This window comes from Hippoglossus stenolepis, chromosome 13, assembly GCF_022539355.2.
Source record: "Hippoglossus stenolepis isolate QCI-W04-F060 chromosome 13, HSTE1.2, whole genome shotgun sequence".
In the NCBI taxonomy this organism is placed as follows: Eukaryota; Metazoa; Chordata; class Actinopteri; order Pleuronectiformes; family Pleuronectidae; genus Hippoglossus; species Hippoglossus stenolepis.
Window position 1 is genome coordinate 19264852 of NC_061495.1, and position 144179 is coordinate 19409030.

Here is a 144179-nt window from a genome sequence, read left to right on the forward strand (position 1 = left end):
GTGCTGCTGGAAACCTGAGCCAGGATCGATTGTGTGTGTGTGTGTGTGTGTGTGTGTGTGTGTGTGTGTGTGTGTGTGTGTGTGTGTGTGTGTGTGTGTGTGTGTGTGTGTGTGTGTGTGTGTGTGTGTGTGTGTGTGTGTGTGTGTGTGTGTGTGTGTGTGTGTGTGTGAGAGATTTTTAGCTAGCCTCCTCCTCTTCTATTATAACAGATGGTTTTACTGACAGAGATCAGTCTGCACTGTGACCCAGATTGTTACGCCCATGTTGGCTGAACGGCTACGACCGTTGCCGTGGTAACCCGAGCAAGTGGCTGGGTGTGTAGGTAACTTGATTGTTGCTGCATATGGATCCTTACAGTGAGTGTTGAGATTAATTTACCTTTTTAAATCACACTGGGGTTTTTCCTTGTGTTCTTTGTGACACTGCGACTTTGAAGATTCGCCTAAAGAACAGTTGACAGTTTGACTGCATGAAATGAGTAAATGTCTCATTATCAACGTCCGAGTTTGCTCTTGTTTAAGCTGTGAGTTCATAAACATGTAGTTTGTTGGATTGTTTGGAGGCTGAATATGTTTTGTGAGAAGAAATATTTGGTGCTTTGATTCAAAAAATATGCTGCAGTTGAGTTTATTTGCACCTCTGCCAAGGAGATCATGTTTTCAATCTGTCTGGCTGTTTGTCAGCAGGATAACTCAGAAACTAGTGAACTGATTTCAATGAGATTTTGTGGAGGGGTGCGGCAGGACCCATGGAAGAGTCCTTTCCATTTCAGAGCGGATCTGGATGAAAGGGCGGATCCAGGATTATTTTTCCACTCTCTTTAACATGGCGTGATTGGGCGTCAGAGGTATCCACTCTCTGAGTGCCCTTCTAGTTTAATTCTGTTATAGTTCACCGTGTCTTCACTTACTATAGACACACACACACACAGCTGCTGGAGGGAGATTCCAGCGACGGTGTTGAAATGTGACTCATCTTAACTATGGATTGTGTGTGTGGGGTGTGTGTTGTACAGCTGCTCTAACGTCTGACCTAACATTCAAACACACACACACACACACGCACACACACACCGGCGCACACTGAGAATCTGCTCCCGTGACAACTGGGACACAGACTTACCACCAGCTGTCTGACTGTCCAGGTATTTGTAAAACAATCTCATAGAAATGTTGTTCAGAGTTCTGTACAATTTCGTTTAAAGAGAGAGTAAAGTAAAGGTTAAACTTGGTTTTATTTTTCTCTACAGAAGAAAAAGATGAGCTCAGAGGCTTTTCACGAACACAAGTTTGTCTTGTGATCTAAGAACTGTTTGGATCATGGACTGAGGCAACACTTAAAATAATATCTGTTATCAGTGCTGATGTTTGAAACCGCAAAGAGATGGTTTTAAAAATGGCCGTGAGTTTGTTAAAAAGTTGAATAAAAGGTTGACGACGTATATAAAGAAGCAAAAATGAGTCAATCCCCCCAAATCTCTGTAAAATACAGAAACAACCAACAGCTCCAGTGTCTGACCTGCCTCAGTCACACACACGTGTTGCTCTCCATGTGGTTAACATGGCTCCTCATAGTCAGGAGCCAGTGGTTAGGATAACATTTCTCTCCAGAACGCCGATGTTTGAAGTATTTACGGTCTGGTGTGTCACAGCACTGGAGACACTTGCCACACCCAAAGCTGCCTTTAGACAACTGTGGCTTCCAGGCGTCCTGATCGAGCAAACATGAGCGACATCACTTCTGAAAGAGGGAAACGTTTGGACGTTTGTTGTTTCTTCAATACTGTACAATGGTGTATCATCATATCTGAATTCATTTGAGTTTAAATATACTAACCAACAATCAAAACAGGCAACAGAGAAAGGGTCCGTTGATAATCTAACAATAAATCTAATCTGAACGTCCTCATGAACATGTGATATTCATCAGGCTGGAACCAGCCAGCAACAAAAAGTTTGTGCAGTGAAGAGACATAAGAGTGAATCCACTGTGGGACACAGTTCATGTTAAGGATCAGAGTATGAAAATGTTCTTGCACTTCATCATTAATGTGTGATTTATATGTGCTTCCTGTGTTTTTGTTTTGTGTGTCAGGTGATCCTGGTTTCGGCCAATAAGCTGACTCGTTACATCGAACCCTGTCAGCTGACGGACGACTTTGGAGGAAGTCTGGACTACGACCACAACGACTGGCTCAACAAGAGACTGGTGATTCTCATTTTATTTAAATAAATCCATGTATTTGATGCGTGACTAAAAATGCTTGTTGTCATGGTAACCTGCCACCAAGTCCGAGCAAGTTTGGTTTCATCTTGTTTTCAGGTTTTTGAGAAATTCACCAAAGAGTCGACGTCGCTGCTGGACGAGCTGTCGTTCATCAATGACAGTGACAAGAGCAGTTCGGTGGACAAGGAAAAGTACGCACACGTACACAAACGTACACGCAAACGTACACAAACACACAAAGTTACAGTTTAAAGTTGTTTGTCTTGTCCGCTCTCTGCAGATCAGCTGACTCTGCCCTCTTACCGTCCTTTGACCCTGAGACTGTTCTTCAGACTGGTAACTATCATCTTCTCTAGTCTGTCGCTTGTTATATACGACATCAACCCGCGCACTCACTTGCGTTGAATCCTCTGGATTATCTCCTGCTGTGTTCTCACGTGAGCTCACTCAGACATTATCTGGACATTTCACTCGTGGGCTGGCAGTAGAAACCCCAGAGAATGTCCACAGCAACTCGCACACAGCCCCTTCAGATGATTTCAGGAGATTATCCAGAGTTCAGTGCACGTCTGAAAGCAGCTTTAGTTTGCTGCCACCAAGAACTGGAGCTAGATAGACACTAACGGTGGATGAATGATGGATGGTTCCTTGGATGATGGATGGGTGGATGGATGGATGATAGATGATGGATGATGGATGGTTGGGTGGTTGGGTGGATGATGGATGATAGATGGTTGGGTGGATGGCTGTGTTCACTGTACTGAGCGGCCTGTGTCTGTGTGTTTGCTGGGCAGAGGTGAAAGGAGTCTTTGTTTGTGGTGCCACCCTCCTCCCTCTACCAGCTCCTTTCATTATCTAACAGCATGTACACAAACACTGATGTGTTATTGTTTCAGATGCTTTTATAACAGGCTCTTAAATCTCAAACCAGCCCTCTCTCCCCTTTTGTTTGTGTCTGTGTGCAGGTCATGAGCTGCTGTCGGAGCTGCAGCAGCGTCGGTTTAATGGCTCCGAGGGAGGAGGAGGAGGACAGGGAGGTGAGGAAGCAGCTGTGGGTCGAGGGGTGTCGTCTGAAGTGTTTTCTTTATAGTTGTCTTGTTGAATGCAGTCATTCAGCTGTTCCAGGGCAAGGTCACAGTGACCTGTTGTAGCATCTCTGTCTTCAGAGGCAGCAGGACCATCACACACTACCAGACTGTAACCTCACTTCTTTCTGACCTCTCTCTGACCTCTGACCTCTGACCTGCAGGTCCGGCCTGGCGTCCCATGGAGGAGGAGCTGCTGGCTCAGCCTCAGGTGATGAAGCTGCTGGACTCACTCAGGGAGCAGTACACCCGATACCAGGAGCTCTGCAGGCAGCGAAACAAACGCACCCAGCTGGATGAGATTCACACCAAGGTCATGCAGGTAATACAAACACACACACACACCTGGCCGCTGACTGGTGCTTCATATTTACTGGACATAAAAGATAAGCTTATTTTTCAAACATCAAACCTTTTCACCCTTTTCAAACACACAGTGTTTTTTTTCAACTATCTGTATAAATCCTTAAGTCTTAAAAGGTCAAGGTGCAGTTCATGAGAACAAATCTGTAAACACGTCCTCCACATGTAAAACATTGTCCTGCTACTTAATCCTCCGTCTTTCAGTGTCTTCAATGTTTCATCATCCAACCTTTGACCTTCTGAAACGGTGTCAGTGAGCAGCTTCACTGTCCGGGCTCCTCAGCCGACATAGACTCTACTGTGGTTACTGGGGTTCATGTGCAGCCGCAGGGGCTGATGGGTAGGACGACTGTCTTGGAGATGAGATGAGCCGGGGGTTGTCATGGTAACCTCAACATATCGGTCGCTAGCCTGGAGGATTTGAGGTGGGGGGTGGTGGCCTAGTTCTGGATCAAATTGTGTGTGTGTGTGTGTGTGTGTGTGTGTGTGTGTGTGTGTGCGTGTGCGTGTGTGTGTTAGCTCTTCAAGGCATCACTGACCTGATAAATACAATTTAAAATCCCGATACTGGTACATATACATCTGGATAGACAGTTCCAGATGTTGCTCTGTATTATACTGTTTGGTGAACATTTTAAGTTCAACTCATGATAAAATCTAAATCATGATGATTTTTGTTTGTATCAGACAAACACACAGGCAAACGGTTTTATGTACATTTTACGATAAGATAGAATAAGAAAAGACTTTATTCTTGTGCCAGCTTGCTCCACTATTAAAGTAACAATACAATATAAAATAGAATAGAGTACAGTGAGTAAAACACAATAAATTAGGTCGAAAAATATTGTTGAAAATTTAAGTATAGTGTATTTGAATAAAAAATATAAAGTGTATACAGATTAAAGCCCCTTTAATATCTAAGTCCTCATCTTTGAGCTAATCAGCTGTAAATATATATATATATATATATATGGGTTTGATTAGGGAAACTGTGATTTTAATATGATGTGAACTTTTTATAGAATATAAGGTTTATGAAGAGTCAACATGAATGATGTGGTATCATGTGAACTCCATCACGGAAACAAGTAGAGCCTAAGGGCCTCCTGTTGGTCGCTCTGCAGCACTGCAGCTCAGACACTCAGAGAAACGTCTGGGGTGGATGGAAATCTTCACAGAGACTGAAATTTGTTTTTCTGAGGAACCTCTGCACATTAGACATTGTGAGATACCACAGAGAGGAAAGCACAAGAGTAACACAGTTGTCAAAAATTAATCTTCATGAGGCATGAATTCCATTTAGCTGCTTCAGTTTCAGGGTCCTGATGCTGTGAAGGCTGTCTCACTGTCACTACTTGTCGGTCATAGCTTGCCGATGTTCCTGATGCATGAAACATCATCTGAAGCTTTATGAAGTTATGCTTCAAATCGAAATGCACAGAGGAGTCAAAGTTAACCTGTCATCTTACGTTTTTGTGCAAACAGGCTTTATCCTCGACTTTTTATTTGACAAAAAACAAATATTTACTATGTTGTCTATGGAGGAAATGAATGGCACTTTTGGTTCTTGGACGAGCACCTGAAATACTTCCTCCCTTTTCTCTGATGGTAACGAGTTAAATGTGTACATGGATTTCTGTTTGTGTCTCTCTCAGGTGGTGACCTGGCTGCAGGGTCCAGGTTCAGAGCTGTTAAAGACTCATCAGGCAATCGGAGACTCGATTCGAGCGGCTCAGGCCCTGCAGCAGAAACACGAGGAGATCGAGAGCCAGCATAGTGTAATGCAACACACTGAACACACACGCATCATGTGACGAGGGCAAACTGATAAATGAGATTTGTGGTTGAATGCAGATCTGAGTTTGTCTTTTAGCGGGGAGTTAACTGAAGAAACCTGATGCAGTATATGTGACTCTGATTCTCTATCGCTGTGTGTGTGTGTGTGTGTGTGTGTGTGTGTGTGTGTGTGTGTGTGTGTGTGTGTGTGTGTGTGTGTGTGTGTGTGTGTGTGTGTGTGTGTGTGTGTGTGTGTGTGTGTGTGTACAGGAGTGGTTTGCGGTGTACGTGGAGTTGAACCAGCAGATCGCTGCCTTGCTCAATGCCGGAGAGGAGGAGGAAGTGGTGGAGCTAAAGTCGCTGCAGCAGCAGCTCAGCGATGTCTGCTACCGACAGGCGGCTCAGCTGGAGAATCGGCAGAACGTCCTGCAGGCGGCGCAGGGCTTCCACAGCACCACACAGGAGGTAACACACACTTTTACCATTTTTTCCTTCCCGACACTGATTCCAATAACTGGACTTTGTGTATTGGCTGATACTGAGTGTCGATCCGTTACCAGGGGATTATAAAAAATCTACGTAAAACATATTTTAAGAGCTGTATGCTACTACCACTGCAGTGGAGTGGAGCTAAATGTGTAAAATTAAAGAGTAATGCTGAACTGTAGATAAATTGAAAAAACTCAAGAGTCATTAAAAACCAGTGTTTATCTCTAATATTCAGCCAGGAAACTTTTGAAACATGTAGAATTCTAAACAGAGTTTGGTGGATATGTTACAGCTGCAGTTCTTCTGGTTCAGGAAGCCGGGGATCATGGGTAATATCCACTGTTCAGTTGTGTTTCAGTTCAGTGATTGGGACTACGATGTCAGAGCTCCAATCAACACATCGATAGACTTTGAGCCCAGCATCCCTCAGGGCGCTGTTGTTAAAAGTTACAGAGTGCTGCTTTAAGCCTATCTTAGCTCAAGACTTTAGGCAGAAACTCTTTGCCAAACTCAATCAAATGATAATAAATATACAACAATAGTAGTTGAAACATTAGCAGCTCTTCAGGAGGTGAACAGAACTAAAAACAAAAATGTCAGGATGAGGCAGAATGTGTGAAAGTAGAGAGAGAAACAAGTGACTGATGTTTTTCGAGTAATTACAGCTTTACGTCTACTCTGCAGTTGTCTCAGCAGCTGGACGGTTTACTGGGAATGCTCTGTGCTGACGTGGCGCCGGCCGACGGAGCTTCAATTCAACAAAACCTCAAACTGCTGGAGGAGAAGCTGCAAACTGTCGGTTCGTGCTTTGAATGAAGGCTCCTTTGAATTTTCCTCTAAATTACTAATTCCTTTCGTATTTATTAAGTACATCTACAAATTCTCTACCTCCAGAGGCAGGTCTCACCTCTCTGCGTCAGAAGGGGGCGTTGTTGATGGAGCAGATGTGCAGCCAGCCACCATGGTCTCTGGAGGAAACGGAGAGTCCAGCAGGAGAACAGCAAGACAACGTCCAGCACATCCAGGCTGTGATGGAGGAGATGCAGCTCCGCAAACAGAGGTTCCCTCCTCCTTCTTTTTTTTTCTCAGCTGTAGAATAAAACCAAAAACTTATATAATGTGTGTGTGTGTGTTTTGCAGGTGTGAGGACATGGTGGATGTGAGGAGGCTGAAAATGCTACAGATGGTCCAACTGTTCAAATGTGAAGAGGACGCTCTACAGGTCAGACACACACACAGACACAAAGGCAGACACACACACACACACACACACACACACACACACACACACACACACACACACACACACACACACACACACACACACACACACACACACACACACACACACACACACACACACACACACACACACAAACACAAACAAACACAGAGGCACCTTCTGTACTGATGGGACGTGTGTGTGTGTGTGTTCTCAGTCAGTAGAGTGGCTTGGCGAGCTTTTGGACGCCCTGTTGAAGACTCATGTCCGACTGGGTGATGACACTCAAGAGACGAGGACCATGTTGGACAAACACAGGAAGTTTGTGGACGTCGCTCAGGTGAGACACTTCCACTCTACACTCTGTCAAACGATGCTCTGTTAATGTAAATTACTGATCGGAGCAGCTTCGATTAATGGTTCACTCCCACTATTAACACCAGGAACTGATAACTATGAGTGTGTGCAACTGTTGGGCTGCTGGCAGAGGTATGAGCTCTACTGACTACAGAGACAAGACACAGACAATAACTCTGTTTCTCTGCTTGTCTTCAGAGCACTTATGATTATGGCCGCCAGCTGCTGCAGGCCACCGTCGTCCTCTGTCAATCGCTGCGCTGTACAACGCGCTCGTCCGGAGATACTCTGCCCAGACTCAACCGAGTGTGGAAACAGTTCAGCGTCAGCGGTGAAGAGAGGCAACAGAGACTGGAGCTGGCTCTGAACTTCCACACCGCCGCCGAGAAGGTGAGACACAGACTTTATGTGTCAGGTGTTAACAGCAGCAGACCTGTGAGTCGGGATGAAATTTTTAAAAACGGAGACCTGTTGACATTGAGTCTATGTGAGCAGTTATTTGAAGCAGCTGACGGAATTGTGACACCCTTGCACAATGTTGCAGTCATAGTGAAAATCTAAATCTGCCTTCAGCACGTGTGTTTGTACTGTTTCAGGTTTTACAGCAAGAATGTGTCGAGACCGAGTTGCTGGATGAGGTCGACTCCTCTGGGAAAACTCTGTTGGACAGATTGACCACACCCGTTATCTTCCCTGATGGGTACACACACACACAACACACACACACACACAGAGCTCATATATTATACACACTCCTTACTCAAGTTATCATCATTTCAGGAGCGAGCAGTACTTCGGGAGTCCCAGCGACACGGCAACGGCAGCGGAGGGCGTCAGAGAGCGCCTCCTGCTGGTGGAAGAGCAGCGGCTGCAGGAGGCGGGGCTCCATAATGATGACGATGAGGTGCTGAACGGACAGGAGGCACGGCTCGATGTTATCGGAGAGGAACTGAGTGAGAAAGAGGATCAAGAGGAGGAGGATGAAGTGGAAGAGGAGGTGGAGGAAGAGGAGGCTGGGCCGCAGGATGAAGAGTTAGACAGGGCCACGCAGGACTGCTAATGGATGACGTTAAAGCAAGCAGCCTCAATGAAGGGCTGCTCATTCATTTCCAGCGAGACCTACGATTTGCTGTCCCCGTGCCAAGAAAGCCCTGGATCACTGCAGCTACTAGTCTCATTCTTACTGCTGCTGTTTATCTACATCCGACTACATTACCCATCAGCCTCTCCGCTCTGAAAGCTTTCCCCCTGGCTGTAGTGAAGGATCAGCACCCTCTAAACGGCACCTTTTGGATCCAATGTAAAATACTGGAAATATTTACTGGAATAGTTACTCATACTCATGTCCCCTGATGCTCTCTGACGACTGTAAAATAACCTTTTTTGGATAAGAAGTCTTCTCCTTCCCAGCATGCCTCTCATTCACCTATGTGGGTGGAGCTTCCATGGTGCTAACATGGTTTCTGTCTGTGCCTCCTACGACTTTCTCTCATTTCTTGCCTCTTTGCCTCTTTTATATTTGCGTCCTCAAACAAAAGACGAAGCTGGCGGCCGGTGCAGGAACTCAAAGGGCGGAGCTACAGTTTATCGGGTGTGCTGCGACTGGATCCTGCTCCTGCAGCAACAGTCCCGAACATTTCACCCACCTGCAGACAGTGTCAGGCCTGTTGGAGCTGTTCAACACTCAGTTCCACATGAAACTCTCCCGGCTGAATCCACAGTACAGACGAGCTGAAGAAAATAATCTGCTTTATTGACAAAAACTCAAAGTTATAAGATTGTTTCCATGGCGACTTGAGGAGAGGAGTCAACTGCAAGGCCCAAAGAGCTTCACACAACAATACGACAACCAGATCAAATAAAAATATAACACTCACATAATTTATAAAATCCTCTTGCAAGTCGTCGAAAATTTTCCTCGAGAAAAAAATAGTCCTGTTCACAAATGACTGCCAGACTGTCAAAGCCATAGACTGTAAATAAAAATGGACGACGCACCTCCACTTCTCCCCACTGTACAAAAATGAAGCCAAAATACCTTGGATACAGGAGCTGCCATCTTGCGCTGGTGACTTCACTTTGAGCCAGTGATTGTGGCGTGGAGCCGTGGTATGAGTCAGTCATGATGCTTCACGCGGTTTTTATAGCATTAAATAATTAACTAAAGCCAAACTTACCAGGAAACCTAACTCTTGAACTCCAAGAAGTGCCTAATATGTTAGAATATTAACCTTTTTTTAACGTGAAATATAATTTCTGTAGTTTGGTCCATGTCCCTTCTGCTAACATGGAGGAGGCATGGTTTGTAAATGTTACTGCAGCCAGCTACCAGGGAGGGATCCAGGTAATTTGGCTTCACTTTTGAGGAGCTGTCATGTCGTTCGTCTTTATATACAAACTGTTGTCAAAGCTCACAGTAAAGACTGTTTAAAACAGGTGAAGTGATAAAGCAGGAAAATAAAATTAGAATCAGTTTTTTTTACGAACTCAGTCCAGCAGGCGGCCTTGAGAAAAGCAAACTAATTTGTGTGCACAATTTAATAAATGAAGTATAACATACACTAAAAGTCCTGCATTGTGTGCCTAGACACTCTTGCTAGTTTTCTTGTATTTGTAAGATATGTGGATACACATCAAGGCTGCTGAACTAAAGATATTTTTTCTTTAAGTGTGTTAAAAGTTTTTAAAGTCAAAGCTTAGATGATAAATTGTCTGTTTTAAAGTTCAGGTGACTGAAGTCTCCGCACTACAGCAGGGGAGGAGGCAACATATGATATAAGTCAAGAGGATGGTTTACTAAATTGTGTGCACAAATACCTCCTGGGCTCTGTATTGTAGAATGTCCCGATTCAACCAAGCGAATATACAAATGGAAACGGACCAAGGAGAGATTCAGCAAAAAATCAATTTTAAAGGAGACATATATATATTCTTTGTGTTAAATGTGTTGAAAATGTCTTCAAAGTTAAAAAGTCTGCGCTAAAGGGACTTCCTCTCCTCCACAGAAAACTCTGAAGCTCCTTTAAGACCTTGTCAGTCGTGCGGCCAATACCTCGCATCGATTCCAAACATTTGCTTAATTCACACCTAGCAGCTTGAAGTCATGAGCATACATTGTCTCCTTTATTTTCTGTTCGGCTTCATGCTGTTTCTTGTTGAAATGTTCTCTGGGACTTGTCAACATAGTTGTGTCCATGATGCTCAAATCGCTCAAGGACCCAGAGGCTCCGACCACGCTGCTCTTCATAAAACCCTCTGCCTTCATGATGGAGATCGAACCTGCGCCGCTCACTGTTCCAAACTCACCATAGGGACTGAGATGACCTGACTCCGCTGGAGTCGAGTCAACAGACACACAGGTTTCACTGTGACTGCTTTGCAGACACGGTGACATCAGAGAAAGACAGATTCATCTTTTTTATTTATTTGATTGATTTTTTTAAGCTTAACAACCTTGTGATTATTTGCTCTTTTTTTTGACCGGTAACTGCTGCTGTAAGTGTAACTGCTAAATGCTTCTGTCCTCTCAGTCCAGTAACATGCAGTGACTTCATATGACCTCATCCTCAAAATAAAGATGCTTTTTGAAGGTGCTGTCTGAGATGTTCTTTTTAATGTGCTTTTTTCTTCTTTTTTTTGGTCACAAAATATTTTCACATTTAACATTGAGAGACATCAACAAAGTCTAACTCAGTCACATATTAATAAAAACACAACATGAGTTCAAAGGAAATTTACCCCCCCCCAAAAAAGTATTTTCACAAAGTCTTCAGCAACAAACATTCAAATTTATTATTCTAATTAAACAGATCATCTTTATATAACACATTACATACTCATATTTAGTAAGTGCACTCTGTTACATGAGCAGTTATCTATCATAGATGTACATCAGTTACCACTAGAGGGCAACGATACAACATTTGACAGCCACATTTACAAATTGTCAAGGTCGTTGAAGATAAGTTATGTGACCATCTGAAGACAGACAATGTCATAATAGTTGTTTTTTGTTTTCATCTTGCGGAGCCTGAGTGGAGGTCCAGGTGAGGTGTTGGTGTTGATGGAGGAGTACAACAGAACTAAATGATGAAAGCCTTTAAGCAGCGCAGGTCATCGCCGCATCTCCTTGTCCAAAAGGTCTTTGGCCTCATTGATCTTTGCGGCGAGATACGGTGACCCACCTTCACGCACAAACACACAAACACACAACTTTTAGTGTGATCTGCAAATCGAGACCAAGCTACTTACTGCATTCAATCTCTTTTTTAAAAATGTGTCCCAAATCTATATCATGTATGAATTGTAGTGAATTTGGGACGGTAGATGTTTTAGATTAAGGCCTAAATGTGCCAAACATGGGTGAATTATTAAAGAAACAACATGACTATAATGTGTATAAAGATATAAAGCTCTGACGGTCTATTCTGTAAAGTTACAAATTGTCATCAGATTAACCAGATATTTCCGTTTCAGTACAGATAGGGAAAATCGTGACCATCTATGTGCACATGACATTTTAATATTGTGAATCAAGACTGCTCCTGTAGCTGACATTTATTGTGTTGTACCTACTAGATGTTTAGATTCAGACATTTTTAGAGCCCAACCTATACGGATCTTTGGAGGCTGATACCGATATTAGGAAGTAAAGAAATTGTAAAATGTCTTCTTAAGACAAAGAACTATAATTTGATAATTTACTAAACTAAATATATAAAAATATATAAAACTTTTACAGAAACTACATTTCTGTAAAAGGATCGATAAATCAGTCTGACACATAAAATATCTATTTCATTTATCGACCAGTACTGATTGGAGTATTGCAGACTATTTTGAGCTTTGTCATTTTAAGAGTCAGCGGCAGAAAACAACACCTGGCCTTGGTTAAAGGTGATGAAAACAATTAGGTGTATACATTTTGTACCTTTATCAGGATGGTTCAGGACCATGATGTTCCGATGGGCCTCACGTACCTTGGCCTTGGTGCTGATCGGGCTGGACACAAAATAAAACATCCATGTGAGAGGACTTACACTTATTAAGATAAAACGTAAAGAAAATAAATGTTTATTTTACCTTATGCCGAGAATGAGGCTGGCCTCTCGTTTGCACATCTTCTGCTCGAAACCTCCTTTGTAATACGATGAGAAAGCCTAAGGTGACAGAACAGCATTGAGGACATTGATTATATGAGTCTTTCGCAGACATATCAGTATCTGCGTTTATGTTTGCCGATATGAAAATCCCCCAAAATTCTGTATATTTGGTTGCATCTTTTTCTTTTTATTGATACTAACTTATCATACGGTTAATGGTTAAACTGTAAAATTTCAAGCCTCACTTAAATTTAGAAATAAAGGGTTAGACATCGAGGAATCACTGCCAATGTTCTTTAAATATATATATTATATATATATATATATATATATATATATATATATATATATATAGTGTACAAATATCACATCTGTCGGGCTCTACCAGACAGGTTTAACAGGAGGTTGATGAATCACTCACTGAGGTGGGCATCTTCTTGACAGTGTCAGAGAAGATTTGGCCCAGAGGCTTCCACAGCTGGAATGCATAGCGCCCTGTGGATCAAACACAAAGCACATGAAACAGCGTATTCCAATCTTACAGAAGCATATTGCATTCACTTAAAAAAAGATACATTTTTCCTCGTGAAAGCAGAAAATGCTGGGAGCAGGACTTTTTCCTCAAGTGAAGGCAGTACACTGCAAACTAACAAAATAATAAAATAATAATAATTATATTTACCTGCAAATCCTGCAGCAGCCACACCAAGACCAACTGCTATCAGAGTTCCTCCCTGTCACAGAAACACATAATAACACAGCTGGTTAAAGGACTGTGCAGAAGCTTTAGTTTGTCCGACAGTGCAGCACAGTGGTTCCCACCGGAACCACTGACAGTGACGGGCCGGTACGTCAGCGGTCACAGAGGCTAGCTGCCGGTATGAAACAGGACCGACTCCACAAAGGTCCTGAGAGTAAAGACAGACACTCACCAGTCGTCTGTCTATCTCTGCGTCGCCCCTGTCCTTCGTCTGCGGTGCGTGTTCAGCGTAACGCATCGCGCCTCCTCCATCAACGCTCATCCCGCCGCTGTGCGCCATGTTGTTTCCTCTGTTGCAACACCGGAACCGGAGGTTTGGTTAAACCTTTCAAAATAAATACAGACTGAACCGTAGTCAGTGTTTTAGGAAGGACTGAACACATGGAGACGCTCCACAGGGAGCACGAGGAGTTTCATCAAATTGTGATAACACCAAAAGATATTGAGTTACTAACTCATTTTGAGTTAGCAAGTCGCCATTTTGAGACACAGAGTAAGTAAGTCATCATATTGAGTTAGTAAGATATTATTTAGATATATAGAGTAAGTAAGTCATCATATTGAGTTAGTAAGATATGATTTTGAGACAGAGGTAGTGTTAAGACTAAAATCTATGTTTTTCTTTGTGTGTGTGTCTGTGAAGATGGCAATGAAACTAAACTCTAAACAAATGCAGTAGGTTAGACAGGGGTGGGGGCAGGGGCAGTTTGGGCAGAATATGTGGGAGAGTGTGTGGCCTTCACATAGTGACTGTTAGTAGCCGTTGCTGGCTGGTTTTAATCTTGAAGTTGGTTGGTGTGTGTGTGTGTGTGTGTGTGTGTGTGTGTGTGTGTGTGTGTGTGTGTGTGTGTGTGTGTGTGTGTGTGTGTGTGTGTGTGTGTGTGTGTGTGTGTGTGTGTGTGTGTGTGTGTGTGTGCGTGCGTCACATCGCAGTTCAGTCTTGCACCTGTCTGATAATGCCTGTTTGAGAAGTCTGTACATCTGTGGCATACAATACACTGTACTTTAACTTGTTCTCATACCTAACTTACTATATTACAGCCTAAACTCCATTAGCTTTATTCAAACATCACACATACATGAATGCACTGTTTTCTTAAAAAACTGTGGCATACCCTTAGAAAGAATTCAAGCAGCTGCCACTAGGGTCTGAAGGACAGATAGGAAAGGCGCATGCCATACTGAAGACTCACAAGCCGTCAGCCGATTCAAGGCTTGTTTTAAAACACCAAACCAAACTGTCAGAAATGTCAAGATTTGCCCAGCAACGGTCAGAGGAGGGGCGAAACTGGGAGCGGCTCCTCATCATTGGCGGATTCCAGTGCCAAGAGGCTGGGACCAGCCTGTGCACTAGCCACGGTGACTCCCCCTCGTTATTGACCAATGAAGTTCTACCTACTATTATAAATATTGCACCCGCCGTCCGTTCGGGGCGACTCTAGACTACCCCGTGCTATTAGATGGCCGGCCTGTACGTTGAGTGCCCATAGCTATGTTGTAGCTTTTCATTGCTTCTAAATAAATACTTTTTGAACCAAACCAAGACCGACTCTTCTCATACCTAAGGATAAAAGAACACGACAGTAGTAAGTCATCATATTTAGTTACTAAGATATTATTTAGATTTATAGAGGTAAGTCGTCATTATTCTAATTAGTGCAACTTAAACCAGCCTAGTTCTGTTCCTTTAATCCTTACCTGTTGTTCCAGTCTCTGTATTAGCCCAGGCTATAGGCAGCAAAAGGTGACACTTGAGTTCAAGCTGGGAGACTCCAGGCCTTACTCATTAAAGGTTCAGGGTGTAAGATTTAGGTGAAAGGGATCTATTGGCAGATATTGAATATAAAATAATCCTAGTGACCTATGTGTAATCGTCTAAATTGTATGAATTGTAGTTAACTTGTAGTTAACCGTAGAATGGGCCATTTTGTATTTAAATACTTTAGATTTACATCTGTAGCAGATCCTCTCTACGGAGGCCAACATCTTTTTTACAGTAGCCCAGACTGGACAAACTCAACACCTTTTGAGTTTTTAATACAGCTGAAGGCTACCACAGGTTCTCTGTTATGTTTGGAAGGGGAGGGGTGAGGGGTTCAGCTGCAACATGCAACTTCCCAAACCCAAACAGCCCTCTTGAATTTATGAGGACCAGCCAAAATGCCCTCAAAATGTCCTCACAATGATGGTATTGTACCAAAATTGACCCTCACAACTATAGATAGACATGCACAAACACTCACACACACCCATAAATATAAACATACCCATCTACACATCAATTTTTTTCTTCTTTTCTTTCATTCTATAACTTAAGGTATGTGTATCCATGTGTTGGGATACGAACGCATGAATGCATGCAGTTGCATAAATGTATATTTATAGGTGTTTACATATGTAAAAGTATATATTTTTATATATATTTATCTTTGATATCTTTTCTTTTTATCTCTCTTTTGCTGCTCCTCTCCATTTTCTTTTCTTTCTTTTTATTATTTAATCAACATATAGAATTGTTGCTATGTATAGAATATATAATAATAGTCGATGGTAGCGAAGGGGTGTATAACCAAACTGGGCTGGCTGGAGGGGGGGTTGGGCAGCGGCTCTCTGCCTGTTCCCCCTGGTGGAGAGGCGTGGCCAGGGTTGGGATTGGCAAAGGAGGAATACACAAATAATAGACAAATACATAAAGAACAAAATATATTATTATTATTATTCAATAATATATTTTTAAGCAGAACACAAGCTTCATTTGTCTCAGAATGTCCCCCCTCAATGGGGAGGGGGGGACTCGCTGACCCACACCGCTTATCCTCTACTTGGGCTCATCGCTGTGGTGCTGGTGGAGCAGGTGGGGGGGAGCCGTTTGCCTGGTCAGGTACCATGCCTCATTTGCTGAAGAGAAGCATATTAATTATTAGGATGGTTTTTATTATACTATATATTATACCTATTATATATTATACTATATTATAGGGTATATGCATGTATTTACTAATATATTTTATTTTATTTTTATCATTATTATTATTTATTTATTGTTGTTGTTGTTGCACACACACACACACACACACACACCCTATTTCATCTCTACTCAAGAAACCCTTATTTTACTAGATTATCATACATCACTTTAACTGCATTATGTTATGTCTGTGTGTACATAGTTCTGTGTTTCTTGTCTATTTTGTATGTCACTTTCTGTTATCACCATTATTATTATTAAGAAAAATACGTAAACTTACCCGTCTCTTGTAGAAAAGGATGTAAGCATTTTCTTGAAAATGGCTACACACGGATGTCCCTGCTACATTTGTGACATAATTGTCATCATACATGGCCCAGGAGTCAGTGACATCATCTTCAACTGCTTCTCGCTGGACTCCCGCACTAACATAGTGTCCTGAAAGGAGACAAATCATTGTTACAAAAGGTGCTTTGATGTGTGGAGGTTAGGAAAGGTAACTGATGTATCAGGTAAAGGCTGTAACAATTTTGAGACCAGGACCGAAACAGCAAAACAAACATTCACATTCTCGTATTGAGAGAGGAGAATTGTTACACCTCTAATAATAAACAGTTTTGCTTTTGTATACAATATACAATAATGTCTAAAGCGAAAAAACTATATTTTATCAGAAAAATTGTTGGAAAACCCACAATGGTGAAGTAAAAATGAGAAACACTCAACTGTTCAGTTCCAGGAAAATGACAGATGTAAAAAAAACTCAGCAACTTCATTAAAATATCCTAATTTACAACAATAAAGAACTGAAAAAATATATGTTTCTACCACTGATCGACCGTCATGTATTTATAATATACCGAGTACCTGATAGAGGACTACAGAATGTGACAGTGTGACACTCACTGTGTGATAACTAACCTGAGTTTGCATTGCATCCAAGGTGGCTGATGAAACTCACCAGACTGTACCAGCCGTTAGCCTGAGAAGGAATCAATTTAACAACTGGAAGTTACAGTCACTCACATAAATATCCAGAACTCACTTACCAAATGTTGACTTTGTACTTGAAGTGAGGTGAGTTCTTTCTTACCTGGGTGGATGAGACCAACAGCTCCCTACTAATATTGACCTTGTTGTGAAGTTTCTTCAGGGTCATGGACAAGGTGTAGCAAAAACGCTTCACATGCAGGATCAAAACTCTGCAGCCAAGAAATAGAAGAAAGTTTATTTAATAATTTGTATTAATGAATTACTCTTAATTTGATAATCAAAATCTGTGATCGCTAAATTAATGTTTAATAGCTAGATTTCACAGCAAACCTTGTTCTTCACTAAAAGTAAAATCAGTTGTACACTACCTTACAATGAAACTAAAAGCAATCATCACTTGATTTTTATTGTGATGGACAAAAAAATAAGCGAGTCTGAAAATTGATTTTTACATTGTGAGGAAATGTTTTGTGAAAAATATCAAGTAAACTTGATGTTTGATTAAGGAAAAGTATCTGTTGTGGTCTAACTGTGGTGGATGTGATTTCCAGTTACCTGGGCAAGGTTTTAAAGCTGTACTGTTGGATGGAACTTGTGCCACCACAGGTACACCTGTAGTCAGTATCTGTCTCCTGAAAAACAATGCAGAGATGATATGTTATCAGTGATATACTGTGTGTGTGAGAGAGAGAGAGAGAGAGCGAGAGAGAGCGAGAGAGATCTATTATGTATGGGTGTGAATTAAAACTGAAAAGATGAGCAATGTCCATTCTCATTCACAGCGACCAAAGATTCAATTGATAAAATGCACGAATGAAGAGTACTATGAGTAACTTTGTTTGTGTGTGAGTTCATGGGGTGACGGCACTAGACAGGGACAGCCGTGACTCACTAGCAGGTAATTCTCGAGCATGTCCTGAACTGATTCTTGAGGCACCAGGTTTAGAGACAGGTTGTTGAACATTTCCTCTGTCCTAGAACTGTGTCCACATCTGCAATATAAAGGAACAACGTGCATAAAATTACAGACGCAAAGGTCGTGACCAGATGAATTTCCAGTCACATAAACAAGAATAAAATACATGTGTTTTTTCTCCGTATGGATTTACCTCCTGCAGGTCCTGGTGTTCTGCATCTTGAACGACAGGTGTACCTGGACGGGGCATTTGTAGACTTTTTCCGTCTTGTTGGACAATTCTGTCATCACAGGGTTCAACCTTTCAATGTGTTCCAGAAAGGACGTCAGAAATTCATGGGCATCCTGCAAACGGAGAAATGCAGAGGGTTCAATGCACAGAGGATAAAATCAGGACGAAGAAGACACAAGACAAACCATCAAACTAGCCAACACACCTTCTGCCCCATGTCCGAAAATTCTGGAAACCTCTCAGCCACTTCCATTTTGAAGGTAAAGAGGGCGTCGAGTTTGTTTTGTTCATTAGGGGAGCGATGGCACCTCACAATGCTCATGAATGCCCTGTAGAGGGTGAAAAAAACAGGAGACCTCTGCTGTCACCTCTGACATTTTAGACTTGTGTGTTTGTGTTAGCATCAGTGTGATTGTGTGTTGTTGCAGTACATGAGAACTGTAGCCTCGGGGACCATCTTCCACGCATCTTCCTGACAGCTGATGTCTCTGATGAACTCCATCAGTGTGAGCAGACTCTGGAGGCTGGAGTTCATGTAGCAGATTTGAGCGGGGTTTGGAAACCTGTCAAGGATGAAGGTGTTTGGCAAAATGACTTGAATTTACGAAAATCCCATAACAAGTGAAAACAGCTAGTGCTAGGTATTTCTATAATTGAAGCTTGAGTATGTAATCAAACAGCCGGTGATCAATGATCAGCTGATTTTATTTCTTGTATGTGTGTTTATGCAGATTAACTCACCCAAGACAGTCCTGGCCACTGGTTCTCTCAGAGGAGGGAGACCCACCCAAGCAGTCACTACTGGTTAGAAGGCGACACAGACACGAATGCCAGTCAACATGACAGACATGAGTGTAGCATTTATTCTCAAGTGACCCCTTTTGAGGAATTTTTGACTATATATTAATGTATATTGTATATTACACATCATATCTGTACAGGAGAATAGTGCCTGTCTAAATTTAACAGATACTCCCTTCTCTCTCTAAGCGGTACCCAAGGTTAGGTTAAAGATAAAGGGCCAACCAACAATGCATTGTAGCGTCTATGTTGAGGGACTTTCATATCTAACTCAGATGTGCCCGACAGAGAGACACCAACTTCAACTCTCACCAACTTTAACTCTTTTGCGTATTTCACCAGTGGCAAGACGTAAGGACACAATGGGATTTAGTTCTGCATACTTTAGGCTTAACTATCCAATAGGATGCGAACACCTACAGTACATGTAACATAGAGAGTGACAGCAATTCTAGCCATTCATGGATGTGCTGTTAGAATGGGTGATGCAAGTAGAGGAAGATATATGGGGAAGCTGTGGAAGACATCTTCAGACTTGGGGGTGACAATTGCTCCTGTTACTCTGTTAGCATTTGTATATTGTTGCACCTTCTGGTCTCCTTGATGCATCAAGTCTACATTAAAACCTTCTGCATAAGAAACCTAGTAAAATTCAGGATCTGTCTGATGAAATAATGACTAAATTAAACAAGATTACAAATCTGATCAGACTTTCAATGCCAGTATGTGATTCTACTATGGCCACAGTTCAGTTGGAAATATTGAGTTTTTGTAAACAGAACTGCTCCTGTTAGTGTCTTTGGTTTTAAATATGAACTTGTAAACTGTGAAATTTATTTGCCTTGTGCTGACAGTGATGTGTAATGAGTCTCTTACTCGTTGTTAGGTTTCTGAGAGGTACTCGGCTCTGCCCTCTTTAGGTAATTTCCCAATTCATTCTGTTGGAGGAAAAAGAAAGTCTCATGGTTCAGTATTACAGTTACACACTTGTTTTATGATGTACATGTCCAGACCGCTGAATGTGTGGTTTATGTGAAGCTGTAGAACTCTGTGTGAGACTTACCTTAATAGTGCTGAAAAGTCTGGACTCCCATTCCTCCATTCCTTTCTCATTTTTATGTCCAGCTAAAATTTTTGCAGTTGCTGGAATATTCATGGAGTCATCTCTCCTGACAGACACAAACACACCTGGTGATTATTTTTATTCTTCTGTGAACAGAATATTATTTAAAAATTGTATTTAAAAATTATTTTTGATAAAAGAATTGTATGTTTTTTAGTGTTTTTTTATTGATTTAAAAATTAAAAGAAAAGTCTCACTCAGTGGAAATGTACATGTGTTGTCTTTGTTATGCTAACCTTTATAGACGATTTTAATTAGCTAAACCTGTAAATGTTAATGTAAGACACAGCGTGCACAGAAATATCTGACATCCTTTTTTTGGGTAGTGGTGGCAGGCAGAGGCTTACTCTTACCTCTGCTTTGAGATGGAGCTTCTTCCTCTATCTGCTTTTGAAAATGTTTTTGTCTCCTGTAGAGTAAAAACAAATTTCATGCATTTTAATTGTCCAAGATTAAAAAAGGATATATATCTTATTAACTTCTCAAATCTATTCAAGGTGAAACCTTACCACCGGTTTCCTAAAGAGTCCTTCTTGTGAAGGTATCTTCCTGATTGGCTGTTCAGTGGCAGTCTTGGCGGTTGAGGGACTGTCTTTTCTGATGTGGACTTTCTGTCTCTTCTCATCTGGTTTTTCATTTTTTCCAGCTGCTGTTGTTGCAGTTGCTGTAATATTTGTGGAGTCACCTCTGCTGACAGACAAAAACACACCTGCTGATTATTCTTATTCTACTGTGAACAAAGTTCTGGCTGTGGATATAATCTCTTTTTAAAAGGACAAATCAATTCAAACCAGACCCAGTTGTCAGTGTTTGGAGTAAAAGCAGTCGCAATGGGGTTGTCAATCAATCAATGTTATTTTATACGTTTTGTGACGCTCTGGCCCAATCCCATTTCTCCCCTTTGCCCAAGTCCTTAGCCCTTCCCCTTACTTTTTTTGCGCGTTCACTTGTAGGGGTAGGGTGTCCCAATACCTGTTGGGACGGAGGTGTAGGGCCGAGGGGTAGGGCTTTATAGCCATAGAAACGGAGATTTTTCTGACCCTCACTTCAAACCTAGGGGTACCCAGAATGCCTTGCGATCACCGGCAAGCTGGGAGGGAGACCCACAAATGGAGTATTTTCTCCATTATTAAGGATTTAAAAATTACGATAATGATTGTAATATCTTAGTTTAATATCATTTCAACATGGATATTTTTTCCACAACAACCTTTAAAAAAAAGATTGCGAGCGTGCTAGCGTTAGGATGCTAACGATCTTTTTTTTTGCATGATAATCCTGTATTTTCACATAATTTCATGTCGAATCCCCCCTCTTGGAAGACACACGATGCACTTGATTGAACCTGAGTATAGCAGCGATGTAATTGAACTTAACTGCTCCTCTAATAACAAAGCATCCTGGCAAGGTTTTATCGGAACACTGCTAGCAGCCTGTGTGCTTTTGATTCATACGTGAAATAATGTAGAGCAGCCAAGCTTTTCAATTTCAAATGTCATTGATTCGCCTGCATTAGCATAGATGCTCTTTGGATATTATAGGTTTGTCACTTTAATAACTGCAAACAATAGCATTGGTTTATTAAAGATCCCAACAATGTTATTACAATGACATCCCCGGCAAGACTTTTGTCTTGTCTGTTTTCATCGATGATTACTGATGACGTGTCAGGTTTTCGTGAAGACTACTGATGATGTAACGGCTTCTTGAAGGGCTGTCCCAATTCGTAGGGGAAGATTTCAGCCACTACCCCTTGTGACTCTGTTTCAAGGGGTAAGATAACCCTCGAAAAACAAGGGGTTGGGGTAGGGGTAGGGCCAAGGGGGGAAATGGGATTAAGCCTTTGAGCGCAAAGCCTGACTATGTCGAATTGGAAACAGAAAACCCCACCAGCCCATACAACCTTACTAAAAGATGTGATAAAACACTTACTTCATCAAATCACAAAAAACTAATTTAATTAAAATTGAAATGTAAATTTGCTTAAAAACTAGAAACAAAATATTTTGAACAAAAAGATATATATATTTTTTTGTATTAATCTTAAAAAATCTCACTCAGTGGAAATGTACATGTGTTTACTTTGTTACACTAACCTTTTATAAACTATTTTACTGAGGTAAACCTGTAAATGTTAATGTAAGACACAGCGTGCACAGAAATAACTGACATTCTTTTTTTTTGGGTAGTGGTGGCAGGCAGAGGCTTTCACTTACCTCTGCTTGGAGACGGAGCTTTTTTCTCTGTTATCTGTTTCTGAAACAGTTTTTGTCTCCTGTAGAGTAAAAACAAATTTCATACATTTTAATTGTCCAAGATTATAAAAGAATACATATCTTATTAACTTCTAAATTATATTTAATGTGAAACCTTACCACTGGTTTCCTAAAGAGTTGTTCTTGTGAAGGTATCTTCCTGATTGGCTGTTCAGTGGCAGTCTTGGCGGCTGAGGGACTGTCTTTTCTGATGTGGTCTTTCTGTCTCTTCTCATCTGGTTTTTCATTTTTTTCAGCTGCTCTTGTTGCAGTTGCTGGAATATTTGTGGAGTCACCTCTGCTGACAGACACAAACACACCTGCTGATTATTCTTATTCTACTGTGAACAAAGTTCTGGCTGTGGATAAAATCTCTTTTTAAAAGGACAAATCAATTCAAACCAGACCCAGTTGTCAGTGTTTGGAGTAAAAGCAGTCGCAATGGGGTTGTCAATCAATCAATGTTATTTTATACGTTTTGTGACGCTCTGGCCCAATCCCATTTCTCCCCTTTGCCCAAGCCCTTAGCCCTTCCCCTTACTTTTTTTGCGCGTTCACTTGTAGGGGTAGGGTGTCCCAATACCTGTTGGGACGGAGGTGTAGGGCCGAGGGGTAGGGCTTTATAGCCATAGAAACGCAGATTTTTCTGACCCTCACTTCAAACCTAGGGGTACCCAGAATGCCTTGCGATCACCGGCAAGCTGGGAGGGAGACCCACAAATGGAGTATTTTCTCCATTATTAAGGATTTAAAAATTACGATAATGATTGTAATATCTTAGTTTAATATCATTTCAACATGGATATTTTTTCCACAACAACCTTTAAAAAAAAGATTGCGAGCGTGCTAGCGTTAGGATGCTAACGATCTTTTTTTTTGCATGATAATCCTGTATTTTCACATAATTTCATGTCGAATCCCCCCTCTTGGAAGACACACGATGCACTTGATTGAACCTGAGTATAGCAGCGATGTAATTGAACTTAACTGCTCCTCTGATAACAAAGCATCCTGGCAAGGTTTTATCGAAGAACACTAGCAGCCTGTGTGCTTTTGATTCAAACGTGAAATAATGTAGAGCAGCCAAGCTTTTCAATTTCAAATGTCATTGATTCGCCTGCATTAGCATAGATGCTCTTTGGATATTATAGGTTTGTCACTTTAATAACTGCAAACAATAGCATTGGTTTATTAAAGATCCCAACAATGTTATTACAATGACATCCCCGGCAAGACTTTTGTCTTGTCTGTTTTCATCGATGATTACTGATGACGTGTCAGGTTTTCGTGAAGACTACTGATGATGTAACGGCTTCTTGAAGGGCTGTCCCAATTCGTAGGGGAAGATTTCAGCCACTACCCCTTGTGACTCTGTTTCAAGGGGTAAGATAACCCTCGAAAAACAAGGGGTTGGGGTAGGGGTAGGGCCAAGGGGGGAAATGGGATTAAGCCTTTGAGCGCAAAGCCTGACTATGTCGAATTGGAAACAGAAAACCCCACCAGCCCATACAACCTTACTAAAAGATGTGATAAAACACTTACTTCATCAAATCACAAAAAACTAATTTAATTAAAATTGAAATGTAAATTTGCTTAAAAACTAGAAACAAAATATTTTGAACAAAAAGATATATATATTTTTTGTATTAATCTTAAAAAATCTCACTCAGTGGAAATGTACATGTGTTTACTTTGTTACGCTAACCTTTTATAAACTATTTTACTGAGGTAAACCTGTAAATGTTAATGTAAGACACAGCGTGCACAGAAATAACTGACATTCTTTTTTTTTGGGAAGTGGTGGCAGGCAGAGGCTTTCACTTACCTCTGCTTGGAGACGGAGCTTTTTTCTCTGTTATCTGTTTCTGAAACAGTTTTTGTCTCCTGTAGAGTAAAAACAAATTTCATACATTTTAATTGTCCAAGATTATAAAAGAATATATATCTTATTAACTTCTAAATTATATTTAATGTGAAACCTTACCACTGGTGTCCTAAAGAGTCCTTCTTGTGAAGGTATCTTCCTGATTGGCTGTTCAGTGGCAGTCTTGATGGTTGAGGGACTGTCTTTTCTGATGTGGTCTTTCTGTCTCTTCTCATCTGGTTTTTCATTTTTTTCAGCTGCTCTTGTTGCAGTTGCTGTAATATTTGTGGAGTCACCTCTGCTGACAGACACAAACACACCTGCTGATTATTCTTATTCTACTGTGAACAAAGTTCTGGCTGTGGATAAAATCTCTTTTTAAAAGGACAAATCAATTCAAACCAGACCCAATTCTTAGTGTTGGAGTAAAAGCAGTCGCAATGGGGTTGTCAATCAATCGATGTTATTTTATAAGTTTTATGACACTTCGAGCGCAAAGCCTGACTATGTCGAATTGGAAACAGAACCCCCCGCCAGCCCATACAACCTTACTGAAAGATGTGATGAAGCACTTACTTCATCAAATCACAAAAATCGAATATGATTCAAATTTAAATGTAAATTTGCTTAAACACTAGAAACAAAATATTTTGAACAAAAAGATAAATGATTTTCTTTTTTTATTAATCTTAAAAAATCTCACTCAGTGGAAATGTACATGTGTTTACTTTGTTACGCTAACCTTTTATAAACTATTTTACTGAGGTAAACCTGTAAATGTTAATGTAAGACACAGCGTGCACAGAAATAACTGACATTCTTTTTTTTTGGGTAGTGGTGGCAGGCAGAGGCTTTCACTTACCTCTGCTTGGAGACGGAGCTTTTTTCTCTGTTATCTGTTTCTGAAACAGTTTTTGTCTCCTGTAGAGTAAAAACAAATTTCATACATTTTAATTGTCCAAGATTATAAAAGAATACATATCTTATTAACTTCTAAATTATATTTAATGTGAAACCTTACCACTGGTGTCCTAAAGAGTCCTTCTTGTGAAGGTATCTTCCTGATTGGCTGTTCAGTGGCAGTCTTGGCGGCTGAGGGACTGTCTTTTCTGATGTGGTCTTTCTGTCTCTTCTCATCTGGTTTTTCATTTTTTTCAGCTGCTCTTGTTGCAGTTGCTGTAATATTTGTGGAGTCACCTCTGCTGACAGACACAAACACACCTGCTGATTATTCTTATTCTACTGTGAACAAAGTTCTGGCTGTGGATAAAATCTCTTTTTAAAAGGACAAATCAATTCAAACCAGACCCAATTCTTAGTGTTGGAGTAAAAGCAGTCGCAATGGGGTTGTCAATCAATCGATGTTATTTTATAAGTTTTATGACACTTCGAGCGCAAAGCCTGACTATGTCGAATTGGAAACAGAACCCCCCCCCAGCCCATACAACCTTACTGAAAGATGTGATGAAGCACTTACTTCATCAAATCACAAAATCGAATATAATTCAAATTTAAATGTAAATTTGCTTAAACACTAGAAAAAAAATATTTTGAACAAAAGATAAATGATTTTCTTTTTTTATTAATCTTAAAAAATCTCACTCAGTGGAAATGTACATGTGTTTACTTTGTTACGCTAACCTTTTATAAACTATTTTACTGAGGTAAACCTGTAAATGTTAATGTAAGACACAGCGTGCACAGAAATAACTGACATTCTTTTTTTTTGGGTAGTGGTGGCAGGCAGAGGCTTTCACTTACCTCTGCTTGGAGACGGAGCTTTTTTCTCTGTTATCTGTTTCTGAAACAGTTTTTGTCTCCTGTAGAGTAAAAACAAATTTCATACATTTTAATTGTCCAAGATTATAAAAGAATACATATCTTATTAACTTCTAAATTATATTTAATGTGAAACCTTACCACTGGTGTCCTAAAGAGTCCTTCTTGTGAAGGTATCTTCCTGATTGGCTGTTCAGTGGCAGTCTTGGCGGTTGAGGGACTGTCTTTTCTGATGTGGTCTTTCTGTCTCTTCTCATCTGGTTTTTCATTTTTTTCAGCTGCTCTTGTTGCAGTTGCTGTAATATTTGTGGAGTCACCTCTGCTGACAGACACAAACACACCTGCTGATTATTCTTATTCTACTGTGAACAAAGTTCTGGCTGTGGATATAATCTCTTTTTAAAAGGACAAATCAACTCAAACCAGACCCAATTCTTAGTGTTTGGAGTTAAAGCAGTCGCAATGGGGTTGTCAATCAATCGATGTTATTTTATAAGTTTTATGACACTTCGAGCGCAAAGCCTGACTATGTCGAATTGGAAACAGAACCCCCCCCCCAGCCCATACAACCTTACTGAAAGATGTGATGAAGCACTTACTTCATCAAATCACAAAAATCGAATATAACTCAAAATGAAATGTAAATTTGCTTAAAAACTACAAACAAAATATTTTGAACAAAAAGATAAATGATTTTCTTTTTTTATTCTTCTTAAAAAATCTCACTCAGTGGAAATGTACATGTGTTAACTTTGTTACGCTAACCTTTTATAAAGTATTTTTCTGAGGTAAACCCGTAATGTTAATGTAAGACACAGCGTGCACAGAAATATCTGACATTCTTTGTTTGGGTAGTGGTGGCAGGCAGAGGCTTTCACTTACCTCTGCTTTGAGACGGAGCTTTTTCCTCTTTTATCTGTTTTTGAAACTGTTTTTGTCTCCTGTAGAGTAAAAACAAATTCCATACATTTTAATTGTCCAAGATTATAAAAGAAAACATATCTTATTAACTTCTAAATTATATTTAATGTGAAACCTTACCACCGGTTTCCTAAAGAGTTGTTCTTGTGAAGGTATCTTCCTGATTGGCTGTTCAGTGGCAGTCTTGATGGTTGAGGGACTGTCTTTTCTGATGTGGACTTTCTGTCTCTTCTCATCTGGTTTTTCATTTTTTTCAGCTGCTCTTGTTGCAGTTGCTGTAATATTTGTGGAGTCACCTCTGCTGACAGACACAAACACACCTGCTGATTATTCTTATTCTACTGTGAACAAAGTTCTGGCTGTGGATAAAATCTCTTTTTAAAAGGACAAATCAACTCAAACCAGACCCAATTCTTAGTGTTGGAGTAAAAGCAGTCGCAATGGGGTTGTCAATCAATCAATGTTATTTTATAAGTTTTATGACACTTCGAGCGCAAAGCCTGACTATGTCGAATTGGAAACAGAACCCCCCGCCAGCCCATACAACCTTACTGAAAGATATGATGAAGCACTTACTTCATCAAATCACAAAAATCGAATATAATTCAAATTGAAATGTAAATTTGCTTAAAAACTAGAAACTAAATATTTTGAACAAAAAGATAAATGATTTTCTTTTTTTATTCATCTTAAAAAATCTCACTCAGTGGAAATGTACATGTGTTAACTTTGCTATGCTAACCTTTTATAAAGTATTTTTCTGAGGTAAACCCGTAAATATTAATGTAAGACACAGCGTGCACAGAAATATCTGACATTCTTTGTTTGGGTAGTGGTGGCAGGCAGAGGCTTTCACTTACCTCTGCTTTGAGACAGAGCTTTTTCCTCTTTTATCTGTTTTTGAAACAGTTTTTGTCTCCTGTAGAGTAAAAACAAATTCCATACATTTTAATTGTCCATGATTCTAAAAGAATATATATCTTATTAATTTCTAAAATCTATTCAATGTGAAACCTTACCACTGGTGTCCTAAAGAGTCCTTCTTGTGAAGGTATCTTCCTGATTGGCTGTTCAGTGGCAGTTTTGGTGGTTGAGGGACTGTCTTTTCTGATGTGGTCTTTCTGTCTCTTCTCATCTGGTTTTTCATTTTTTTCAGCTGCTCTTGTTGCAGTTGCTGTAATATTTGTGGAGTCACCTCTGCTGACAGACACAAACACACCTGCTGATTATTCTTATTCTACTGTGAACAAAGTTCTGGCTGTGGATATAATCTCTTTTTAAAAGGACAAATCAACTCAAACCAGACCCAATTCTTAGTGTTTGGAGTTAAAGCAGTCGCAATGGGGTTGTCAATCAATCGATGTTATTTTATAAGTTTTATGACACTTCGAGCGCAAAGCCTGACTATGTCGAATTGGAAACAGAACCCCCCCCCAGCCCATACAACCTTACTGAAAGATGTGATGAAGCACTTACTTCATCAAATCACAAAAATCGAATATAACTCAAAATGAAATGTAAATTTGCTTAAAAACTACAAACAAAATATTTTGAACAAAAAGATAAATGATTTTCTTTTTTTATTCATCTTAAAAAATCTCACTCAGTGGAAATGTACATGTGTTAACTTTGTTACGCTAACCTTTTATAAACTATTTTACTGAGGTAAACCTGTAAATGTTAATGTAAGACACAGCGTGCACAGAAATATCTGACATTCTTTGTTTGGGTAGTGGTGGCAGGCAGAGGCTTTCACTTACCTCTGCTTTGAGACGGAGCTTTTTCCTCTTTTATCTGTTTTTGAAACAGTTTTTGTCTCCTGTAGAGTAAAAACAAATTCCATACATTTTAATTGTCCAAGATTATAAAAGAATACATATCTTATTAATTTCTAAATTATATCTAATGTGAAACCTTACCACCGGTTTCCTAAAGAGTCGTTCTAGTAAAGGTTTCTTCCTGATTGGCTGTTCAGTGGCAGTCTTGGCGGCTGAGGGACTGTCTTTTCTGATGTGGTCTTTCTGTCTCTTCTCATCTGGTTTTTCATTTTTTTCAGCTGCTCTTGTTGCAGTTGCTGGAATATTTGTGGAGTCACCTCTGCTGACAGACACAAACACACCTGCTGATTATTCTTATTCTACTGTGAACAAAGTTCTGGCTGTGGATAAAATCTCTTTTTAAAAGGTCAAATCAACTCAAACCAGACCCAATTCTTAGTGTTGGAGTAAAAGCAGTCGCAATGGGGTTGTCAATCAATCGATGTTATTTTATAAGTTTTATGACACTTCGAGCGCAAAGCCTGACTATGTCGAATTGGAAACAGAACCCCCCCCAGCCCATACAACCTTACTGAAAGATGTGATGAAGCACTTACTTCATCAAATCACAAAAATCGAATATAATTCAAATTTAAATGTAAATTTGCTTAAACACTAGAAACAAAATATTTTGAACAAAAAGATAAATGATTTTCTTTTTTTATTAATCTTAAAAAATCTCACTCAGTGGAAATGTACATGTGTTTACTTTGTTACGCTAACCTTTTATAAACTATTTTTCTGAGGTAAACCCGTAAATGTTAATGTAAGACACAGCGTGCACAGAAATATCTGACATTCTTTGTTTGGGTAGTGGTGGCAGGCAGAGGCTTTCACTTACCTCTGCTTTGAGACAGAGCTTTTTCCTCTTTTATCTGTTTTTGAAACAGTTTTTGTCTCCTGTAGAGTAAAAACAAATTCCATACATTTTAATTGTCCAAGATTATAAAATAATACATATCTTATTCATTTCTAAATTATATTTAATGTGAAACCTTACCACCGGTTTCCTAAAGAGTCGTTCTATTAAAGATTTCTTCCTGATTGGCTGTTCAGTGGCAGTCTTGGCGGCTGAGGGACTGTCTTTTCTGATGTGGTCTTTCTGTCTCTTCTCATCTGGTTTTTCATTTTTTCCAGCTGCTCTTGTTGCAGTTGCTGGATTATTTTTGGAGTCACCTCTGCTGACAGACACAAACACACCTACTGATTAGTCTTATTCTACTGTGAACAAAGTTCTGGCTGTGGATAAAATCTCTTTTTAAAAGGACAAATCAACTCAAACCAGACCCAATTCTTAGTGTTGGAGTAAAAGCAGTCGCAATGGGGTCTCAAAGCTTGAGCGTCCGCAACCTCCAACCTTTTTACGATGTTTTAGCTGCTGAACCATTAGCAATACAACCATAGCACAGATGTAAAGAGCGCTACATAAATATTTTTTCATTGACGACCTGCTCTCTCCCCATTCTTACCCTGTTAGACATCTCATCACATTTATTATTTTTCCACATTTGGAGAGTACCCTGAGTATATGTTCATTCCATGTGAACCAAATCCAAATTTGCTCTCAACCACCATCAACAAACTCCGAGCATTCCATTGTAGTAAGAGAACCATTCCAAATCTTTGACAATTCTAGCACCTTATTGGCTTGGTAATATACTCTCTGGGCCTGATCTACTAAGATCCCAAACAAAGAGTGCTAAATTGCGTGTGCATTACAACAGATTGCACGTTTGGTTGGTGGGCGTTTTGCGGGTGATCTAAAAATAACGAGGAAGCCTCTGACCAATCTCGAGTTACCAGTACCAGTACCTTTTAAAGTTCCCCCTTTCAGGTTTGATTTAACTTCCTCCATTGTATCTTCGACTAGCACCCCGCGAATCACTCCCTTACTTCTTCTTTCAAAGCGGCTTACACTCACCACTTTAAATCGTTTTTATTTTATTTCTCTCATCCTTCCTGCCGCTCCCTCTGCTCTTTATTCCTACAAACAATCAACAAATTCCCATCTCTGAGATCCTTAGCCTTGCCTATGTCTCTTACCTGCATGGTTTTTCAACACAGAAATCAATTTCACTGGACTCACTGAATAAAATCCTCTCTCCTCGCCAAATCTCAATATGATCTTAAACTCCAAGTCTTCATCAGCTCTCTCCTCTAGTCCTCCCTCGTCACCTCTACTATCTCTCACTCTTCTGTGCATACCTCCATATTGTTATCACTCTTCCTCAAAATAGACCGAAATCTGGTGGTCCGTATCTTTATTCTGTTTCTGCATATGTTTTATAGACTCAATTTCTCACGTAGTATCGACCAGCTAGATATGCTGCTTTGTGAATGCTTTGAGAAGGCTTTCTTCTGATAATTCCTGTCCTCTCATATGTGTAAATGAAACGATCAAAGTATGTGAGATATGTTTCACTATGCCCAACTATAACATATGCATTATATTGTTCAGGTTTTAAAATGTTTCTAATAATTCAGTGTAATGTTTTCATAAGAATTTTTTTATACCCTCTTAGTTTCTCCTTTCTTCTACTGAAAAGCTTTTTGAAGATTGAAAGTAATTTCATAGTTGAAAGTTGATAGAGTGTGCTGAAGTTCTTCTTCTTCTATGAAGTTTGATGGTGTGCTGAAGTGGAAATGTGTCTTTCTTCTCCTTTGTGGCAACCAATATTAAGATGCATTACCACCACCTAGTATATTTCTTTATTATTATTCTTTGCTGGGTCCACTAGTGGTCGACCATCAAACACAGATCAAAGTAGAAAGTTTAAAGCCATAATCATGGGCAACATACACTATATAGTTTAAAGGCTTCTAGTAGATTCAATAGGTGGCGGTAATGCACTTTGATGTTAGTTGCCACCTGCCAATAAACCAAAGACAGAAGAAGAAGACCGCCCAATATCACCCTGAACTTGAGAGAATACATCATTAATCATAATGGAAAACAATATAGGACTAATGACACTGCCCTGAGGAGTACCATTTTCCACCATATACCTTCCTGATAAAGCTGTCCCAACTTTTACTTGAATAAACCTATCAAATAAAGTATCCAAGTGTCCATAAGCCTTAAACACTTAGCATTCCATTGTAGTAAGAGATCCATTACTATTCAACCAATGAGCCAGTTTTATTTTTAAATTTTTCAAAGCCAAGATCAAACATAAGACACATTCTATACTAGAAATACTGCATTATGGATGTATGCCTTAGAGCAGTGGTCACCAACCCGTCGATCGCGATCTACCGGTCGGTCTCGACAGTGTTCACCGTCGATCTTAGTAACTCTCTGGACTCATTGGCTGCGGTTGCGCCGCAGATCAGCTGTGTGTCGGTTGTCTGTTGTTCACACGCGCTGTGTGTCCGCTACTGGCGGCGGAGCTGCAGGTTTATCTACTGCATTTCCTTCAATACAAGTCAGATTATGTACTAAACTAAATACCAGGACACTACGGTATGAAGACGCGCATCTTCCGGTCTGTCGATAACAATCAAACCCCCTTAGAACAAAAGAATGTATTCAGAAAGTGAAACGCTGGAGTGCTTTTACTTTGAAACGGTTTCGGGAAGGGTTGTAAACACGCTTGTGTCATAAACAGATAAGCATTGTGATTCACTGCAGAATAAACAGAGAAAATGATCTTTCACCTGAGTTTTAATGTTTATCTGATTAATTTATGTCACAAACATAAATGGTGGCAACACTTTATGTATGGGTTTCAAATAAAAGCTCTCCAGCGTTTCTGTTGACAGAATCCATTCTTTAAAAATTGGGTTTTATTGTGAAATATTTGCAGGAGCAGAAGATGCACGGCTTATTCTGTATAGTACGTATTTATTTGAGTACACATGACTACTTTTACACGAGTAATTAGTCATATTTATGACCATTATCAAGCCAAAGCCTTTGTAAAAACATTGTGCTGCAGTAGCAGCTCCTCTGCAGAAAATATTGTTGAACTGAAGCTAACTATTGTGCATTGAACAGATGCTGTAAATATGAATTGATTGTATGTGAATATTGTGCATTGAATAGATAAAGTTGCACAACTGCATTTCTTTGTGTATATTTATGCTCGTACATTCAGCCTTTAACAGGCATTGCAAAGAATAATAAATATGACCCTGCTAAGTGGTTTTTTTGGAAGATATCAGGGTGATAGATCTCGGCTTACGTTTGGGATTAATAAGTGATATTGGGCTTGAAAAGGTTGGTGACCACTGCCTTAGAGCAATAAACCCCATGAGCTTATTTCTAATCAGTTGTATTTAAATTGATTTTTGGAACAAGGAGATGGTATAGGGACTTGCTTAAAGAGTATCACCACCCTTTTTAAAGGTATATTCCCTTAAAATCAGGCTTTTGAGTGTCAAACACGCCTTCTGTAGGCTTGGAATGAGGCTCTGAAAAGCTTGCATTTTGCATCAGCTTGGTTTCTAATTGTAAGTCAACTGACACAACAAGTTTGCTATACAAAGTTTATCCACTGGGTGGCACTACTGTACGAAAGGGACTATATTGAGGTATAGGGTCTTTGCACCGTGGCTGGCGGAGCAATAAATCAAGAATTAAAGGTAAGGGTAATGTGTAGACGATTGTACCGTTGTTGCCTGCGTGAAAATGATCGACAACATGCAACAATGTAGATTATAATGGAAAGCCACTAGACCCACAGTTTCCATTTGTGTAATAGCTACACACCATGTGTTCGATCTTCCTCCAGCATAGTTAGCTATTTCTGTTTGTTACAGGAGACAAAGGTTAACAGTACAGATGACACACGGAAGATACTGGGCTTCCCTAGTCTTAGACCACTGTATGCTGTCACCATTTGGTTATATAATGGCCATTAAGCTTTAGACTCATACCCATAGACTGTATACAAAAGATGAACGGCCTCCTCCATTTTAGTGGATGAGGCACGGACCAAAACAATCAAAATACAAATCAAATATATTTGTTTCAAAGTCGATTTCTGTCATTTTAGGTTGTTCTTATCACACTCATGTATCTTCAAGTGCTCATTTTTCAGTAAGTTAGGTTTAAGTTTTTTGATGCTATAAAAATGGGGTTTAAACATTGTTCATGATTGAAGGGGATGTGATACCACAGCCCCATCCCCTTGATCCCCACTTTCCAGACTCTGGAACCAAATGTACAAGATGGTGGTGATTGAATCCGGGATATTTTGACTTAATTTCTGGATTGTGGAAGGAAGCGGAGATGTGTTGGCCATCTCTATTTACAATTTATGCTTTGACTACAGCAACTGAGAGTAAGTTCAAATCCACTTGTGATGTAGCCAAATAGAACAAGTAGTATTTAATGTAACATATTTACTTTAATACATTTGTGTTTCTGACAGAACTGAAATCAGTGTGGGAAGTATGTCTTGACATACAGCACTATTCATTTTTATAAAGAAATACATCTGAATTGTTTTTGGGTTGTAATGGTTTTTTAGGATGGTTAAGTTGGTTTGCCAATTTGGTTCAGCCTGAAATATCTAAACAGCTGTTCATTGGATTGTCCTGAAATGTTGAACAGACATCCATGGTCCCCACAGGATGAATCCAACTGACTTCGATTATCCCTATGTGACTCCTCTCGTGCCACCATTAGGTTCAATTTTGTTGTTTGGTATTACATTTTTGTTAGATGAGTAAAATTTCTTCAGGTCCAATTCTGTGGCAGGTTAAGATGAGTTTTATACCCTGTGCAATAGAGTTCAACAATCAGAGTTAATGTTATACCATTGCACCAAGGCACGTCTGAAAAACAATAGGTTGTTATCTCTCAATTAATGTAAAATAGTCTTGTCTCAACAACATGCTTGCAACATGACGAGGGCGGTTCGACCCCATCCAAGTCTTCAACACAGATCTTGATGTCATGTAGAAAAAGGCAAGGCAAGTAGAAACAATTTAAAATGTAAATAAATAGTAACTCAATCTGGGTGCATACGTAAAAAAGAGATCTAGATAAAGAAATAAAAGTTTTTTTTTTTTTTTAATTACTTCAATTCAATCCTTCCTGTGGCGTTGCTTGATTTGAGTTTGTTTTGTTGTTGTTTCCAAGGTCAGTTGTGTAACTGACATTCATTGTGCTTTTTTAAAAGTCCTGTGCTAAGGATTTCTTAACTCATCCTGGCCTATCTTGAATCATCAGATACTGTTTCATATTTATGCCCCTAGATGGGGCTAGTGATCAGTGCAACACGTAGAGCCTTTGTTTGTTTCTGCTTGTTTGTACATTAAATGTTTTATTTATATGTACTTATATACATGTATTGATCAGTAGTTATATTTGTTTGTGATTCATATGCATCAGTATTTGTGTTTCATTTTGCACTTGCATCTGTGTGTGTGTGTGTGTGTGTGTGTGTGTGTGTGTGTGTGTGTGTGTGTGTGTGTGTGTGTGTGTGTGTGTGTGTGTGTGTGTGTGTGTGTGTGTGCGTGTGCGTGTGTGTGTGTGTGTGTGTGTGTGCGCGCGCGTGTGTGCGAGCGCGTGTACAGGTGTACAGGTGTACTTTGTGGCTCCTGTGGACCCTCGACTTGATTAGGGGTCCACCAGGAGTCTCGGAGCAGGAGCACAGAGGAGCTGATGGAGTCTTGAGCCTGGAGCTGGTTTCTATTGTCCCCAGTAATTGGATTTGGTCTGGGAGGAGAGATGACTGCCAGTGAGAGGTTGGGCTCATTAGGTGTGAATGAGACTTGTGGTGCCACGGCCTACTGCTCACACACGTGTCCACACTGATGCAAATAAATCTGAAATTGCTGTATTTATGTCAAACATTGTTCTGCCCACATGTGATTTCAGACCATTATTTTCAAAGCTCATCTCCTCATTTAAACATTAGAATGAAAAGGAAAACATCTAAATCTCTTCTTCACCCTCCATAACAAGATAGCATAATACAGCAAAACTAATTGGCTATGTACACGGACCGCCTTTTGTTATTCTGTTCAAACTAAAGTCCAAGTATAGTTTTAAAGTGAGTTTTAATATCTTTAAGATTGACGTGAGGATGCACTTAACTGAAATTCGAATACTTGATCATATAACCTGCCAATTTTATTGTATTTTCACTCAATTGCTTCTGCATCTTTGCAAATGAAATCAATGGAAATGTAGTGGGATAGTTTATTTATTGCATTTGTCCCTACTTTTAGAGTGACTTTATTCTTCATAGTTACAACTTTGTCATTACATAGAGTGGTCACTAACAGGCATTGGCCCTCAAAGACGGTCTGAAACACTGGGTGGCGTTATGAGCCATGTTTTACACAGATTTGTAGATTTTGAATAAATAAATAATAAATGATTAAACTCTTATTCAACCTCCCTGGTCATATAAAGGTTTGTAATGCAACAAGTTGCATTTGAGAGGAGATTATTTGCATATTTAAAAATTAGCCTGTGTGTATGTGTCATGTCCAAGTTAATCTCAGCCAGCGAAGAACATTAACTGAACACACACACACACACACACACACACACACACACACACACACACACACACACACACACACACACACACACACACACACACACACACACACACACACACACACACACACACACACACACACACACACACACACACACACACACACACACACACACACACACACAAACACACACAGCGTTTCCATGGGGACCAAGCAGCCACTCTGTTCTTCAATAGGGGGAGAGTGAGTCGAGGTAGACTGCTATTGTGTTGTGTGTGTTTGGGGGGTCGGGGTGGCAGTTCGAGAGGGGTTAGGGGAGCAGTATTAAACAACGCACTAGACAGATGAAAGTGCTTCACGTCCTTAAATCTCATCATAATTTAATTCATCACTAAGATGGTATGACCAAAATAAGACAGGAAATAGGCAAGACTGACAGGACAGAGGGAGACGACAGCGCACGAGTCGATGGAGCTGTGAGATTCCTGCTAGATGGAAAATAATGGAAAAGGATTTCTAAAGCTCAGATGCCGCAGATACAGTGACATAGCCATAATCATCAATACCTGGAGAGCCAAAAACGTCAAAATGTAATACACTTTTCCCTCAACCAACAAAAAAACATGTTTCTGTGCTCAATAAAAGCAGAAAATAATTTCTTCCATCAAAAAAGAAAGAAAAAAAGGAGAGAAACATCAGAAGATCAGTGGAATCTTCTGGTTTATATCTGAGACATGTAGGACTATTATCCCACAACAATACTGCAGAGAGTGACACAGTGGAGCCCATTAGTGCGACCTGGCCCTCCTAACCTTCACTGTGGAAAACCTTTCAAACACGTTCAGACAAAGAGCAATCAAAGGATCATGAGGAGGAAGAGGGGGGTCCGACTGGGGTTTTCACAAATGGACATTTGCAAGTTGATAATGATATTTCTTGGATTGAAGTTACTGATAAATAATTAGGGCTGATAATTTTACTAATTTAAGTTTCTCTCTCTCTGACAAAACATCCAGAAAATTTGTATCAGTATTAGTAATTTCAGTATCACCCTGCTCATGAAACAGAGTTGATTATATATCATGCCCAGTTTCTCCATATTAGATCTCGTTGTTGCGGGGCCTCTAATTCACACATACCGTTGATCTATAATCAATCATTTCTATTTTATTGCCTATTTTGAATGCCTTTTACTATATGTTGCTGTAACAAGGGAATTTCCCCGGCATGATATCAATAAAGTTTATCGTATCGTATCTTAATTGGTTAATTATATTAATGTTTATCAGGTTTTCACACTAAAGATATAAATGCCTATTCTGCTGAAGTTTGGCCATGCAGTTAAATCAGCTTAAACTTTAACACAACTTGTTTGTATCGACCTCTTTAAAATAGCATCGTAAACGATTAGATCACTCATTTTGGAGCGGACACTGAATTTTCTCATACTGGCTATGTTTGTGTTAGCTTGTGATACAGACAGAATTAAAGAATAAATAATAATAAATAAATAACAGAATGAATATGACCTGTACTGATCTAATGAGTAATTAAAACAGGGCCTCAATATTAGGCAAAAAAGATGAAATTATCGTAGTCCCCTTACGTTGCAATTTTTTATTGTGTTTTTGAATTTTGTTTGCAATTCAACAATTACCACTGATTAATTTCCACCTATTTAACCCAAACCTTCGGATTCCCTGAAGCTCTGGGGGCTTTTCTTTTTATAATTTGCGCAATGAGAAATCGACCACAACACATTGTCTGTAGAATAAGGCAAAAAGAGACACCCAGACTGAGGCTGTGGATAAATATTCCTTTCATACTATTCAGGAATTAAGCAGAAAACTGGGTTCAGACAGCAACAAAACAATAACCATGCAGATATCCTGTGCAGCATTGACCTGTACATACTCTATACTCTTGTTTGACCCCTCAAAGCCATAGTTGTGATCACACATATAAATATTCAGATCTAATCAATAAACCTGCATATCTGTGATAACGGAGATTGGACAATAATGATTTACAGATCTATTTTTCTTTTTTATCATTGGAACCATATATGGATTTTAACTGTTGCAGGAACAGGTTTGAGGAGAATGTATGTGTCCCTCTCTTCTTCTCTCAGTGGAACTGACACTTGGGATGTTGGGGCAGCTTCAAGCAGCCCATTAGTGAGAAACTATTCTCCACCTCTGCTTTGTCTTCCACTCTCTGGTCCTCTTCTCCCCTTGGTCAGATTCTTCTGAGTCACAACCTTTCTGTGTCAGACTAAATAAAGGCACCACCTCCTACTATTAACCACAGTGTTGACCATGTCCTTGAAGGATATTTTATATCCAATAATAATAAAAAATAATAATGGAGAAACCCTTATTATATTATAAAAGTATGTATACGTTTTATTATTCATACAAGTGTAATTTTTTTAAATAAATGAACATTATTGATTTATGATATTTACACATTAATATGATTGCATTAGATTATTAATATTATGTCATTATCTGACATTACCATTTACTCGTCAGTAATTGACCTCTTTCTGCTTAAAAAGTAATTGTTACTTAGTAGTAGATCAGTTTTTTCTATTTTACAAAAAACAAAAGTAAAAAATTGTGACCTGGCTTAAATTGCAGTAATTGTAACTGCATTACTGTTTTCGAATAAGTTAAACCACTATAAGTAGTTGCATTACAGACAGTAAATAGACTGTCTGTAAACAACAGTAGGCTATATAAGGTAATTAAAATCACCTATTATAATATAATATATATTATATAAATTATGCATAATGTGGACATTAGCCTTTGATACTACTGGTAGATTTTTATGTAAATACTTGTTTTTAATTTTTTTTTACCTCTGTTAGATTGTGAACGCAGGACTTTTACTTGCAGCAGAGTATTTATACACGGTGCAAAGTTTTAATCGCTCCCCACCACCGCTGCGCGGAACCTTTACCACGAAGCCTCAGTTTCCCCACGGAGGACTCTGCCGCTGACGGACCGTGAAATGACATAATGGTAAACACAGTGAGGTGAGTCTCGATTTATTTTTTACAGCTTGTACTCGCACCAGATTCACAACTGAACAAAACGGAATACAACGGATGTGCGGGTTTGATGTGGGAGAGCGAACAGTTTTATCCCGAGTTAAAACCACTTCGTCCACGGATGGAGGGAAGCTAGTGTTAGCAGCTAGCTGAGTAGCCCCGGCTCCCTTCACAGGAGCTGGGGATAGAAACAGGCCCCTCTTCTCTCAGCTGTCAGGACCCTCCACTGTGTCATACATGTTTATACACATTGTGTTTGTGTGTGGGGGCGTTAGTGTGTATCAGAGAGTTAGCATACAGTGCAGGTCAATGTGGCTCACACACACACACACACACACACACACACTGACCGTGGCTTCACCTCTGTGCTGAGATGACTGTGTGTTTATAGATACTGGAACAAACACACTGGTGCTGAGGCTTGTTTTCATTTCTTATATCTGCTGCTAATATTGTCAAACTGAAGGGGCATCATTGTTAAATGTTTATTAAAGAGGATGATCAGGACCAGTGATGCACTTAAAATCTCCATCTAAGCTCTCCACTTTTAATTTGTTTAAAAAACGCCTTATCACATGTTGTGTTGTGTTGAAATTGTCATTTTCAGCTGTCGAAAGAAAATAAAATCTAAAGGGATTTGGTGCTTTAAAATTGACTTGAATAAAAACAAAATGTATTGTTTACATAGAAAAAGAGATATTTCGACACCATTTTCTCCCCTTCCCGATACTGATGCCCAGGGCCAGCCCTGGCAATGTTGGAGCCCGAGGCGAGATTTCAGATTGGCTCCCCCCCAGGCCCCCCCAGGCCCCCCAGCATACACACGCAAAACTGCAAGCGCCCCAAAATCGGGGAAATTGAAACTCCAGGAGAAAAGCGGGGAAATCAAAAGTATGGGATGCATATTTGATCATTTACATAATATATAATTTATGTGTGTTTTCTGGTGAACGGAAAAAATAGAACAGACCCAGAAACCATCGCTGCAGATTGCAAGCCGGCCGCTGCGCTTCCCGGCGCTTCGCTGCCAGTGTGAACAGCCCTATTGATTAACATGGGCACACAGCTTTCCGTGGCGCTTCTGCCTCCGGTGTGTCCCCGTGGTTAGAGAATGATGGTGTGACGTTACTGCATTGGTTAACATTACATGTATCACGTCATGATAAATCCGCCTCTTGTGGCGTCCTCTCTGCATTTTGCGCCCCAGGCAACCGCCTATGTCGCATATGCCAGGAGCCGCCCCTGCTGATGCCAATACCTGGACTTTGCTTATAAATTAATCAATCAAATTTTATTTGTATAGCCCATATTCACAAATCCCAATTTGTCTCATAGGGCTTAACGAGGTACGACTTCCTCTGTTCTTAATCCTCAACAAGAGTAAGGGGGGAAAAACCTCAGAGGGAGCCACCTGTGAGGGATCCCTCTCTTAGGACGGACAGAAGTGCAATAGATGCCGCATGTAACTGAGAACATCAACAAAATATCAGTGATTACAACATTGCTTAGAAGAAACAGTTTCTAACATAATGGCAAAATGTGTAAATTTTTAAAGTATTTGTACATAAGACAAAGTCTGATAGAGATGAAGGGAACAGCAATGACAAATGAATTGAGGAGTTTTTGTCAGTAATGGTAGAATATGTGAGTAGGCGTATCGTATGTCAAACAGTCTTGTTGTCATCATAGTCCACGATCAGCTGCCACCACGATCAGGATCCACCTCCACAATATCGACTGATACCAGTGCATTTAAAATAGCATCAACTTATATAACATGTTTTAAGAGCTGTATGTTATATGAGGTGATGATTATTATATTTGTTGTATGACCTGGCTCACTTTAAAACCTTTTGAAAAAAAATTACATACAGAGAATGAATGCCATAGAGCTTTTTTCTTGAGTAACTTCATCACTGATCACTTGAATCTGTGTTTACTCAGCTGATGTTGGCTGTATTGGAGTAACAGAATGCGTGAGTCCACATGAGTCAATGAGTAACTAGCCTTGATGACGATCCACAGTTTGGTCAGATTTTCTGGCAGCAGATGATGTCAGAGTAAATGTCAGCATTACAATATGTCATCTAAAGAGAGGCACGTTCAGCACGATCAGCCAAAGGAATTATACAATACCAAATATATTTTGGATGAAAGTAAAAAGCGACTTCTTAAACAGAAATAGCTTAAACAGCTTTGATGCAGTGTTACTAGTATATAATGTCACGGAATTCCTTGGTGCTATGCAGAAGCTGATTGTGTGTAAGGATAATTCATATGAGTTACTAAATCTCCAATTAAAACCCCAAAAGATGATTAAAGTCATTGATATCTGCAATAATATCCCAGTTTATTTGCATCTCCAACAAATGATCATGAATAAATCATAAATGTTCAATATGTAGGCCAGCTGACTAGGAATTGAATTGCAGTGATGTAATGGCCTTTAAATAATTGATATGTGGAGAAAAGTAAAAGGGGCTGCACTTTGGAGGAGAAGAAAATCGATGAGAAAAGGAGCACTAATGAGAAAGAAAGATGTACAGACGGAGAAGAGAGACGGAGAGAGAGAGAGAGGGACGGAGACAGAGGAGAGAATCACAAGAGACAGGCGGCCCGGCAGAAGGGAACCCCACCCAGGCCTGTTTCCTCCCTGTCTGCTCAGGCCTGTGATAAGCAGCTGAAGAGGAAGTCAAGTATTATTTCATCAGGACATGTGAGGGAGGATCATCATCTCTATTTGCTGAGGATGAGTCTGTGAAGCGCCAGTGTCAGTGTGAGGAAGATGCTGTCAGTGGGGTTGGTAGTTTGATGCTTTAACTTGTGAAACTTAAGGTTTTAAAATCTGGAAAAAGACTTAAACTTCTGTATACGTTTATCACAGTATTTTTTTCTCACAGCTGTGTTTCCTTTCTTGGGCATGCTTCCTCTTTACTATCTTCACTTCTCTTTGTTACAGTCAAGCCACAAACCGTCTCCGTTCGATGACCCCACAGCCAACTGACAGGCCAAAAGAGCACCAATAATAACGCTGATGGTCGATTTTTGACTTCACATCTTCCACAATTTGTATCCGACTCCTGAACATTTCAGACAGAGCAGAGGGATTTTTACTGTTTTGTAGCCCCAAGTGTGTGGATCTGGCCAAGTATCTGTTTGCCGCCCATATTGGCTTGATTAAGAGAGTCTCAAGCTGCTGCCAGTCTTGTTTAGCTCGGGCATGATGCCCCTGTAGCTTTCCCCAAGTGGTAGAGATTCACTATTGGAAAAGGAAAAGTGTGTAACCCTGGACAAAGGCCCTATCTTGAGGCGGGGAGCAGGACTTGGCTTCAGACAGCAGTTTGTGACGCCTGTAGGCTGCTTGGATCTCCTTCACCAATTCTTAGCTCATCAAAGTACCTAATAGTCTAGTTTGCTTTGTTGGACATGTGGATCCTGCTAATGGGGTTTCTGCCCCCGTCTTGGAAAAATATCTAGTTGTGAGATTTACAGCTCAGGGGTGGACCCAGCCATGGAGGGTCTTGAGCAACTTGACATGGTGGGCGATATCAGCCCGGCCTTGGAGGCTACTGAGGATTTTATCCACTGCATGGATACACAAGGCCAAGGTCCAAGCCAGGTTCAAAAAGGGAACGTCCAGCCTCCCAGGCAGCCCAAGCAGCTGCAGGAGGTGTCCACTGTGGCGCTGGGGAAGCTCAGCTCCAGCGGCGTGTGGGGCCTACTGGCCGGAGAGCAGCCAGAGGTGGGCCCCTTAGGCCTGGCGTGGGCTGACAACTTCAGTGTGTTAGGGCTTGGGATGGGCTTGAGGCACGGCAAGAGAAGCCGGGCGCGCTCCACCAACGACCTGGCAGCCCAATCCAAGGAGTGTACCAACAACACCGCCAACTCCTCGTCCAAATCCGCCTTTAAGAAGGGACACAACCGGTCCAGATCTGACTTCAACTACCGGCCGTCTGCCTACACGGACAATGGCCTGCCCACCGTGGACTGTAGCACAATGAAGAACATGATCCTCAACCACCAGCAAGAAGGTGAGTTCACATGGTGTGATTCTCTGTGTGATCAGCTGTTGAAAGCAGTTGTTATGAATTAGTGAGTCAAAATTGAGCAGAAAAGATGAGCTGATTAAACAATTAGCTGAAATAACAATGAAAATGTTTGCCATTAAAAATATAACAAAACAAATACAAATCTGTAATTTAATTTAAAAACTGTTAAAAATAATGCTAAAAGAAACAAGTAATAAGTGAAAACATTTTATGTGTAAGACATTCGGCTAAAGTACGTTTTGAGGAATTTTTAAAAGCTGCCAACAATGTTTTCTAATTTGGTTGAACTGATCCTCTATCTGACTTGGGTTTTTCCTAATTGGGGATTCATGGCGTGAAGAGCTGTTGCTGCTTTGACTCATTAAATATGATGCCATGTCCTCAGGTGATGAACTCCGTATTCTTAATACAAGCCCAAAAGGCTGGACCTCACCTGTCAGAACAGTGCACACCTCCCCCTGCCACTGTGCTCAGATAGAGTGTCCATTCACTGGAAAGCTGTCTCAGCCTCTCAGAGGCTTTTGGAGGACAGAAGTCCTGGACTATTTGTGCTGCAGATTGGGGCGTATGCTCTACTTATGTTGAAGCATCCTCAGAGAAAGCAATAATGATAGAAGATGATGATAACTTGAAATGACACAGCTGTGCTATGATAGCCAGTGCAGAGAGTGCACACACACACACACCCACACACACAGACACACACACCGTTTGTTTGTGTGTTTTGGCCAATCTGAAGGCCTAAGGAGATCCTGAGGGATCCTGAGGGATAATAGCCTGTAATCCTGTCAGCAAATGGACTCAAATGAGGCGAAAGAAGAGGCAACCCAATTACCCGGCTCCTGACACTGGCAGGATTATTTAGTATTAGCATATGTGTGAAAAGGCATCAGGTTATTTAGTTTGGCTGGATGTGTATTGAAAGGAGAGAAGTAGGAAAAAGGACGATAATAAGCAGAAGGCAGCGTGATTTGGCTCAGCCTCGTCTCTTCATTCACACTGAAAAAAAGTGGCCTGTTTGCCTTTCCATTAGTGACAGCTGGGGATGTTTAGATGGTAAATTTAAATGATGATACATGCGTATGTAGACCAAATAATCTTTCTGTTTAGCTTTCATTAAAGCTCCTTTATGTCTTGTAACAGAGTGTATAAATCTGTTTATATATTCTGAGTATATTTTCTGTTTCCCTTTTTCTTGCAAGTAATCCGTAGTAACTTTATATTCATAAAAATGTAAGGTTTATGCAATGAGAAGCTATGCACCTGTTAATCAAAAATGTAAGAGTAATGTGAGATGAGCTTGCATAAACAAAAACTAGATTCAAATATTTGCACACACTCATAGATATTAGTCCCCTAAATAAACACAATTTATTTCTTACCAAGATCAATGAAGTATTCCCTGGGAAATTGTTGAACATGACAAAAAATGTCAAAAAATGAAACAAAGAACACACAATATTAACGAAAGTGGCGTCCGGATCAAAGCCAAAATGTAATGGTCTCATCCCTTGTCCCATCCTTCCACCAAGTTTTGTGGAAATCTTTTGGGTGTTTTTTGCGTAATCCAGCTGAAAAACAAACAAACAGACAAAAACATCCTTGTCATAGGTGTTAATATAATTTTACAGTCTCTGTTTTCTGATACCGAAGCCGCTATTTAACAAGATAATCAACAAAACCCTAAGGTAAATATTTGCTCGTTATAAAATGTCAATCTGAATTAATTGTATGACGTAGTATGCTACTGGTTGGTTTTCCCTTTTTATTCTTTGTGCTTTTAAAATGGTCTCTAATTTAGGTGAACCCTGAAGGAGACGGATGCATTTTCACTTGCAGTCTATATGTACATTGGTATCCGCGTAGCCCCTGCAGTCTAATTTAAAAACAGCGTGTAAAATGATGTTTTGGCTTCCTAATCAGTGGGCGAGGCTGCTTGGTTAAGGCTGAAGCGGACGTTTGTGTCTTGATTGACTTGAGGGCTGCTGTTCTGGAGAGTTAGTTTGCAGCACGCAGAGAAAAGTGTTAATTCTGGTTGAAGGCTTACATGTGTATATTAGACTAATACTGCGGTGTGATGTCAAAACCTACCAGGTGGAGATGAAGGCTAATTGAACAGAGCAGTTCTCTTCGCCACGATGCCTAATTCTCATCGCAACCATCCCAAGCGTGAAGACTGCCAATCAGCCAGACTTGACTCCGGCTTAACTAATTTGCATATTCGTTTGTTCCCTTTACAAAAAGGTTTGTTAACATGCAAAGTCCGAGACAGAGAGTGACACAAAGTCTGCTGCTGTTTTTATAAGATTGATGAGGCACTTGACTCGCCACCCTTTAGTTAATAGGAGCTGTGTCAGCTTTTCCCTTTTCCCTCCTTGAGTGATTCAGCATGTTAAAGAAACAAAATGCTATATTTGTTAATTAAACTGCCTCTGGTCAGGGTTTACAATTAAACATAATGGTCGAGGCTTGTAATAGAAGTTGTTGTTATTATTAAGTAAATGTATTTGCCCAGAAATAATTGATTCAAAGATTTGTTGGTAAAGTATAGATATTTAAAAATGAGGTAAATTTGGTTGGCTTTTATAGACATCTATTAAAGATATTTCCATTTTTTCCATAATATTTAAATGTGATGCGTGTTGGATGAAACCACATCCAATCTTCAAACAATTCTTTTACTATTAAAATTTTGAAACAAAGTTCAAAATGTGCATACACAAATCATCATGCATCATTTCTTGACCATCAGCCTCCAAGGAAACTCAAAATGTGAAATGGCCACTATACATAAGATTTGAGGAAACGTGTCTCCTAAGCTGTTAAGTTAGATTCTTAACTTTAACTTATTTAACCAATTCAATATAATTCGCTATTGATTTACCCTATTATATGTCTGTGTCAAGAAAATGTCAGAAGATGCATTACATTTCAGCAGGCGATGTAAACAAAACATTTATTGACGTATCTATAAATTACAGACGCCATGTCCACAAATGATCAAGCTACAAACATTTGCGAAGGTGATTGAGTTTTTAAAATTAAAGCAATTGTGTGTGACCTGTTATTTGTGCCTGCAGAAGATGACCTTTGGTCAGTGGGAAGGTGTTAGTTGTCTCAGTTCACTCGCACACATTACTCATCTCATTTCCCCCCTCTCCTCTGTGCAGCTGATAAAAGCAGCATTAGCAGTAGCAGTGTTGTGAAGCAGGGTCACATGGAGCAGCGTGAGGGGCCCCGGGGCCGCTGGACACCGTGTCATGTCGAGCTGACACCCTGCGAGCTCCGGTTGTACATTCTGGACAGCAGTGCCAACCGCCAGCTGGGCACTGCCTACTCTCTGTCGCACTGCCAGAGCGTCATCTCACCAGCACCCTGCAGTCAGCCTGGCCAAATCAGCCAGCCTGCCGATCAACGCACGCTGCAAGCTTTGTTCTTCAACAGCACTCGTCTCCAGCTGAAGGCGGCTAGCCAATGGGAGGCCATGGAGTGGAGAAGGCTGATATGGGAGAAGGTGCAGGCAGCCAGACCTGCGAGGCAGGAGAACCGGCAGTGCAAGACCGCAGTGGAAAATCAACAGGTCGTCAAGTTTTCCACACCCATGTCACCGTCCTCATCCCCCTCTCCGTCTGGGCTTGACACCAGGCCTGATGGTGAGAGCGACACCCCCACCTCAGCAGAGGCCTCGCTCTCTCTTCAATCTAATTCTGGCATCGTGAGCAGACCCACCACCCTTCCTCTGTTTACCAAACCCTGCCAGGACGTCCTCAAAGCTGGTCTTCTCCACCAGCTGATGGACCAGAACAACTGGCGGACCTTCACCTTCGTCCTGACCAGATCTGCTTTCCAAGCCTTCCCCACTGAGGGCCGAGGGTCTGTGTCCCAGCCCGTCCTCCAGCACTCCCTGGCATCTTGCTTGGCTGTGCAGCATGATCAGGAACCAGAGAACGGGCAGCCGTGGACAGATAGAAGGGAACATTTCCAGGTAGTTTTCCCCAAAGACGTGCTCCGACTTTGGGCTGATGATCAACTTAAGGCCCAGGAATGGGTGGAGATGCTGCGAGAGGCAGTGGCGGCACAGAGGCCTGCACCACAAGAAGGTGTAGAATCGGGGGAAGGAGCTCCAGGCCTCCAGGGAGTGTTGTTAAGATCAAAACCGTCTCGTGAGAGGAGGCAGCGGGAGGCCCAGAGAGCCAAGAGGCAGTCAGTCACCACCAGTTTCCTCAGTATCCTCACCTGTCTGGCTGTGGAGAAGGGACTCACTGCTCAGAGCTTCAGATGTGCAGGTGAGTGGCCCACACACACACATCTTCACACATTGAATATTTACATAAAGCATAATGGATATATGAAGGATGGTGTCTCTTTGAATGCATCTACCTTTTCCTGCGTGTTTTTCAGTATTTAGTCTCTTTTCAAATCCAGGACAATCACAGCCTCTCTCCTCCTGTAGTATTATTATTCCTCACCTCACCACACCCGGCCTTGGACAGTCCCATAAATGGCAGGCGGTGCTTTTACTCTCCCTGGGTGTGAAACGTGGGCTTCCTCTTTCTCTCGCTCTTAGGAGGGCTTTGAATAATCACTGCTCACCCCCCTTTTTTATTTGTAACAACTGGCTTATTAATGCAAGGCTGTTTGAAAGGCCAGCTGAAACAGGAACAAGGACAGAGGCCGCCTGGGGGCAACTGATGATAATTGGTAGGCCTAAAGCACTGGGGGAGAGGAAAAAATGTATGAATGAATGAATGAATGAAGGCGAATGAAAGCATCCTGGGGATGCGGCGGTGGTCAGGCCTGATCGTAGCTGTTTGATTTAAGGGTTTCTGGGTAGAGCTGGATGTGAGGGACAGCTGGATACGTCCATTTTCTATACAGAGCACACCTCTGCTCACTCAGTCCCTTTATTTCCCGCCTTTTCCTCTCTTTCTTTTTGTTTCCTTTCACCAGTTCATTCAGAGCACCTTCGTCTCCTGTAGTGTTACTTAGCAGGTCTTGAAAACGTATTTTACACTATTTAAATCCAGCACCATTAAACCGTATTTTAAGTCCACAAGATTGTGTTAGAGGTCTTGTGTCTTTATGGCTTTATAGTTTTTATTTACATGTTTTGTTTCTATTTGGAAATTGTTCTTTTAAGTATTACTCTCACCAGTTTTACAATGAGAATGTTCATTTTAACTGTAGACACTCAAGCTCCCTCTGCGCTCCTCTGGCTTTCACCTTCCCTCGGTAATGAGCAGCTAATTTTATTGAGATGTAACCAGTATTTTGTCATACATTTCAATTAATAGTGCATTGCACATTCTAAACCTGCCTGTTTGAAATGAACAGTTTGCTTGGTGTGTGGTGATGCTGGTTGCAGCGTTCTTTCTGAAACTGTAAAAGTGACCTGCAGTAATTGATTTGAGGCAAGTAAAGACCTGCTGCAGGACCTTGAAGCTGAAGAGCTTTCCCCTGTTTATTCAAAGTTTGTTAAAGCTCAATTTAGTACACAGAACCCTGAATTGGAGAATCAGTTTTCGTTATCCTTGAATGCACTGTTGTTGCGTTAATGAGTCCCAGCCGTTCCTGCTACAGAGCGCTAATGAGCACTGGCCCTAGCAAATAAATAATCAATTGAAATTAAATTGAACAGCTTTGCGAACTTTGGCATGGGTCGGAGAAGTAAAAATTCTTATTTACACAAACAGAACATTGTCTGACCTGCAGACCTGACTATCTAGGGTAAACCCTTAAAAGCCTTCATCAAAAGCCTCCATCTTCTGTTGTTAACCTGAGTGCATATCTGATTATTCATATATGAAGCCACTAATCTAATAAAAGATCTCTTGATGGTGGCGACAGCAAAGCCTAATGTTCAGTATCCTACTTTAGTTTGAACCCATTTCTCTTTGAACCTGTTTCAAGTCTTCCCTTTGCATATGCATGCTACGTCCATCCATACATATCGGGCGATTGGTTATTTAACATCAAAATGTAAAATGTATTCAACTCATTACACATAGGAACTGCAGCGTTTTTTGGTTCCTTTTAAAGGAAAAGGTTTGTGCTCGTTTGAAGACCGTGACTCCCCATCACCCCTCACCATGCACGCACATTGTGCAGAGGGTGCCCTTAGGTTTGGTGACCCCTGTTGTTGCAGTGGAGCACATTCTCAGGCCCCTGACACCCCGTGTGAGTCTGTGGGTTGTAGGGGTGGGTGGTGGCTCTGGGTGAAGTGGGCGTCAGTAGATATGAGGGAGAGGAGGAAGTAGGAGGTGGGCTCACATCAAAAGATACAGTTTCACTCTCTTCAACTAACACACACACACACACACACACACACACACACATTCTTACACCTGATTTTGTGGGGACCCATTATTGACATCCTTTCATCTTAACCATCACAACTGAATACCTAGAGGGTTCTGATTCAGCCCTAACGACAATCGCGGGATTGTTACAGATTATAGGCTAATCTGATTATCTGGCCAAATGATCCTGTAGTGTGAGGGGTTTACAGATATAATCTTAATGTTACTGACGTATCCAGAATTTCCCTAATTTCGAATTGTAGATATTAAACATTAAATATAATTTTATATTTCTTATTTGAAATTATGTAAACTTGTGTTGTATGAAAGGAACAGCGATTGGGCGAGTGAGCAGTAACCACCAATACCAATGAGTGAGCCACCCAGGAAGTGTGGCTACTGGATTGTGAGTTGTTGTGTTTAATGTGTCCTGTTGTTTGTGAAAAACATTACACAAACAAGCGCAACCAGATGACAAGCATGGCACTCCGCCACCATGCTTGTTTTTATTCTGAAGTTTGATCAGACAAGTTTCTGCGAGTTCCCATGTCTCTGGAATTGCCACTCAGAAATAGTTGGTTTAAACACCAAGTGTGGTCCTGCGTCTCGACTGGGTTGTCGACTGTGTATATACTCAAGATTAAAATATTAAAAATAGGTTACATCTGTCAATGTGTCTGTTGTCTCCCACATTATTAAAATCAGTCCTTTAATGTGCAGAAGGTACAACATTAACTCACCCCAAACCCTAAAACCAAGTCTTAAACTTCAAACTGCCATTTAAACCTGTGGGATCCTGCTAGACTCCACAAGTCCGATATGTGTATAGTGGGCTCCTGGTACACACACACACACCACACACACTCACAGAGTTACTCATAGAACTCTCCATTTGTGCATATTATCATTTGAGTGTTTGGTTGGTGTGAATGAGACACATCAAAGCTTGGGCCTTGCTCGTCTTTTCAGTTTTAATTCACACTCGTGTACATAACTCTCTCACACACACACACACACACGCACACACCCACCTCCTCCTCTCAGAGGTGTGCTGGGTTGAACCACTGGCGGGCAGATGAAAGTGTGAGCCCCTTTTTGCCCTGATGCCATCTCTCTCTTCCTCTCTCTGTGAGACTGTACGTCTCTCTCCCCCTCCACTCTTTCTCCCCCGTGTACTCACCCTGGGGAGGTCAAAGTGACTCCCTCTCTCACTACAGAGAGCCGCAGTACAATCGGTAGACCTTTGAGCTACGTTTGAATTCCCATTCATCTTTTCCTCCGTCCCTCTTTCTCTTCGTCCCAGAAAGACCCATAAAAGATCAGAGACCAGGAGAGAAAGCAGTTGTTACTCTGTTGATAATGGAGGAAGTAGTCACCAGGAGAATTGTGTTAATCGTTACTCTAACATTTAAGCAAGTAGCACACAGAATATTATTATGGCCTCCTGTTTGGGTTGTTAAAAATCCACATTCTTTTGGGATGCAGTTTAACTACTGACTCATCTATCAATTAATTTCTGTAACGATTGACTAACTGTTTAGTCTATTAAAATGCATAAATTGCCCACCCCCCTGAGGGTTTAAGTGTTGTCTGGCTAATATTTCAAAACCTGAGAGGATTCAGACTAAACCAGAAATAAAATGTTGATATTGCCCAATTTACAGATGAACAACTGATAACTAATAACTAATAAATCTGCAAATAATCTTTTATTCATGTTTTTGTGTTTTTAAATGTGAACTTTACGCACACTCCCATATTCCAGTTTGGCCGGCTGTATCATTTTCCTAAAGGGGCAGCACATACATACAACAGAAACATCTCAATCTGTCCTTGTTGCTTTGGTCCACATGAGCTCATCTATCGGCTCAGTGGTGAGACTTCCTGCAGAGTGAATGCTGTTTGCTTTTGAGGTTGTTGAGGTTTTGGTCAGGATCATGTCGGCATCAGATTTATTTCTTCTTGCATTGTCCCACATTATCTCTTCTGACTTTTGTGCCCTGTTTTACTGTGCAGAACTCATTATAGACTGCCGCAGCTGTGGCAGAAGTACTTTTGCAGTGTGCGTGTGTGGGTGCACTCCTCTTGTCCACATGATATAGAATTTGAGGTTAAGGTTAAAGGTTGTTATTTAGCTTGCAGGTTTTTTCAGGCTCCAGGCGTATACGTCTCTCTTCCTCTTGTCCCAAAAGCAACAGACTAAATTTGAGGCCGCAGTTGGCCTGAAAGCCGGCCCGGTGGTCAGCTGATTCCTCGAAGTGACACAATGTTTTTCTGACTGTTGACCATCCCCTTTGCCGACTGGCTCTCAACCAGTGGTCTGAGGTTTGTTGAAAGAGCATCCACCCCAACAACAGCATGAGCTCACTGCTTTAATTAGCCTACCTAGATCAGAGTTACACAGATGTGGTTCCTTCAGTGAGATAAGATTTTTGCCATCTTAACCACAAGCAAAAGTGTAAACAACTGATGGGGAAACAAACTTTGGACAGTGGCAAAAATGGATGCTGATGATTCTCAGACCACAGCATCAATCAGTTTTTAGAGCTGCAGAATGTGAACAGCCAGACCACATCTGAAGAGGGTTTGGAGGTGGACTCACATTGTGATTAGATGTCTCACTGGTGAAGACGCTCTATGTACAGTAGCCACATTTTTAAGGGAAACATTTAAGTTAACCCAACTCAAGCTGCTCATCAAAAAGCTCCAGTCCACACTGTTCTTGGCAAAGGAAAAATAAGTCAAACCCATACAGCAGCTTTGCAAAGCTCCTGAGGGACCGATATGATGACTGTCACATGACTGACAGGGGTCACTGAGTCAGCTCCAGTGCTGGAAACCTTCTGCACTAAAATTAATCTTGACCTTTGTTGGGCTACAAAGAAGTAGTCTACAGTTTCCTTCTGTAGAAGTCCCTCAGGCATATGATGCGGTGACTTCTCTGAATCTAGGATCACTGGATGAGATTAAAATAAGGCATATTAATACCAGATGTAAAATACAAAGTCCCATAAAGAGAAATAGTTTCAAAACATGAGTCAGATTATTAAAGTTGATTAATAAAGTGTTAATCTCGTGTTAGAAACATGATCGACAAGCCCACTCGCCTGCGGCAAATTCTCTGCACATTTTCTCTCTGTATTGTCACATGGGCTCACATATTCCGGACATTTTACCAGGGGGCTGGCAGGAAAAGTTCAGAAGTAACTGTTTGAGTTAAATGCAGGTCTGTAAGCAGTTTTATTGACTGAAAAGAAATGTTTTCTGATAACTCAGCCAACATGTTGAACAGGGCGATGTTATGGTCGGGACTTGCATTGGTTAACAACACACATAAAAAATCGATTGTCAAAACGGCTAAAATTAGATCAAAATTGTAGGAATTCTCATGGTTGTATGTATATTTTTATCACTAATATACCAAAGATGTAATCAGTAGTTTAAAACAAAATTGTTAACTGATTGTAGGAGTAGTAGTAAGTGATGTAGTTCAGTCCATCATTCAGTCTTTCTGTTGAACAAACATGATTTTTACCCCCTTTCCTTTGGTCAGATAAAGCAGGATTCCGTCTCTCAGTGCTGATTAGACTATATTGTCTTTAAGATTCTTATCTGATAGAAAAGGGACCTGGACTAACTTCTTTTTAATCTTTCTTTCATCTGTCCCTGTTTGAGCTTCCTCTCTTTCATTCAATTCTTTCTCTCCGATCTCTCGATAGTCTCATTCTTCTCTTTTTTCTGTTTCCCCTTTTTTCAGGCCGTGTTGTTTCTTATGTTGAGGCACCGCTCACAAACAGGCTGACACACGTTCCTTCTTCCTCTGCTGTTCTTCTTTTTCTGTTGTCCTTAGCTTTCCGTCTGTTTTTTAAAAACCTAGATAAAAGTCTCCCGTCTCTCTTCTCTACCACTCTTCACTTGCGGTTTTCCTCCAGGCCCCATGTCCTCCCTCCCAGATCGTGTGGATAAGGGACACCTGTCACTGTGAAAATGAACTTTAAAGGGTCTGGCAGACAAAGCAGACCATGGGGCAGCGATCAAGATGAATAGAGCAGAGGATCTGTTGGTCTTTTAGTTCTACAAAACACTTTTGTCTTGAAGTCTGCTGTTGTGACTACTGGAAGAGCCGAGACTACACACTTCGAATGAATTTGTCAGGTAGATTTCGATGACAGGAGAATAAAATCAAACAGGATTATTTCTCTTCACCTCCAGTTTATTTTCTATTGTTTATTTTTATTACATTTTTATCTGTCTTATATGTAAATGGGCAACAGTATGGACATTATTATTGCAATCAAAATATCACAATCAACAGAAAAGGAACATGATATTACTTTACATATTTACAACAACACATCAAGTAGAAAAAAACAAACAAGAAACCAAAAATCTTAACATAGAACCCAATAAATGAAATAATACAGAGATTCAGCAGCATATCACAGTTTCAAACCAACTTTGAACCATGACGTCCCCACACTTTTGAAATTCAAGTACGTCCATTTTCTCCAACACAGAGCAATCATTGTCCTGACCTGCAGGAGTCCTAGTCAATTAAAGTGAACCATTTTGAAATAACAATAAAACTTTCCTCACCTCTAGTATATTTTTATTATCTTCTAAATTAGTTTTGTTCACTATATAACAAATAAATGTAAAAGATAGATTTGACAGTTTCGGGTTTTAAACGTAGACATATCTTGTTTATTATCTACAGGTTTACTCGGCTGGATTAGTGTGGTTTTTAGTGAGGGGCAATAAACTGACACATATTAACATCAAGTTATTTGCTCCACAACCTTTGTGTTCCTCTTAACTGCTGCTCCAGCAGATTGCATGACACCAAGAGCTCTATGGTGCAACACTTTAGGGCTATTAACCGGTTGGGACCCATTAATGGACATTAAAAAGTGTAGCGTTTTATTGAAGCCATCATTTTATTGCATGAGGTTGTTTAATATGTCTGAGATTATTGCTCCGCATTAAATTGGAAGTTTGTTACATTAGTGAATCCAACTTTAACTTTCTTTTAAAGGGATTAAACTGGTTTCATTATGATTAGAGACTTTCTCTAGAGCATCATCTTGTACCTTCAATTTGTTATAAATATGTACACAAACACTCACACTCTCACCGGATGTTTTTCTCCTCAGGTTGTCAGCGTCCAGTCGGCCTGTCCAGAGGAAAGGCAAAGGTGTGCTGCTACAGCGGCTGGTACTACTGCCAGAGCTGCCATCAGGACAACTCCTTCCTCATCCCAGCTCGCCTGCTGCACAACTGGGACACCAGCAAGCACAAGGTGGGACAACACACACACACACACACACACGCACACACACACGCACAATCTGACGTTACAACCAGGAGATGTTAATATAGTTTAGCATAAAGGAAATTGTGAAACAGCTATCCTGGCTTCGTCCAAATGTGAAGAAAATAGGCCAAAACCAGCACCTGAAACATTCCCTATTTAACACATTATATTTTCATAGTTTAATCTATGTATAAAGATTATTAAATTTACACATCAATCCATTACAATGGATTTTCTCTAATGTTAGTGATTTCCTTGGTGCAGTCGTCCTAATATAGACTCTGATGTTCTTCCTCAGGTTTCTAAACAGGCCAAAGAATTCCTGGAGTTTGTGTATGAGGAGCCTCTGCTTGACATCCAGCAGCTCAACCCTTGTCTGTATGAGCACTGTGAGCCTCTCAGCACTGTGCTACGTCTCCGGCAGCAGCTACAGTCGCTGCGGGCCTACCTGTTCAGCTGCCGGGCAACCATTGCCGAGGACCTCCGACGACGGTAGGTTGGCAGTGAAGCTGTGCGGGTTGGTGCAGTTCTGTTGGTGCAAGTAAAATGACTTCATTAAGAATCCTCTCTGTGTTGGTTATATTTGTGTCAGGCTCCTTCAATGGGAAAAATGTGACAAATTAGGAAGTATCAGAAAATGTCTATATTTTTGGAACACCTATAGCCCAAAATAATGTAACTTTAACCAACTTAATCAACCACTGACAGTAAATGTTGAGCTAATTCTTAGTTATTTTCTACACACACAGGAGACATCAGCTATTATTTTTCTGTTTAACATGAACAGCCTGTTTCATCAGTCACGCTGACGGATGAACTTAAATATTTGCTATATTCCCCCCTGTTGATGACCAGACAGTTGATTATACAGACTGTTAACATCTCCACGTATGATCTGTGTGTTTGTGTGTGTATGTCTGAGTGCATGTGTGTATAGTGCCGTAACTTTTATCTGCATGCATTCCTGCACACATAAAAGGTGTGTGTGTGTGTGTGTTCATATGTGTGATGGTTGGGGAGGGGGGGTTTGACTGTTTATCTGAGTGGAGTCCCACTCTGAAAGCCTTGTCTGTGAGCTGTGATGAATGCTCCTCGCCCCGTTCCAGGTCACTTATACACTCTGATCTGATGGAGCATGTCTAAAAGAGAATCATTCACCTCAGCAAACACGCTAAACTCTTAAAGATATTCTTTCACTGTAACCCCCCCCCAAAAATAAAACTGTAAAACTAATAAACACAATAATTAACTTAAGATTGTTTTGTTTTTTCCTGTGATGAAGCTGAGCCGTCTTGGGCTCAGTGGCGAATCATGAAGCTCCCTCCTCCATGTTTCAGTGCTGTAATGATGTTGTCAGGTTGGAATGCAGTTCTCCTTTTAACCCATATGTAGTGATGTGTGCTCTTCCCAAACAATTCCACCTTAGTTTCATCCGTCCACACAACATGTTCGCAGTAGTGTTGCACACTGTCACTGTGCTTTTTGTAAAGTTTGTTTAGGAGAAGAGCAGCTTCCTCCTTGGTTTCCTCGCTGCAGCCATGAGATGTTAACAAACATGTTAACCAGCTCCAGTGATTCTTTTTAAGCCTCTGGTGTTAAAACTAAATCGTCTCTGTTTATAGAGACTTAGTTTTACTCTCGACAGATGAATGTTTAAACTCATGTGTAAACTCTTTAATACAAACCATCAGCAACCTTATCAAGTCGTTTTCCTGCAAGGCACCATTCACATCAGCAGATGCTTCCTGTCAACAGCAAACTCATAATGTCTGATTGACTAACCCAGACCTCCTATCTGGTTTTATGTACTGGACTCTGGATTTGCAAACTCCTAACCCCAATTAGCTTTAGTTGATGTCATCAGTCTCGAAGTTCACATACTTTTTCTAATCTACATTGTTAAATGACGTATTCATTACAATGACTTTACATTTGTGCTTTATGTTGAAATTGATTGAATTGGAGGGACCCGATAGCCAAATGATTAGAGGGCATTCCATGGGTGTATGTCTTCAGCATCAGGTTCTCTCTCAGGTTCGATTCCCAGCTGGCCAGATCATTTACTGCGTGTCATTCCCCTTCTCTCTACCACTCTGTTCTGTCTCTCTGTCACTGTCTCTGTCAAATAAAGGCAAACAATATATACTTTAATACAATTGATACTATCAATTCATCAACCTAACGATAAACATAACAATCAGTTATTATTTTGAGAGAAATTTTTGGCCTCACTTAGTTTTTCTTGCTGCTGTAGTTTAAGCTCTCTAAGGCATGTTTTTAGATTTGGAAAATGTATAGAAGCAGAATAACAGTGATTTTTTTTTTTTTAATTAAAAATGTGAGATGCTTTAACTGTAAAGTCTTTATTTTAGTCCTTGTGAATTGTTTCAATGTCCAACTGTTAAAATATTTGTTCTCAGGCTTGGCTACTACCTTCTAACTGAAACTACTAGTATTTTTGATCTACTCTTTAAAATACCATATTAATGGTCCCCTGTTGCAAAGCAAAGCTGAGCAGCATCGTGGTGTGCTGTGTTTACTTCTGTCCCATTAGCTAGTGCCGGCTAGTGCCCCGCCACTTCCAAACACTGTAGGATTGATGAGGGCCATGGCGCTAAAACCTTCCCCTAGTCATCAGTCTCCTTCAGGACAATCTGAGGAGAGATGTCTGTTGCACACGAGCGGAGAGCCACAGACAGTCATACATCCAACCACATGAGACACTATAGGCTGTGTTTATGACTTTGTGCTGTCACAGGTTTACATCTGTGATAACATGTTGCAAAGGAGGCTTTGACGGGGTCTTCAGACTAATAACTGTTTCATAGCGAGGTTCTGCTTGCATTGTGAGACGGCTCAGTAGCGAGAGAGAAGACTTTTAATCATGACTTTTCAACACATTATCAGAAAAATTAACACTTAAACATATATCGGTGGGATTAAAAACTACCTAAAATTACAGAAACCATCTTTGAGAAAAATGTATTTGACGTGTACTTGGACTTTTTAGTTTGGTCCATGTTCCATCAACTAACATGGAGGAGGCGGGGTTTATGACCTGTACTGCAGCCAGCCACAATGGGGCGATCAAGTTGATTTTGCTTCACTTTTGAGGAGCTGTCTTGTCATCCATCTTAACATATCGTTTATGAGTGGTAACAGCAGTCACAAATGAGTGGTAAATCAACAACAGAACCTTCTGGTTCAGAAACATGATCCTTATCCACTTTGTGTGTAAACGACAAGTGACATCCCTTTAGCTTTCAATAAAGTTGTATCGACACTTTACTGACACCGTGTCAGCACAAACTGAACCAGATAGAGATCTAGTTTTTGGTTTGCGTTAGACTGTAACATGTTAGTATGACCTTCCTCCACACACACGCACACACACACTTTAATCAGGTCAGACCCTCCTTCAGTTAACAATCATAACCTCTGAGTGATGACAGATATTTAATGAAAGGTGTGTCTTCTAGAGTGAAAAGAACATTTGAAATATAATATTCAAATACAAACATGGCTTATACAAATATTGTGAGTTGTCAGTTTGTGTGTGAATTTCCACACAAGCATGGATCCATGTTTCTTCTGTTTGTAATCTAATCCTGAAATGTTTTACTGCTCAAGTGCTTTTTATCATGATCAGCACACACTTCAAGGGTGTGTTCACCTGGGTACTGACTACACAGTCATCAGCAAACATCTGTGAGTGTACTGTATGTGAGTGTGTTTGATCACTGTGCGTGCGTGCATGCGTGCGTGCGCGTGTGTGTGTGTTGTCTTATGAATGTGGTAACCATTAGTAACGTGCCAAACATAGTAGTTTATCAGTGGTGCCTATCACCATGAGGCGTCTGGATCATACACACACACATACTTGTGTTTTGGTGACACTCATCACAGCTTAGACAGGAATTAACATGGTGCCATCCATCTTAGTGGTCTGAGAGGACACACACACACACACACTCACTCCTGACCGTGTTTTGTCACCTGATGTTAGAAGATGGAAAGTTACTGACTCTAGATTAACATCATTACTTTGTTTAGCAGCGTGAACTGAGACGCTGCTGGTTAAACATTAAATCAGTGCAATGTTTATATTTAACTACGGTGTGCGATCATTGTTCCACATATAGATGTTCTCAAGAATGTGGCTATAATTTAAAAACTGTCCTGGACACATTTAAGAAAAAATAAACTTGACACCAGTTTTGTCATGATATTTTTGTGACTGTGCAAAACCCAATCACGATCGTATGTCTACACTTTGCAGGTTCTGCTGGAATTCAGGGTAAGATGCATTGAAAGTGTCTCTTGTGTCTTTTCACAGGATCTTTCCCAGAGAATATCTGCTACAGCACATTCACCTGTACTCCATGGCTGACCTGCAGCAGGTACACACACACTCTTTCATTTTAAGTTTGATGCTACATTTTAACTCATTTAAACATAAATGTTAGTGTCACTGATTGACATATAATAATTTTTGTGGCAACATTAAGTGTCAAAAAGTCACATTTTGGTCTTAACTTTCACCAAATATTCTGTATTTTGGTTTTCTCGGCCAATAATTCATTCTGTTTAGTAACCTTGCCGAACGACTAAATGTCAGCTCAGCTGTTTTTTGCAAATTACAGAGCCTTTTTGACATTTTTAGGTTTCATTTCTCATTGGATTTCAAAAATATTTCCACCTTCAGTAGAAACCAATGGCCTGAGAGCCACAGACTGATCATGTAGTATTATCGTGGGATTTGTTGTGCAAAATAACATGATTCTCTTTCATTCTTAATGTAAACGCAACACTTGTTTGTTGGCAAGTGTCCATATCCTAATGATTATAAGAACAGCTAATTCCCTCTAATAGTTCCATTAAATCAGGATTAGCTCTTCCAAGTACCCTGATCGAGGAAAACAATCGTCTCAGAGGAAAGAATTCATATCTGCGTGTATATTCAAATCTCAAAACAACCTATTGCTCATTACCACATATTAAATTGGCAGATTTTCTAATTACATTCAGTACTAGACTGGGGCAGCTCACTATATTCTAATGTGTCCTGCCACAGTTTTTACTGTCTGCACAGACAGTCAGAGCTCATAGTTTCAGCTGCCATGCGCATGCACGTGCACCACGACATAAATTGAATGAGTTCTGTGGGAAACTGTCACCTCTACTGGTGAATCTGCTGTTGATACCAGTTGCACCTCCCACCTCTGGATTACTCAGAATTTAAACATGTTCAGTTTAGTATGAAAGTAGGGATTTCTTTTTTTTAAGAGTAGATCATAAAAAAAGGAGACGCACCCTGGCCTTTCAGCGTTGAACTGATATTTTTGGTGGTGGTGGGGGCAGGTCAGAGAAAAGCGACTACAAATGACTCAAAAGTTCCTTTGTTTGTCATTATGTTCATTATGTTGTACCCTGGCCCATTTCTTTCACCCCTCTCTGACTCGGAGCTCGACCACAGAGTCTCACGGTGAAAGAGACTGGAAACCCCCCTCTCTCCCTCCTAACCCCCCTCGTCCCCCTACTCCCACAATCTGTGTCTCTCTGCTTCACTAATTGGTCACATTCAGAATCAACAGGCAGAAAAACAAAGCGTGACATCCCTACATTTTTCCCAACATCCCCTTGGCCCCACACACACACTGGCGTGTGTGTGTGTGTGTGTGTGTGTGTGTGTGTGTGTGTGTGTGTGTGTGTGTGTGTGTGTGTGTGTGTGTGTGTGTTTGTGGTGTGTGTGAGTGTGTGTGTGTGTGTGTTCCTCTCTCTATTTACCTGCTAAACTCTGTGATTAAACTAGAAACTGGCGATTTAGTTTTATTTTAACAATAGGTTATCTTTAGTAGAGTCTGCACAGCTCCCTCTTCTCTTTTCCGCCCCCCTCTCACCTCCCCATCGCTGCCCCTCTCATCTCTCTCTCTCTTGGAGATTCTCAAGCACTCTTCCTCTTAATTGGTTTTCCATATTAACAAGCTTGTTTCTTTTGATTCACCTCCTGAATAAAATGACGCTCTTAATCAACATGGCTTTTTTTGTTCCGGCCCAGAGGTCAGTGAAGGCTAAACTCCCCTGGCTAAACCCTGGCCCACGCAAGTCTATTCACCTCCCGACAAATAGCCTCCACCCATATCCCCCTATTAGCAACCAGTTTATTCTGCAGACACCATATGTGTTTGTTTAAGGGCACTCTGCCCTTTTCCTCCACTGGTTTTAAGGATTGTTCTTAGGGTTTTGTGTGAGGGCTAAAGTAGTTGGAAAGAAGGTGTGCTTGTGGTTGTGTTTGTGCAACAGGCTTCCCACAGTGACACCCTGGCATCCCCTCTATGCCAGGCATGCCTCTCCACTCACACTTGTCCACACACACAGAGGCCTCTTAAGTAAATGCTGAATGTTATCAGAAACATTTCCAGTTCCTCCACACAGCCTTTATTTCAGGTAGAGCTTAATGTTAGTTCATGCACAACACAGACCTCTATGATGAAGTCAAAGAGAATTCTTTGTAACACTAATAATATAAGGAATTATCAAAACAACTAGGATGGCCCACACTAGAGTTCATACCTCCACCAGGGCCCAACGGTCCCCTTATTAAATCACATTTAAATTCACTGCATCCAGATTTTGATATGGACCAAATTGCACACACTCATAAATATCAGTAGCCTCAACCTGTCAGATTTTTTTGAAAACAAGATCAATGAATTGAAAAATTATGACAAACACCCGAACTAACAATGTTAAATCTGGGAAAGTGTCCAAAAAACCCACCTAATGTAATAATTTTAAAGAAAGTGATTAAATACATTATCCTGGATCTGCCCCTTTTTCTGTGCCAAAATCTTATAAATTCTTGCTTTGCTCAGGTTCTATTCTTTTATCAAGTGAATAGATAAAATAACCCTAACCCTACCAGCTCAGTAGTTGTTGAGTAATCCTGCTGACAAACAAACTAATAAATTAAAACTAATCTTAATTTATATTCCTGCATTAAGGAGGTACTCTCTACCTATAATTTCCATATGTGTAGGTTTTTATGCTGGAGAATTAAGATGACGTGAAGCAAGTTGTAAAAAAGGCCCAGTCATCTCTTTTTCTGGGCCACACGTCTGCTAAAACCACTTTAACTACAAACTCTCTGCTCACTGTAGCAAGGGACAACTTCTTTGTTGGTCCATTGTTCGTTAAATCTATTGAGCTGCTACTTCCTGATTGTCGTTGACCCCAAACTACAAGAATCGTTCAAATATAGTATGTAGGTACGTATACTGTAGGCTGGTATAAGGGAGTTTAAAAACTGAATAAAAATCTGTGTGGCCATGATTCCTGTCCTCGGGAGACACTGATCCATTGGCAGAGGCACAAGACAAATGGTGGTGCATCGTTCCTGTACCATTTCTTTATCTTACACATGGTTACATTGTGTTCATGGGAATTTTATGGCTCTTCAGTGTGTAAAATCCAAAGTCAATTAGTTTAAATGCTGTTATCTGTATATGTCCACATCATCCATTTTGAAAATCCTTGCCTCTCATTTATCGCCTGTCATAGAGACATATCATCACCAGTAAAAATGTGTCCTGCTTTTACGTATATCCTCATCTGGGAGGTTACTTTTAAGGTTAGTTTTTGGGAACCCCCCTGATAAGACAGAGCCCACTGTGGATACACTGACAACCAACATACATCAAGTATTCTGTGTGTGTGAGGAGAGGGTGTTATCCAAACAGAGCTCACCCTGGTCTTTCCAGCCATGTAATCCCAGCTGGCTTTCCAGCTTCTCAATGGAGCTGTGGTAGAGTGTGTATATGTGTGTGTGTGTGTGTGCGTGTGTGAGAGAGCGAGCGAGAGAGAGAGAGGAGGGCAGGCGAACGGCTGTTGAACAGCAGTTTTAGGGGATTAGGAGGTTTTGGAGCACAAAGACTTGATGTGGAGCAGAGAAAGAGGCTGAACTGGAGGGGGAGGAGTTTAAGAGGATGGATGTGTGTGCGTGTGGGTGCGTGTGGGTGTGTGTGGGTGTCATTTGGAGGGAAAGAGGTTAAAGGATGTGAATCTGGAGAGTTTCTCCTGAAGGCTTCTCGAGAATCACTTTGCGACCATCGTCCTTTTCCACCTTTAAACTCCTGTCTGTCGTTGCTGTGTTTTTTCACATCCTTTAAAACTTTCAATAACATATCTATCTGTCTTTTGTCCTCGACATAATTCAATGTTATAGGTAGTTCAGACCAAAGCCGCAGCTGTAGTCAAACTCGACAGGACATTTACAGAAGGAGACACAATGCTTATGCTATGTCTGGCACCTGGGGAAAGAGCAGAGCAAGAGAACATGTTACGATGGAAAGGAAGATGACCGTATTTTGTTCTTTCACAGGCTCCATCACTTTTAAAAATTGCTACTAGTAAATTACCATTCATTTGTTTCATGTTCTTGAAACTTTGTGAAAGGGTGGGGTATGAGAACCCATTCAGAAGTTGTGCTAATTTGATTAAGGGGCAGATCAAGCATTTTTAATAACACTGAGATAAAAACAATTTTTATGCTTTTACATTTTTGTGGATTTCTCAAGGAATAGTGCAGTGGTCTTGATGAAAAAACATCAGCACATTCAATGGTCTGATATCTACGAGTGTCTGAGAGCATAGAGCAGTCGTTTCCAAACCTTTTCAATGTGTGATATATCAAAAAGAAGTTATGTCAGCTTGCAACCTCCTTGTGACCTAAGAGCTATTTTACTTCACTTCCTGCACAGGAAAAAGAAATTAGAAAGGTTAGAGAGAGACTGTAGTCTGACAGTATATATAATTTTGTGTAACAGAAATATCTTTTATTCTTCATCATCTGGAGAAAAAAAAACTAATTCATGACACTCAAACAAATTCTGTGTGTCCTTGAGACAGACGTTGGTCCGACCCAGTCGACCTTGAACGCCCATCAGAGCATTGAGAGACCTGCCAGCGGTCTGACTGCTGGTTGACCCAGACGCTCAATATTTGGCTTCAGACTTGTCTTTGTTGAATGGGCGAGTGTACGAATTAAAAAGGGTTGAACTTGGAAGTTCTGGTCTGAGTGATTGTCCCAGTGTGACCCTGCTGGCAAGTGCTACTTTAATGTAGCTTATTAAATAGTCAGTGGATATTTATAGCAAGTGTTTACAGCAGTATCACCAAGCGTTCCGGCATTTTAGGAAAATCTGGAAAAAGATTTCTGAATTTAGAGAAATTAATTATCAGGTTTTTTTTGAGTAATTCGGTGTGTATTGTGATAAATTGCATCCAGGTTTCAAGCACCTTCGAGAAGCTAGATTTGATTTACTTGTTGTTTTCCTAATATCACCCTTTCCCTCTTTTCATCCGTCCATTTACTTCTATCACCCTCCATCCATCTTTATGTGTCTCCCTCCGTTGTTTCCAGTGTCCCTCCAGAGTACCAGTCAGCCACCAGAGCTGTTCTGCCAGTCGTTTGATTCTGCCCAGTCCAATTATAGAGGTCCTTAATTGCTGAGGCTGTCAGCCTTCATCAGGAGAGCCATTCGTCATGTGGACTGGGCTGGACCGGACTGAGCAGTCTCTGTAGGTTTGGTGTGGGCTGTGCTGGACAGAGCCCGTTTATTTTAAAGTTGATTTTTTTTCTATTAAACCTGCGACTGTTGACAATAAGTTAAGAAAAAAATAATTAATATGCGTGTGATTAAGCTCATTTCAAGGAAACAACCATCATGAATTATTTTCTGAACATCGCCCAGAAAGCACTCTGCTAAGGCTCACACCCTATCTCAGCATGTTAAAGAAAGTGCTGGGAAAACAAATCCTGGATATGTTTCTCGGGTCACGTCACACCGCTCCACAAAATGTCATCGAAATCGGTTTTGTAGTTTTTGATTAATCCTGCAGACAGACAGACAGACACCAGAATGTCACTTTGTAGAGCACATACCTGAAATTGCACATACTCATAGATATCAGTCCCCCTAAATATAATAATTGTTTTTCCATTAACATCCATGGATTATTCCCTGGGACATACGGTGTGTTTTCACCAATGTTAAAGAAAGTGAATTCCTGGATCGGCCCTTTGTCTGCGTGGGCTCTTACCTGCCCTGTGTCCGATCCTTTCACCAAGTTTAATGGTTTTAATCGAAAGTCTTTATTTTGGTTGTTTAGTTCGGCCAAAACCCAAAGATATTCTGTTTCCTATCATATAGAACAAAGGTGGAATAATGTAATATTTGGCAAATTTGCTTGAAAAGTGACAAATTGACATCATTTACTTGCTATTGATGCTGCTGATAATTTGATATGATACATCATATATTGTGCAGAATGTGTTGTGTGAGTGAAAACCTCAGTCGCTGCCCTTCATCTCAGTGTAAAGTGCAGCAGTCTCTGGCCCTGATGTGTAATTTTCTGCAAAGTGGATCAGAATACCTCAGTGCTGTGTTTCCTCTGTTTGTGTGTGGTTTCTTCCTCCTCTCTCCATCTCATGTCCTCCTCTTCTCCCCTCGTCTAACAAACAGCATGAAGGAGGTTATAATTGGGAGGTCCAGAGCTCTGCCAGGTGGAACCACTTGAATACAGGCTCTCGCTCCCTCTCAAGATCTCTCTTGTATATTGTATCTCTACCACTCTTTCTCTTACTCTATACTGTTCTCTCTCTCTCTCTGTCTTACTTTCACTCCTCCATTACGCTCATGGCTAAGATGGAATTATTAACATCATACGACAAAGCTTTGTGACTGTATATAGTTTTTACTTTCTGCAAGATTCCGCACAGCTTCTCTTTCCCCGTTTCTCTGAGTCATCCACTGTCTATTCATGACCACACAACTCTACCCCCCTGCTGCCAAAACCCCCTACACTCAGTTCTTTAAGGAACTTGCCAAGCGTTGCCATTAAAAGGCGTTCACCTCCTTTACTGTCTTCCTCCTTCCTTCCCTCAGTTTCCTCTCCTCCTGTTTTCCGGTCTTCCCTCCAAGCCAAAGAGGATACTACTTTCTTGTGGTAATTTTAAAGTCGGTCTTAAAATTAAGTGGTGGAAGAAGGAATACTTTATAGGAATACCACATTATAGGAATACTTTGAAATCAAACAAAGACCTGTGTGTGTGTGTTAACCCTTACTTGCAAGTGCCTCAATCGCACCTTTGTGTGTGTCAGAGTGGCACCTCACAGAGGTTCGAACCTGACAGAGAGAGAGAGAGAGAGAGAGAGAGAGAGAGAGAGAGAGAGAGAGAGAGAGAGAGAGAGAGAGAGAGAGAGAGAGAGAGAGAGAGAGAGAGAGAGAGAGAGAGAGAGAGAGAGAGAGAGAGAGAGAGAGAGAGAGAGAGAGAGAGAGAGAGAGAGCTAAATGAGCCCGACCTGAACCCGACAGGCTCGACCCTAGTCCGATGTTATGCCTGATAGTGTGAAAAAGACAGTGTGTGTGTGTGTCTACAAACAATCGAGTGGTGTGCCACAATGTTGTCTTCTCTGTCCTGTTTTTCTTTGCCATGTCTATGCATCTTCTTACATAACTAGTTTTAAAAGTGTCTTGTACCACTTCTATGCAGATGATATACTATTATACATTTCTTTTTCCCCATCAAAATGTGATTTAACATGTTTAAATGTAATTGAAAATAGCATGACTGACAATTTACAGTCTAATGCTGTTGTTGTTCATCGTGTCATTTTTCCTCCCCTCTTCTTAAACCCTCACCCGTTTCCTCCTCTCTCCTCACCCTGCAGGTGATTGATGGAAAACTGGCTCCCTTCCTGTCTAAGGTGATCAAGTTTGCCAGCTCCCATGTTTTCAGCTGCAGTTTGTGTCGAGAGAAGGGCTTCATCTGCGAGCTCTGCCAAAACGTACAGGTCATCTACCCCTTCCAGGAGAACGCCACCAAGAGGTACAGACACCCAGATCACATTTCAATCAATTTTGACTAAAGTAATCTGGGCTGGAGGATTTTGGAATTTCTTTGATCTGACTTGTAAAAAGATAGACAAGACCAACAAGCATGTTTACATTCTTTCGGTGACGTTACTCGACTTATCCCACCTCAGGAGACATGATCCTGGTTATGTTACACAGCCGTCACTGACCATGTATAAGATTGTATTCATGTAAAGAAGCTACAGCTTGAGGAATGCCTCCTTTGCCTCTTTTCTGTTGGCCTTGATTGGTCATTTAACATGACATTTGCATCTTTTAAGCCTTGGAATCTAAAATCTACACTTCCTGAAGACTGAAATAATTTATCTTTTAAAGGTGCAACCTGAACATGAACCCACTTTGTACTGCGAGTGTGTTTTTATTCCACAGCCAACAGTAAAAAAAACTTTCCCAGTTTTTTACCTTTTTCAAGTATTTTTAACTAAAGTGTAACAAAAATTTTTTGCAGTTTGTGATGTCTATACTGAATCTGAGTCAGTTTGTGTCTTTATCCACCTTTTAAATATGCGTCATGTTCAGTCTACCTTCAGAAGCTTTTGGAAGTGTTCTCTAAAAGGCAGTGAGTTGTATCAAGAACATTTCTTTTTCTGAGAGTGTACAAAAAAGCTCTCATCATCATGCACTTTTTATTTTTCTCTGGAGAGTGACTGAATGTTCCCTTTCAGTAATAACCTACCAGTTGGGAGCAGTAGGAAAAGTCACAGAGGTGTGAGGACTCAAACTGATATACGACATTAGAAAGGACGAACATTGAGCTAGAGGCTCAATTCAGTTTGGTTCCTGGTTCTCGTGTCCAGTGTGTTTTTTTGTTTGTTCGTACATCCTCAGCACTTGAATGCTTGCTCTTGTCTTTCTTTCGCGAGGGCCAATTTAAGGGACAAACCTTGGGAGTTGACATGTTTTGGTCGTCCTGACTTCAAACACCTGCAGAGCATTTTAGTTTTATTTGACCAGGTTTTGAAATATCTGCCTCTGAGATTTCTGCCTTGATTGTGTATGTGGCACTTAAAGCATAAAAACAAACATGCTCTTCGGAAATGAAAATGTACTTTTCACAAACGTTGTCATGGTTACTTTGGATTATCAACAGATGACAGCGAGGTCAGTAACAACCGATGCTGTTTCAGGAAGCAGATTGTGCTGGTGATTTTCCTTTTTTCATTAAATTTTTTCCATGAGGCGAGAAGAGTTGCAGAATCATAATTCCATCAATTATACTGGTGTTGAGCTAAATATCTTATTCTGGTTTCATGCACGAAGTCCAGACATTCTCCTGAGATTTATCCAGAGGGGCTGTATGTGAGAACGTCTGGGTCAGTTGCTCTGGACATTTTCTGTCCAGTGTCTCCTGTCGGTACACTAGTAAAATGTCCATGTGAGAATACAGCAGGAAAATTCACAGCCAGCGAGGGAGCATGTTGCTGACATTTCTAACACACAACCAAATCTGTCTGTGTGGAGACACGAAGCTGGACAGAAGTAAGAAAGTAGATATTTGAGTCATCTTGTCGAGTTGACCCTTTAAGGTTTGGTGAAGGCATCATGTTACATGTGTGAGCAGCGTGACTGAGCCTGCTGCTTGTTAGTAACACCGAGGAGGTGGAGGGATTGTTTTAATGACACAGTCCAGAGCTTTGTCTTTGCCACCGATAGTCAGAGCGACAGAGAGCAGAGCGATAACAGCCGATCAGGACAGATTCTTAGAAGACTCTGAGCTGTGGAGGGAAACGTTGACACACACATACACACCTTCCTTGTTGAGTTGTGTTTTATGGCTCGTGGAGGAGGTGTTAAGTGTTAACTGATAACAGCTGAATCTACTGTACGAACTGGAACAGAGCTGTAAAGATTCACAGAGTCGAGCTCTGTTGATTGAGTCATTCACATGCAGACGGAACTGGAAATGTGGTATTAGTGGATTAATGAAAACAACAATTAAATGTGTAATGTCCTGTGTAATATTTGTTGTTTCTGTCAGTAATAGTAACTTAACCAGTACTGTGAAGCAAATTCAAAAGACACAAGATCTTTTTCGTCATGTGGTTTAAAAGAATAACAAGAAAAATATATATACTAAGACGGACTAAAAATAAATAAATCAGTGGCTAAAATAAGTTATAGAAGATAAAGAAATACAAAGTTACAAATATTTTTTAAACATGATGAACAAACTGAGAGAATAATATTAATAATGATTTCTATTTTATTTATTGTTGGTAGTTGTTAGTACTTGTGACTCGCTAACCTGTGTGATCGTGTTCTTGTGCGCTTGCAGATGCGACGGCTGCGGTGCCGTTTTCCACACCGAGTGTCGACAGAAAGCTCAGCCGTGTCCCCGCTGCGTTCGGCGAGAGCTGCACCACAAGAGGCCGTCCTCCTTCTGGTCGCCTGATGACGACAGCCCTGGGTGTTTTCACGTGCCTTACCAAGACACCTGAGACACACACACACACACACACACATACACACACAAAAGCGGTATCAATGGGCGCTGCTGGGCCATGACACCGGGACAAAGTCTCTGTGTTTGTGTGTTTCCAGGACAGTTTTGGTCAGAGGATGAGCTCTGAGAATCTGCTTTCGTCGTCAGGTTTGTGTTCATGTGTGTTTACCTGTCAACACACACCTGAGAGGAGCCCGCCTCGCTCCTCTGTAAAGAGCAGGGACATAACCAACTGAAGAACTGCTGCACCAGGCTTCACACACTGAGCTACTCGTGTTTTGTCGTTGAAAGTCTTCACAAAGGTCAACGTCATCCTCCACCATCGTCGTCCCTTCACCTCACCCAAGACCTTCCACTTATTTTTTTATTCCAGGGGTCAAAATGTGTAAAATCACAGCAGGTAAACTGGAGAATCTCAAACTGAGGGTTGAAACGTTCTGGTGGTTTATTCTAAACAGCATCTTCCACTTGCTCATAAAGTCACACTTAAGTTTTAGAATGTGGTGAAACATTTTCTGGTTCCAGCTTCAGGTGTAGAAGCTTTGCTGCCTTTTGTTTTGGGCTGTTGGTCAGAAAAAAGAAAATAAATATAAATGTCTCTCTCCTTGACCTCTGGGAGGAAGTGATGTTTATTTTTGTCTTTGTTTACAGACTCAATTATTACTTGAAGAAAAAAACTGATGAATCTGTAAAGGAAAAATAATCGTTAGTTGCAGCCCTGCTCACATTGAAGTGATGGTCCACCTGAAACTTTTTCAAAAACTGTAGCTTTAAAAAGTGGCTGTAAAATATTTGCAGGGAAACAGCAGCTGATGTCGACTCGGATTCTTGTCACTTATGACAATGGAATGAAACATTAAAGGGAATGTTCACATTTGTTCAAGTCTTTTCATTTACAATTTACAGCTGATTTCAATTTAAGTGATGATGGAAAAAAAGTCACCAGCCTTTTTATTCAAAAACACTTCCCACAGTTAAAGATTCTTCAGCAGTGACAGTCATATCAAGTGGGTTCATATTCCCAAGTTTTTTGTTTTTTTTTGTGTAAAATTCCAGTTTTGTGCTGCATCTCAGTGATGAAACAACGTAAAGGGAAACCAAAAAAAAAGGGAATTTTGTAAAAGAAAAACAACAAACTTTTTGTTTTATTCAGCCTGTTTTAATACACATTTTTAACTTGTGAATAAAAAAACTAAATGAACAGAAACTAGAATACAGCTTGATCAGCCACCTCTTAATATTCACATAACTGTAGAGCATAGACAGGTGGACATGGACATGGAATCTGTTCATGTCCTGTATGAACAGGAGGAATGAGGCATGTGAGTGTTTATAAGAGAGACTTGAAAACATGTGAACGTACCCTGGAATCAACATTAACTTTCAAGCAAAAATTTAGATTTTCTTTGTAGTATATTACAGTAAAATGTATATCTTTCAGTTGTGAACTGTTATGCGACTAGGAAGCAATTTGAAAAAGGTGATGAGCATTTCAACAGTTTTCTGAACTATTAGAGACCAAGTGATTTGTCTTCTTATTAAGGAAATTGTTCGATAGTCAAAATAACTGCTACAGTGATGATCATTATGCCAGAATCATGACATCGTCCCCTTTTCTATAACTAAATCCTGTCAGACTATGTGTTGCAGAATCACTCTCAAATACTTTACTCAGATGTGGGAAAGTTCATTATGCTGCAAAGATGGTGGTCAAACTTTTTCAACTTGAAATCTGTTGTAAAGAACTAAATGCAAACTGACGGCTGCTGCTGTTGGTAAAAAAGGAAAAATATGAGCACTCTCATAATAGTAATAACTATTTGTATAGCACTTTTCAATACAATTGACAATTGATACAATATGAAATTAACAAACAGAGTTAAGATAATAAAAGTCATAGACATCCTGCATTGACGTTCAAACCTCTGAGGAGATTCTTCGATCAGATCAGGGATCATTCAGGATTCAAGCAGAACCATTGTATTTGGATGTTTTAACTTATACGTTTGAATCGCTGTGATTATGTATTGAAATCGTTCTCTCTTCCTCTTTCATAATATCTCATCCTCTTCTCCCCAGACTTAATATCAGAGACAGTTATTTAACCTGTAGATGTGCAATGAAGGACGTTTGTTAACTCCCTCATTTTGACCAGTTTCTTTATGTAAATGTTCAATGTAAGGAGATTTTTAATTTTAAGAAGACTCTCAGTCTGAGCACATATTCTTCTCTCTAGCTGTAAAATACCAGAGGCAATAATCCACTGTAACTTCTCTCTCATTGTTGCCTTCCCCTCCTCCTCCTCCTCCTCCTCCTCTCTTCCTCTGTGATTCGTCCTCCTGTTGTGCTTTATTCATGCAGAATCTATCCAACGTGATAGCAGCTTTAGCTTTTAGTATTTCTATGCAACCTAGATGGCCTTTCTGACTCACTGCTTTCATACGTGTAAAGGTCTGGAAACACTTGTTCACGTTTTCTTGAGTTCTTGAAACAGCTGCATTTCCGTCCAATTTTAAGACAAAACTTACTGAAGTTTTAAAGATCTTAAGTGTTTTGATAAGATTCCTGAAAGACACAAAAACTAAACCACAAAAATGTACTTTAAGTATTACAGTCTAATGTTTTTGATAATTAGTGTATATTTAGTTTTTATTATGTCTCAACATTAAAATGAAATATTATCTTCTGAAGTTTTTCATCCAAAAATTTAAAATTACCCCTAAAAATGTCCAATCTCTACGATAAAAATGTGTTGTGTCCTAAGTCAAAAATGAAAAACCATTGGAAAAGAGAGAAATCTACGACTTTATTATTTTCAAAATCACAATTCTGCTCATAGCAAAAGGTGGATTTTTGCATCAACCAAAACTTTCAAACAGAAGGAAAATTTATGTAAGAATTTTTTTTCCAATCAAAAATTCTTTAGTCTTCGGCCTCAATATGAAAACTACAAACTTTTGGTACTTCAGCTTCATTGCACAGTGTGATTTCATTATGTTGTGTCCGAAGTCACTAATCTGCTCCCAGCTAAACATCGACCAGAAACTTTATTTTTAATTGCGGGCTTCATAAAATATCTGTGATTTTTAGCTTTAAAGTTTGATGATATTCCGGATGGAAATGTAGCTGCTTCTTCCTCCTGCTATTTGTTTTCTTTCATTTCAGTGTTCATTTTTTTCTCTTTCACTTCACTCTGAGGCTGATAATTTTTTTCATCTTTTTGAGCAATGAAACTCACTTTCTAATGGAATTCATTTGTGAATAAGCTGTTGTAAAAGTAAATCAGCACCACACTGAGTTACAGGTTTATGAGGAAATGTGTATTTCACTGATCAGACCCAAACAGTTATTCATGTTAATGAAGCATGTAGGAAACTGTAGATTGAAACGAAATAACCCTGTAGTTTAACATTTGGCAGGAAAAGTGCACTGATGTGTTGAATTTAATGTGATTTGTTTTTACCTTGGTTTGAAGCCTGCAGCCACGTCAGGTGAAGTGTTATTAAGTTATTGTTGCCTGCTGCATAAAAGAAAGTATTTTTGATATGTATTTTTTATTTGTTGCTGTATTTGATTTGTGTAATATGGAGGCCAACAGGTGTCAAGATGTATTTTAATCTCATTTCTTATTTGTGCGCACAGATTAGAGTTCTGCTCAGACCTGCTTCTGCCAAATTTGAAACCCAAACTGTAAAGTTTTGTGTCATTCAGTATAAACTCCCACTGAAGCAGGCGATTGGCCAGTCTGGAAAAAACAACAACCTCAAGTCTGAAGCTTTCCAAAACAAAGCAGCCACATCGGTGGATCTGGTTCAGTTTGCAGGACAAAACTAAGAGTTTAACTGTAAAATAAGTTTAAGGGAAGGTAAACAGTATTTAACTTTTATATGAATTTCTCTTTATACTCTCCAAATGAAGCAGTTTACATGATGTGGAAACACTTGGTTACAAACTTGTGTGTTAAACCTCATTTTATTTTACTTCAGCATTGTTGTTGTACTCTGACGAGAGCAGGAATTTACTAATTTGTGTGTACAAATGACCACAAACAGACATAACTGTGTAGTGCACCTTTCTGTAGCTACAGCGGTTCACTTCACTTTTAAAACTTAAATGGATTAAATTGATTCATCTTATTTGTTGAATGCAGTGTGTGTCTGTCGATCCAGACGACTTGAACGTGCAGGTTTGTGTTAAGTTAAAGTTTTTTGTACGTCTCTCTTATGTCTTTCATTTCCCTCTGTTTCATAAATGTGATTGTGTTTGTTTTGTATGATATGTTACAGCTGTTTTCATTTTTCCATGTTCATTTCATCATGAGAACAGGACGGAACTGTTTATGTTGCAGGCACATTATGATCATCGCAGTATTTTTTACTTGATGCTTGGAGAAGAATATATTGTACAGTATTTAAGCAGAGTAACTGGACTGAAACTCTTCTCTACTTTGCACAATTTAAGTTATTATTCTTGTTTTTTATATCATTGTTTCTTTTCATTGCAGAAAAACTCTTATGCAAGAACAGGGAGTCGATTATTTAATTTAATCTTCCTCTTGTCTGGTTTTGTTCAAATTTGTTTGCTATAGCCACTGATGCCAATAAAGACAAAGTTCGTAAAAGTGAACATGTTTGAAACCTTTGTAGAGAAACCTTTGTATTGTTTGCCAATTTTTTTGCAGGTGTATTTTAATTAAAAGGTTACGGGCTAAATAATAAGCGCTGATGTTTGCTTGCATCGTTGCACTAACAGCGATAGCTAGAAACACAAGCCATGTACAATATGAGAACTTAAAATGCAAAAGAAAAAGTAAACTGGTAACAGGTAAACTGGAAAAAACACCTTAACTTTTAAAACCACTCTTAAAACCATAGGTTCAATTTAAAGATGGATGTGACTGCTCCTCAAAAGTGAAGCCAAAACATCTGGTGGCTGGCTGCAGTATAGGTCTTTAACCCCGCCTCCTCCATGTTAGCAGGTAGGACATGGGCCAATCTAAATCTAATCTAATCAATGTTCTCAAAGATGTTTTCTGTCATTTAAGTGTGAATTTTTCTGATACGTGTGGTTTTAATTAGTTATTTGACGACATTAAAACAGGGTTAAAAATCGTGATTGAGAGACTGACTCACGATTGGTCAAGGGCCTGTATCAGTGGCTACACACGGATTCACACCACGACCACTACCGCGCAGACTCTGGCTCCAAATAACATAAAAAGCCCAAGATGGCGGTGCCCGAATCGAGGATAGTTTGGCTTCAAATTTAATCAGTGGCAGGAAGTGGAGATGTTATATAGACTATGGTTAGAACACGCTGGTTTAGTGCTTCTTGAACACCTCCTAAAGGATTCTGAATCCAGGACTTATATAATGTAATAGATTACATCGTTGTAGAAGTTCTTTTACTCAATATAGCTCAGACCACATATGACATGATGTTCCTCAACAGATGTTTTTCCAGTTGTCCTTGAATTTCAGTGTTTGTTTGCAATTCTCTCAACAATTTCCATAATTCTCTTGAAAACTGGATAAAGACTGTGTGAAATGATCCAAACCTCCACAACAGCCACTGAACGGACCTTGTGACGAGTCTGTTTTCTCAACCGCTGGTTTCGAGGTCAAGAAAGAACTTCCAAACGAGTTCACCTGCCTGAGTGAATCTGCATATTGTCTGCGCGAGCAGGAATCTCATAGGCTGACTCATTTGCCTGTGATGTATGTCGAGCTTTGGGCAAATTGAAGCTGAGTGTCGACCGCGCTTAATTGTCATCGCCAATTAGTGCATTGTGGGACGCCCACAATGGATCAACTGTAGCGAGTAGAACGGAGTCCTTTGTGCTTCTCCAGTGGCCCGCGGGCCAGTCAAGACTCATTTAAGGCCCGAACAACGACGGAGCAGAAATGCCAATGAAAATGAAAACAAAAGACAGTTTAAGGAGGAAAAGAGGACGGAGGGAAGAAAAAGAGGAGGAGGAGGAGGGAGGTGGACAATGGTCACAGAGGAGGGAAGGACCGGGCCTCTCCCAACATGAGGAGAGTGTATGACTTTGACACACACACACACACACACACACACACACACACACACACACACACACACACGGTGCCCCTCCACCCCGACGTTTAGCGAGCTGCTACACAAAAGCTGGCTGGGCCCCAGTGTTCCCAGTGACCTGGTTGTTCAGGGGCTCGTTTGGCCGTGTCGGAGCTTTCAGCAGGTCTGAGCAGAGCAGATTATCTCTGTGCTTTTGTCAGTGTTAAAGGGTACAACCACTGTTTTTCTACTCAAATAACCATTAAAATGTGTTTTTCCATCAAATGTCATAAAGCATTAAACAACTTGGTTTCACCGAAAAAAAAAGAAAACAGTATAACATTTTGGGGGGGGGGAGTTTTAAATACTTTTAAATACTAAAATCATAAATCCAGATTCTTTCCAGAAAAATCCCAACAACCTAAAGAACAAAGTCAGATGAGTTGCCAACCAAACTCCCTGTAATTTTCTGCATCTTTAAAGAAAGTCAGTCATTTTCATTTTGTTTCAGATGTATGTTCTGTAAAGTCTCTCTACATGTAGTTTTATTACCTCCACTTAGGAGGTTACGTTTTATTGATGTTTGTCAGCAGGATTATGCAAAAGCCTGCAGAATAGATTTTATTGAAATCTAGTGAACGGATTTGGTGTATCCTCCAGAAAAGGACAAATACAATTTTGGTGCAGATCTGCATCAGGTGCATTTTTTGATTTTCCACCTTTTCCTGGGAAATAATTCATGGAACTTGATGGAGAAAATCAGGCCCATTGAGGGGACAGTATCTATGAGTGTGAGCAGTTTAGTGCAGTTTGGTTGAAGTTAAATGGACTGTTGGGCCTCGGTGGAGGTTTGTGATCTACGTATTAATACGGATGCAGCCTCAGCATCAGGGCTCCGGAACGTTTGTGAAGTATTAAGTAACATATAATGGGAAAGGTTGATAAATGGTTCTTCAGTTTAGTTCCTGAGTACACGTTTGTTACACATATGTTACACGTAGGTTACACGTCACCACTGGATTTTTTTTTAGACTGAAGATGCAGAGATGAAACGTGTTAAAACAAATCTGTGTCTATTGACTCGATTCACTCAGGTAAGCTTTGTGTCCAGTGTGAACTCACCTTCAGGTTATTTACTAACCCATGATGTAACTTTACTACAGAACTGTTTTGTTTCTTACAAATTACTCTTATGGTTGTTTTCTTTCACCCGCCCACTCTGCCTCGTTCACGAAAAGCAGCATGTGGCGACTCGGAGCTTGTTTGACTGAGGTGATTCGTCATCGTGAGCAAACATCACTCCTGCTTTTGTTGTCAGAGCTACGGTGTTGTTGTGTAGTTCAGCCTCCTCACTGCAATCTGAGTGGATGGAATCCAGAGGGTAAAACAGAGAAATGTCTAAAACAGCAATGCATGCTGGGGAAACAAAAACCCAAACCTATGATTTACAGTGAACAAGGTTGTTCAGGATCATTGTTGCTGCAGGTGGAGGATTTGTGTCCTGTGCATTTTGTTTTGTGTTTCCAAACATCATCATTTCTGACCTATACATTAAAAAGCTGCTGTTCCTCTCTGTGAAGACTTTAATAGACTTTTGTGTTCAGGTCTTTTTCAAATGGCCATTCGACAAAACCAAAGTGTTGGAGCTAAGGTTAACGTGCAATGGTTAAGGTAACAGACCGAGTAAGTCAGTGTGTCAATCAGTGAACACAGAAGTGCAGATTTGAGTGTGTGTGTGTGTGTGTGTGTGTGTGTGTGTGTGTGTGTGTGTGTGTGTGTGTGTGTGTGTGTGTGTGTGTGTGTGTGTGTGTGTGCCCGTAGTTGCCTCATCAGCCTGTGATTCAGGTCACGTCTCCTTGCGTTCTTGCTCAAGTCCAAGTCAAACAGGCCGGGCACCTGCATGGGAAAATCACTGTAAGTAATTACATATATTTATGTGTGTTTGTGTGTATGTGGACTTAGGACATTGATGCCAGCCAGGCTTTACACATGAACTCTTCACTGTTTGCTTTCATTTATCAAAGTCACCTGAATGGAGGTGAATCAGACCACGAGAGACTTGTCTTAGCTGATATGTTGAGCACACACACACACCTTCCCTACTACCACCCACACACACACACACACACACACCTTCCCTACTACCACCCACACACACACACACACACACCTTCCCTACTACCACCCACACACACGTTTCTACTTCTATCTCATTGAGGACTCTCACTGGCATAATGCATTCTCTAGCCCCTTACCCTAACCATCCAAACCTAATTCTAACCCTAACCCTAAAACCAAGTCTTAACCCTCCAACAGCCCTTTGAAGAAGTGAGGACCGGCCAAAATGTCCACACTCTTTAGGGTCTATGCTTAAAATGGTTATCACTAAGATATAAGAACAGGAACACACACACACACACACACACCTGCACTTCTACCACACACACAGACACACACAACCACACACACCCTATGAGACCTTTGTCCCTCAGTGAGCATTGTGACCTTTGTCCGATGTTGGAAATGACTCCATGTGTGCAGAAAGAGAAAAAGCAGAGTCCTAAGATCACCAGAGCTTTTCAGTGATTTTGATTTTGTTGTTTTCCGAAGTTACCTCAAACTTCCCCCTCTGCTTCTATTCACTTTGTCTCCACACACACTGGTGCATGTTGGAAATTGAAGTTGACTGGATATTGAACAACAATACTTTTATTTTTATTAATGGATAAAATGTGTCTGTTGCTCTGAACACTGAAATATTGAAGGTTGATATGAAAAGTCTGATCATGTTTGTCCTCTTGTTTACATTCTGTGTTTGATTAAATGTGTCCTGATTGAAATAAATAAAACTATTCACACTTCAGACTGTATTTTGTTACTTTTTTTTACCATAGTTCTTGAGCCCCTGCTTGTGTTCAGACATCATAAATACATATTTTAAATATAATTGTTTTTCCTTGCATCAACTCAGGCGTCATTATATGAAATGTGCTCGCTGACGATGTCTTTGTAAACTCTAATAACGTTTTCTGCACACATCTTATATGCACAGTGTTTTATATGTTGCATTAAATGTATCAGAGCATCATTTACTGTTAATAATGATCTGTCCTGGATTCACCTTCAGTGTAAACACAACCAACCACAAACACACTTAGTGCAGGTGTTAAACTGAGATTACAGTGTGTGTTTGTGTGTGTGTGTGTGTGTGTGTGTGTGTGTGTGTAAATCATATATTAATGTTCCTTTATACCTGCTCCTGAACATGTGTCATGACCGGACATGAAATATTAGCTGGTTCTCATCGGAAAGACACGTGCGATTTGAGTTTAGAAGGAAAACAGAAAGAAAACAGAACTGACCAACAGATAATGTAAAATGTTTATATGAGACATGTTGGTAGTGAAGAAGAAACGAGTGAGCATCAAAGAAAATCCATGAAATTAAGAATAAATCATGTAGGTATGAAATAAAACATGCGAGTATGAGCAAATATGTTATTACTGTAGATATTGACACTGTGATCAAGTTTAAATTGGTGTGCGTGCGTGTGTGTGTGTGTGTGTGTGAGTGGGTGGAGAGACCTGATCCATCATCTAATACCTTCAAGCTCATCTGGTAAACTCCAACCTCCTGATGCAGGAAGTCATAAATACAACTCAGTGATGCGTTCACGGGCAGTTGGTGACGATCGTTCTCTGAAATCATAAGCAGATTCACTGAGGAAAGATAATCAGAAAATTTACATTTTCACCAAAATATATTCATGACTAACAAATCCAGATTAGTGTGAAGAGTTTTTTAAGATTACATTAAGATATTGAAAATGTATCATGTGTAATCTGATGATGAAGGAATTAAGTACATTTTTTAAAGAAAAAATCGAAAAGATTAAACTAAAATAGAAATTCTGATATTTCACAACAAAAAGTGTGTGCTAAATTCAAATGATACATAATTGTATTGGTGTATTACTGATCATATATTATGTCCACACATGTTATTGTTGTTGACAGGCTGAGTTGGAGAAAATTCTGATTGATAATTTGGAAACTCTGAGTTAAATCATTTGGTTCCATGAGGTTGATTTGCTGAAAATAAACAGAAACAAATGTTAACAATTAATAAAAGCTTAATAATTGGGTAACTGTCAAAATAATGCTTTTTGATCTTACATCTATTTTAATCTTGTTTATCTTTGTACTTCTTAAATAGTTTCTTATTGTTTTTACTTCAGTTTTTCATTTTTAACTTGGAAAAAAACCTTGTAACTGTTTTAAAAGGTGCTGAATGAATAAAGTTTATTATTACTATATGGTGTTTTATTGTGTTATTGTTTTAGTGGATGTTTGTAAGTCGCACGTCTGTATCTTGTGTTTTTGGTCTAAATTGCCTTCAGGATTAATAAAGTTGCATTGAATCTTTTTGAATCATATTGTAATTTTAATGGAAAAACCGTCAGTTTGTTTAATTTTAAATCCCCCTCTTCCATCAAATGGGGGCCTGTAATATTAATCCTGATTTTCATCCTCACACTTACTCATGTTGGAGTTGTAATATTTCCCACCGCCTGTGAACGCCTCCCTCAGTGTGATGGGAATCTGCAGCTTCACTCAGACTTTATTTCGTCCTGAGGCTCCGAGAAGCTGCAGCTCTGTCAAACACCGGGAGCTTCCGATTCTTTCTCCCCCTGAAGGAAACTGTGGATTATCATCGGGTTGTCGTAGCAGCAGAGAAAACACATGTGTAACTTTATGAAGAAGAAAAATCAAACGTGTTTTCAGCCTGTTTCCATGTTCCTGAGGGAATAAACCCGGAGAGGACGCGTCCAGCTGCGTTTTTACGCACCAGGTTCCAGACGGACTGACTGGAGACTTTTAGTTCGTGGACTTTTATTTACCTCCTTGAAGATTTGAATTGTGACTTTTAGTTTCTCAAACTTTCCTGGACTCATTTTCACTTGTTTTAAGTCTCACGATGCGACTTTTTCTTGCGTGGAGGAGCCGCAGGGGACAAACAGTCCCGGTGAAAAGGTTCCAGGGCTGTTAAAGTGATTGGATCGTGACCAGCGGAGATGAACTTTCTCCACAATGATTGCTGCAGCTCTGGTGAATGACTGACAGCTCGGTGGTGGAGCTGCAGGGACACAGTGGATTGACCCACAGACGCGGAACTTGTTTAAATCATAGAGACGCATGAGGGCGAAGATTTCTTTCAGGCTTCAGAGATGAAATCATGAGTTAAATCCAACTTTTCCTTCACTTTTATTACTTTTATCCTCTCAATTAGTTTAGATTCATAGTTTAATAGAATGTTGTTTTCCCCCATGGCACTCATGGGGAGGTGCGCGCCACGCAGCCCGGTGCTCCCGCGGCCCCTCGTGTTTTCTCTCCTGCTGCTCCTCCGTGGTGCGGGTCTCACCTCCGCAGCCTCCAAGGACCTGGTGTGCGAGCCCATCACGGTGCCCATGTGCAAGGGCATCGTCTACAACCTGACCTACATGCCCAACCAGTTCAACCACGACACCCAGGAGGAGGTGGGCCTGGAGGTGCACCAGTTCTGGCCCCTGGTGCGCATCCACTGCTCCCCGGACCTGCTCTTCTTCCTGTGCAGCATGTACACCCCCATCTGTCTGCCGGACTACCGCAAGCCGCTGCCGCCCTGCCGCTCCGTGTGCGAGCGGGCCAAGCGCGGCTGCTCCCCGCTCATGAGCCAGTACGGCTTCGAGTGGCCCGAGCGGATGAGCTGCGAGCGGCTGCCTCAGCTGGGGGACGAGACCCTGTGCATGGACCAGAACAGCAGCGAGACCACCACACTGGCTCCCCCGTTCCCCAAACCCACCCCTAAAGGCCGGACCAGACCCCCGAGCCCCCCTAAGTGTGACAGGGAGTGCCGCTGCAGAGACCCCCTGGTCCCCATCAAGAGGGAGTCCCACGCCCTGTACGGCCGGGTGCAGACCGGGCCCCTGCCCAACTGTGCCCAGCCCTGCCACCAGCACTACTTCTCAGCTGATGAACGGGCCTTCACCAGCTTCTGGGTGGGCCTCTGGTCGGTGCTGTGCTTCGTCTCCACCTTGACCACTGTGGCCACCTTCCTCATTGACATGGAGCGCTTCAAGTACCCAGAGAGGCCCATCATCTTCCTGGCTGCCTGCTACCTCTTCGTCTCCTTGGGTTATATCATCCGCCTGGTGGCAGGTCATGAGCGGGTGGCCTGTGGTGCCAGCAGTGGTGCTGGTGGTGGAGACCAGCTGCACATCCTCTACGACACCACAGGCCCGGCTCTCTGCACCCTGGTCTTCTTGTTGGTGTACTTCTTCGGCATGGCCAGTTCCATCTGGTGGGTGGTGTTGTCCTTCACCTGGTTCCTGGCTGCAGGGATGAAGTGGGGCAGCGAGGCCATTGCTGGATACTCTCAGTACTTCCACCTCGCCGCTTGGCTCATCCCCAGCGTCAAGACCATCGTGGTCCTGGCCCTCAGCTCTGTGGATGGGGACCCTGTGGCTGGGATCTGCTACGTGGGGAACCAGAGTCTGGAGAACCTCAGGGGATTCGTACTTGCTCCTCTGGTGGTTTACCTCTTCACTGGTTCTCTGTTCTTGCTCGCAGGTTTTGTTTCTCTCTTCCGCATCAGAAGCATCATCAAGCAAGGTGGCACCAAGACGGACAAACTGGAGCGGCTGATGATCCGCATTGGGCTCTTCACGGTGCTCTACACCGTCCCAGCCACCATCGTGGTGGCCTGCCTGGTCTACGAGCAGCACTACAGGCCCGGCTGGGAGCGAGCCTTGGCCTGCTCCTGCCTGACTGAGCGCCAGCGCTCGGGCCTTGGTCCGGACTACGCCGTCTTCATGCTCAAGTACTTCATGTGCTTGGTGGTGGGCATCACCTCAGGAGTGTGGATTTGGTCAGGAAAAACCCTGGAGTCCTGGAGGAGGTTTGTGGCTCGATGCTGCCCCTGCTGGCTGCAGAAGGCCACGGCTCCACCCTCCATGTACAGTGAGGCCAGTACTGCTTTAACTGGACACACTGGAACTGGGCTGACATCAGGGATCTATCACAAAGCTGCTCCCTCTCATATATGAACTGACTGGACTTATTATTATTATTGTTATGTTCATATACACACTGAACAGTTTCCTGTGTGGACACTTAGAAACACACAATCCAAACACTCCAGAACGAGATGTGGACAAACATCTGCAGGACTGTGACTCTGATTATCAGCTCAAATTAAAAAACGGAAAAAATAAACAAATAACCTGAATCATAGAAAATGTAACTTGAAAAAATATAAATGTATTTGAAAAAACTGAATCAAACAATTGAATTGCTTTAAAGAGCTGGAAAACGTCATTTAATTGTTCAGTCAGAGACACAAGGATCCTCGATGGGATCAAACGTTCTTCTTCCTGTTTGTTTATCCTGAGCACTGAGAGAGAAAAACATATTTATTTATGTAAATATTGTATAAATTTGATGTAAAAAAATGAGAAAATTAGTTGTATAGTGTGATGATTAGTTAGTAAACAACCAATGTCACTGCCACAAGTCAAGAGTGAGACACCAGGGAAACGAATCTCATCTGATTTGAAGTGTGTATAAATTTGTACATATCAGTGTTTGAGTTTGACGTCGAGTGTTTTTGTACTATTACAAACTGAAAAGTTTTTTCTCAGATTTTAGAGTCACTTATGGACGACTCCAGTTTCTGAAGAGTGAATTAGTTTAGTCAATGACATGTAAACGAACAGGGTGAAACGGCCCTTGGCCTTTAGCCCCACCTGCTGGTTGACAGAGGAACTGATCACACCAGGGACTCAAACATGGACCTCACTAGAATTACATGAGACCAGAGATCCTCAAGTATGAAATATAAAAATAGTGGAGACAACAAAATCCACAATTGGATTAATTTTCTTAGACATAATCAACATTTTTAAAATAATTTCTGCTGTGGATTCTCTGGTGTCCTCAGCGTCCTCCTCGAGGTCCCTGGACCTCATCTTGAGAACCGTTGCTCTGTTTTTCTAATGATTTCATGTCACAGACTCTGAACAGACGAAAAATTCACACGTTGATCGATTTTTGACACAATAACTCAACTAATAGATAACTTAACCACAGACGGGTTCGATAATCGACCAATTATAAAAGTTATTTCTATATAAGTTTCAGTTAGATTTTGCTTTAGTTTCAAAACATTGTACAATAATTCTTATATTTTTTTGTTCTGAAAAAGCAATTTGGAAACATCAATTTGGGATTTGGAAAAGTGTCATTGTTTTCTAAAATATTATAGACCAAAGAAATTAAGCAAATTAATTAGGTAATAATAAATATTCACATTCTCTCTGTTACATATATGTCATTATATAATACTGATGAGACTTAAACAATATTTCCACCTTATTTCTAATCAGGATAATTTGACTTAAAACCAGTTTAAATGATTCTGTATTTGGTTGGAAACTGTGCTGAAATACGTTGTCTGGTAATTCACAAATCAAAAATGATAATCACTTAGAGTTTATGGAAGAGAAATCTAACTGCAATATCCTAAAATATGAGTTCACACTGAATATGTCCTTATTTTCTTACGAATTAGAGCATAAAGAAGCACTTACGTTGACAAATAATCATCAGTCATCAGAGGACGTTTTAAAGGATGGTTTCTAATATATCTCAACTGACAGTATTACAACATAAATCATGTTCATTTCTGGAGACTTTTACAAGCCAGCAAAGCTCTTATCAGTTTCCAACAAAGCTGTATGCTGTCGTATAATGTGAAGGAGCCTCACGTCTACTCTCAGAGGTCAGAGGTCACGTTTTGTGAGTGTACAAATGAACTGAAACAAATCAACCTGCAACTGGAAGAAACTACAGAAAGTGAAGCTGTCCCACAGAGATCACTGTAAACAGTCACATTACAAAACAGAATTTATTGATAAAATAACTAAAAAATAACTAATTAAACTTAGGTGTTTTTAAAGTTTATTTAATCATCAGTTTGTTTCCTGCCTCCTTCCTCCTGCGGTGATGTGTTGTGACGTCAGTGTTGTTGGCCAGTTGTGTTAACTACTGTGTCCACGTGTTAGAAAATGTCTAATTTATTAGTCTGATTTGAGTGAATGCGATTATGAGTGATGATGTATGATGATAAATGTCGGTAAAAACTGACATTTAGGTTTGTTTGTTGAAGTGTAAATCTGTTTTTCACACCGAGATAAACTCTTTAAAAGATTTTAAAATGTTGTAGATTTTGATTCATATTGTGGAATTAAAAGTGAGTCGATCTCTAGTTTATGTCTCATAAACGTGTGTGTGTCTGTATGTGCCAAATAAAATGAGTTTTGTTTTTACCTAAGGGCAGAGAGCAGTTTTTCCCTCAGGTGTGCAAGAATAAAGATGTGTGCAGCAGTTGGTCAACCTCTATTTTAATTTATGCTTAAAAGCGATTAGAAGAAAACAGTAGAACACATGTATATATATACACTCACTGGCCACTTTATTAGGTACACCTTGCTAGTACCGGGTTGGACCCCCTTTTGCCTTAATTCTTCGTAGCATAGATTCAACAAGGCGTGGCGTTTAAACGATGTTCAATTGGTACTAAGGGGCCCAAAGTGTGCCAAGAAAATATCCCCCACACCATTACACCACCTGAACCGTTGATACAAGACAGGATGGATACAAGGCAGGATGGATCCATGCTTTCATGTTGTTTACGCCAAATTCTGACCCTACCATCTGAATGTCGCAGCTGAAATCGAGACTCATCAGACCAGGCAACGTTTTTCCAATCTTCTATTGTCCAATTTTGGTGAGCCTGTGCAAATTGTAGCCTCAGTTTCCTGTTCTTAGCTGACAGGAGTGGGACCCGGTGAGGTCTTCTGCTGCTGCAGCCCATCTGCTTCAAGGTTCGACGTGTTGTGCGTTCAGAGATGGTTTTCTGCATACCTTGGTTGTAACGAGTGGTTATTTGAGTTACTGTTGCCTTTCTATCATCTCAAACCACTCTGCCCATTCTCCTCTGACATCAACAAGGCATTTTCGTCCACACAACTGCCGCTCACTGGATATTTTCTCTTTTTCAGACCATTCTCTGTAAACCCTAGAGATGGTTGTGCGTGAAAATCACAGTAGATCAGCAGTTTTTTAAATACTCAGACGAGCCAGTCCGGCACCAACAACCATGCCACGTTCAAAGTCACTTAAATCCCCTTTCTTCCCCATTCTGATGCTTGGTTTGAACTTCAGCAAGTCGTCTTCACCACGTCTAGATGCCTAAATGCATTGACTTGCTGCCATCTGATTGGCTGATTAGCTATTTGTGTTAACAAGCAATTGAACAGGTGTGCCTCTTAAAGTGGCTGGTGAGTGTATATATATATTTTTAAAAATTGTATTTGTGAAACGTAACTTGACTCAAGAGTTTAATATCCATGGAAACATTGAATTCACCTTGTATTCTCCACATATTAAAACTGTTAGGTTTGCTTAATGGTTTTAATATGACAACTTATCTGTATTGAAATCATTTAGCCACCTCTGTAAAAAAAAAATAAGATCCTTCTTTAACATTCTCATTTAAAAAATGTAAGCCCATTGAAACATGTCGTCTGACCTGCTTCATGCAGACAAACTGAATGTGATGTCTGTTCTGTCACGAGGTGAGATCACACTAGAAGTCGCCGGCTCGTACCATCGTCCTCCATCTTAAAACCGCTCTGATTGTCGCCTCATAGACCAGAATCCAATGCATTCATTCACAAAGGTATTAATAGTAGTAAGGACTTTCTTTAACATTGGGAAATCGGTCACATTTAGGGGACTGATATCTTTGTGTGATATTTGGTGCAGCTTGATTTAATTTAAGGCGACTGCTGGACTTGGTGAAGGTTTGACTCAGAGTGCCCTTTATTTTCTCACCAACCATCATTTTTGACCTTAGGGTGTCAGCGCTCTTTGTTCCAGGTGAGGCTGCTGCAGCTGGGACGCGTCGTACACTGGTTGTACAAATAAATCAGCTTTGTGCTACGACAGCACGGCAAGTCGAACACTAACACACACACCGATCATACACACAAAACACAACAGTTTGCAATTAACACAACACATCTTTGTTACATGATTAGTGTTTATTTAAAATACTCCATCTGCAAATGTTTTTCTTTTCAATTAAAAACAAGACAAATTTCACAGCTAGTGGCCTACATAGTAAGCAAAAAGGAGGGGGGTGTCCATCAGTCTCTTTTCCCCCTCATCTATGTAGTTCGTTCATAAGCTCTGGTCAGGGTCTGGGACAAGCACGGGGCTTGGTGATCTGTAGAGCGCCTCCCTGAGGGGGAGGCAGGATTTGAGGGGCACAATACTGAGCCTGGACAGTGTGGACCCAACCTACATTATGTTTAAGCTGCTACATGGAGCCAGTCTGTAGTAGAACTGATTCAGAATCTGTAAAATGTGTCCAGTTTGACCACATGTAGAGTTTATCTCCAAAGTGAAGCTGATCCCAGATTGGCACCTGACACACACACACACGACCGTCGACTGAAGTTGTGCTGACTTCAGACAGCTGCTGTAGAATATTTATACTTTAATACTTCTCATTTGAGACATGCTCTATGCTAAATCCAAATAGGTAGATAATTTACTCAGACAGGATGCAACACCACTGGTATCAACAGTAAACACGTTTGATTTACACTCTCAATTTCTTTTGGTTTGATTTCTAATTTACAAGAAGGAACATTTTTAGGGCTGGGCGATATAACTACAATAATCATCATAATACAATTAGTATGAATAGAAATATAACCAAAGTCCAATATATTGCTTATGCAAGGAGGTATACTACTTAATTTTATTTTAATGTTCTACCTCAGATTTATCAAGTGTTTATAATTCTCTGCTCATAAAGAAGAGTTTAAAACCACAACCTCCACTCATGATCAAAAATCTGTCTCACTTTACAGAAAATAATAATGTAATAAATATTGTGATAATTATTTATATCTAAATGTTTTCTAGATAATCTAGATACTATTTTTGCCCGTATCGCCCAGCCCTAGTATTTTGAATTTGTTGTGCCTATTCAAATATTTATTTTGGTGATGTTGTATGGTTTCTTTTCTCGTCCACAAATCCCACAAAAAAAACCAGGAATAAACTGACCTCAAAATAACCGTGTGCTATCTCATGTCTTTGTTGTCCAATAACAGAACAAACCAACTGTCTTAACTGCTACAGATAGTTAAGAGTCAGAACGTTTTTAGACTGACTTGCACAACAGTGGTTTTATTTTAATGGGATTTGGAGAATCATAAAAAATATCGTCTAACACCAATCTAATCTTCAAGGCTATGTTGAAATATTTTTGCAAGAATTAAATCTTAATGACAATTCCCAAGACTACTCCTTAGTGATCGACTGCACCAGAGCCAGTTCTAATACACGTCATCAGGGAATTAAGGGCCAGTTGAGAAATAAATAAAGAAAAAAATTGTAAAAACAATAGTTTTAGGTTTCACAATCATGCAGCTCTACAGCTGTGATGTAAATTTCTGTTGAGTCAGGTCACACTGTAGCATGGTAAGCCTGAATACTGCCTGGTGTGGCTGCGTCAACCCCGTGAGGCAGCCATGTTTGGGGGGGGTACTGTGGGTTAGCTAGGCTTTGGGAGAGGGCAGATGGCAGCAGTGTGGCCTATGACAGCACAGCGTTGGAGCGTTGTATACCTATCAGGTTGTCAGCGCTGAAGGATCGTCTTATCACTGCTCGGCTCAGGTCTTTGTACTTGTCCTCACATAGTCTTGAAATGGCCTGGGCAGAAAAACACACAAAACAAGGTAATCGGTAAGTTCTCCTTGAATATGTAAGAACATTTTTTAACTTTGCATTCACTGCTGGTAATCAAGTTCTCCCTTTTAGGCACTCAAAGACTCGTGTGTCAAGCCTCAAGGGCAGACATAAATGCAACAACAGTGACGGATTTCAAAAATAAAACATAGTAGTGTGGATGTAGCCTGAGGTCAGAGGCAGAACACAATAAAAGTGCAGAAAGTTAAATATTACAAATAAATCATAGTTAGACAACCTCAAAGACCAGAAGTTACTGGTCGAGGTCTGAGGAGAGCAGCTCACCTCTAGTTTCTGGGCACGCTGGTTGTTGAGAGGCTCCAGAGGGAAGTTGAGGTTGTTGTCATCAGCCAGCTGCCGCAGATCAAAGTAGTACTTGGCATAGACACTGGCTGGCACATTGATATTGAACTGGAGAAGCTCCAGGAAGTGACGCTCCATCTCATTCCTGGGAAAAGACAACGGAGGGTTAATACAGACAAAGACAAAGAGCAAAGAGGTTCTGATCACTCTTAACTCTGAAGCTGAAAGTACAACAGAGGACAGAAGACGCCAAATATAAATATGTAAGAGACCTGAGGACAGTGTGAACAGATACATGATGGATTAGGTAAACATTCAACAAAAATATACACAATAACTACAGTAATACATACGTTCAAATTTTACAAATTTGGGAATGAATAATCTTGTGATGATGAGAATGAACACAATTGCAACTAGAGTGGCACTACGAGCGCATATCTCCAACAAGGCAGTGAAAATGAAAATTAGAAACCTAGAAATGTATTAATGCATGAATGGATGTGAAAGTCCTGATCTCAGAGACAGTGTATTGATCAAGCAAGATCCAAAAGCATGCAAACCACTTCTAACTGAAACACGGATGCCTAATATATTGTAAAATTACTTTTTAGTTGAAGTTTAAATCATGAGTTATGATGACTCTATTAACAAATCATAGAAATGTTCTGCAGCCATTCTTTTGAAGAAAAGCCACTGTTAATAAGATCAATACTCAAAACTACGATCACAAGTGATGATCACAAAATAAATTACATTTAAAATCTCATGAGATCCTGTTGAATCTTAATAGATCAAAACGGCATCATGTCAGAGGAGGTGGAAAAAAGGGGGACGTGGATTTGTGTTTGGATTTTGATCAGCCAGAATACAGATGGGAACTGAGGACAGCTTTTGAATAGAAGACAACTATTTGTATATTTTTTTTTCATTATATTTTTCTTTAGTGGTTTGGTCCTTGTTGATCTGAGCAGCAGAAAAGATACGATTTTAGTGAAGAAATGGTCGTACTCTAAAACTGGAACACAAAACGTATCTCCTTACAAACTTCTATGTCATTTATTTGACTAAGTTCTCGCACACACATTGAAACTCGCAGGTAATCAGACATGTCTCTGCAAACATCCTGCTGGAGTATCACAGCTCGTCTTTTCCTGACTACAAGCTCCGACATTCTCCTCCTCATCATCATCACAGCAATGAGAAGAGCTGAGGGAGGTGGTCGCCAAGGAGACAGCATCCGGGATGCTTTGTTGGTCAGCAAAGGTGGTGTGTGTGTGAGCGAGCGTGAGTGTGTGTGTGATGTCTGGTCTCCCAGGGCAACTAATGGAGTGGGCGAGAGCCTGGGCCATTATGTACAAGGAGTGAGAGCACTTGAGACCCTCCCCTCCATTTCTCTCTCTGTCTCTCTCTCTACTCTTCCTCCCATCCCTCCCTTCATCCAGACCCGAGCACGCCTCACAAAGACACTTCAATGGCAGCGATGCAAACAGAGCGGAGAGAGAGAGAGTGTAGGTCAGACATGATGCGGTATGAGAGGAAAGAGAGAGTCAGAGAGAGAGAGAGAGAGAGAGAGAGAGAGAGAGAGAGATGGGGGCTCTCGGACAGAGAACACACACATGCAGGCAGTGCACGCACCTTTCCAAATCACAAAACAACAAGGAGGCACTTCCAACCTCTTTTACACACACACACACACACACACACACACACACACACACACACACACACACACACACACACACACACACACACACACACACACACACACACACACACACACGAAGAGCAATTGTAGGAAATAAAGCCTGGCTGCTCCAAGTGCAGCCCCTGGCCTCTTCACAGGATTATATACCAAGTGACAGAAAAGATGCTGCAGCTTCCATCTGTTCCAGCACTTCTCTTTCTCTGTCTGCTTCAAGTGCATCTTTGTTGTTATGTTTCTTCTATTTGGGACGAATATGCCGTCTCAGAGCTCTGTTTTATTTGTTAGGAATCCATTTATTTATATACACCTAAAATAACTGGAGATCTGAAAACCAAAAAGTCACAGCGGCCAACAAGCCCAACAAAATACAAAGCTTAGCCATGTCTATCCAATCACTACAAAAGGGATCTGGGTTGTGGTGTCAGTGAAGGAGTCTCAATGATGTTCCTAACCACATCCTCTCACTGGTGGATCCCAACATGTTCCCAGTAAAGGTGGAACATGTGAAGGTTTCTGTATGTTCCGAGTTTTGATACAAGTCGCTGCGGGAGATGTTTCTTCCATACATCTTTTTGATTCTTTACCATGTGGTGTGTCCAAAGCAAAAGTTTTTATTTTTTTTGAGCACTCGACTGGCTCTCATTCGTAGACGCCATACTGTTTGACATGATTCTAACCAAAACAGCGTCCATGCCACAGAACCAGCACATCTTTTAGGTTGAGTTGTGCATCTTCACTTGCCTCACGATTCAAATGATGCATTTCAATGTATCACATCCTCAGTTTTCTATATCACTGCACATGGCTGCTTTTTCATCAAATAATCAGTCACACAAATATGAACTCTCTTTATTTAGAAAGTGCTTCAAAAGTATTATAGACTGTTACTGTTATGACAAGTGTGCTGTAATTTACAAAATAATGTTTTCAATAAAAAAATCTGACTACAGCAGTAAGTCTATGATAGTGGTCAGTTCTCTCCACACTGATTTGACATTGATTCAGTTTACAAACTTTGATTACAGCCTTTACTGCATCAAGGTGCTCCCGTCTGGCCCCCCTTAGCAGCACCTCTGCACTGAGGTGCATTAATCCGCGCAGATCAACAGGAAATTCTGCTCCTCTGATGTTTTCTAATCACTCACACATAAAACTGATCTTTATAAAAACCTGCTGAATTTATATTTATGTTCCTGGAAAAAAAGGGGGATCTCTTCTTCTGGAACAATGAAGTCAGAACCCTGCGTTGTGTGACAATCTGCGGGAAGAAATTCTCTCCTGCTCACTGATGCTAGTTTAAAACTAATCTTGTAACAACCAGCTACAACCCAAACTCAAAACAACAACTCACATGTCCTCCACAGTGATGTCTTTAAGGATCTGGCAGTAGTCGACATTCCACACAGCCTGGTCATCCCAGACTTTGGAGGCCAACAAGATGGCTCCCAGGATGATTCGCTTCCAGTTGGCGGGGCAGATATCCAGCTCAGCGTAGGTCAGCAGCCGCTCCAAGTACACCTTGTGGAAGAGGAACATTGAAAAAATGCCAAACACACAACACGTCTTTATTAGAAACACATAAATTTAACAGTATTGCAGCCTCACCTTTTAACAGTATTTAGCGATTGAACTTTACATGGTGTTGTATCCTTGCGGTATAACAAACACACTGAATGTGATACCTTCCACATTAAATATATATACAGATAATTATCAATATTAAGCAGTATCCAAAAACAGATAATATTTTGGCCATGTCACTCTGAAATAGACAATGATATCTAATCATCAAACAGACACTCATCTGTCATGTATCCGTTTTTTGGGACTTTACTGCCCTCTGCTGACCGGTAAATCCAACATCACATGCATACATGTGTTCGAACCATTGCTGTGCACTTTAATAAATTCCCATAATATCTTACTAAATTTCAGGGTTGCATTAATATCCAATACATTTCAGACAAGAACATTGTTAAAAGGTGCCTCTCCTTTGTACCAATAAACTGCTTTTAAGCTCATTTACGACCACTTACCAGAGTGACGATGGCACATTCTGCTGTGAGCTGTGCAGCACTGAAGAGCGTTCGGACAAAGCGGTAGATCAGTTTGTGTTCGGGGTCTACATGGGCGTAGTCGTCTGGCACTGGTTCTCTCTGTAAAGAATGGTAAAACACAGACACGTCTGAGGGAAGAAAGTAGGATCGAAGGAGTCTAAAAGCCTCATGGTTGTTATGGAGATTCATCCAGTCGTCATGCCATCATATCTCTGATTGTGGCGTCAGATGGTTTACTAGGTGTGAAGGTTAAAAGTCAACAAGGAAGTAAACTGCAACAGCATCTTGAGTTTTTCTTAGACTTACTGATTCTGGTTGGAAGGATCAGCAAAGTAACAGACAAATGACTTGGTGAATCAAGACGACTGGAGGGAATGACTTTCTGCTCTAATGATGAGCAGCAAACGTGTGTGTGTTTGTGGTAACTTCTTCAACATACTCACTGATAAGGGGTGCAACTTCTCATCAAAGATGTCCAGTGACCTGTGTGAGTCCCTGAACGACAAACAATGCATCTGTTAACACAATTGTAACGCATAACAGTTTTAGCAACATAAATTGACACATATTATGTAACAAAAATGATATTAAAGATGTGAAATCACCTGTTTTTGACGTGGTAGTATATTGCTAATGTGACACTGGAGACAGGGAGTAAAAAGAGGAAAATGTTTTATAGCTTCAATAAAAACCAGCTCAGAGGGACTATATCGTACTTGTGTGTGTACAAGCTTATGGTGTAACACAACTTGCACACATTCAGCAAGGAAACCACTCCGAGATAATCCTGATGAAATGTGATTATCCAGATTCTCTATAATAATTTCCTAAATTAGGCATAAGAACATCTGTTTTAGTCACGCATCCACTAAGTAATACTTTAGGATTACCACACTGTGATGCAACAGGATTTTCTCATGTGAACTTAGTGACTTTTGGACAACAGCGTTATGCGTATGTGTGTGTGTGTATGAAATTCTCTCACCATTTGATTGTGCTTTTAAGGTTTGGCTGGCTGACGGTGCTGTCGTCAATGAAGATTGTGGAGCAGGAGCTGTATTTCTTTGACAATAGACCAGGAGATACCTGGAGACATTGATATTGCACAATCAACAACTTGGGACAGGAATTATTTCAATGGGTGCATTTCTTAGGACTGGTTTCAGGTGTCTGAATAGCTGCATGCATATCTGAAGATATGCCTGCAAAAAGCAATACAATTTTAAACAGAAGAGATATTTGAGAATTAAATATAGCAGATGTGGCATGTGTGAGTATACACAGATAAACCCATAAAAAGAAACCAAGAACATTGAATGCAATAACCATCTTTGCGCAGCAACTATGCTTCCACTTGTCATGTATGATACTAAGTTTTTGTTATTCCTTTGGTAAAAAGACAGAAAAAAACCCATTTAGTTTTCAGTTTTGATGTTGATAAGATTATTGCTGAGTTTTACAATTGTTTAATCAATTTGAACCATATGAACGACGTTAATATGATCTATGGAAGTTTATTCTGAAACTTGAAACACAGGCAAAAAATATCCAATATGTATCGATTCATTCATAAAACTTACTGCTGTCATGAACCTGAATTGGCTAATCTACAGCGTAAACTCACTTTCTGGTCATTTGAGATAATATAGATATAATCATCAACAATCTGATTTATGATCAACATTAAGATTTTGACACTTACATGACTGATATGATTTATGTGGTTGCTTTTCCTCTTGTCTCGTACTGTAAAGGAAGAGAAATGTTCAGTGAGATTCGTTTTTATACAACTGGTTACTTATAAAGAAGTCCGGATGAAGCACGTTATTACAGTTGATTTGTTTTGGTGATTGCTTGCAGTTAAATAAAGACTTTTATAACAGTCTGAGGAAAAAGGACCTGTTCAATTATTGACTTGACTGTTAGAGATGCTTGTGGCTTCAATGGGTGTGTGATACACTCCCAACTTCATCAAGCTCCACAGTGAAGCAAGTCATGACCATTATAACACTACAGCCTGCATTAGTAACAACAACAAAACAGAGCCACGGATTAAAAATAATAGAATTGCACAAATATCAAAACACGCAGTACTATAATATTATACATCATGTGTTGTAGATGTGTGCATTTGCTCTTCTTGCCAACACACTTATTCTTAAGGAAGACAGTTCATGTGAATCACTGCTGAGACAGTGTCATGTTCAGATTGCTCACCGTCTGTCTGAGACTTGCTAAGGAAGATGGTGCTCGCTCTGGCGTGGTCTGAAGGGTTCGACTCCAATGCCAACTCTATAAAACAAAGTTTATTTCAGTGCGTTATACTGACAATATGTCAACAAAGGTACCTCATGTGGGACTTGGAGTGAGCAGCTTCCCTCTCAGTTCTGTGACCTGATACGGCCCATGGAAAGATGAGGAAGTTATAGGCAGACACAGATCAGACATGCCACTAAGAGGACAGACCATATCGCTGTAAAAGTCAGAAGTAGGAGTAAACAATGCAGTTTTCCCTGTGTCAAATGTGTTTAAAAAACTGGCTGGTAAAACTACTCAACAAACAGCAATTGAAAAGGTTTTACTTGCAGAGGGCACAATAGAATGGTATCTATAAGACAACTACTTGGGGATATCAAGTCAATTTACTGATTGCATTGCTTGACCCTGCAGTTCTATCTGTAACACAAACAGAACACTGGATTATCCACCAGCCTTGACTTAGAGAATTGTTTCTCATCCAAATCCGTGCAGACGGCACATTACATAAAAGACAGGGGATTAGGTGATGGCAGCATTTGTGACATGAGGACAGCAAGAGGAGACATGAGGAATGAAGAAAGGACTGCTGGACTTATTTTGACCATCGCCCCACCGACAGCTGGTCTCATACACTGTAGAGTCCACAACAACATGAATGGAATGAGCACAGCATGCTTGGGGGTCAATGAGGAGTGGCACCATGGGGGCTGAGAGGACATTGGGGCCCTGGATCACAGCATGAAATGTAAACTTGTAGTCTAATAGTGGGCACGGTGGTATCAAGTTGAAGTTGAAGCGAAAAATGCTATTTTTGATTAGGTACATAAGTTCGTAAGAAGAAACTGTCTGATCTGGTTAAAAATCTCTTTCCTATTGTACTTGATGTCTCCTCCATCTGAAAATAAACGTGAGGTTGGAAAAAGAACAGACATGAATGGTCCTTATGTTTGCACTCTTTAATAGTAGGCATGGTGAAATTTAGATATCATGTCAACAAGTAGCACTTTTCAAATGCAGTTTGTTTGTTTTGGTTAAGGAAGTTTCTCTTTCCCTCTCTACTTCTCCACGATTTCACTCCCTGATGAGCAATGATAATACAAACTGAGGTTGGTTAGAAAGAACCGGCAAGAATTGTTTTTATTGCTAATGGCTGAATGGTTAATGTGGCGCCAAGACGATGAGTGGTGTGTTGCCATTGTTAATGTCTGACTGGGTAATATGAAGCCAGTGTGATCAATATGATAGTGCTCAGCTACAGAATGCCAAGAATGTCCTCACCATCCTCAGTGCTCTGCTGACAGTGGGATGAAAGTGAACAAGCCTCGCAACTTGGCAAAAGCTGGAGAGAGTTTTCTACGAGTGTGTGTGTGCATTGTCCGTTCAGCTGTGAAAGACTGAATATGAAAATAGTTGTGTGTTGTTAAAGGGCTGGGCAGTAAGACAATGTCAACCATCAATGTATTGCTCATGCATTGTGGGACACAGTGAGGAGGTAAAAACACAACTGATCTGCCTCATGCACTTACTTTGTAAAATGTATTGCAGTTTATCAAGTATTTGTCATTCTCTGCTCATGAAGAAGAGTTTAAGACCACATACTTCACTCAGGAGCAAAAATCAGTCTTCAAGCTTATTAGATAATGTGACATGCATCCTGATGATTATGGATACAGACTGATTATTATCGTGATATAATCTTTGGCCACTATAATGAAGTTTTGTGTGACAGTAGTATGAGGGTGTGTGTTTGCACATGTGGTGTGGATTCCTCTTATTAGTGATGTGCGTGTTTGGGAGTCCCATGAAGATCCTTGTTCATATCGTGGTCCCTCTTCTCCCAGTGACTGGATGAAGGATCACCACCGTCCCACAGACAAACAGAACAAACACAAATGAAGCGGTGCACTCGTCACCTACCATCGGGGACCTCTCGGTCGCTTATGTGCTGCAGGTAGGGCACCGTGTTGTCATCGCTCGCCTCGGTGCTGGACTGCAGCTCCTCCAGACGCTCCGCCGGTTGTCTCGACGGGAGCTTGGGGCTCGACTCGGGAGAGACGCAGCATGACACCGTGTTCCCCATTCCAAACCGGGCGTGGGCTTCTCTGTGCTGCGGCCAAGTCCAAGTAGTGCAAATCTGTGTAGCTAGCTAAAGCGAGCTTGCCCCAGCCTCAGAGGCATTACCAGGCTCCGGTCAGTATTAGCGCTGCGCTATCTCTGGGAGCTAAATCGCCGCTGTCCAACTCCAGGGAATCGCATTCCTGTCCATTTGAGGGTGTGAGGGCTGTAGCTCTCCCTGTTTGTGTCGTCTTTTCCGTCGATATACAAGATAAGTTCGTGTAAGAACAAGAAGCAGAGGCTAGTTTAATGCAGGCGGTCGCCAATTCGTTCATTCATTCATTCGACATGCAAGAGTTTCGCTGCTAGGGAGCTAACTAGCATTGAAGCTAGCTAACTAGTTAACTTTCTTCTACTCCACATTAAGTCCACTTCTGCCGTCCTCGTAAACACAATCGACTGTCAAGAATAAACACGTCGCTACTTCAAAACCAGAAAAATCCAAAATAATTCATTTTATGACACTTTCCAAACAAATCCACAGCCGCCGTCTCGCACACGGCCCCGGTGTGTCGCTAAATCTATCCCGAGGCTTCTGCGGCCTCCACTGGGGAACCGGGGTGAAAAAGCAAAGAGGCAGATCCAGGAATGTGGGTCCGAAATCCTCAAAGAGTTCCGGATGAGTGAAGCTTCTTCTGGTTCTTCATCAGGCCGCCGGCTCTGTTCGCTGCTCCGGGCTCCTCCTGGATGTCCTCCGCGCCGCCGCCGCCATCTGTTGCCCGGAGCTGACCACTGGATACCGCTAAGTCCCGCCCACGCAGGGATGCAAATTCAACCCCATTGGCTGGAGAAATGAAACTGGGGTATTTCAAAGCCGGTCATTGGCTGAAGGAGCCGTCTGTCAGAGACGATTTAAACCAGCGGAATATATTTACAACGCTGCTATTTTTATATCGTCACTCATCCACACCCTTTTTTCACAATGAAAATTGAAACCGGCTTCCTATTGCCCCCTCTACCTGTCAATCAAAGCACCCCCCCTTCATTCATGAGATTAGGGATAAACTGATGAGTTTGTTTGACTTAAAGGTTCAATGTGTAAGATTTAGCTAAAAGGAATCTATTGAATATAAAATAATCCTAGTGATGTTTTCACTGGTGTTTAATCGTCTAAATTGTACGAATTGTTGTTTTCTTTACCCGAGCTTGAGCCCTTTATATTTAAATGTGTATGCTGCACGGAGAAGCAGTTGTCTGACGTCACACAACAATGGCGGCGCTCATGGAGACGTAAATACTGTAGCTTCTCATGGTCAGACATGTTTGTATACATTTGACGTCGTGCCATCACCGTGCACTGACCGCTTGGAAGTCTTAACTCGGACATTTCAAGTCGGAATATCTGACTTCCGAGTTATCTGGAATGCAGCATTGGTATTTACATCATGAGCGGGTCCTTTCTACGGAGGCCGGCATGTTTTTCACAATAGCCCAGACTGGACAAACTAGACTCCTTTTGAGTTTTTATGACAACTGAAGACTGCCACAGGTTCTCTTTCATGTTTGGAAGAGGAGGGTGAGGTGAGGGGGATTCAGCTGCCAACTTCACCACTAGATGTCACTAAATACTACACACTGAACCTTTAAGAACAATTTGAATGTACCTAATCGAGTTTGCTCTTACTTTAAGGTACCTTTATTTAGTAAATGTATTTAAACTATAAGATTTTAGTTCTTTCCACTCTACACATCATTGAACTCTCTCTGAACCAACATTTCAGTTTTCAGTTTATCTTCAAAAGCACAATTGGATTTTATTAATGGGGCCCTCCCTTTTCTGTCATGAACATCTCGCACTATGAAACATCATGTGACTTAGTTGGTGAACCCTAGCAGAATAATAAAGTGTAAACAGTGCAGTCATTCCTAATAATTGCAGAGCAATTGGAAACATTTTTTAAATCGTACCTTTTTGAGATTTAAAAAGTACCCTTTCTTAGGTCATCATGTCTATCATGAATAAAATGTTCAACTACGATTAATGAACAACAAAACTCATGACTATCTTCAAGAGCAGTTTATTGCGACATAGTAAGTGTTTACAAAAGAGTGATGTAATGTCAGAGTAACAGCATTTTCAATTAATGGTCTGGTTCAGTTTGATCGTGTAACAATGTTGAAACAAACACGATGTAATGCATCATCGAGTTATCTTGTCTCTACAAGATAATATACAATACATGGAATTTAAATTTAAACTTGTAAAAGGGGCAATATATAAACAGGTCACATTAAAAGTTAGAAAAATGTTATCAGCGTTCTAGAAATTCTCTCTCTATATATATAATATATATATACTTTACACACAATGATTTCAATCTTTTTTCATGCACATAGATCTTAGACCCGTGGGTATAAACTATTCTGGCACAGAAATGAATACATTGTTCGTTTTTGATTGAAGATATTGTGTCATCACATCACAAAGTTGAGCTCACTATATCAAATCAACAGAAACAATTACTAGTAGATTTTGTTTCAGCACCAGCACTTGATGTGTGAATTACAGGTGGAAAGTTATGTTTTTTTTCTCAGAGTACACTTTAAAAAAGTTTTCAGCTCAGTAACTCAGGTATTGGAATGGCACATGTTTCAAATTTGCTGCTTCCTCTCCACTTAAATAAGTTTTAGAATCAGTGAGGCCCAGGGTGTTGTTTGTCAGACTTAATTTCATGCAGTGAAATGCATTAAAAAAGATTACCTCTGCATATTGTTGAGTCTACATAGACTGATGGATGACAAGTACAGCCACAGTACATGCTAATGTGTTGTGAGTCAATAGATCATCAATTACACCTAGTATTAAGTGCTGTGTGATTTCTGTAGCCAACACTTTAATCCTCATAATCCTACATAAAGTACATACTGTACAATATCAAAATGATTCAAATGATAGATAAATAAAACCAGAAGAGCTACCATGAACTGATGATTTCTGAATAACAAAAAGGATAAAAGATAGAAAAAAACATTAAAAAAAAAAGAAAATGATTGTGAGAGCCACTAGTAGTGCCCTTTAATTTCCTTTAGCTGACAATTCAGGTTTTGAAACAATAAGAATAATATTATCTCAAGGTCCACTTATTAACTTCTGGAGCTTTCAGATGACCATCTTTGAATAGAGGCCGGGCTTATGACTCACACCCATATGAAGCCACAGCCGTTCATTATCATGCATTGACAAGTGAGTGAACTGCAATTGCTGAGATGCACTTGAAAGCTCTAGAAAAAGCTATAAAATAAACCTCGAGTTACATTTATTTGGTCAAACCACTTGTTTCCGATGTCAAGAATCAACTTTAATGTCGCTCAGGAATAGAAGTTAAAAGTATAACCCAGACTCTACGAGTCCATGAGGAAAAAGGAAAACTTTGAGATTTTCCGTAACAAAATGGCATCTGTCACCTCAAAACATCAGACATCTTTGTTTGTCTTTGATTCAGGTTAGTTTCAAATCAAAAACTATCTGAGTTGAGAATTGGTTAACTGACATCCATCTTACCACTGGAACCACTGTCAGAATCTCATGTAAGTAGTAAAATTAATGCACAGTAAAAATAAACATATGAATGGATCCAGTGGAAAGAAAACATGTGCTTTCATATCATGAATGAGCAGATATAAAAAAAGGAAACTTATGGAGCCGTTTCTGCTCAGGACATAAAAATACATTTTCAGTTAAAAACAAACGTGTGGCTGAGTTTGAAGCCACTGGGGCTCCTCTGTGCAGGTTTCAAACAAAGAAAATTGTCAATATTTTAGCTGATAAAAGTTGTGGACCCCAAGTGCTCTCAACAAACTCTACAAACAAAACACTGTTGATCCGAAACAGTACAACACTCCAAAATATTCAACAAGTCCAACAAAGGCCTTTTTTTCATACACTTAGCTGCCATGATGGTGGTAGGCCTGGTGGATATACATACACATACATTGTCCTCTATTATACAGTGACATATGTTACAAATATTCAAAGTTGTTTCATACAAGCCATAGGAACATTTTTTTTCATATCAAATAAACAGAAATACATGAGGTCTACACATGCTGTAGAGACTATATACATTAATATAAAAAATAAACAAACAAATACGTACACACATCTCCTCAAAAGCCACACACAGTCCCACTAAAGCCATCTCCTTTTAACAGATTGATTATTAGTGTTAAACTCCTGTAGCCTATATTTCATAAAGAAGTCCACCACATTCAAAATATGGCTCCTTGTTGCAATCCATATTTTACCACCGTTTAACAGACGACACGGAAAAAGTATAACTTTGATGGGGGTGGTCCTTTTCGACAACACGCCGACAATTTACTGCAACACAACAACATGATGTTTGACTGAAAATTTTTATAGAACTACTTCCCTGGTGTTGGAATTACGTTACTACTAAGAAATGTGCGTTTTTTGTACAACCTGGATCTTTGACAAACAAATCTTACAGACATCGATCTCATCTGTAAAGAGACAATGCTTTACTCAAAAGTTAACTGCTGAAGTGATGGGACACAGAGGGTGAGTAATAAACAAACCCCCAGTTATTTAAACCAAACAAACAAGAATGTTAACTAAAATTAAATAAAAATACATGTTATATAAAAATTATTGTGCGCAGAAATGCAGTAAGTACAGCCAATCAATGTAAACCCGGAAGTAGTTCTGCAAAGCATTTCTGGAACAACAAATATTTGAAATAAAACAGCATTCAAATTTACTTTCATTCCTAAATAATTTTGTTTAGATAAAATGGCACCTTGTGCTGCCGGCCTTCTGGACGATTAAACTGCCATGACCGACAGGAACGTTGGTGAGCAATCGAAACAAGATCCCAGGTAGTAAAAACAATAATGTTTTTTCTTTTAAAACTGTGCTTCAGCCTGCTAATAATCTCATTTTAATAGCAGCTCTGTCAACCATCTGTTGTTGACAAGCAAAACAAAACCATTAACAGATTCAAAATGTGATGTCACATTTCAAAACGTCCCTTTTTCTAACACACACCACTGCCTGCTGTGAGTCACTTCTCTCACCATCGGCAGTTGATAGCATCTTCAAAAGTTATGATGAAAAAATGACTTGTTTGTGCCAAATTAGCTGTAGAGTCCAAGTTACAAGCAGCCACATTGTTGAGAGGCTGGTTCAGATCAGGACGTGGATCAAGTAGAGACAATTAATTCAAAACCTTTAACTGCCACTGACTGAGCTTGTCTGAGCGGTCAGGTATACGAGTTATAGTTGTTATACAAACTGAGACTTAAATATGTTTTTTAAACACACTGACATGTAGCACAACAATCACAATTTAGATGTATCAAACAGTCCTTATATCAAAGTCAAATAATCTTTTATAACTTTGTTTATAAGCTGCGTCTTGTTATTGTAGTTGTGGCTGGAATTCTGTTTAAAACTGAGCACAAGCACTGTGAATATTCACAAGTGTATTCAGTTATAATTATTTGGCAGGTTTCTGTAAAATCATAAATCACAACATCTAAAAAACATGTCTACAGCTTAGTGTGAGTAAAATCAAACTGCAGGTAACCATAGCAGCGACGGTGATGCTTCAAGCAGGTATTGGCCGTTATTGCTTACATACAATATAAGACACAAATACTCTACTGGACTCACATGAGGCCAATGAAATCTCAGCTTTAATATCTTTTCAACAATTAAACTATAATTTAACTATTAATGGAGAAACGTCTTTCGACAACTGGTCACCCAATCGGCTTCCAACGTGGCTTGGGTATCGCTAAGAACCCAAAGAAAATGCTGGTTTTTAAGAAAGCCTAAAACATCACTTTACTACCGGTTACCTGACGTGAATAAAAATGCAGAACTATGCAGTGCAACATCTGCACAATTTACAGAACACAGATGCCAGGGATTAACAAAAGGTGGAACTTGACTGTATTGGTGACGAGGCAGATTTATTGCTCAAGGATTAGAGGACTGATTTATTGGTTGGCTGATAAAAATTGGCAGAATTTACTCTAATTTTGTACAAATATTCACTTGTACTCCGGGATGAACTAATTCGATTTTGGTGGTCAAAGGTCACAGGTCAAGGTCACAGTGACCTCACAAAGCACATTTCTTTGCCTTGTGAAGGTGATATCTCTGGAACGCCATCAAGGAGTCCGTTGACATTTGGCACAAACATTCACTTGGACTCAAGGATTAGTTCACTTGATTTTGGTAGCCAAAGGTCAAGGTCACAGTGGCCTCACAAAGTATGTTTTTCTTTAACATGATATCTTAAGATCAGCCTGAGGGAATGTCTTCAAATGTGGTGCAAATTTCGGTGTCGGCATCAGCCCCAAAAATCTGCATCGGTCAGGTTCTAGTTTGGATGATGCTCTACTGACAGGCACTTTTGGATGGGCTGTACAGTGAAACATCTCCACAATGACCGTGATGAGTTCAATCTTAAGATAAGTTATGTGGGTATTGGCCAAACTACGACAATTAAGACGCAGCCTCACTGATAAATCTGTGTGAAGCAGCATCTTAACTGTTGTCAGCAGCCGATGATTTACTACCCAGTAAATGATGTAACTAAGTTTGATTTAGCACTTTGGACTATTCCATCGTTCAACCTGGATGACAGTTCATTCTCAGTTTGTTTTTGCTGCAAAAATGTTGTCTATTTTAAATGTATTATGCCGACAGACTACTGAAGAAATAATAATACAAGCAGAACTGAATTAGGGCAACTTGGTCAGTAAGAGCCAGCCATGTGTAAACTGGAAGGCCAGACAGGCAGAATCCAACAGTCAAAGTATTTGAAAGGAACTGAAATGCTACTTGGCCCAGTTTGGTGTTTTCAGGACGACGACCTACTCAGATTTATGGCAGTAAAGGTCTTTAAGGGCTTTGAGTTCTTCAATTAGCGTCTTGTTTTGGTTCTCCAGGACAGCCACTCGGTTCTCCAGACATTTTACATACTCCTTCTTCTTCCTGCGACATTCACGGGCTGCTTCTCTGTAGGGACGATAAGACACAGTTTGGGTTTTGTTTGTTTTCTATGGTTTTGGGGCGATTAAGAGAGTTTATGGTTAAAATTGGAGAACCAAGCTACTTACAGGAGCACCATTCAAAATCCCAGGAGATCAGTGGCTTCAGAAATACTCAAAGCAGCACCAATAATCATGCCATGATCTATCACTGAGACCACATTTAAGTGATCTGCAGGCTTTTATACATTGTATTGGATAACTCCATTAATAAATAGATGTCCAGGTGTTCCTACTAAAATACTCACTGAGTGTAATACTAGACTTCCATGTTTTAGACTGGTTTGTTATATACTACATTGACAGATTATTTTGGGGCATTATTTCAGATAGGAGCAGCTGTAGATGCAGAGAAATTTCCGAAGCAAATACATTATTAACACACAAAGTTCTTACCTGTTTTTCATGAGGCGGACCACCCGTTTGCGAGTGACCTCCTCAGTGGCTCCCCCGGTGGGCAGGGCGGGTGAAGAGGCCATGACCACCCCAGGGGCGATGGTGCTAGCGGGGGCAGCCCGGATCTGATACGCCTGGACATCACCAGAGGCAGCTGAAAGGTACAGATGGTGGAATGTGGATGTTCAATTTTAACCCTTGATAAAACCAATCAGTGTTTAATTTGCTTATTTACTGACTGCAGCGGAATCATTTTGTCTTTGCAGCCAAAAACTGAAAATTACACCGATTAGGCAGAAATACTTTCTGAAGCCATACATAATAAAACAAAATGGGTATGGTCAAAGGTAATAGATCCACATTCTCACCTTGGACCACCACCTGGTTACTGGGAACCAGTATCTGCTGGCCGTCACTGGTCTGTGCATACTGGAGGATGGTGGCCCCGGGTTGGGCAGCCGCTGCTGCGTTGGTCATGGTCAGAGTTTGAATGCCCTGGACTCCATCTGTACCGTTATTAGCCAGCTGGATGGCCCCGCCCTGTGTGATGGCAACTGTGTGATTTAGAGAGAGGGACAGATGACGGGGATAAATTAGAAACTTGTTAAATTCAGATTATAATAAAGTCAAATTAAAAGTTTGGACTTTGGGCAGAAAGTCAAAGCGGCAAGCAACAGAGCAGCCAGGAAACGATGTGTTCTCTAGCTCTGCTTTGATTTTAGATTTAGATTTTTTGAGTTTAAAGTATTACACCTTGTTCAGACAAAATGTATTGCATCATATTTTCGTGATAACCCTTGATTTGTGCGATCTACTGACCACAGAAAAACTCCACAGACGAATGTTGAGAAAACAAATAGCTGCTTAAATGAATAAGGTACTGAGTTCCTTAGACTGCACAAGAAAGAAACACAAAGCCAGACAACTACAGCTGAAACATTTTCCAGATTCATCGACACATTTCTATTTTTGTCTTAAGGGAAGCATATCAAACTAACTGAAACACAGCATTCATATAATAGAGTAGTAAAATTGTTGGCAAAGAACTGACTGTTTACACATCCAGCACAGGGCAATATTATTATCTCACAAGAGTAATTTTGTGTCCACCTGAGAGCCAGGAAAATACTTTCTTTATTTCTGTCTGGCCTGATCTTCACCAACTCTTGAAAAAATATCGAGTTCTTTGGCTGTTAAATGTTCTTTGCTGGCTATTTTGCTCAAACTATTTGAATGAAAATGAAACTGCATTGAAACTGATCAGCGCTGAGCATTTGACATGAAAGCAATACTCATTACCCCAACTAGAATGTTTGAATTCAATCAACCTGCAGCCTCAGCTACAGCTCCACCAAACCAACTATCACCTACTGTATTGGCCGCTGCTGGTCTGGTAGATGGGTGTGGGGACAGTAACAGTTGTAATGGCATGGGTGGAAGCCATAGTTGATACATCCTCCTCAGCCCTTTCCTCCTCGATACGAGGGACAGCCGGCGCGTCGGATGAAAGGTCATTCAGAATTTTCCTAATGGGAAAACAGCCGTGGGATTTATTCATATGAGGCTGTTGTCATAGGGAAATTTCACACTTCTTCATGTGAAATACATCAGCTCCAGTATTATCACCACTGTTTGATGATAATTTCCACGCCCGCAAATAAAAGTATCCCTATTTTAGCTTTTCACTGAAAAACTCCTAATAAATAGATATTTGAGTTTGATAAACATGCTACAATTTCTGCTGCAAGATGGGATGATTGTGTTGCCTATTAGCAAATAAAAAATTAACCAAAAAATTATAAAACAGTAAATAGTTACCTGTAGGAGGGGCGTCGTGACAGAATCTCCCTGCGTTTCTGAGAGTCGGTCACACTGTCTACTGACTCCTGTGAATCCTCACTTTCTGCTATTGTGGAGATCTGGATCAAACAGATAAACCAGACACAAATACATCAAACTAAACTCATAACTTAAAGTTCTTTATGTTGTGGTTGGATATGGAAACACTTTGTGTATGTTTTACCTGTACAGTTTGGATCTGTGGGGACTGGATGACAGAGGGTTGTGCAGCCTGGATGACACCGTGGACCTGAACAGTCTGTCCATTGGGAAGCTGGACCAGCGTTACCATTGGACCTGTTACTGAGCCGTGGCCTGTTGCCATGGTTACCTGAAATTCAAACGTGATGTGACCATGCTGTCTGTCATGTGAAATCTAAAATGAAATCTTTCAAAAACATTTGTGACATTAAAAACTGGTCTTTTCAAACTGCTGCTCTTCTTGAGCATCAACAGCACATATAATAAAACTGTTTACCTTACTCTGCTGAGGAAACATGTTTTTCTGGAAGATTACTTTAAAAACACAAACTCAGCCAAACTTGAAGAGCTTGAGCCTGGACACAACTTGCACCGTCAGGAATCAGTGGTAATTAACGTGACACATTACCTGTGCCAGAGTTGCGATCTGTGCCGAGGTGATGTGCTGGTTTTCAGTCTCAATCACAGCAGTCTCCTGCTGAGCCTCTGCTGACTCCATCTTCATCAGCTGAGCTGAGGAAGCAGAATTTTGAGCAGAAGCTGTTAAAACTGATCTGAAAAGTAGCTATAACATATAATACCAGGATCATTGACTGTTCATATGCCACAAGTTCCGGGAAGTGTGCTTTCGTAGTGGGAATGTGCACAATACAACCCAAACGCAGACCTACTGTTACAGAACAAATTTATAGATATAATTATACTGAAACACATGAGACTCTTCAGGGTCACTTGTCATAAGAATATTAACCAACAGTTCTCAACTAAATACATCTCAGAGTAAATGAGCAGGAATAATGTTGAGAAAACTTGTTTCAGGTTTTCTTTAATACACACTTGAGAAATTGTGAATCAATATTTCTCAACATGTCAAAGGGTTTCTTTATTATAACATTACATAAACAAACGTTTATTCACTACTTGACTGAGACTGTGCTGGTAACAAATCATTAAAAAAAATATTTAAGAAAACTGTAACAATGATGTAATTGGTACTTCGGGGATTCAACTCTATACATATTAGGAAAAACGAGTGAACTTTGTGGAAGCTGCGCTGAATAATTCTACTTGAACACATTGTCATTATTACAAAAGTGTTTCTGAATCTCAGAAATCTGAGCCCATATTTATTCAAATTTGAAGAAAGACACTAAAAGCTCTAAGGCACCGACTGATCTGAGTGTGAGAAATAAGACTCGTATATCATCTTTGAAAAAAGTGATAGAGCAACTCTCAAGAGATCAAATAAATGATCCACCACGTGTATATTCAGGGATGGAATAACACATTTAAGATTGATTCCATATCTGCAATGCTGTGCAATACTTTATCCTACTTTACTGTATTCAGTGGTGTGCACTTCTGCAACAACATACATATATAATTTAATATTTTTAAAGCGATTGTATGAAATCTTTAAATTTCTGTATATATTGAAAGCATGAAAATGATAATTTAATATATTTCTAATGAAGAAATATAGGAATTGTTAGGAAACAACAGGTGATTGGCTCCAATTGAAACAAAATTCTGCTGCAAGACATTCTGTAGAGCAGGGATCACTAACAGGCGGACCGCGGTCCGAGTCCGGACCCAGAAGCCGTCCCGTACGGACCCGGACCTACAGCCAAAACAGAAGGTTATGATTTAAAACCTGACGGGGCGCTTCTATTTGTAACCGGCGCAGCTTTTGTAGTCTTTACGGTAGTGGTTTAGCGGATGAGGAAACGCACAGACCAATTGCATGCGAGTTAAGCCATCCCACGTGATACTACTCAGCCAATCAAGTCTGTGCATTCCAGGCGGTAAACATTGCGACTCCACAGTGCAGACAGATGAGAGAGTTAGAGGCAAGTTACACATGAGAAGACGGTAGAAAGAAAAAGAAAGATAGCGATATAGGTAGAGAAAACAAAGGGAGAGATACAGAGGAGTGAGCTGGAGAAAGGGAGAGAAACAGAGGAGTGAGACGGAGAGGGTTGAGAAACAGAGGAGTGAGACGAGAAAGGGAGAGAAACAGGAGTGAGACAGAGAAAGGGAGAGAAACAGGAGTGAGACGGAGAAAGGGAGAGAAACAGACGAACAAAGTGGGGGAGTGGGATATAAGAGGGGAAGAAAGTGATTCTAAAACCGTTCAATTGTTAAGATGTTTTGAGATTTATTATCTGTAAAATTGGTTGAGACTTTTGAGTCAAGATGTGAAACAGAAAAAGGGAAATTCAAGCTTTTGCTCCCTTTATTTTATTTTTCTGAAGTTAAGCCCTTTATTTGAACATGCACAATTTTCACATTTTATTTATTTTCTCTTATTTTGAAATGCAGCCCTACTTTTATTTAGTTAATGAGAGAACATTATACATATCTGCAATCATACATATATGTTCAGTTCTTTGTTACGTGACAATAAATATTGTCCAAAAGTTTTTGAATCGTACTGAATTCATTTGATTTGACAGTCAGGTATTTAGTACATGCAGATGTTGATACAACTACTAGGCTACTTAAATATATATCACACTAAATAGTTAGACATTATGATCTTCCGGACCTTAGCTTCAAGAAATTTTCTCTAACTGGACCTCTTTAAATTTTAGTTGAATACCCCTGCTGTAGAGGTACTTCAGTGATATTCAATTAAATTCAATTTTATTTGTACGGCGCCAAACCATAACAGACATGATCTCAAGGCACTTTACATGATAAGAATATAAAATAATAGTGTGTAATCATCTAAATTGTAGTTTTCTTTACCCTTAAATGGGCCCTTTATATTTAAATACTTTAAAATTACATCTGGAGCGGGCCCTCTCTACGGAGGCCGCCATGTTTTTTACAGTAGCCCAGACTGGACAAACTAAACAGATTTTGAGTTTTTATCACAACTGACGGCTGCCACAGGTTCTCCTTCATGTTTGGAAGGGGAGGGTGAGGTGAGGGGGATTCAGCTGCAACATGCAACTTCACCACTAGATGTCACTAAATTCGACACAGTGAACCTTTAAAAAATTATAGAGAAGCCCATCAATTCCTGCAGAGAATCTAATGAGGAGAATTTAGCACCAGACTGTCAAGTGAAGACAATTAGCTTCGACACCAAACAAAGAAGCTTAGACGGTGACTGCAAAGAGATCGATTGCAAATGTCATTTATTTGCAGGAAAGAACAATAAAAAGTGACGTTACTTTCTATCGAGAGGTCAAATGTAAAACTATTATTAATCACACAGTATCAGCTGATGATGATCATGTTTTTCCACCTGTCTGCTCATTTACATTTAGTATCCTTTTTCATATTTTAAATAAGTTTGATGAATTGCTTTAGTAAATGGGACGTGTTTAGCTCGCCTCATCAACTTGTATGTGTTACGTTATATTTCTGAGTGCAGCCTGGTGAGAGGTCGTGCTGTGTCGATCTGGGACGAGCTCAGTGATCTCACACTGTGCGTAGCTTCCCTGCGCTGCATGATTGGCCTCACACATTTCTCCCTCTGCTTTTCAAAACCACTCGGATGCATGTGTGTGTGCGCGTGTGTGTGTGTGTGTGACAGCAGAGACACATGGCCGGGCACCGCCCCCTCCACACACACCGGTCACATCCCGGCAGATAAAGCGAACAACCACAAACTGCAGATGTGTGTTAGTTTGAATCTCTCAGGCCTGAGTTCATGTTTTCACAGTGAGGCCTTCGACGGCCGATCGACACCATTATTAAACACAAGCATCACAACTGAGCAGATAAGAGAAGATGTGGATTCATAATTAAAACACATCAAACTGGGTCTTTAACACAGAGAAGGGAAAATGTCGCAACTGCTGGTTCGAATGCGCCGTTTAGGGGAAAACAGCCCAAATCAGTGCGGGGAACCCTGCCTCCTCTCCCGCAGGGAGAGTGTGTGAACACGGCTCATGTCTTCTTACAGTAAGTGACGCGTTTCCACACTAACTGTCCCTCCTGCTTCTCTGTCAAAGCCGCACACCGGCTCTGTTCCTCCCGAGTAACCGCAGCCTCCCTCCCTCCATCCCGCTACAAACGCGCCGCGGCGCCATGATCTCTTTGTTTCCTTCGGGCCGAACCCGACCAGACCGACACTCTCTGCGGCCGCGACCCGAGTCCCCGAGCCGCGGACACCGCTCCGTCCTTACCGATACAGACTCCCCTCGTCACTCCCGGGCCTCCGGAGCTCCACTTTTATTCTGGCCGACACGTAAGAGCCCGCGTCAGGCTACACCTCCGCCGCGTCACCGGGAACAACAACACGGAGATTGGAGAAGGACGAGAAAGCAGATGGCGACGCCGAGCGGAAATACACGAAGGGCGAACGGAGATGGCCGGAAAATGCCGAGAAGAGACGAACCACGACGACACCTTCCCTGACTGGAGGCGGGTTGGGGGAAAAAAACAAAAAAGATATATATCATTGTTTTTGTTATATAATTATTAAACTGCATTAAATTACGCATACATATAATAATTAGTATCTATAACTTAAAAAATCACCGAAATAAAGTAGATACTTTCCTGATTTTACCTGAATTTTAATTCTTTTTTGAAAGAATTCTTCATCTTTTTAATGAATTTTGTATTTTAATATTTGTGATTCCTTAATTTTATCTGTGCTCATGGTTTTATGACATGTCTGTTTTATTTTGCTGCCCTTGTAAAGCACTTGGTAACTTAGACTTGGAAAAGTGCTCTATAAATAATAGTAGTTATTTTATTTCTATTTGAATATGATTATGAAGGCATAGGGTTGGTGTGAGTACAGCAGGGAAATGAGTTTTTAACCGGAACAACTTTCTCCTGAAGAAATACATTCACTGTCGTGGAGCCTTTTATTAGGAACACCATACTAACACTGGGTAGATCCTTCCTTTTCAATCAAATAGTTGTCTTTATTGAACAAATTCACATACACAACACATAGAAACAGTTACAAAGACATAGCAATACATATAATTATTATCATCATCATTAATACCAATAACAATTATTATATTATCAATAACCAATTAGCACAAAAAGAGATGCTACACAAAAACAGATTCAGTAGCAGCACAAACAGAATTTAGTTAGTGTCTCCACTCATTAGAGTCTTAACACAATCCATTCATATCTCTCCACTTGCTTACTTGTGGGCTTTCAAGACATGTTGATGTGTCACAATTGAAAAATCAGAGGAGTGAAAATGAAAAATGGCTAAAATGCCAAGTGATTTTGCTCATAGAATAGAGCCAGAGTTAATGTTATCAGTAAAACCTGCACTATTGAGATCTGCTGTGATCTCACTGTCACCACCAGAGAGCAGCAACAGACCAATAGACCACAGAGTGGGTATTTCCATTTTCAATAATTCACTCATTCATTTATTCGTTCATTATAGTTTATCCTTTGAGAGTCAAGGGGATAGCTGCAGCCAATCACAGATGACACCGGGCGAGCGGCGGGGAACACCCTGGACAGGTCAACAGTCTATCGCAGGGCCAACGTAGAGACAAACAACCATTCACACCTATGGGCAAGTTAGACTTCTGTTAACTTCATGTCTGTGGACTGTTGGAGTACAAAGATAAAACTCACTCAGACACTTGCAGTTTTTCTGACATGCATCATTGTGATAATGAGGAGACTGAGCTTTATCTGACCAAATTGCCCCTGTAACCTGGGATTCAAACCAGTGTTCTTCTACCTTATCATGGGTTCGGACTTTTAGCACCGATATACAGTATGTCAGGATGAGATACTCAATTAAAGCCAGCTTCAATATTCACCACTAAACAAATGATAATGATAAAGAAATCATTTATACTAACGATAATAATTAAAGATGTACATACAATCTAGCCGTTTGTTTTCTATTTGACCACATTTATAATATACACATTTCTGTGGTGCAGAATTTTAGAAAGCCGTACGAGAAAAAATATATATAATGCAAATAAAATGCCACAACCTAAAATGACAAAATATGGAAGGAACTTAAACTGAGAAATCAATCAGTTCAAGAAGCAAGATATTTCAAAAACCAAGGTATTTCAAATTTATTTATGCTTCTGAAGCCTCAGAATGAAAAATGTCATACCTATAATTGATTTTTTTTTTTGTCTTATGGAACCAGAGCTCGACACAGGCCAGGAAGGGAGGCTGTTTTTTTTACCTCTCCAGATGGTGGCACTGTAAATCTGTGCAAACTCTTGGACCATGTGCTCCTCCTGTCTCTGCCTCCACTCCCCCTCCCCGGCGACAGTGCTGCTGGTGTGTCATCACGCAGATATGTGGAGTTTATCAAGGCAATTCCTTTTATAATCCTCCTGATGCTCGTTGCCGGTGTTTTATCTGTTTAATAGCATTTTACTGCAACACACCATAAAAAACACCCTTTTTATTGTGACACCAAACACATTGTTTGGGGAATTGACCCTGCCTGGGTAATGAACAGCAGTGATTTTGCAGCTAGTTATAAAAAAGAATAAAAAAAACAGGGGGAGGGGGGTCCAGGGGAGGGGTTGACAATTTTGACCCAGAGAGGAGAGGGGAGGAATATTTTGTATTTTACAGGAGGGGGGAGAAGCCCTTTCTGCACTTAGACGTTTCAAGACTGCTGATTTTCAGCTGTTCTCTGGTTTTGCAGGGTAATCGTCCATTAGTCACGACTCAGTTACAGGAGACAAAAACCTCACATTGCATAAATGGTATTTTGTTATTTGAAATATGCACATTTTTCAATTAACATTATGTGTGGGATTACTGCAGTAGTACAAAGCCGGAAAATATCCAGACAGGAAATGAATAACAGAAAAATATAAACACAAGAAACTGGCACGTACCTCCGCCAAGGCCAGACGGTCCCTTTAAATTAAATCAAGCTGCACCAATTGTACACACTGGTAGATATTAGTCCTCTAAATATGCCAGATAAACAAAATCCATGACATTTTCCTTGGGTAATCCTTGAAATGGGAAAAAATGCCCTATCTCACAATAGTAAAGAACTTGATGAGAAATTCCTTTCTCCCGATCTGTGCCAAAATTGGGCCAAGGGCTCTCATGGAACCATGTCAAGTCCTTTCTACTAAGTTTTGTGGAAATCAATTCAGTAACTTTTGCATATACCTGCTGACAACCAACCAACCAACCAACCAACCAACCAACCAACCAACCAACCAACCAACAAACCAGCCATTCAGCCAACTACAACCAACAAAACAACTACAGCCAACGACAACCAACCAACCGACAAACCAGCCATTCAGCCAACTACAACCAACAAACAAACCAGCCAGTCAGCCAACTATAACCAACAAACAAACCAGCCAGTCAGCCAACTACAACCAACAAAACAACTACAGCCAACAACAACCAACCAACCAACCAACCAACCAACCAACCAACAAACCAGCCAGTCAACCAACTACAACAAACCAACCAACTACAGCCAACAACAACCAACCAACTAGCAAGTTAGCCAGTCAGACATCTACAACCAACCAACCAGCCAGTCAGCCAGTCAGACATCTAAAGCCAACCAACCAACAACAACTAACCAGCCAGTCAGCCAACTACAACCAACCAACCAGCAGACATAGGTTAAAACATTTCCTCTTTGGCAGGACTAAAGACTAAAGCAGGAAAGGCCAAGAGGTCCCAACTTCTAGCCTCTGGCATGGATCAAGCTCCACAAACACTCCACTTTCCATAATGCAACTGGTCGGCATCTATCATTAGATCTCTGTGTTTTTTTGTTCAGTCTTTGTAAAGCTCCCTGTAGAGCTGCAGAAGGCATCATTCAACTATATAGTAGTGCTCCATGTGACAAGTAAATTGAACTCCATATGAAAAATTGGTGTGTGTGCCTTTAATGCAGAGTGCAGTACTGTTAGACCAGGAATGCACAAAACCTCTTCATGGTTTCTCTGATTGCTCCACTGTGCTGCATTTATATCCTTTATTTTTTTTCTATAATCTCGTTTCATCTTTTTATTACTTTCTGTGCATTTTCTGCCTGAGTCTTGTGTCCTTGTATCTTTACGTCCTTGATACATTTTCTGATCCAACTTTTGCTTTCTCGCTCCCTCTGAAAACACCATCTTTCCCCTAAAGAGAGCAAGGATGTCTTCATTTGTCCAACGAGCATCCTTCACTGTCCTTTCCTCATGACGTATTGGTTGTCTAGGTTGATATAGATTGATAAGTAAAATGGTGATTACTGTTGATGTGTTGTTGTGGCTGTCCTTGCTGTGACATGCTTGAGCACATATAATTGAAAGCACTGTCATCACTCACCAAAAATACCTTAAAGTGGCTTCGGTCTGAGCAGCGCCCATTTTTGGCTCCAGGAGGTCTTGTGGCAACAAATGCTTAAACCCAAGTGTTGCCCATATGCTAAACATCTTTCCTTATGCAAACTCTTTAAACACTTTCTAATTAAAATTCTAAATTTAGCACCAATGAGGATTTTAAACATCCAATGAGCACATGTATTCATTATGTTTGTAATCTCTGTGCATTGGTTTGTTTGTCAGCAGGATTAAGCAAAAATGACTGAATGGATTTCCACAAAACTTAGTGGAGGGATGCGAGATGGGCCAAGAAGGAACCCATACAATTTTGGTGCTGATCCAAAGACTTTCACTTTCTTTAACCTTGTAAGATTGTAACGTTTTTTGACATTTTCAATGTTTCCTGGGGAATGATTAAAAGATCTCAATAAAGAAAAATCAGGCATATTTAGGGAACTGATATCAATGAGTGTGTTAAATCTGCTGCAGCTTAATCGAGTTTAAGGGACTGTTGGGCCTTGGCTCAGGTATGTGTTCTCTTTAGAGTGCCAGTTTAGTTTTTTTTAAATGTGTCTCTGGCAAGTATCCCAATTATATCCAACTGCAATGCTTCACTGCGGTTTTCTTGTAACATGCATTTTTCCTTTCCAGATCCAATATTCAGATCCAATGAGTTACTTGTGTTAATACTTGGAGAAGATGGAGTAATTTTGTCTATTATTGCCATTCAAATTGAACGTAGGTGTATTTTGGCAATAGAGCTATGGACATCTGTGCTTAAAATAAAAATTGAGTGGAAATTACTCTGAAAATAAGATTCCTGGGACTCAGTAAGAGACAGTGAATGACTTATTAAAATGGAGAAGTATTCAATTTTTGACCAAACGTGTAATGTGGGGAATATTTCAAAGATGAGAAAGGGAAGGGTTCTTCATGTAGAAATAAAACATGCACACACACAGACAGACACAGAAAGAGAAAGAATCAATAGAGGCATTTGGTCTATTATCATAAATACACAGTGTGTGTGCAGTGTGTGTGTGTGTGTGTGTGTGTGTGTGGGAAGAATAGTGTTTTTATCTCCAGATGGTTGACTGAGACTTGGCTGGTTGGTACAGAGAGTCAGAGAGAGAAAAGCAGGCAGAAGGCATCTTTTCTACTTGAGCTCGACTAAAACGTGTGCGTGAGTGCATGCATGTGTGTGTGTGTGTGTGTGTGTGTGTGTGTGTGTGTGTGTGTGTGTGTGTGTGTACCATGTCTGCCAACCTGCCTGCATGTGTGTGTATGTTTGTGTGTATGTGTGTGTCTGTGTGCGTGATTGACCTTGAGAAAGGAGGCTCAGTTGGAGGAGAGAAGGATGAGAAGCCTACCTCCCCCGTTCACCCCCCACCCCCGCTCCACGCTGTGCCTCCCCCCCTGGGTAAAGGACGACTGGCTTCTCATTCTCCGTCTGTCCTCTCCTTCCGTCTTCCTCTTTTCACTCCTCTCCTCTACTTTCATATCCTCTCCCCTTTTTCATGCAAGTCTTTTTTTCATTAATTTCATTCCAATTTTTTCTCCTCATTTTCTTCTCCTCCTTTCTTTCACCCATCTCCTCCTCTTTCCCCTTTCATTTCCTCACCTCATTTTTTTCTTTTCATCTCCTCTCCTTCTCTATATCCTTTCCTTTTCCATTGTCTCCTCTCTTTTCATGTCCTTATTTCATCCAGTCTGTTTTATCTCCTCTCCTCTCCTCACGTCATGTCTCTGCACATTGAATGAACGTGGACTCCTCCAACGCTCCCCATCAGCGGCCAAGGTGCTCTGCATGAAAGAGAAAGAGAAGGAGAGCAGGGAATCAAATGCCAAACTAAAGGCTCTTTGAAAAGCTTTGGAGACGCCAGGATGTCCGGGGGGTAATTTGAAAAAAGGAAAAAACCTGCCATGGTAAATGGTCAAAGAGAAGGTGTGACAGTATATCTGTGATATGATTCATATTCACAAAGGATGAGAAAACAGCACTTTGATTCCTTCGCAACGCTTGTATCAGCATGCTTCAGTGCAGAGTGTTACAGACTGTGTGTCGCTGGCCTTTCAAACGATGCCACAGATGTCGACTCCTCACAATATGTCTGTTTGCTGCTTCACACTTTCTGTATAGTCACATATGCTGAGAATGCACCTATACAGTAACTTGCCTGAATTTGAATCAGTCTGTCGTTCTTTTCTTCTTGTACACTTTCATACTCTCTCAAAAATCAGAGGAAAAAAAAGGGTGAAATTTAAAATTTTGATATTCTCACAGAGGAATAAATAGAGGAACCACCTAAACCACAGCTTCCATTTTCATTCAACAACAATGAAACCATTCAGCTGGTCACAGTTTGTCATTTGCATCCCTGGATAACACTGACGGGTTTTTAATTCAAGGGTCCTGACAAATTAACCTCAAGGAACGAAAAAAAAGAACAAAAGCCGACTGATCAAACACTGCGCTGCCTCATGTCTGAAACATCTTTAGGATCAATATTTCATTGTGTTTTGTCAGCAAACACAGTAAAACAACGTGAAAAAGATGACAAGAGATTTTCAAGGAATCTCTTTCAAAGGTCTTGTGATATTAATTGTCTGCATTTACAAAGCACAGATCAGCATCATACAAATGTCATCAACTCATATCCACATCTGTGTGTCCAGAGCTTTGAACCAGTCATGTATTCAAAGAAGACACAAACAGCAGCACCGACACATACAGAACATGTTCCATGCTACAGTACATTATTTGATGTTTAACGTATTCTCCTGCCTCCGTGACAGCCAGTGGTCGGAGGAATGTCTTCAGGTTGTCCCTATGTCTGTCCTATTCTTGTGAACATGACATCTCAAGAACACCTTCAGGGACTTTCTTCAAATTTTGTATAAATGTTCAGTTAGACACAAGGATGAACTAATTATAATTTGGTGGTTAAAGGTAAAGGTGACGTGACCTTTTTTTGCATCGTGAACATGTTGTATTATGAATCCCATGAGAGAATTCTTTACATTTTGGCACAAATGTTCACTTAACTGATTGGATTTGGGTGGTCAATGGTTAAAGGTCAAGGTCACTGTGGCCTAACAAAACATGTTTTTACCTTTTGAACATTATATCTCATGTCTGCCTTTTGGGTTTTTCTTCAAATTTGACCAGTTATCACTCGGACAAAAAAGATGTAAAATGAAACTGCAATATGATATTTCTAGTTTGAATCTGGAAAATACATTCCTCGCATAAAAACACCAGACACAGGCCTTATACTTCAGTGGATTGTGTTCATAAAATGCACTGTCAATCTGATGTATGGTTTACCCCATTGCCCTGACAATAAACTAGACTACTGTTGCTCTCTTCGTTGACAGATAAGGACATAAACCAATGAGTCATGCTGGACGGATGAAAAGTTGTCTGAAAACTAACATGTGGAAGCATTTTGCATTCAGCGCCATATATGGAAAGGTTGTAGATTCAGCCTTACAGTCCATTAGTGCCAACAAATCTGAGATCACTGGTTAATTTGTTAAACAGTGAGACTGTGGAGGCACAATAAGAACAGACTGTACAAAAGTGTTTAGTTCAGGTTTATACGATATGGACAGCATTTGAATTAGAGTAAGGTGAGTAAATTATGTGTTAAGTGACAGCCTTAAAGCTTGCTTGTTGTCTGCAGACACTTATGGACATGAGAGGCTGATGAAATTGATGTCACAGCTATGAATAATATTACTTGTCCTTGTCGTGCTCTGTCTGTGACATTCCTTGCTGTTGTAGTGTTGAAATAAACAGTACTGGACAAAAACGATGGAAAGTCATAGGTTAGTGACTATTAGTCCATTAGGGTTGTGTTAGTCCCACAGATTCCAAATGAGGACCAGACATAAAATATCACTAAATAAATTAAACAAATCATAAAAATGAACCTAGATGAGGATGTAAACCAAGAAGTGAGTGGGTTTGCTTCATGAACAGTAATAAATACTAATACCTAAAACACTACACATCATCTGAAAAACGTTGTCACCTTGAAAACATCATGATAATTTATGGGTCTCTGGCCCATAGATTATCATTTCTCTCTATGTGACTGTGTCCCAACTCAAGGGCCGCATCCTTCAGAGGGCCAAGCCTTCGTAAACCGAGTAGACCTTGAAGGCTGAACCATAATGAGACAGTCTGGTCGACAGAGGATTTCTATTTGCTTCACCACTTTGTTCCGCTCTTACTGTTAGATCGTTAGCTACTTTGAGCAGCTGCACTTACTGCAGCTCGGCCACCCTCATAGCTAGATTGTTGGCACCGCACTGGTGTGCAATGAATCCTGGGATAGGGTGGGATAGGTTGGCCAAAGAGGGATCCACAGGTTGGATCCTTTGTTTCTCGGAAATGGAAGGACACATTGGTCAGCTGCATTTAAAGGAGCCTTTGAAATGGGCCAAAGTGAATTAAATCTGTCTTCCATTTCTGAACTGATTCATAGGTTTGAATATTGGCAGACTCTCTGCTAATATGTAAACACTCTCATCTTGTACCAAAATACCTGAAGTCACAGTCTGACATTTACTTTGTCATACTTTATGATGTGTGTGTGTGTTGAGCAAATCGTGCGTAGCAGGAGCCTCTTCAGTATGGAGAATAGGATCAGTGTTCCAGTAGACTCGTTTCATCTGCTTCATCCATCTTTTCCTTATTTCCACTGTGACCTTTTAAAAGAGTGGAGGAGGAGACAGAGAAAGAAGCAAGTCCTTTATCAATGGAGTGTGTCCTTATCTCATGGTTTCCCACTTTGTCTGTCTCCCTTTAAAATGTCCTGTCAGAGTTCACTAACTAGATGTTCCCTGGTGTGTAAAAGCTGTTACATCCCATTCACTGTGTAAATAGCCCATCAGTTATGATGTCAGATCATAAGTAAGTTTAGATAAAGTGATAATAAGGAACATCAGATAGAAATTTAAAGGGTGTATATACGATATTCATTGCCACTAGATGTCACACTAGCACCGACATCTTGGGACGAGACTACTGAGAGCTCAGGGATGCTACATGCCCACCTACACCTGTGAACTGTGCGCATTGGATTGCACTATCGGTCAATCACACAGTATTTTATTATCGATTTGACTTGAAATTGGACCATAATTTTCAAAATCAAAAAATTAAGATCATGCTGTATTGAAGAAGACTTGAAACTAGCAACTGAGACCTGAGGAGAATGTTTTCCAAAGTTATATATCAAGTGAGAAGTAGGACAATTTTCTCAGACTTCTATAGAAACTTCCGTTTGCAACCAGTGAAGTCGGCCTCTGCTGGTCATTTGAGAGAATACAGGTTTCAGGCACTTCCGCATTGGCTTCATTTTCCGGACCTGGAGTCTATGTCAGCTTTTATGTACAGTCTATGCGTACAACTTAATAAATTTACCTAGTGTACAATTCAGCTAGCTGCCATGTAAAGTGCTCAAATGGATCCATCGTGTTGCTGCTCTTTCAGTGTCTGAGACTGTGTGAGATATTTTTGTGGGTAAAAGTCTTTTTAAAAACTTATTTCAGGAGCATACTCACTCTTGGAGGCCCAAGTGCAGCACAGTCTAGTTAGCCTGCGTGGTAAGCACTGTTAGCATAGCTAGTGTAGCTATAATCACCAATGCACAACCATGGTTACAGCCACAGTCAGCCCCCCTGACATATAGTATGCCAACTCTCCGCCATGAAAGGTGTTACGAGCCAAGCCTGACACTTTAAGAAGGTGGCCTTATTGATATTATGTGTGACGGGGAAGATGCAGACATTGCTGGCATGTTTAGCCACAGAAACAAGACACTCCCCCACCTCCATCTAGGTTAGAAACCTGTTTTATGGCCACTGTGAGCACTGAGGCACAGCGGCTGAGCATGTTTGCCATAGTTCTGCAATAAAGTTCCCTATTCTGTACTTCAGAGTTGGTTCGGACTGTTTTACTGTTCCCACCAACGAGCCAAGGCTGAGCTAAGTGTGCTAGCGTAATACCAGAGGCCTCATTACAATGGTTCATAGCCGTGAAGCTGTAGAGGTAAACAGGCATGCTACTGTTAGCTTTCATTAGAGCAGACATACACAGAGTACAATGAATTCCTTATACTGTTGCTCTCATTTTGGTTTTGGAAAGGCATGACTTAATAAACCCGCCAAGCCTAGCAACGGTTGTTAAACTATGGTTGGACAGTTCCTGTTTGGGGAAGAGGTTTAGTTTAGTTGACTTACATTTTTTAACCAGTTTAACTTACCATGACACATGATATAAAATTTACTTGACTAATATCCAATACTGTTGAAAGTTGGGCACACTCACATCTACTAAAAATCTAGTTCCTACTGGTTTTCCACATCCTACTTCCCTGATGACTATATTCATGTACCGACAAGGAACTTTATTACTGCTTTGCATCCACAGAGAATGAGCAGGCGTCTCATTTTTTTCTGTCTGTGCCTCCTAGTTTCTACATTTAATGTCTGGGCAGAGCGGTTCCTCATTTCCCCTGAGCAGAGGCTGAGTGCATGCAGAGGAGGAGTGGGAGGTGAGGGGAGGCGGCGGCGGAGGCCTAAGCAGGGCTATTTTTACGAGGCACATAATAAAGATATGGAGATGAAGCATCTCTATGCTACCGGAGGACCTTCTTTCTGCTCCCAGTCTGGCCCCACAACCTCCTCTCTTGTTTCTGCTCTCCAGCTCCCGTGGAGGACGGCGTGAAGAGGCTGAGATGAATGAGAGCAATAACCCCACTGTCAGGAGAAAGAGAGCAATGGGGAGGGTCACGATGGTATAAACACCAGAGTGAAAGCTTGCAGGTCTACGGTGCTATTTTTACTATGGCACAGGGAGGAGGAGAAAGAGGGATGGAGGGAGTGAAAGAGGAAGTGGTATGAAAATGTGAATTCATTATTCATGGAGCCGGTGTACGAGCCTGGACGGCGATTGGGATACCTTTCACTGCCTGCACACACACATTTGTACTTATAAACTCATGAGGACGCTCACTGAGATAATACATTTCCTGGCCAGCAACATTAAAGGGCCATGTCACTGATTTTACAAACTAAAGCTCCTCTAATTAGAGATTAATAACAAATCAAATGTGTGTAATGTGAAAGGCTTCACTCACACTGACAGAACCAAAGAGAATCAACACCCGCTCGGCAGCCATATTGAGCTTTTTTAGCTCCAGCAACAAGAGAGAGCTCATTTCAGCTCAGAATATCCCACTGTACGTTATCCACCCAGCACAAAAAGTGAGCAGCTAGCTTATTTTACGAAAATAAAGTCATAATTTCACTTTAGAGGGGGGATATCAGAAGAGCTGTCTGTTATCTGCATTTCCTAAAAAAAAAAAAAATTGTTAGTCACGGAAAATTACAACTTTATTCCCGTGAAATTATGACTTTTTCTTATAATATTATGAAACTTTCCTTGGAGTTGGTAGAGACCAAACCAGAGCTCGAAGGAGTCTTTACTGGACTTCTATTCATCAGGTAAATACAAACACACAACTTTGGACCAACATGTCAGTAAAAAGAAACATTTTAAATAAAGTATTGGTGTTCATCATTGTTAAAAAGCTGGTTTGCTCTCCCTCTGTATCTGCGCGTGTATCTCTGTGTGGGTGTGTATGCGTGTTTGTCTGCACCTCTTCCAGATTTCAATGTGTTTTTGACCATGAACTGTTTCTCTTGGGTCATATGTGTGACTCGTATTTCACATCAAGTTTATGGATTTATTCATGTTCGTATCTGATATCCTTGTGTGTCTTCGTATCACTGTCCCGCGCTGTGTGTGTCTTTGTCAGTGTGCGTTTGTTCGTGGATGCCATATTGTTTACATGGATGAGTGACCTTCACGGGGTCGTGTCAGGCTCAGTAAGACTGTGCACAGTTCTCTGCCGTCTACCAGCTCTTTCAAACTGGGACGAAGATCATGTTCTCTCATGGTGAAGCTTCAAGAATCACAACAGTTTTAAGTTACACACTGAAGTCTCAAACTCACAGGACAGGGAGGTTCAGGTGTGGGTTTACGGTATAAATAGTTCTGCCTCCTCATGTGACGCCATTTATTATTATATTGATATTAATATCACAATATTAGATATACTCAAGGGTGCCATAAAAATAAACATAAGGACGTATCCACACTTTAATAACATAGCGCAACAATTATTAAGGAAATCTTTCACTTCCTTGTGAACAACGTAATCGCTTTACAGTACAGTTTGTCATTCACATAAACATTCATACAGTGCCGGGACAGCCGATAGGGGCAATTTGGGGTTTAGTGTCTTGCCCAAGGACACTTCGGCATGGGGAATCGAGGAACTGGGGATTGAATCGCCGACCTTCTGGTTTGTGGATGACCCACTCTACCAGCTGAGCCACAGCCAGTCAGCCACACACATTATTATGATCAAATAAGTTATATCATGTTGATAAGTGACCAGTAGGACAGTTATCAAACTTTAGCCTCTCTCAGCTCCTTGCTAGATAGAAAGTAAGCATATCTCACAAAATGTTGAACTTTTGCTTCAACGATCTAAATAATCATTTCATGAGACTTCCAGTATAAAATATTTAAAGATATCAAAAATGTAATGGGATGTGAAAGAGACCTGGGAACACATATACTGAAGGGTAAAAACAAAAACCTCACATTTTTGGTTTTATGAATGATACCACAGCAGTTAAATGTTTCCAAAACAAAACGAGGAAGAAAAAAGAATTACATTTGAAAGAAACACACCTTTTTCCGTCAAACAGTAAAAAAAAGATGAACTGTCCTCACCTGAGTTTAAATTCGATAAGTTTATGACCTGGTTGCACTTTTTAAGGCATCATTACAACAGTGAAACACAGACAATGTCATATATCTTATGTTTGCTGCGACATTTTACTGAAGGTAAAACTGAGCTGTAAAATGTTTAAACCTATGACCGTGTTTTTATGGTCACATCATTCTATCAAATAGACACATCTAGAATATCTTGTGCGTCATTTTAGACACATTATCCCAACATCCAGCCTGATGCATTGGGCACGTTTGGAAACTTTACTGTGGGTTTGAACAATTTAAGATGGAAGATGGAGCCAGTAAGTGGTTCACTTTATGAGTGGTCATAAACCAGTGTGATGCACTTTCCACTTGTACCTTTCCTCCTCAACCGTTTCTGATTTTCCTCCACTTTTGAGTTGTGTATTAATTTTCTTTACCTTTGCATCACTGGTGACCGTGGTGGAGCCGTGGCGTCGTCCCACCCGTCACCTCGCTTCACCTCAGCAGACAGACCGGCAGTGTTCCTGCAGACGCACAGAAGATGGAGAGAGTGAGGCAGAGACAGAGGAGAGGTAAACAGAGAAAAAGAGAGAGAGTGTGTGTGTGTAAACTATCTGCAGTCGCTCGGCTGCTGGACAGGATGCTGCTGCTGTAACATCCTTAATCTGACTGGCAAGGCCTGATGCTGATCTGACAGCTCCTGCTGATGGACTGTGGCGAGGAGTGATAGAAGCGTGCGCACACACACACACGCACGCACACACACACACACACACACACACACACACACACACACACACACACACACACACACACACACACCAACACACACACCATCATCATACTGTTGCAGTGGTGCCCAAAGACATTTCAGGATTTCTGGATGTTTCACTAAAATCCTAATTTTACACTGACTGAAGAGATATTTAAACATCCTTCAAACTGGATGACAAAATACGTTGTTTTGTAACTGCCCTTCAGAATGACAAGAAGACATGGCTTAACGTGGTGCCTCCGTCGGCAGCGTGACCTCATTTGTCAGTGCTTTCCAAAACTGTTAGAATTCCCTGCTGGGTAACACTTTATTTTAAGGTCCTCCGCTCAGCATTTATATGCAGTATACACAGGCTTCCACTAATGGGTTCCCACAGGAGGAGGTTTCACTGTTGACAAATACATTAAAAGACACTTATATCTGCCTATACTCTTAGTTGGATGGTTCATGGAGTTTGTTTATACATTTTAATATACTTCAACAACTACGCATGTCAGATAAATAGTTGAGAGTATATTTTACATTATTCAAGAAGTCAAAAAAGCACTTTATTTAGATTTCTTCTACAATAATTTATATTTTTATGAATCATTTCTCTCGTTTAAGAAGCAAACTATTTGTTCTGTAGTCGCTTCTAAAAAACTAACTTGAACCAGTGTAGACAGATCGGACAATTCGATGAGTAAAAATAATTTCCTGGTTTGTGCAGTCACTTACCAGCATCAGCCTCTAATTAAACAGTGTGGATACGTCCAGGAAATCAAACTAACTAACTGTATAATGAGGCTAATTAGCTTCAAGAGAACAGACTTCGTTGTTCCGACAGTCCCAGGTGAACACACACACACACACACACACACACACACACACACACACACACACACACACACACACACACACACCACACACACACACACACACACACAGGAATAGTCTTCCAGGAACAGTACTTAGGAGGAGGAGGAGGAGGAGGAGGAGGAGGAGGGGGTGGGGTTTGTGTAACATTGTTCCTGAAGTGATGTTCAGAAGGGAAATTATAAGAAAAAGTTGACAAAGCATGACTTTTATTTATAAACTTAATTAGAATTCAAGCTACCCAGTGTAACAACAGTCTGATCTGTTGTTATCCTCATGTAGTATGAAAATGAAAACCTATCTACTAATCCAGTAGTCTGTTTGTCTGTCTGTAGTTTGCATATCTCAAGAACCTATAATATTATCGGCTTCACACTTTGGCATGTGTATTGTTTAGTGCAGTGTTGAATTTGGTGCAATTTGGACCCACGATACGTTCAATATCAATAAAAATTGAATAAACAGACGACCAGTGCTCTGACTGGGACTCATCAACGAAACAACAGTGCGTTCGCGACAACGAAGACTGATTCTCCAGTTTAGGGTTCTGTGTATTGAGTCCAGCTTCACTGAACTTTGAATAAATGGTGAACAGCTCTTTGTGCAGCTTCAGGGTTCTGTGGTTCAACGGCTCAATTACTACTACTTACAGTTTCAGAGAGAAAGCTGTGACCAGCATCACCACAGGCCAAGAAAACAGACCATTCCAAACTGTTTAGAATGGGCACTGTACTGGTTTACTCACCTGCACATTGACCCCCCACTTTGGGAAAGACTCACTTTTGATGTTACAGGGGTGCCGCCGCATGACGTGCACTTGCTCTGCACCTGTTCATTGATAACATCATCATTTTTATTGCTCTGCAGAAATGCAATGGGGCATGTCATCAAAGCGGTGAGAAGACACATAGAGTTACCCCCTCATTTGTTTCCCTCGTCTTCCTGTCAAACCACTTTTTCTCTCCACTGTTGTGTGAAGGAAACAAACCGATGACCTCCTCTTTCTCATCCACCATCTTCCTCACAAAAGAACGATCCTATTCTGTTGTGTTCATTCAGGGCTTATGGGTGAAATGCAGCCATACGTCTGCATGGAGGAGGTTACTCAGAGAAACCGGGTTATACAAGTAATCACATCACGTGTTAACATGCATGTGCTGTAGTAGCCATCTGCTGTAAATCTTGGCTGTAAATCTTTCTAGCTCTTCCTGAGGTTTCTTCAATATTTCCCCTGGTATGGAGTTTTTCCTTATCGGAATAGAGTCTAAGAAAGTATAGAGGGTTGTGGGTAAAGTCCTTTGGGACAAATTTCAGATTAACGGCATTGGGTATAAATAATATGACTTTATTTTAGTTTTAGGTTTAGTTGGACTTTGTTATTACCTCTTTTATCACCAATCCACTGTCACTTTTCCAGCCTAAAATATTGTGACCTGCATGTGTACTTGTAAAAAGCCGATTAGAAACCTGGCTGGCAGTCTACACGGCAGCGCAATCGATGTTCTCCAGGAGAAATCTAGCTGGGGAAATCAGGTTCCTGTAATCTTTTACCCCGATTACGGAGTTTCTCGTCCACACGACCTTTGAGAAATCAGCTTACAGGAGAAAGTCGACTGCAAACCATCTGCTTAAGTGCAAGTAAACGCACTGATCTACACAGGCTATCTTTATCCATCTGATTAGGCCCCATCCACAGTCACACTTTCACAGTCCTTGAGGCGAGGATGAGTTTAAATGTCTCCACACGGTAAAGGCGGCTTCATTAGAGAGCACAAAACATAAATCAAACGGCAAATTAGGAAACAGTGTTCATAATTTTGTGATATTTTCCTAAGGGTTGCACGTAAGAATATATCACTATTATTTTTTTGTGTTCGTGTAACGATAATGTTGCATAAAGAGACACATAAAAAGCGAAATGATGCATAATCAGTAATGACAGTCCCACAGCCCTGTGATCCTTATTCTGTTCAGTGTGTGTGTGACTGGAATAGCAGGTGACTTGTTTTGGTGCTGAGCCCCATATGTGCCACGTAGAAGGGAAAATGTGTGGGTGTGTGTGTGTGTGTGTGTGTGTGTGTGTGTGTGTGTGTGTGTGTGTGTGTGTGTGGCGTGTGTTTGTGTAGCTAATCATGTGTGGTGAGTGCACTCAACAACAACAACACCCCATCACCAGACAGACAGGCTGGCCGGCAGGGACCCCTGTCCACCATCTGTGTGTGTGTGTGTGTGTGTGTGTGTGTGTGTGTGTGTGTGTGTGTGTGTGTGTGTGTGTGTGTGTGTGTGTGTGTGTGTGTGTGTGTGTGTGTGTGTGTGTGTGTGTGTGAATGACACGGACAAACACACACATAAACACACACGGACTGGTGGTAGTGATGGTCTGGTCTCCACCTGTCCCCCCTGTCATTACCCAGGAGGTGATGGAGGGGAACAGAGAGAGAAACGAGGGAGGAGGAGGTGAAGGAGGGAGGGCGGAGGAAAGGGGAGAAGACAGGGGAGATAAACAGAGGAGGTAAAGAGACAGAAAGAGCAGAGGACTCCGTGTGACAGAGTTGCAGGTGAAGTAACCAGACGAAGACATTGAGAGACTGTAGAAAAGACCTGATGTGACAGACATGGTGAGACAGGATGATGATGGACAGACTGCTATGTGGTCGGTGAGGGAAAGGACAAATCAAACAGGAAAGCTACAGGAGGTGAAAGTAGAGAGGAGGAAAGACATGTGAGCAGTTGTAAAATGGATGAAGACGCAAAATAGTTTAGTGAAAAATACAAAGCAGAGGAACAGAGCAAGTCCAGTGTTCGGACAGAAAGCTGTGACAAATGTTTAGATGAAAGTGAACATGATATAAAGAACATACAAAAACAAAGCCATAACCTGTTAGTTTAAAGTACAACTATAAAAATATACGAAATAAAAAGATTGACAATATGGTAATGGTCTAAAAACAACATGTTAGTAAGCAATATGCTGATTATATTGCTCTATACATTTGTGACATCAGTGATGAACCTGTAAAGTTCACGCTAATCTGCAGCTCTCCTCGGATTTAGGGAGTTAGAAAGAGTTCAGGTTCATTTTCGCCCACAACTTTACTGATCTGGTTCATTCTCTCCTCACAGTCGGCAATTGTTTTATGAGAAAAAAGTTTTTAAATAACCCACGTACACTAACAAATAGCACCTAGAGATTAGCTTCATAGCTGTTACAGAGCCAGATCTTTTCCTCACGAGTTGGAAGAGACCAAAAACAGAGCTAAAAGAAAGTGAATCTTGGATTTACATTAATCATGTAGCCCCATATATGACTCTCATTGATTGATAATAACTACCCTGCAACTGCAGAATGTCGTTATATGCAATTTACCAATAAAATTAAAATGTGCTAAAACTGCACGTCAGTCTCCACCATCCCCAAGTGGCCAAAGAAGAGCAGAAATGGAAAATTTAAGTTTTTGTCTCTAATGTATCAATAAAGCATTTATCAGTGCTCCGTTTTCCCTGATGGTAAAGTTCAAAGTCTGGGCTCAAAGTCTGCTTTTACCACCATTTTTAACAGGTGTCTTTGATCTCACCTGGACTTTTATAATAAATTGCATTTTTGTTTGTTTAAAGAGAGTGTAGGACAGTTACATTTCCCTATTCTCAGATCGTGAGTTTCTCTTAATTCCTGCTTAACTGACTGTAGTAAGATTAAACAATACACCATCACAAATAGAAATTAGATGATAATGATACCAACAATAGCGACAGTGTTTTCTCTGGATAATACTACAGTCGGGCTTCGTGGGCTAACAACATCTTGGTGGAGGAAACACAACAGAAGAGAATATGGTCCCTACATATTGGTGTGATGAAGCAGTTCATTGTCCATCTGTTTTTTGCTTAACTCTCTCCATCTGGTGCAGCCACTTACACAACTGCTAATTCATTGTTTCCTCTCTTAAATGTTGCCTCACCCCCGAGATCTTTACAAACAAGTTTAAGGTAAATAAGAACAAGATAAACTGCCTCCATGTAGTTTTTGCAGTAATTACAGTCAAACATTAAGGTGACAAAGACAACACGTGCTCCAAGTTTAAGGTTTTATTTTGCTCAACCTTTAGTTTCACATAAAAAAACTCAATGAGAGTGAGACTTAACCTTTGGGTTCATTTAAAAACTTGATGAGAGGGAGAGTTAACCTTGAGCCAGCCTGTCTCGCTGCTCTTTTCTGTGTCTATGAGCTCGCAGGGTTAACGCAGGGTTAAGTCAAGTTTTCAAAGCTGTGGCAAGCTCGGGAACACACACACACACACACACACACACATTCCAGGAATCCTCCCATCCCTCCGGCTCACTGCAATTCAGATGTCATATGTGTCTTCTCCCTGGATCAAAGGGAGGTCACGTTAATTAGCCAATTTCACACTCCTCTGCCAATGTACACACACACACACACACACACACACACACACACACACACACACACACACACACACACACACACACACACACACACACACACACACACACACACACACACACACTCTACTGTCACGCAGACATGTTAATTAAAAACCACAGCACTGGGAGCCAATCATAGCTCACGATTGAGGGTTACAGGCCCACTTATGATGAACTGTGCATCAGTGGTGAGTGTTTGACTGAACTTTCACCAAAAAGAACTGCTTCATGTCACATGTAAAATATTTTGAATTATACATGTGAACTTCATATGAATAGGACTTCATGTTTGAAGGGTGTGTACATAGAGAAAGTGGGGCTGAAGAAGCAATGGGCATCTACTCTACACTGTGCTTGTGCTAACACAAGTTTTAATTAAACAGTGCATTATTTAAATGGTTTGTAGCTAAAGCACTTTTCTAGTCACAGCCGTTAGGGGCAATTAGCGGCTCAGTAGCTTGCCCAAGGACACTGTGGCACGCGGAATGGAAGAATTGAACCACCGACCTTCTGATCTACCTCGTGAGCCACAGCCGCCCCATATATATGCTATTAATATATTGAGTGGATATAAATACTAAAGCTGCGGTTTTTGTTAATGACGTCTACAGTATATTGTCATGGAATATTTGTTCATTTATTGATACAGTGCAAATCAATTTAAAAATACCAAATTATATTATTTTAATTGGCTTAAGTTATTTGGGCTTAAAATATAGATTTTCCAGCCATAAAGAAAATAATTCTGATAACTTATAATAACATTTAATATGTTCAAAGTTTGAGATTCCTTGAGTGAAAACTAAATCGATAAATTCAGATTTAACAAAATGGTATAAATTTACTAACTTACCATATAATTATACAGTTTCAACAAAACTGCTCAAACCATTATCTTCATCGTTGTTGTTGCTATAGTTACCTGCTGTTTAATGTCCACTGTGGTTATGATTGCTGTGTTCTTATATGTGAATTTAATCGTCCATGGCTGTAGAATCAGCATCTAAATTAATTTTCATGGCTGAAGAGACAATTTCAGCTGTTGCTAGGCAATAGATTTAACTTGTTTTGAACTGTATGTGTGAAGCTATAAACATTACATAGGCTACATACTGCTGGTAAGTGGCTGCACCATGAGCAGCATCACCCTCTCCATCTGTTGGAGTTCTTAAAAACAAAACAAAAAAATCAATGCAACTGTTCAACTTTATGGTCGTATTGAATAGCAACAACTTTACATATGGCACAATACAATTCAACAGTAGCAGAAACCGCAGCGTCCAAAATGGCCGTTAAGTTGAAGGAGCAGCTCTTACAAACAGTTTCAACACAAACTCTGCGGATTTGTTGCAAGACGGCCTGTGTACGTTTAGACTAGGTGTACCTAATAAACTGCCACCTGAGATAGCCTATGTATTGATGGATGACACGTCTCCTCTACCTCCCACTATTCAGAGATGAGGTCAAATGATTTCCGATACAAATGCAGCAGTCTTCGGGCAAAAGAGTGCACAGTACCGACCGAGGGAGCCAGTACACACGCCCAACTTACCACGAGGCAGTCTCAGCTGTTAATCATGACATTTCAACAAGTTTTTAAGTCATGTTGTAAATACAAAAATGTATTTGAAGATATACTTGACTTTTTTAGTTTGGCCCACGTCCCATCCGCTAACATGGAGGAGGCAGGGTTTATTAGAAAACTGCAGGCAGCCACCAGAGAGCAATCAAGATGCTTTGGCTTCACTTTTGGGGAGCAGTCATGTTGCTCATATTTAAATACACTCTATGATATTTACTTACAGCAAACTGCTAATACAGAACATCCAAAATGTTACGTGCTCCAAGAGTTAATTCAAGATTCTTTATCGTCATTGTACTGCTGCACACAATAAGACAACAAAAATGCGAGGGCACTCCCTGAAATTTAGGAAAAAATATTAGAAAAATGAATAGAATGGATTGGTTCATAGTTTCAAGTCTATTTAGAAACAATAGTGAGATTCTTTTGTGAAGATTGAAAGAGGCTTTCTTTGTTCCAATCGCTTCTTCTGTTTAAATTGGTCGTTAAAAGATCCCTAAAGCACTTTCAGTGTAAATGATGGGGACAAAAACCCACTTGATTCGTCTCCCTCAGTCTGCTGAAGCCTCATTAGCTTCAAATAAACCTCTGAATGCATTTTTGCACAAAATGAGGTCTGTGGATTTTGTGTCCCATCACTTACTCTGAAAGCACATTAGGCTCTATTGAAGCTCAGTGTGGGACCAGGATCACGGTGAAGAAATCTTTGTTCATGTCGACACCCGATATTAAAACTGTGAACTCATCCTTAGGAAATGAGACTAAACCAAACACAAAAGAGCTTTTCAGTTCATGACAAAGTTTTCTATATTTTTCCAAAATCTTTCCGCCAGTAGGCTTTCCTGCTGCACCGCGTCTGTTTACACATGTGCATATGAAAGACTCTGGAGATTTTGGCCATCTGTGCATGTTTGTGTGTTTCCTGCATCTCTGCATGATCCACACCTGGTAACCAACCCCCAACAATCACACACACAGACAGAGTAAATGCACCTGCATGGACACACACACACACACACAGACGTCCTTTTGTCTTCTATCATGCTAAACTGAATATTTTGGGGTTTAAGACTGTTGGACAAAGACACGTAAGAACCATCACTCTTTCCAATTTATACTACATCTACCAATTTAGACAATATAAAGCAGATTGGTCAATAATTGTCTCTGCCAATTATGCATTTCCTCCTGTTTGACTGGACAGATTATCACAAATAAAAGTCTGGATCTAGTGAATTAAAATGTGGTGTCATGAGGGGACTGTTGGTGGAGGTATAAACTCTATTTAGTGGCATTGTAGTTGTTAATTGCAGACTAAACGAACAGGCTCAGGCAAAACTGCTGATGTTTATGTAAACAGATTTGAGTATTTTTAGATATAAACTGATGAAGAAATCTAAATGTAAAAAGTCTAGTATACAGGATGACTGAGTTCCAGTTCAGGTCAAAGTGTTTTCAGACTTTTGTCAGTAAAGTTAATATTTCTATCAGAATCTGCACAAACCTGACACAGACATAACTCTGGTCCATTTTCAGCACAGACATCGCTGCCATACTTGACTTGAATATCAACCACCTTCACTTTATGAGCTCAACAAAAACACCACTTTAATCTTTCACCATTTCCAAAGTTCAGCCTGGTTTATATATTGAATCTGACAGATATATTATCTCTCCGGGTTTGTCAGATTTCCTGAGAGGTCCTTGATTCTCCTTTGTATACATTTCTCCAGCAGCTGCCTGAAAATTTGACATCTCAATGCAAAGCAGGGAGATTTACTTAGAAATAAATCAATACCTGATGGAAGTCTGGGCTCTGATAAGGTGACGGAGCCAAATATGAACTGCAGCCCGAGGCAGATACACTTCAGGCGGTGTTTCCGAACGTGGGGGTCGGGGGCCCCTGAGGGTCTCTGAGATAAATCTGAAGGGTTGTGAGGTGATTAATAAGACGGGAGAAGACATTTACACAACTCAAAACTAGTTTGTTTTACCTACTATCGCAGAGTTCTTCAGGACTTCACAAATTCATCTGCCACCACGAGGTCAACTTTTCTGGTGTTCAGTTCAATCTCTCTTTAATGATTGGACTTCCAAAAGCTTTTTCAATTTGAAAAATTACCTTAACTGGGATTTTCCCCTCTGTTATCATCATTATCAGGTCAGACCTTCAATTTCTCCTGTACCTTGGCATTCAACCTGCAAATATCTGCAGATCTAAAGACATTCTCATCACATTTGTTAGCATCAACCAGTCTGTTCGTGTGGCCTATACCTCAAAGATCTGCCAACATTTAGACTCTTGATCAGCAGTTAATCCTCAAGTATCTCACATTAAAAACCTTATTTTTTGGGATATTTTCTCTTACCAGCACTCCAAAACTCAGCTGTACCCGTTTACGTAATTAACATTTTGACAAGTTTTTTTTTCCTTTAACAAATGACAATTGACTAATCATTTATCAAAATCCCTGCAAATCAATTCTCTGTCAATCAATTAATCATTAAATCAATAATACGTTTCTTGTCTTTGTGGACAATAATTAACATTTATAAATAATTCAACATGCCTTTATGAGCATTATTCATCAGTGGAAAGTAATTAAGAAAGACACAATTACTCAAGTACTGCACTTTTACTTTTACTCTGCTACACTTGTGGCTAAGTATTTATACTATAGTATAGTATACTGCTTTAGTATACAGTACTTTTAACTTGATGATTTTGTATCTTAAAGCTTAAGTGTTTTTGCAGATTCAGATTATTAATAAAGTAGGCCTGTATAAGAAATAAAAGTTATCATATCAAATAAATTATGATGAATAATTATAAATAAGCTAAAGTACATTGAAGTGAAATGTATACATTAATGCATCTATTGTAAAAATCCTGTAGTATTCTGTTTTTTTTCTTCATTGTGCATGTCATTTATTTGACTTGTGGTACTTTAAGTATATTTGACAATAATACGTGCTTCAGGTAAAATTTTAAATATGATTATATATAATCTATGATTATTATCATAAAAAGGAGTGTTTCTGTTGTATTGCTACTACATCTGAGGACTTTTTTAACATGTGGCATTATTCCTTTAGTTTTAGCATCTCATGGTTTGATCCCTGATAATCGTTCTGTCACTTAATAAAAACAATGAATAAAACATTAAATTACATCTATTGATATTGAAAACATCCACAAACATGAAATTCTTCTGCGACTATAAAAGCTCCCATCAACTGACACCCTCCTTTGTGCACTGAGATGAAACCCCGCTGCTTAAATTCCAGACATGCTCCCTCATTGATCCTGCTCGCTCTGCTCTGTCTACACTCTTATTGCTGTGTTAAATTGAGTCTAAATGGACGGCACGGTGTTATCTCCACAAGAGTCAGAGGTCAAACCCTCAGGATCCTAAACAGCCTCAAGCAGCTGCTGCTTTGACCCGACGACCTTGATGAAACAGTCTCAGAGGACGAAGGGCAACAGAAGGAGAACAAAGGACGAAGAGGGAAGAGAAGAAAGAGGAGAGAGTGACGGGCAACAGACCAGTAATTCAGCGTCAAATGCACAGAAATACAGTTCACCTCGCTCTTTATCACGGCCGTGTGCATAATGGTGCAGAGATATTTGAAAATGAATAGTTTTTCTCTCCGTTCGGCCTTCAGTCCACACTCAGCCAGCTGATTCCACCCCCCGAGCTTTTCAGAAAATACTATTCACAGGGAATACTTTAAAAAACGCTGGCCTTGCTTTTCAGTGTGGTCAAGAGAATGAGGCCTTTTCAAAACAACGTTCTGCAGCTGTAACAAAAAACAACCTTCAGATCAACACACTCGTGGTTCCATCGAAGCAAAAACAACACACACAGAAATCACTGACTACAAGTGTAGGAGACAAGATGTGGATCAAAGTCTCCTGTCTGCTGTGCAACATAAACATCACACCACTTCCTGCTTTGGTACTGTACTGTATGTTGATATGCTGTGTATAAAGATGGACGACACGTCTCCCCTTCCTCCCACTATCCAGACATGAAGTAATCCCAGTTACGAACGCTGCAATCTTACCAAAATTTGCGCGGTAGCGATCAAGGGGGTGGAGCTGCGGTAGTGACGTCCTGTCGATGCACATGCTCGTCCAATTATGAGTCATCCTCTGCTGCCAATCATGACATTTCACCCTGTTTTTATAGCATAAAAACGACCTAAAGCCAAACTTAGTGGACGAATAAGCACTTGAACATCAGTGGAATAGGATCAACATAAAATGACTGTACTTTTTAGTTTGGTCCATGCCCCATTCACCAACATGGAGAAGGCAGGCTCAGGACCTATACTGCAGCCAGCCACCAAGAGGCGATCACGGCGCTTTGGCTTCAATTTGGAGAGAAGCCATTGTCCATTTTTGTCAATGGCTGATAAGTAAAATTTTAACACTGCAGCATATTTATTAAGCAAAAGTAAATTAAAATAGGTTTTAAATGTTTTTTTTAAATGAAAAGTTGCTGAGGGATTAAAAATACTTTAAAATGTTCAGTCTTTTCAATAGTCTTGACATATATTTCCGACATCTCCTTCACGTTCCGGAAGTTGTTGACCAATCACAGCAGGAAAAGGAGGGGGCCTTAAAGACACAGGAGCTAAAACCAAGACAGACAGAGGCTGAAAAGAGAAGCTTCAGTTTAAGGAAAGTAATGTGTTTTATGGACATTAGGGCATGTCAACTTTTTCAAGTCATAATACAAATTAAAATTATGAACCTGAATATGGACAGAAAATGCAGCCTTTAATGTAGAATAAAAAGAAGAGAAATGTGAAAATAACGGAGGAGTCTAGAATGTGTGCTTCCTTATGTTCGTTTTTGAATTTGTATTATTCGCATGTATTTTGTTTCAGCTAGACAATGAGCTTTAAAAACAAAAACTAAGAGCCGCACTGCATGAACAGTCTCATACATAAACTGTGCTTTTCAAATGCGAGCACATTAGCGCAGACATTGCTCATGACTATGGCTCCACTGTAGTCGTTCCACTCTCGACCAAAGAGCGAGTTCATCCGTGACTTCAACAGCAGCGTCGCTGATTAAAGCCACAGGACTGTTTCACAGCTTCATGTGGCCTTTAAACAGCGGTACGCAGCAGCAGAGTGAGAGTGCATATAGAGTCAGAGCTCGGAACAAGGTTAGAGAGCTGCAGGAGTATCACACTGGTAATTACTGAGGCAGTTATACATACATGCACACTCACGCACACACATCTGACATCTGCAGGCAACTGGTGCCATGGCAGCTAACAGCTAATTGGATCATTGTCTGGAAAGGAGTGAGGAGGAGCGAGGGATGGAGGAGGAAAAAAAGAGAGAGGAGAGGAAAGCTGGCAGGGGAGAGAAAACACGAGATTAATGAGACCAAGCGCTCTCATAAGACTGCTGGGCAAGGTGAAACTCTCCAGGGATCCGAGCTGCAGATTTATACGTTATGCAAAAACCACGTCTATGTTGTAGCCATGTACAGCACCTGTGTGGTTTCAGACTGCTGATCTGATCCTGATCAATATAGTGTTTGATCGTTCATCGTCTCAGAGCAGCTGTATAATAAAGTACACTGAGCTTTATAGATGGAATATATACATTTCAAGAGAAAATATGCAAATTCAAAACAAACAAACCCACTAATCAGTGTCTTTCAGTGCATTCGGTGACATCCGTAGTCTGAATATAAAGATGGACGACACGGCCATAAACTCTTACCTCTTCCATGTTAGTGGCTTGGACGTGAACCAAACTAAAAAGTAAATGTCAAGTAATTTTTTTATTTGAAGTAGTTCTTTATCACACTGAGGCATGTTCAGTTTATGTTTCTGGTAAGTTGGGTTTGAATTTGTTATTTGATCTAATAAAACAAAGGACAACATGATTGACAGCTGAGACTGACCCGTGATTGGCCCAGCACCTCGATACTGTGGCTCAATCCCCTGATCTCTACTGCGCAGACTCTGGCACCAAATGCGCTAGACGGCAGGAATGGAATATTTTGGCTTCAGTTTTGTACAGTGGGTGGAAGTGAAGATGCCTCGTCCATCATACAAACGATTCATTGCATGATGTCCCAAAGACAGAAAATGAAGCTGGGAAAATCAGTGTTGGGAAAAAGTAACAGCAGCCATTAACAGTTGGGATTACTGGAATGCATCAACAGAGAAAGCAAATAAAGAATCTATTTATCCATTCTGCAGCTCTGTGGAGACTTTAAGCCTCTTTCAGCATGTTGTTTTCATTTTAAGGCACATTTACTGTTTGATTCAGTCTAATCAACCTCGTTGAGCAGCTGCAAACACACTTCTCCGGATCAAACAGCAGCCAAAGTTAGTTTTCTTGAGCTGGCGGGGAGCCTCTCCCCTCTGAATCTTTGGCGATATGAGAATGCTAATTAAATGTGTTTAAGAATCAAACTAATTATTGATAGAGGGACTGATTTTCAAAAGTGAGGAAACCCTTTTCCTGATTGTTCGACAATTTATTTTTGCCCCAATAGACTACATGTGTTGATCTTCATTGTGTGTGTGTGTGTGTGTGTGTGTGTGTGTGTGTGTGTGTGTACGCGCATATCTTTACTGGAAGCTGTAGTCCGGCGAAGAATGACTCATATAGATGGTCTAGTGAGACAATGAGGGCGGCTGGAGGGTATCACTCTGCATGAGCATGAGCATGAGCATGAGCGTGTGCATGTGTGTGTGTGTGTGTTACAGTGCTGATTGAGGGAATGTCACAGGGCAATGAGAAGGAACCAGGCCAACTGCTTCCAGAGCGCTGGCGGTCAATTGAGACGGACTGTCACAGTGGCTCCGCTCATGTCTACGTTGCCTCCTTCCCCCTGTTGCTCTCCAAGTGCTAACAGCGCACTGTGTGGATGATCAGTGTGTTGGTGTGTGTTAGCGTGTGTATGTGTATTCACTGGCCTATATTTGACATGGGTATAGCCTTATAGCCAGATGGTAATGATGCCCCACTGGCCTCCATTTGGAACTGAAACACTGACACGTTGTGAGCGTTGTGGATGTGAAGCGGCGATGAGCAGTGACAGGACCAAAGCTTCCACTGTCACCGCTGGACACAGCAAGGACAGGCTGGCAGCGTGCACGCACACACACACACACACACACACACACACACACACACACACACACACACACACACACACACACACACACAAAGAAGAGTTTTTCTTCTGACCACTGAAGCCGAGTGATTTATTTTGACACAATCCCAGAATGACTCGATGTTACATGATAAAGTTGCTGCTGAGAGAATATTTATTTCTCATAAATTTTTGATTTAAGTGTCAGAAATTGAGCTTTTTCTTTTGACCCCTCCACCCCATTTAAATCCTTTCCTTAACCTAATGGCCCTGAACTGTCGTCATATCGTATCCATCACTAACTTTAGAAACACTTTTTGAAAATCTATTCACTGCCAGTACAAACAGAGGGAGCCATAGCAGTGTCCTTGTTGCTCAATATACGTATTGTATCTGCAGTTTAAGACAAGTCTGAATGCGCCTCTGTTGGATCTGTTGCCGGATCAGAAAGGAGGTATTTGATTCAAATACCAGGTAATGAATTTGAATGGCTAATTCTCTTCTGCAGATTAGTTACAACAGCCACTGGACCTCTGGATGTGGTTTAACAGCTTTTTATGTTATTTTCCGATCCAGCTAAGATGCATCAAGTGTTATGGGGATCTTTGTCTAAATTGGCACCACCTTAAGAATTGTATATCTCTAAGACAATCAGTACTTGCATCCTCCTGGAATTGTTTACAGCTTTTAATGAAAACCCGCTGAGTTGTCTTTGTTTTGAGTCCAAACAGAACTTCTTACATTATAATTCACTGAATAACTTTTAATTTAATTGAAAAGCTGAAGACAATAGATATTTTTAAACCCCTTGTAGCACAAATGCAGCTCACAACTATAAAGCGGCACAGTAACTGGAAACTCAAGGTCTTCTGTAAGTAGTTGTGGGGGAGAAGAGGGTTGAACGGAAGAGGGTAGACTCACTGGAGTTGAGGAGGCAAAACATTATTTATTTTCTTCACATGACTGATTTTGCTTTTTACCACTTTTAAATTCGATTTTGAGTTTATGAACATGAACTTCATTGAATAATTCCTCTGACTAGGACTTCATACTATGTGAAATACAGTCATCAATGTGTTCTTCTCTTTGTTCCAGTTCTATCAGAGCAGATCGTAGTTAGACAACCTCAGACCTTGAATCAGGAGACGGGGATTGTGTATACATGTGAAAAGGCTCAGTGTGTGTGTGTGTGTGTGTGTGTGTGTGTGTGTGTGTGTGTGCGTGTGTGTGTGTGTGTGTGTGTCGCCTCCTTTGTGTTTTCTGCACCTGATGCATTGTGCAGCGACCCATTGTGGAAGAGGAAAAGGAAGAGGAAGCCTGAACCAACACACACACACACACACACACACACACACACACACACACACACACACACACACACACACACACACACACACACACACACACACACACACACACACACACACACACACTCACACACACTCGCACACAAACGTAAATGAATCACCAATCACACACTGACTCTTCCTTTGCTTCTCTACAACTTTGTCACTTCTTCTCACTTTCACTTTTACAGATGAAGCCTCCCAGTTTATTAAACACAGTTTCATATAGTTTATTGAATTACATAAGGTGCAATTATATTGCACTGCAGAATTAATAACCTGTAATATAATTACACTTTATTTAGTAGGAGCCATCTAAGGAGCATATCTGATACGTACGTATCCATGTTTTTCATTGTTATGCCACCGTACCTTGTGTACCTTAATGCCTTAGCCTTAAACACAGCGAGAAATGTTCATTTATTCAAAAAACATTTAGTTTATTCAATAACCATCACAATTTTGAATTATTCTGACTCTGCTGAGGTCAGGTTCTTACTGTTCTCCTTTAAAACCTCCATCAATTCTCCACAGATGAATGAGAGGAGAGACGGGACCCTCCAGCAGCTCCTCTTGTTTATCCTTTCTATACGTTTCATGTGTGATTACAGACTGACAGGGATGACATATAAAGAGCTCAAGGCTTTTAGCTTCATGGACGTGACGCTCCCTCAGGTCTGTTATCAAAGGCAAGAGCACCATTAAGAGACATCTGATGAGAGTCGAGTTCTGATTAAAGCAAAAATCTATTTTCTTAGAACCTGAGAGAGAGGACATTGTTGGTTTGCACAGATTAACTTCTGTGGACGTTGCAGCACTACAGCAACAGAACAAGTTTGTTTCCAGCTGAGAGGTGGACGTCAGAGAGCAGGAGCAAAAACATATATATTTTTTAATGTATCTGGTGTTTCTCCATCTCTGTGTTTAAATGTCCATCAAATTGATCCCGTTTGTGCAGGTTGGGTCTATAAAGTGCATGAACTGCTCCTCTGACGTGTTTGATTGATCTCAGTGGTAGAAGGAGACTTCACAGATCACAAACCAGCTCGTACCGCTGCACCGTCACTGGGAGACTGAAGGTCCTTGAGTTCAAAATCACCCACTTTGTCAATCCTCAGGTCGACCACCGATCTGAAGCTCTGCATTTAATCACATAGAAACAACCATGAGCATTATCTTAGAATTTCCTGGAACATTTCCTGGATACTCAGTAATTTAGCACAAGAGAAAATAGAAAAACTCCACTTGAACCCATGGAAATATTGATTCATTATTCTGGCCTGAAGCAAGTTTCACATTTCTACATGTTTGAGCCGGCTCACTGTGCACTGATTAAAAGACTGACTAGGTTTAGTTAAAAGCTAATTGGAGATGATTTTAATTTTAAATGTACCAGTTAAACAGTTTCTCATGTTTCAACACAGAATCATTATCAAATAATGGATCCAAAAAAGAATCACCATAAAACACAAAGTAAAAAAATATATGGGATACTTATAATGAAACTAAATAATAACACTGTATAGCAATGTTCTATAACTCGATATAAAACTGTTCCTTTTGGGAATTGTATAACACTACAGGAGACAATATAATGGTAGTATATGGTTATATAATGACACTTTAGGAAACAATACAACAACACTACATGATACTATATAAAATAGTATAGGATTCCTATGATAACAGAAAATAGGAATCTATACAATGACACTCAGTAACACTAGGGAAGTATATAACATAACATTATATATAACGTATATAACATAGGTATATAATAGTAGGTATATAACAACACTATAGGCCACTACATAATGACGGTGGATGACAATATATAATGACGCTATAGGACACTGTATAATGACAGTGTAGTGTATGGTTCTATAATGACACTATAAAACAACACTATGACACTATATAATGACAGTACATGGTTGTTTAATGACACTTTATAATGATCATATTACGCTAGAGGACAATATAAAATGATTGCATAGGTTTCTACAAAGACACTATTTAATGGGAACTATATAAGAAGACTTTATAAAATAATATAGGATTACTACAATAACAGAATATAGGGCTTTATATAATGACACTGTTTGACACTAGAGAATTATATAACAACGCTATATAATGATGGTATATGATTCTATAACGACACTGTATGACAGTATTGACACTATAGGACACCACATAATGATAATGAATGATGTTTTGGTGGCTGTATAATAAGACTATGGGATACTACAGTATATTGCAACACTAGGACACTGTATAATGACGATATTAGACATTATAAAGATACTAAAAGCCAGCTGGTGTTGTGTTTTGTTGGTGGCAGTGTGGCGTTTTCACATCTCAAACTTGTGACATTGAGAAGGATGAGTTCTCTCCAGCAGTGAACCATATTTCAGGTGAGGGAAGCAGGGTGTATTTACGAGTATAGATGTTTCACTGTGTGTGGCTCAGTTCGACTGTAAAGGACACGATAATCCACAGCTGCTGAATAAATTGAACACTTCTGGCCAGAATAAAAATAAACATCCATAAGACGGAGGAGGAGGACGACGCGTTTATTCTGGTAAACAGTGTCTGAACCGGTGTGTAGTGAGACGAAAGAGGAAGAAGAGGCTGCTGCCACACATAATCTCTCTCTCTCTCTCTCAATCTGTGCAGGCACTGAATAATTTAAAGCTTTACAGCACAGCCAGCGATAAAGTCAACCAAACGGCAGAAGCTCGGAGACAGAGGCAGACGATGGTAGAAACATCACTGCTGGATATTCCACTCTCTGTGATAAGCAGAGCATGCAGCGCTCATCGTCTGCACAAAGACGACGATTTACTAGATTACTGCGCCAGATAAAAACGTAATGTTACCTGATTGCACCTCGTCATTTTGAGGAGGCTGATGCTTTATCATGTTCCTTTGAACTGTGTGTGTGCTCCTCCTGAGAAACTTGGTTTCATTAGTCATATATATATGAATAAAGCCATACAAATATAAAATGTGACACATACATCTTTACTGCCTGTACTGCTCTTGAGATATAATCTTAAGATTCTTTAGAACTAAGAGAATTAATTATAGGGCACAATGTCAATGTCATCCAGTTGGTCCAGCAATATTTTTTTAACCATAAACTAAGAATATGAATGTGTGGCTGAATCTTTTTTCTCATTCTTTTTGTTTGGATTTTTGTCCATTTTTCAGTCAATTGCTAGAAAAGAGGAATTAAAAACAAAAATTCTACTGCAGGAGAAGCAACGGCACCACAATTCAGCCCACAATGAGAAGAACTGCATCACTGTGGGCTGCTGCATAATCACAGTCCTGACCATCAGTCCAACTATTGAGTCTGGATCTGGGAAAAACCCTTTAAATGATGGTGCAGTTTGCGATTTAAGAGGCAGACCCAGTAACTTTTCCACTTTCTTTAACCATGTTTGATGATTTGATCATTTTGATTATCAGACTTTTTCTATATATTTCTACAATAACTATTAAATTCTGAAAGTGCTGCCACAACAGAAGTATTTATCATGTCCATGAAAAATCCCACAAAACACTTCAAACATCTGTCTACATGGCAGAAATGTAGCCTCCCTGTCCAAACAGAGTTCCTCTATAGCTGCTGAATATTAGTGAAGAAAACCATCTTTTGTCCTGATATGACGTTTAAGAAATCGGTTTCCTGCAACAAAAAAAAGAAAGCTCCTGAAGTGGAGTGCGGAGGAGACTGACAGGGAGACGAGAGATTAGCGGTGATAGCAGGCTAATGTGTGTTTGACCTCCTGAGTGGCTGTAAGCAGCAGATAAGCTAAAGACTTGATTGTCTGTGGAGCTCCGCAGACACTCGCTGTAATTAGTTCATCTATCTGAACATGTAAAGACAGAAGTTACACAGACCACCTCTCTCTGCTCCACTGACCCCTGGGAGTCCAGACTCGTGACCTTTGACCTCTGCAGACTAAGCCTCTGGGGTCCGAGTGAAAGTCCATTCACCCTTTCCCCCTCAATTAACATCACCACATGTATAAACTGACGTACATAAAAACAGGGAAAAAAACAGCGCTTCCAAATCTTTTCAGTAAAACTGAAGTGTTTTAGCGAGACTGCAGCAAAACTTGGCTCGGGAGGAGATGCGCAGGCAAACTCTATCAGCACTGACTCAATCTTAAAGCTGCTGTTTGAGATTCAGGAAGACGGAGTCACAACTAATCAGGTTTCCCACCTCCATAATCTGGCAGGAGCTGTATTGAGTTTGGCAGCCTGAAACGAGCCCGCACACCAGGAAACCACCAGCAGAGACACACACCTGTCCAAGAGCAACACAGTGGGAGCTCACACTTTCTTCCTTCATCACACACACACACACATCACGAGTGCAACAAAAGCAAACTCATCTGCAGGCCACTTGACAAGGGGGGGATGATGTGCAGTTAAATAAATATGTCGCTTGTGTTATTTATTAATGTTAATAAGTCACCAGAATCAATGGAATCGCTCCCTAAAGACCAAAATAAGGTCAAATCAAGGTT

The 144179-nt window shown here is 40.5% G+C and overlaps 6 protein-coding genes and 1 long non-coding RNA gene across 9 annotated transcripts in view; 4 read left to right on the forward strand and 3 right to left on the reverse strand.

Annotated features, from left to right (window-relative positions):
• Positions 1-11111, forward strand: part of sestd1 (SEC14 and spectrin domains 1) — a 13801-nt gene extending 2690 nt beyond the window's left edge. Inside the window, exons 6-19 of the mRNA XM_035174392.2 lie at positions 2096-2209; positions 2324-2418; positions 2508-2563; positions 3193-3264; positions 3477-3634; positions 5334-5456; positions 5725-5919; positions 6628-6742; positions 6838-7003; positions 7084-7165; positions 7383-7505; positions 7721-7912; positions 8119-8222; positions 8303-11111. Coding sequence (XP_035030283.2) covers positions 2096-2209; positions 2324-2418; positions 2508-2563; positions 3193-3264; positions 3477-3634; positions 5334-5456; positions 5725-5919; positions 6628-6742; positions 6838-7003; positions 7084-7165; positions 7383-7505; positions 7721-7912; positions 8119-8222; positions 8303-8582 — 1875 coding nt within the window. The 3' untranslated portion in view covers positions 8583-11111. The remainder of the gene's footprint in view (positions 1-2095; positions 2210-2323; positions 2419-2507; positions 2564-3192; positions 3265-3476; positions 3635-5333; positions 5457-5724; positions 5920-6627; positions 6743-6837; positions 7004-7083; positions 7166-7382; positions 7506-7720; positions 7913-8118; positions 8223-8302) is intronic.
• A 179-nt stretch (positions 11112-11290) lies between these two features.
• dnajc15 (DnaJ (Hsp40) homolog, subfamily C, member 15) lies at positions 11291-13714 on the reverse strand. Its single transcript, XM_035174393.1, has 6 exons — positions 13557-13714; positions 13307-13358; positions 13046-13119; positions 12605-12681; positions 12453-12523; positions 11291-11706 (listed from the first exon to the last, which is right to left on the reverse strand). The coding sequence occupies exons 1-6, from the start codon at positions 13662-13664 to the stop codon at positions 11636-11638; spliced, it is 453 nt and encodes a 150-aa protein (XP_035030284.1). The 5' UTR covers positions 13665-13714; the 3' UTR covers positions 11291-11635.
• Positions 13715-14519: 805 nt separating this feature from the next.
• Positions 14520-19616, forward strand: LOC124854622. Of its 2 annotated transcripts, XR_007034795.1 has the most exons (4): positions 14520-14970; positions 18580-18753; positions 18922-19071; positions 19225-19616. It is a non-coding gene; the product is annotated as an uncharacterized LOC124854622 (long non-coding RNA). The 2 variants fall into 2 exon arrangements; XR_007034794.1 differs by having other exon boundaries at positions 18922-19616.
• Positions 19617-39469: 19853 nt separating this feature from the next.
• plekhm3 (pleckstrin homology domain containing, family M, member 3) lies at positions 39470-74240 on the forward strand. 2 transcript variants are annotated; one of them, XM_035174664.2, is made up of 8 exons: positions 39470-39557; positions 42532-43603; positions 46792-47907; positions 55074-55219; positions 55533-55726; positions 59571-59634; positions 66967-67124; positions 69447-74240. In XM_035174664.2, the coding sequence occupies exons 2-8, from the start codon at positions 43084-43086 to the stop codon at positions 69607-69609; spliced, it is 2361 nt and encodes a 786-aa protein (XP_035030555.1). In that variant the 5' UTR covers positions 39470-39557; positions 42532-43083; the 3' UTR covers positions 69610-74240. The 2 variants fall into 2 exon arrangements, with proteins under 2 accessions (XP_035030555.1, XP_035030556.1); XM_035174665.2 differs by lacking the exon at positions 39470-39557 and adding an exon at positions 41804-42371.
• Positions 74241-80260: 6020 nt separating this feature from the next.
• On the forward strand, positions 80261-85014 carry fzd5 (frizzled class receptor 5). The gene has a single exon (XM_035175666.2). The coding sequence runs from the start codon at positions 80962-80964 to the stop codon at positions 82732-82734; it is 1773 nt and encodes a 590-aa protein (XP_035031557.1). The 5' UTR covers positions 80261-80961; the 3' UTR covers positions 82735-85014.
• A 1764-nt stretch (positions 85015-86778) lies between these two features.
• ccnyl1 (cyclin Y-like 1) lies at positions 86779-97705 on the reverse strand. Its single transcript, XM_035174533.2, has 10 exons — positions 96758-97705; positions 94799-94873; positions 94284-94327; positions 93567-93667; positions 93187-93222; positions 93025-93076; positions 92561-92680; positions 91876-92042; positions 88799-88961; positions 86779-88477 (listed from the first exon to the last, which is right to left on the reverse strand). Exons 1-10 carry the CDS (start codon positions 96918-96920, stop codon positions 88361-88363), a joined length of 1038 nt encoding a protein of 345 aa, XP_035030424.1. The 5' UTR covers positions 96921-97705; the 3' UTR covers positions 86779-88360.
• Positions 97706-98957: 1252 nt separating this feature from the next.
• Positions 98958-110768, reverse strand: creb1b (cAMP responsive element binding protein 1b). Its single transcript, XM_035175143.2, has 8 exons — positions 110557-110768; positions 106824-106927; positions 106398-106544; positions 106193-106293; positions 105746-105900; positions 104743-104928; positions 104375-104528; positions 98958-103946 (listed from the first exon to the last, which is right to left on the reverse strand). Exons 2-8 carry the CDS (start codon positions 106917-106919, stop codon positions 103802-103804), a joined length of 984 nt encoding a protein of 327 aa, XP_035031034.1. The 5' UTR covers positions 106920-106927; positions 110557-110768; the 3' UTR covers positions 98958-103801.
• Between the last annotated feature and the right edge of the window lie 33411 nt (positions 110769-144179).

Coding starts and splice junctions, on each gene's coding strand:
- fzd5 (XM_035175666.2), top strand. CDS start 80,962: ATGTTGTTTTCCCCCATGGCACTCATGGGGAGGTGCGCGCCACGCAGC.
- ccnyl1 (XM_035174533.2), bottom strand. CDS start 96,920: ATGGGGAACACGGTGTCATGCTGCGTCTCTCCCGAGTCGAGCCCCAAG. Junction 93,077..93,186: donor TACTACCACGTCAAAAACAG/GTGATTTCACAT, acceptor TTTGTCGTTCAG/GGACTCACACAGGTCACTGG. Junction 92,681..93,024: donor AGAAGTTGCACCCCTTATCA/GTGAGTATGTTG, acceptor CATTCTTTACAG/AGAGAACCAGTGCCAGACGA.
- plekhm3 (XM_035174664.2), top strand. CDS start 43,084: ATGGAGGGTCTTGAGCAACTTGACATGGTGGGCGATATCAGCCCGGCC. Junction 47,908..55,073: donor TCAGAGCTTCAGATGTGCAG/GTGAGTGGCCCA, acceptor TTTTCTCCTCAG/GTTGTCAGCGTCCAGTCGGC. Junction 59,635..66,966: donor CCATGGCTGACCTGCAGCAG/GTACACACACAC, acceptor CTCACCCTGCAG/GTGATTGATGGAAAACTGGC.
- dnajc15 (XM_035174393.1), bottom strand. CDS start 13,664: ATGGCGCACAGCGGCGGGATGAGCGTTGATGGAGGAGGCGCGATGCGT. Junction 12,682..13,045: donor TCAAGAAGATGCCCACCTCA/GTGAGTGATTCA, acceptor CTGTCACCTTAG/GCTTTCTCATCGTATTACAA. Junction 11,707..12,452: donor CCTGAACCATCCTGATAAAG/GTACAAAATGTA, acceptor TTGTGCGTGAAG/GTGGGTCACCGTATCTCGCC.
- creb1b (XM_035175143.2), bottom strand. CDS start 106,919: ATGAAGATGGAGTCAGCAGAGGCTCAGCAGGAGACTGCTGTGATTGAG. Junction 106,294..106,397: donor CACAGATCCAAACTGTACAG/GTAAAACATACA, acceptor TGTTTGATCCAG/ATCTCCACAATAGCAGAAAG. Junction 104,529..104,742: donor TAACCAGGTGGTGGTCCAAG/GTGAGAATGTGG, acceptor TGTACCTTTCAG/CTGCCTCTGGTGATGTCCAG.